The sequence below is a fragment of the Pseudochaenichthys georgianus genome, chromosome 12 (genome assembly GCF_902827115.2).
Source record: "Pseudochaenichthys georgianus chromosome 12, fPseGeo1.2, whole genome shotgun sequence".
Taxonomy (NCBI): domain Eukaryota; kingdom Metazoa; phylum Chordata; class Actinopteri; order Perciformes; family Channichthyidae; genus Pseudochaenichthys; species Pseudochaenichthys georgianus.
Window position 1 is genome coordinate 18,612,346 of NC_047514.1, and position 126,473 is coordinate 18,738,818.

The 126,473-nt window shown below is 40.9% G+C and overlaps 9 protein-coding genes and 1 long non-coding RNA gene across 16 annotated transcripts; 7 read left to right on the forward strand and 3 right to left on the reverse strand.

Moving 5' to 3' along the window:
- Positions 1–940: 940 nt before the first annotated feature.
- Positions 941–21,397, reverse strand: antxr1b (ANTXR cell adhesion molecule 1b). Of its 2 annotated transcripts, none has more exons than XM_034095507.1 (18): positions 21,320–21,397; positions 15,410–15,481; positions 15,249–15,320; positions 15,052–15,133; positions 14,895–14,928; positions 14,586–14,665; positions 13,472–13,540; positions 13,304–13,384; positions 13,144–13,204; positions 12,828–12,926; positions 11,646–11,715; positions 11,471–11,549; positions 10,315–10,410; positions 10,178–10,219; positions 9,966–10,058; positions 3,599–3,757; positions 2,865–2,945; positions 941–2,198 (listed from the first exon to the last, which is right to left on the reverse strand). In XM_034095507.1, the coding sequence occupies exons 1-18, from the start codon at positions 21,364–21,366 to the stop codon at positions 1,815–1,817; spliced, it is 1,701 nt and encodes a 566-aa protein (XP_033951398.1). In that variant the 5' UTR covers positions 21,367–21,397; the 3' UTR covers positions 941–1,814. The 2 variants fall into 2 exon arrangements, with proteins under 2 accessions (XP_033951398.1, XP_033951397.1); XM_034095506.1 differs by lacking the exon at positions 21,320–21,397 and adding an exon at positions 19,226–19,696.
- Positions 21,124–36,341, forward strand: LOC117455874 (bone morphogenetic protein 1-like). 5 transcript variants are annotated; one of them, XM_034095501.2, is made up of 20 exons: positions 21,124–21,486; positions 24,284–24,391; positions 24,493–24,636; positions 24,769–24,886; positions 25,579–25,757; positions 25,860–25,965; positions 26,902–27,026; positions 27,233–27,348; positions 28,606–28,708; positions 28,826–28,942; positions 29,055–29,200; positions 29,373–29,568; positions 29,649–29,774; positions 30,757–30,920; positions 30,997–31,225; positions 32,547–32,672; positions 34,583–34,710; positions 34,781–34,994; positions 35,179–35,429; positions 35,507–36,341. In XM_034095501.2, exons 1-20 carry the CDS (start codon positions 21,336–21,338, stop codon positions 35,639–35,641), a joined length of 2,982 nt encoding a protein of 993 aa, XP_033951392.1. In that variant the 5' UTR covers positions 21,124–21,335; the 3' UTR covers positions 35,642–36,341. The 5 variants fall into 5 exon arrangements, with proteins under 5 accessions (XP_033951392.1, XP_033951393.1, XP_033951394.1 ...); XM_034095502.2 differs by having other exon boundaries at positions 30,760–30,920; XM_034095503.2 differs by having other exon boundaries at positions 21,125–21,486; positions 31,045–31,225.
- A 154-nt stretch (positions 36,342–36,495) lies between these two features.
- Positions 36,496–42,314, reverse strand: trim69 (tripartite motif containing 69). Its single transcript, XM_034095508.2, has 6 exons — positions 41,569–42,314; positions 40,915–41,010; positions 40,031–40,264; positions 39,383–39,405; positions 39,173–39,288; positions 36,496–37,885 (listed from the first exon to the last, which is right to left on the reverse strand). Exons 1-6 carry the CDS (start codon positions 42,202–42,204, stop codon positions 37,341–37,343), a joined length of 1,650 nt encoding a protein of 549 aa, XP_033951399.1. The 5' UTR covers positions 42,205–42,314; the 3' UTR covers positions 36,496–37,340.
- An 85-nt stretch (positions 42,315–42,399) lies between these two features.
- On the forward strand, positions 42,400–48,664 carry LOC117455879 (uncharacterized). Its single transcript, XR_004553197.2, has 3 exons — positions 42,400–42,495; positions 43,721–43,958; positions 48,567–48,664. It is a non-coding gene; the product is annotated as an uncharacterized lncRNA (long non-coding RNA).
- A 20-nt stretch (positions 48,665–48,684) lies between these two features.
- Positions 48,685–63,310, forward strand: LOC117455878 (calsenilin-like). 2 transcript variants are annotated; one of them, XM_034095510.2, is made up of 9 exons: positions 48,685–48,772; positions 51,479–51,653; positions 60,570–60,694; positions 61,659–61,728; positions 61,832–61,902; positions 61,982–62,089; positions 62,169–62,273; positions 62,547–62,609; positions 62,699–63,310. In XM_034095510.2, exons 1-9 carry the CDS (start codon positions 48,767–48,769, stop codon positions 62,744–62,746), a joined length of 771 nt encoding a protein of 256 aa, XP_033951401.1. In that variant the 5' UTR covers positions 48,685–48,766; the 3' UTR covers positions 62,747–63,310. The 2 variants fall into 2 exon arrangements, with proteins under 2 accessions (XP_033951401.1, XP_033951402.1); XM_034095511.2 differs by lacking the exons at positions 48,685–48,772; positions 51,479–51,653 and adding an exon at positions 58,950–59,060.
- Positions 63,311–68,336: 5,026 nt separating this feature from the next.
- On the reverse strand, positions 68,337–72,491 carry LOC117455940 (calcium-binding protein P-like). The gene is made up of 2 exons (XM_034095593.2): positions 72,353–72,491; positions 68,337–71,840 (listed from the first exon to the last, which is right to left on the reverse strand). Exon 2 carries the CDS (start codon positions 71,834–71,836, stop codon positions 70,466–70,468), a length of 1,371 nt encoding a protein of 456 aa, XP_033951484.1. The 5' UTR covers positions 71,837–71,840; positions 72,353–72,491; the 3' UTR covers positions 68,337–70,465.
- A 3,824-nt stretch (positions 72,492–76,315) lies between these two features.
- LOC117455974 (protein phosphatase PTC7 homolog) lies at positions 76,316–83,613 on the forward strand. Its single transcript, XM_034095648.2, has 6 exons — positions 76,316–76,923; positions 78,339–78,518; positions 79,478–79,676; positions 80,421–80,544; positions 80,660–80,789; positions 81,141–83,613. The coding sequence occupies exons 1-6, from the start codon at positions 76,722–76,724 to the stop codon at positions 81,197–81,199; spliced, it is 894 nt and encodes a 297-aa protein (XP_033951539.1). The 5' UTR covers positions 76,316–76,721; the 3' UTR covers positions 81,200–83,613.
- Positions 83,614–84,479: 866 nt separating this feature from the next.
- LOC117456090 (TBC1 domain family member 10A-like) lies at positions 84,480–93,404 on the forward strand. Its single transcript, XM_034095830.2, has 9 exons — positions 84,480–85,104; positions 86,136–86,235; positions 86,538–86,645; positions 86,863–86,969; positions 87,074–87,188; positions 87,461–87,526; positions 88,569–88,758; positions 89,447–89,601; positions 89,744–93,404. Exons 1-9 carry the CDS (start codon positions 84,932–84,934, stop codon positions 90,146–90,148), a joined length of 1,419 nt encoding a protein of 472 aa, XP_033951721.1. The 5' UTR covers positions 84,480–84,931; the 3' UTR covers positions 90,149–93,404.
- A 13,130-nt stretch (positions 93,405–106,534) lies between these two features.
- Positions 106,535–108,595, forward strand: LOC117456129 (apelin receptor B-like). Its single transcript, XM_034095881.2, has one exon. It carries the CDS (start codon positions 106,604–106,606, stop codon positions 107,672–107,674), a length of 1,071 nt encoding a protein of 356 aa, XP_033951772.1. The 5' UTR covers positions 106,535–106,603; the 3' UTR covers positions 107,675–108,595.
- Positions 108,596–117,851: 9,256 nt separating this feature from the next.
- nfkbil1 (nuclear factor of kappa light polypeptide gene enhancer in B-cells inhibitor-like 1) lies at positions 117,852–120,994 on the forward strand. Its single transcript, XM_034096628.2, has 4 exons — positions 117,852–118,247; positions 119,538–119,650; positions 120,043–120,142; positions 120,237–120,994. Exons 1-4 carry the CDS (start codon positions 117,974–117,976, stop codon positions 120,827–120,829), a joined length of 1,080 nt encoding a protein of 359 aa, XP_033952519.1. The 5' UTR covers positions 117,852–117,973; the 3' UTR covers positions 120,830–120,994.
- The last annotated feature ends 5,479 nt before the right edge of the window (positions 120,995–126,473 follow it).

Here is a 126,473-nt window from a genome sequence, read left to right on the forward strand (position 1 = left end):
GATCATATTGTTACAACTGAAACCTGAAAACAGAAATAAAAGTATTATAACAGAAAAAAAAAACCTTTTAAGTGGTCTGAACTCACCTGCTCTCAAATAGGAAGGTATCATTTCATGTTTTTCTTTAAACTGCCTCTTCACTGTGTGCAGAAGGATGTTTTATAGTGTTAGTATAAATACTCCTACCTGATCTTGATGGCATCATATTTTGTATTTATAGTTTTTGTTCTTACATCTGAATGCTTCTGTTTCTGGCAGTTTCCTCAGACACGCCTCCATGAGCTCACTGGACTGCACACAACTTAGGAAAGCACATGGAAAATATATATCAAGATGTACTTTTTTAGATATGATTGGAATAAGACTCTTGGCTTGTTGCAACATTTCAAACTCTGTATATTAAGTTCCATTCTTCTAGCTCGAAGCACATTTGCCCAAAATGGAAAGTGTTTTTCCAAACTGTTGTAAATAAACACGATATTCATCCTACTGTGAATCCATCCACCTTCTAGCTGTTTGCTCATTTCCTGCAGTGCCAGCCAGGAAAGCAGAGCAGCCCAGATGGGCTTTTCTCTGCAAATTCCTCCAGTTTTTCCAAGAGTAACTTGTGGTGACCAGAATATACTTGCATGCAGCTGTCCGGGGGGTCTTTAGCAGGTAAGCAAAGTCAGTGCTTTCTCCCTTAATGAAAGTGGACAGTGCCCCAAATGTGTTTCTGAAATTTCGAAAATCTCTTTTAAGAAAAACGTTACTTAAAGTGAATTCATTTATCTTTATGTATTTAAAAACGATGTTTACTTGCTCTAAGTGTATGAGTATTGACACCTTCTGTTCTGCTGTGTGTACACGAATACAATATATCCATCAGAACATCTGAAACATACTAATAAAAGGTTAAACCTAACAAATCCCGTGAATCCATTGAAATCATAAATCGATATACATGTGATTGTGATTTAATGGATTTTCATTTACAAAATATACATTTTCCAAAACAGCACTTGCCAAACAAACTTGCATGTTTAAAACACATGACACAGTTACTGAGCCACCGGATATCCTGCTGCTAATACTCTTCTTTTTTTAATCTCCACTGCATTAAGTAGTGATGGGAATTACGGCTCTTTGAAGGGAGCCGGATCTTATGGCTCTGTTCCTTTCCGAGAGCCGTTCAAACGAGAAATAATCACCAGGATAATGATGGACTGTATTGCCAGAAATCTACTTTTACTCACAGAAAATGTATAACTTGCTACATCTCTCAGCCAGCCAAACTACTACTCAAGCAGCATGCGTTATGCCATCGTCTACGGAAAATTGGCATTCAGGAAAGCAAGTTACTTTTAAAGGCGAGTGGGTTTATTGCAGGCAGTGAACCAACAATAAAAAGAACGGCTCTCACCAAGTAGGATTCGGTTCCCTTTGTTCGGACCAAAGAGCTGTTCAAAAGAATCGGATCGTTCACGTTCAAAAGAATCGGATCGTTCGCGAACATCACAGCAGTGAACAAAGATTTGCATCAAGCAAAGAGTAAAATGTGCGTTTATACAACTCCAGAGCTTTGATATTTGGAAGAAATGTTTCTTAACATATGAATACATTGCTTAGCTCCATTAGCATTTAATAGCCAAAGATGTGCTCGCTACACTATTTACTTTCTAGACTTAAAAATGTATGTCATAGTTCTTGGCACATCAAGCATGAGCTGCTTGTGGAGCAAAACTGATGTTCAATTATCAGCTACAGCCTCGAAAAGGCAACATTTAAAAGTCACTCTGACAGTGAGAAGAGGATCCTTCTCAACATTTCGTTTTTTAATCATCATCATCATCATCATGATTGGGGCGTGGAGGAGGCCGTGAGGGAGGAGGCGCTCTGCACGGGGCGGGACCCTGAGGAGGGGGCGGTAGGGAGCCGGTTGGGGACGGGGGTGCAGAGACTGAGCTCAAGTTAGAAGGAGGCAGGGCTCTGTTGGGAGGGGGGGTGTACGGAGGAAGGGTGGTGAAGTCCGGGGGAGGAGTGGACGGCAAAGGGGGGAGCGTTGAAGTAGGCGACGGGGGCAAGAAGGTGTGGCTGCCCTCTGACGGACGACGCTGGTAGCTGTGGGGCAAAGTGTAGACGGGCGTGGAGGGGTGGTTGTAGATGGGATAGTGGGAAACAGGGTAGGGTTTACTCCGGGTGAAGTTTATGCACTTGCCCTGTCGTGAAGAGAAATAAAAAGTAATTTCAGGTCATTGTGGAAAGAAAAGCAAAGACAACAATCTGCAGATATTCCATAAATCTGAATCTGCTGTGGCACATTGGCAGGCTTGGAAGGGTACAGCTTTCAACTAACGGAAAGAGGAAATTCCTCTGTTATTGAGTGTCATGGAAGAAAATAGTTTTCCTGCCAGCCCAGTCGAGCAGAAGCTGGAAGTGGAGCAGGACCTACTCCAAATGACTTTGGAGTAGGATGACAAGTCTTCCTGCAGAAACAATGCTGCGGTTGTTTTTTCCTTTGTCTACTCGCTATGCCTCCTGAGGGTTTAGCTTGAAGTCAGTTTGAAGGAGCGTTGACTTTTGAGTCTATGGAATACGTCTTTAATGTCATGCAGATGAAACATCATCTCGTTTTTTTTACTTTGCTCTTTGATCCTTCGCTCCAAACTTCTTTTGTTCCTCATTTCCAGAGGTCATGAATTTGAGATCTGGCCAATCTTTACGTCTGCCTGCCAAACACCTGAAATATCTGGTTAACTATCCTTTGTATTGCTTTGCTTAAGTTAATGCGTTCTTGTCTTAACAGAAGTGATGCTGTTTTTCATTAAAGAGAGGAAGAATCGTAGCATATTCTCCTGTCTTCTTGTCTCTGGCGTGTCTCTCACCTTGTCTCCAGGATGAGGTCTCATCACAGACACTCTGTCATAGCCTTTTCTCAGAAACACATACAAAGCATCCAGTTTGCCCTGGAGAGAGATTAGCACAGATGATAGTACACATATTATACAGCAGATCATACAAGTGACCTCTGATAACAAACAGATTATCAACATGTGTGTGTCGTGTCCCGCAGGCAGCGTTAGTCTGTTTTCTCTGCCAGGCGGCATCTGCTCCACCTTTTGCTGCAGATGTCTTTCTTTTGATTCTTGCATAAGCTTTATGGTAGAGTGATAGATAAACAAAGAAAGTATTTTTGCTGGAAATAACAGTCGTGCAACAGATTCCATAATAATGGGTCATCTCGGTTCAGGTCTGGTTCTTATTAGCATCCATCCAGCTGACTAATATGCTAGGGAACACGTTTTTATTAACTGTTTCCTGGTCACACATCATCCCCAGGAACACTTCAAACTAATTATTTTAGATTATGATGGATGGACGTGATTGTCAGGAAGAGGTCTTTATGTTTCGAAACTCATACTGTGGTATATTACATATGTTAACGTTATGTGATCCATGACATGGAAAACATTTTCCAACAGTTCTCTAACTGAGCAAACTGGGCAAGAGTGTGGATACAAACTCTCAAAAAAACTATAACAACCTAAGATAAGATTTGTTTTGTCAATTTAAGTATATTTAATAAATGAATAAAGTTCAAACTATATAACTTTAGCACCTTTATTGGAGAGTACCACTTCTGTGGGCGGACTGATTTGTGCACGTGGTAGTAAGGCTGCGGTGGATCATACTCCTCCTCTGGCATCACAACTCGAGCATTTTTTGCTTTTTCCAGTTTAGCTCCTTCTTCAGTCGAGCCTTTATCTCCCCATCGGACCTGAATAAAAACAACAGTTATCAGTGCTCTAATAAGAAAAGCAAAATACGTGTTTAAATGAGTTGAGTTTGAAGTAGGAATACAGTCGATAATTGTATTCGTTTAGCTTCAGAATAATAGAGCGGCTATGTTTTAGCCACGTTAGCTCTGGCTCCACCGTTTGTCTTTACTGACCAACCCAGTCTCACGGCATTTCGTGTTCACCAACACGATTTTTAATCTATTGATTCGTGTTCACCATCACGATTTGCCCATTTTTTTCGTGTTGCACAGCACGATTTTAAAAGCAATGTATTTCTACTGGTAACGTGTTTCGTGCCTGCAGGCTGCAGCACGTCTTTTTCTCCGGTCGGGTCGTGGAAGACCGGAAGCTGTGTGGTTCATAAAAACATGTTCTTACTCAATATCAAGCCACAATTATTGCTGTTATTTTAAATCATATAATTTCGAACTTTTGTTGCCGTCTGTGAGGAAAATAAATGGGGCTCAGAGCCTCAGGATACTGAAATCTGTATTTTTTAAATATTTTTTTCCTTCTAATTTGTTATTCTTTTCAAAATAACACACTGTTATTTACTCACCAATAACACACAATTATCCTTGCTTTTATTTATTGGTTTAATTCCATAATCTCGGGCTTTTTTGACGTCCGTCAGGAACTGAATTTCAAAATAAATATAACCGGAAACAGACGTAGGCATTTCGAGCGATTACCCAAGATCCTCAGCTATGGTTTTAAGCTCTCTGATTGGATGTGTTAGCCGCAATGCATGCTGGGATTTGGTGTTTATATTATATGAAATCCGGAAAACATTTTAAAAGTATAAAATAATACTTAATTCCGAGTGCTCTTGCTTTTCTCTTTGAAAGTCATCACATAACGGCATTGTAATACACGGTTCGGCTGCATTACATATTACAGATCTGCCGTAGTTCTTTATTTAGAGAGCCCTGATGAGAAGACAGTAAGTCCGACCCATTTCCGGTGAGGGTTGGCCTCCGCCAGGGCTGCGCTTTGTCACCAATCCTGTTTGTAATATACATGGATCGGATTTCGAGGCATAGTCGTGGGGGGAGGGGTCTGCAGTTCGGTGGACTAAGGATTGCACCACTGCTTTTTGCAGATGATGTGGTTCTAATGGCTTCATCGGTCTGCGACCTTCAGCTCTCACTGGATCGGTTCGCAACCGAGTGTGAAGCGGCTGGGATGAGGATCAGCACCTCCAAATCTGAGGCCATGGTTCTCAGCAGGAAACCGATGGACTGTCCACTCCAAGTAGGGAATGAGTCCTTACCCCAAGTGAAGGAGTTCAAGTATCTCGGGGTCTTGTTCTCGAGTGAGGGAACAATGGAGCGTGAGATGGGCCGGAGAATCGGAGCAGCGGGAGCGGTACTGCAGTCGCTTTACCGCACCGTTTCGACGAAAAGGGAGCTGAGCCAGAAGGCAAAGCTCTCTGTCTACCGGGCCATTTTCGTTCCTACCCTCACCTATGGTCATGAAGGATGGGTCATGACCGAAAGAACGAGATCGCGGATACAAGCGGCCGAGATGGGTTTCCTCCGCCGGGTGGCTGGTGTCTCCCTTAGAGATAAGGTGAGAAGTTCGGTCATCAGGGAGGGACTCGGAGTTGAGCCGCTCCTCCTTCGCGTCGAAAGGAGCCAGTTGAGGTGGTTCGGGCACCTAGTTAGGATGCCACCTGGGCGCCTCCCTAGGGAGGTGTTCCAGGCACGTCCAGCTGGGAAGAGACCAAGGGGTAGACCTAGGACCAGGTGGAGGGATTATATCTCTTCGCTGGCCTGGGAGCGCCTTGGGATCCCCCAGTCAGAGCTGGTTGATGTCGCCAGGGAAAAGAAAGTTTGGGGCTCTCTGCTGGAACTGCTACCCCCGCGACCCGACCACGGATAAGCGGGAGAAGATGGATGGATGGATGGATGGATGAGAAGACCTTTGGAAAAACTGGAAGAAATGGCGCCGAAACTGAATACTTGACGTGGATCATAAACATATCAACAATTAAACAACATCTTCAATTTCTCTTCACACAATACGTCTCCTTGCAGTATCAACACTAATTCGGCTGACTTTTACATTTGATCTAATTCACAGATAGGTTATATTTACACCATAACGGTGCACAGCTGATAGAAAAGGACTGTAGTTTTCAAAGATATTACTGATTGTCTTTGAATGTAAGAATGTAAATACTGAGTCTGAAATAGTATAGCAATATGCTGTAAAATGATGTGAAAGCATGCATACAACTATACATCTTCAGATGTTGTACATACATAATACAAAGTTATTATGGCTGTGTGCACCTTGTGTGCACCTCCTAGTGGTTAAAGCACGTTATTGAATTATTGTTTTTATGTGTTATATTTGATTACAAAAATATTAAGAGTACATACTTTCATAGGGGGAAAGTATAAATATAGAAATATAGAATATAAAAAATCAAGAAGATACTATAAGTGATCTCTACAATAAAACAGTTTAGTGCAGGATGTACACAGATATTAATAGGAGGAGGTGCTAAACAGAAAAACGGATTAACCTTTATTTAAACATTAAATATTAAATATTAAGCCTGACAAAGTAATTAACGTCTAATATATTGCTTTCCTGCAATGTTAACTATGTTGAAGCACTTATTTTAACTGATATTATACACATTAATTATACTCTTATGTATGTAGATAGAATACGAAATGTGCAGAATATGACAGTTTAATGGTGGAGGTACACACATATTGATAGATGTCTTGTAATGCACTGTTGAGGAACCTGTGACCCAAGTTTTTCATTCATAGCATAACTACACCGTAGTTGTGTATGATATGTCAATAAACCTTTGAAAATCTTGAAAGGGATGTGCAAAATAGCCATAATATACAGTCTTTAATTAACTATTAGTAGAGAATAACGAGTAATGAATATACTTTATGACTTGTTTCCATTCATGTCAATTGCAGATACATGTTTAGTCTTCTCAAGCACCAACTATCAAATATCTCTCCTGATTGTTGGCACTTGACAATCACCTTCCCTGCATTTTACTCAGGTGTAACTAAAGTCTGCTTTAAGGGTTGTTTATATTTCACATAATTAATCAGAATCTGCAAAGTAACTCAAATAAATGCAGTGGAGTAAAAATACCAGGTTAACCTCTGAATTGTAGTGGAGTAGAATTACAAAGTAGCAATGAGCTGTCATGTGGGTATATGACATTAATATAATGCTGCGCATTATGGACACAAGTGATTTTCACCCATTTATTAATTATATGTTTTACATTTGATAACACCAATGTGTTTAATAATGGCAACTTCTAATTGTGGGAAAAACGAAAACGTTCAGTAGAGATGTCCCATAAAACATTTTGCGAAACACAATAGCCAGCATGTGTAGTTCTGGAGGGGTGTTCGATTCCAGTTTTGGATAGTCTGGCGTGGTTTCGTTCCATTTCACACAGCTGTTTGACGCTCTGCGTAACCTTACGGGAACTGTAGTCCTAAACGATAGCTGGGGATTATGGGTAGTGTAGTGTCTTCGGCCATCCTAAACTCAGAAATGTTGACAATCGCAATGATGCTCGAAATGTCCCTGATAGGCCTACGTCTGTTTCCGGTTATTTTTATTTTGAAATTCAGTTCCTGACGGACGCCAAAAAAGCCCGAGATTATGGAATTAAACCAATAAATAAAAGCAAGGATAATTGTGTGTTATTGGTGAGTAAATAACAGTGTGTTATTTTGAAAAGAATAACAAATTAGAAGGAAAAAAATATTTAAAAATACAGATTTCAGTATCCTGAGGCTCTGAGCCCCATTTATTTTCCTCACAGACGGCAACAAAAGTCAGAAATTATACGATTTAAAATAAAAGCAATAACTGTGGCTTGATATTGAGTAAGAACATGTTTTTATGAACCACACAGCTTCCGGTCTTCCACGACCCGACCGGAGAAAAAGACGTGCTGCAGCCTGCAGGCACGAAACACGTTACCAGTAGAAATACATTGCTTTTAAAATCGTGCTGTGCAACACGAAAAAAAGGGGCAAATCGTGATGGTGAACACGAATCAATAGATTAGAAATCGTGTTGGTGAACACGAAATGCCGTGAGACTGGGTTGCACTGACATATCTCAAAAACGGTTTCATGACATTTTCAGATTTTGTTTTGTTCCTAGACAATAAGTCCATCTCACTTTAGAGATCTACTGACCTTTACTCCAGTCTATGATCATATGAGCTTGACATTTTTGTTTTCTGGAAAAGTGTCTCAAACAACTATTGGATGGATGGTTGTTGTTTGTTAAACTTTCCTCTTGCGCCATGGACTGGTTAAATGTTTGTGTCCCACACTTAGTTGTATGACTGAATATCCTACCTTTTAATGATGACATGCAATCAGCCTCAGCTGTACTTTGCTGCATTTGCATTTAGTTTACTCTAAATAGTGAATGTTAGCATGCTAAATACTGTAGCTAAAATAAGCATGTTAGCATTGTCTTTCTGAGTATGTTAGCATAACTATAGCATTTAGCTCAAAACACAGCTGTGCCTAAACACAGCGCTTAGACCTTAGACTTAGAGAAGCTTAGTCTTGTTACATTGAATATTTTGAGATCATAAGAACATTTTATTTACATCAGCTGAAAAAAGGCATCTGGACCATTTTTATGCCAGTGCATGCAATGATTTCAACTGTTGTACATTATGTCAATCTTATTGCTACAAAGTGCTGCTTTATTTCTACTTAAATTACTCTTTTCTTGCACATCCACATAAAGATTAATTCAACCCGGTCCTCAGAAGTTGGCTCATTTGCCTCAAAATGTTATTGCATTGCAGTTTATGTTCCAAAGTTTGGGATTTTTTCCTATGCCCCTGAGAGAGCAGCATTTACTTTTAGACCTATGTTCTAGCTTCAAAACTACATATTCAGCATAAGAACCAATGCTAACGATAATCTTCCTTCCCACATGTAAAGAATGTTTCACTAAAAGCAGATTTGTTATGTTTCTTTTATAATTAACTGAATGCTCAGAGAACAACTTAAAAAGCCAAAGTAAAGATGAAGAAAGATCCATCACACCAGGATTTAAACCAGTCCTGTCAAAGCAACCTTGGAAGATCATTATTTAGATGTACTCCCTTGCAGCTGCCACAGAAAAGCCATGGAAGTTTAAACCTGGCAGAAAAAGCACTTAAATGAGGTTGTGCATATTTTCCATTGCTCTGTTTGGAAGTGGTGCCGCTTCAAGTTCACAGAGTCCTCAGGCTGCACTGACAGTCTGTAAAGCATTTCACACCAAGAGAGTGACCTCCTTTCTCCTAGACACAGACATATATCGTGACCTTGGGACGTATGTACTTTCTGATCATTCCTCAGAATCTATCAGGTAGCTCAGATGTCTGACTGCCTCTTTCTATTTCACTAGAAATCTCCAGACATTATGATTTCTTCCTTTCCACCTTTGCTTTCCACACACAATTGAAAGCATTCTTGCCTTTTACAATCTCAAGTTGCAAAATCCAATCCTCTAATCGGCACCTTTACTTCTCCTGAGCAGCCTGCTGAAAACCAAAGAAACTTGCCTGTTTCTGTAACAACCACGAACAAATCATTCAAGCTCGCCAGAAGAGTACACATCCTGGCATTTGGTAAATCTGTCGTCTCTGCAGTTTACGGGCCAGATCTTGGCCTCAACTTGACTCTCACTGGCTCTCCAAAGGATCACAACTACAAAGTGACTCAGCCGCTTCCAGCATGGACTTGCATACTCATCTCTTTTAAGGAATTACTCTTTTCCTGTTCCACTTTGTATTGCCTCTGTCATTGATTGATCTTTTTTCAAAGTAAGCAGGAGCTAGAATCATGGCTGCCACATGTGTCTTCTATGAACCTGGAGCTAGCTGACTGATATGCAGTGGATTTCATTTTTATATTTACAAAAAATTATATTTAATTTTGCAAAGGAGCAGAATTGACTAATTCAGCATCTTTAAGCATAATTTGCTGGTTTGATGTTGATTCAATGTAAGAATGACCTCTTCTGATTATAGCAGCTTTGCAACAGGCCGCAAACATTTGGCAATATTAGTAATCTATTTTGTGAATCTAAGTCTGTTAAAGTTAACACAAAGTTAAACACTAAGTTTAACGATATAATAAAGTATTTTCTATCTGGGTTTCCTTATACCTCCATTCTTTTGATGCCTCCGACTCCACGTCCTCCGTAGTACGAGGCGTCCACTGTGGGCCACCTCTTCTTGGGGAAACCATCCTCGTCATCCTTTCAAAAATAAATCAAAGAAGCAAAACCATTAGACTTTGCGAGACAAACAAGGCAATAATTACTGTTATGAAATTAAAAAGGGTGCAGAAAGGGGAGACAAATTATTAAGCACTTACAGAGCTGTCCTCTATTACTGGAGGAGGCGGCTCGTGAATGACCTGCAAACATGAAAGATAAATATATAACGGTGCAACCTGACATAAACACAAATGTTTATGTTGTTCATCCACAAGATCCAAGATGGCTGCCGTACCACGGTGCAGCAGAGAGGCCAGAACCACCAGAGCAGGAGGACGATGAGCAGGAGCAGCAGGATGAGCAACGCTATGGCAACAAAGGTCCCATCAGACTATAGAGCAGGAAAAAGAGACAGGACATCACCAGGGTAAGATCATTTGACTGTATACTGCATCAAACCAGTACACAACTTTCTAACCAACCTGTTGCTTTTAAAATACTGAAATACATAATGTGTTGTACTTGTGTTTAAATGAAACTACTTTAACAAGTTTGCAACTGAGACGAGAAGAAAGAGTCATTTATGAAAGTGGCGGTAAAATGAATCAAGGTACTTGTACTTTACTGTACTTCAAGTATCTTTTGCAGCTTTATACTTGTACTCCACTGCATCTTACAAGACATTTTTTTACTTTGATCCTACTACTTTATTAGAAGTTTGACAGCTTTTGTATCTTTACACTTTTTACCCATTTTCTCCAGATGTGTTTATTTGAATGTGTCTGATAAACTAATGGATAAAATATTCCTCTGTGGCTTAAGAAAATTATTATTATTTGGACCCAACGCTCACAAGGATTGTGTAAATCTGGGAATCACAATCACTGATTGCTCAAATCCTTGTGAGCTTTGGGTCCAAATAATAATAATTTTCTTAAGACACAGAGGAATATTTTATCTATTAGTTTGGCTTGCACAGCCAAACATTAGCTTCCCAGGGTTTGCAGAGCACCCATGAGGCCATGCATCTGGGATGAACTTGGATTGAGACTAGATCTGTTCTAAACATCTCATTGATATACTCCCATGCTTGGTTTGTCTCGAGCCATTCTAGACAAATGTAACTATTTATTTGCTGGACTCCCACAACTCAATAAATTCCCTCCAAATTGAACATGGGCTACGGTTCTTACAAAAACTACAACTATAATAAAATGGAAAATAAAACGGAGTAAGAGCCTCAAGTTAATAAAGATGCTTACATGTGTGACAGGATGTTTCTTTTTTTTTAAACTGAAAGAAACAACTAGAACCCTTACTCTATGCCTAACCCACGTTTTGTCATGCAATGTCTCAATATGAATAGTATGAGTCAGAACAAAGTGAAGACTGGAGTTGGAATATATCTATAAGCTTTGTGTGAGTTCAGCTTTTATTTGAATTGCACTTACACATGTGACTGCAGTAATTGTGACAGAGCTTGATACGAAGCTCAGGCCATTATTCATGCTGACGTGGAGAGTGGCACATCTGTACAAATGAAGTGGGAACAAAAGAGGAGCAATGATCATATATTCAATGCGACACAGTCTTCCCCATCTGTACACGCTTACAGTAATTACTTACGTTCCCTCTTTTTCCAGTACAGGAGCCGGGCACAAAAGGTAGGTATCTTTCACCACCAAAGGTCTTTTCACTGTGGAATAAACAATGTTATCATGCTGTAATGAACTTTACATACAAGGGTCAAGTACAGATGATAACTGGTGAATGAGAAAGTAGTGAAAGCTGCAAAGGAGAACGTTTGCTTGATTTTGCTCTAGCAGTCATGAAACTCCACTAAATTCTAGCCTCAAACTTTTTTTTGGTTATTCAATTCCTGGACTTCCTCCCTTGTGGAAAAAGTAGCAAATTAGGGCGGTTTGCGGTTTATTTACCCTGGCTGAGTGAGTGTCTAGTGTGTGCAAAGACAGTGCTTCATGCCTGATGAGATCCACATTCCCCTCCAGACATCTGAGAAGCATTGAGCGTTCAACCAGCTGATTCAAAGGAGGGCTAGATGGTGTTGATGGGTTTTTTAAGAGGAGGGCCGACGGGGATTTCAGCCTTTGAGAGCTACTAAAAACTGCTCACCCACTTTGAACAGTGCTGTAAATGGCTGCTGATTAAAACTGCTGCTGTCTATATATATAAATTGTATTCAAACACCCAATGTTGTGGTCTTGGCAATCACTTCACAATGTAAAGTTTACTTACACATGTCTAAATTCTCTTAAAGTTATGTTGCCAAGTTTTGACAGACTAACCATGTCCTCTTGTTTGCAGTCTCCATATCAAACATGTGACATAATATGGCCTTGTATATTTTAAATGATGGACTTCTATGTGTGGTTTGGTATTTGTCTATTAACACAGCAAGCAGACACAGCACCATTAGCATTCATATAGAAGTAAATCCAATTTGCACTCTCCGTTTAGCTTGGTTTTGGTCTCCACCGACTAAGTGTATTTTTAGCTGCTTAACGCTCTGCTATGTTCACCAGATAGTCGCTAACTTTGTCTGTCTGCTGTTTGGGTCTGAACAGGTTGCACTGTGAGCCATAAACCCGAAACAAAGAGCTGAAAGCTAAAAAAGAAAGACGCTAAAATGCTCTAGATCTGAGGGGAGTGCAGCAGACTAATGGGAACATGTGATGTAGGTGTGTCACTATGAGTTACTGCTTTCACATTACACTTAGTTATATAATAAGCATTTCAAAGTCACAAATAAAGACATACTGCAAAAAAGAATCCAGTGCATACACTTACTCAAAGTAACGGTGTCATTGATGCGGAAGCTGCAGAGTACTTTCTGTACGTCTCGGGTGTGAAGGAAACCATTTCCTTTTACTACCACTTCGAAAGATTCTGAAATGGGATTAAAGGGACCATATTTTATAATTATGTACTGTCATTTGTCCTTCCAAAAGGTTTTATTTTGTGTATGTTGAAAGGCCTATAGTCATAAATGTAACCTGGGGATATAAACTCTACATATGCTTGTATGTCTCTTTCAGTTGAATAATTATATCTAAATATCAGTTGTATAATGCAGAATTATTTTTAATAAAATGTTTGTGTGTACCTCCTGCACAGATGCTGGACGGCTCCACAGCCAGGATCTCAATGCATGACCTCTTCAGGATCTGAAAGGGGAAGTATTTGCACAAAAAGAGGAACTCAAGGTACAGTCGGTTCAATTTAGCAATGAAGTATTTAATCATATTTCTGTGACGTAAAATTACCGAGTCGATGACTCCGTGTAGCGCCTCAAATCCGTCGTTCACCGGGAACACATGGTCCTTACTGTCGGCTATCGTTGAAAGCTGTCAATGACGATTCAATGATTATAAGTTTGCATCGCTCAATTCATACATTAATTAACGGTTTTATTAGTTACCAGATTAATGTACCTGGGTTTCATTGAAGTCTTTAACCCCGACACAGTACACAGTGGCACCCAACTGGCGAGCTCTGCCTGCCTGAGACATTAAACAACACAGGTGTTTTAATGATGGGTCATTTTTCAGTTCTATTTGATGACTGAGTTGGTATTCATATGTTTATGAATCATTTGAGTGTGATAGAGTATTTCCTGGTGTAGCATCGCCTGCCCAAGGACTGCAAAAGCAAATGATTCAAAGATTATTGATTGTTGTCCCTGTGTAATGAAGACTATATCTGAGTAAATGAACTTCAGTAGAAAGATGAAGGCTCAGTCAATCGGGCAGAACGTGCAGGTTTCATTGCTCCTTATGGGCTGCAATGTTAACGCTTTTTCCACTCGTAGAAACGCCTCCTTCAGTTATGTTATGCCTTTGACTGCTGCTGGAAAACATCTGTTGTGACATTGCAGAGTCATGTGGCCACAAGGGCAACAACCCTGGTTTTTACACACAGGATAATACAGCAAAGGCTTTCCAGACATTTGAGGTTCAAATGTTTATTTATGCTTTCAAGTTTCTATTTTTACATCATTTTTGAATAGGGGAGAGATATAGCTAGGTGATATGATGCATAATCACATGATGGTAAAAAAGTCCCAATTTGCAATATTATTACCGTACTTTTCGGACTATAAACCGCGACTTTTTTCCCCATTTTTTTGTACAGCTAACGGCCACCAGGGAACCTCCTAAATCTATGGATTTTACAAGTACAATTAACCACCTTTAACACTATGGGCTCTATGACCGGTCCGCGCCCGCCACCTTTAAGCGGCGGGCTCCAGCCTCCAGCAGGAAATGCTGGAGGCCGGAAAAGAGTGAGACAGGTAGCGCGCCAAAGTGAGAGACAGAACGAGAGCAAGACAGACGGACAATTTAGCTGCTGCGGCTTATATGCAGGTGCGCTTTATAGTCCGAAAAGTACGGTACTGTCTTTATTTAAAAAAAAAAAAAGGATCAGTTTGAGGATATATTCATTCTCTATTGAACATTGAGTCACTGTTAAACTGCACTAAAGCAATGTCTAAGTAATGCTAACACCCTGCATTTAGTTTGAATCCCTATCTGGTTTTCATGTCACCTCTCTTTGTGCGAGGTCAAACTGATGTTCCCGCAGTTCCCCGTCCGTCAGGGCGATGATCACACTGGCTGACCGGTAACCTAAAAGCCAGAAACAGAGAGGAAATGGCGGTTTAAATAATGACACAAAATCCGTCTCATCAAATATTATAAAATAACTTTCTTTTGATGGAAAGCGCAGCTGTGATTCGGTTGTTATTTTTGATTATTCTAACACGTGTTTGAATTGAGTTGGGATGAATGGATCAAATATACTTATTACTACTAGAAGTCATGATTAAGTGCTTGGGAAGGAACGTTTTTTACTCACCATCTCCGGTCCCGTAGTAAATCTGCTCGCTGGCCTAAAAGAGAAGTTTAGAGGCGTCAGTGGCAATATATTTAAATTGGTCTCATTTAAAACGAGTTAGATGCCATCCTGTTGGGCAAGCAGGATCTGCTTCTCATTTATTTAACAGATGTCTTACTTTTTGAAAACCTTTGTCCATAAAGGTGTCTCCACCAGGATGCACATTGTTGAGCTCCTCCAGCCCGGCCCGGATCTTCTCTCTGATCATTGAGTATATGTTATTTAAAATTCAAGGAGATAGCACAAATTGCATTTAACTAAGCAAAGGAAAATACAACAGATGCATTCAATCTTTAAGACATTTGCATGAGGCACCTGTCTTCTGTCAGTGCCATGAGAGTCCTTCCTTCTGTTGAGAACACAATGAAAGACATCCGCAGCTGAGGACTAGAAGGAAAAAACCCAGCAAGAGACGACTGTCATGTTTTACAATATATTGTTTCTCTTTCAAATCTGACGTTTCTGCTTGGACTTACCTGATGAACTTGTGAGCCAGGTGGTCAACAAAGTAATAAATCTCATTCCAGTGTTGTTGCACACTGCCAGACCTGAGAAAGGGTCAAAGAATACAACTTGCTTATAGAAATTCATAAAGGTAGCTGTCCTTAATATATAGCCATGTAGTTTGCAGAGGTGGGAAGTAGTGGAGTATAAATACTTCGTTATTGTACCGAAGTACATTTTTCTGGTATCAGTACTTTACTCCACTACTTATTTTTCTGACGACTTTTTACTTTTACTTCTTACATTTTCAAAACAGGTTTGTTCCTTTAGTTTGAATGTGTGTTTGGTGGCGTGATCATTATTATTTAGAGTCATTGCGTGCCTATTGATTTGAACACGATCCGTGTATCCATCACTTCCTGCTCTTCTCTAAAGAAGACGGACCAATGAAAACGTTGTCATGTTGCCGTTGTTCAGCATCGAAACATTCATTAGCTAACAATGACATTATTGTTCTATTAATATAAAGGGAGCTCAGGTACTCTTTAAAACAGCTGGTAGTTATGGGTACTTTTTACTTAAGAACATTTTGAAGCCCATACTTCTTTACTTTTACTTGGGTAAAGAAGTTTAGTCAGTACTTCTACTTTTACCAGAGTATTTTTAAACATGAGTATCTGTACTTCTACTTGAGTAAAGGATGTGTGTACTTTTGCCATCTCTGATAGTTTCTACATTTCTCAGTCATGTGGTAGTATAGGGAGCAGTTGGTCATAAGTTGTTATGAGATACAAAATATAGAAAAACTTCTTCTTCCATTTGCTTGTTTACTCAGAGCTACTGTTAAAAGCCCACATTCATTTCATTTCAAACCTTTATTTATACAGATAAAATCCCATTGAGATCATTGATCTCTTTTCCAAGGGAGACCTGCTCAAGTAGTTCCACATGAAACATAAAAACATAAACAGAACAACAAAAGGACATCATACAGCATCATTTACAAAATGATCCACATAAACAGGTACCAATAGCTTCCGATTGAGTAGCATCCAACCGAGCTTTAAAAACATTTAGTGGCACCAGATTGTTCAGTTTCCATTTAATTTGCAGACTATTCCAAGACAGAGGAGCTGCGCATCTAAAAGCTGTCTTCCCTAAGACAGTCCTAGCAGTTGGCACATTTAATAAAACCACAGCATTCGATCTCAGGCAGTAGCCACTTACAATTCTCCGTGAGATCAGGGAGCAGATATAAGATGGAAGTTTCCCAAGCATGGCTTTGTATATAAAAATGTACCAGTGACTGAGCCTCCGTACAGTTAGTGAAAGCAAACCAGCCCTTGCATACAGGGTACAGTGATGGGTTAATGCTTTACAGTTTGTCACAAATCTCAGAGCACTGTGAAACGCAGCATCTAACTTGATCAGGCAATTGGCAGGTGCATTCATATAGACCAGATCACCATAGTCCAGCACAGGTAAAAAGGTCACAGTGACTAGCCTTTTCCTGGCCTCAAGCGAGAAACAGGACTTGTTTCTGAAAAAGAACCCTAGCCTAACCCTCAGTTTTTTTAGCAGGTTATTGACATGCAGTTTAAAAGAGAGACACTCATCAAGCCAGATACCAAGGTATTTGTAACAGGCAACAACTTCAAGTTTTGTTCCTTGCGTAGTAACAATATCTAAAACAGGCTCTGGTGTCTTTTTAGCTTTTGAAAAGAGCATTACCTTGGTTTTATCCACACACATATATTTAGTTTACTATCTTTTAAGACAAGGAAAAGCAGGACATGTTCACATTTGAGAGGCAGTTACAGCTAATTGTTTTGCATTTTTTGGTTAAGTAAATTATAATCCATTGTCTGAATTGTTGCGCAAAAGAGCTGCACATGTAATGTTCCCTTTAGTTTGAAGTTGAATGATGTACTATGTTGTAGCTGCTTTGTTATAATATATTTGTTTATCTTTAACTTGTTGTTGGTAATGTATGCATTAGCTCATCTGCAGTATGTTTTTAGAGAAGCCGGTGAGACTTCAACTTTTGTATTTTCTTATAAGTGCGATGCTTCACTTTTCCCCCATGTGGGGTTCACTGCTTATTTGCATAACAAACAATGAGAAGTGCCACGACCATTTTCAAATGAGCTGAATGTAATGTCAAGTCCTGATTTTAAAATATGTTGTGCACTCAAGTAACAATAAGAAGAGGACACTTTTAAACGGAAGTCAGCCATTAAAGAGAATTACGAGACACATGTAAAACGTCTTCTCATTCTGCACTGCTTCTCTTCTTCTCCCTCTTTGTTATGTTTTCATGTATCCTGTGATGCGAGACCCAGTGCAGATGTGCCGCCAAAAATGTGGGATCTCTGGAACATCTGGCTCTAATGGAGAAAGGGTTCTGCAGACTGAAGCAGAGCTGGACTCAATGTGGAGTCCTGTCGGTGAAACGTGGCCGAACTTCAGAAAGTACCAATGGAAAAAGTGATTTCTGATTTATAGTGTTATTTCCTGCATTTATTTCATTGGGTATTTATTTGTCACAGGGTCTGATTTGTTATATTGTTTTTGATATTTCTAATGAATCAGGATTCCCTGCAGGGCACTTTATTATTGAAGTGAAAGCATAAGCACTTTGTAAACTGTATTTTCCATCCAGGAGGACATTACTATGACCTGGCAACTAAACATCAACACACTGACACATGACTGGAAATGACCTGCTGAGGAGCTTCACACTGGCTTCCCACTGGCTTCACACTGGCTTCACACTGGCTTCCCACTGGCTTCACACTGGCTTCCCACTGGCTTCACACTGGCTTCACACTGGCTTCACACTGGCTTCCCACTGGCTTCCCACTGGCTTCACACTGGCTTCACACTGGCTTCACACTGGCTTCCCACTGGCTTCCCACTGGCTTCACACTGGCTTCACACTGGCTTCACACTGGCTTCCCACTGGCTTCCCACTGGCTTCACACTGGCTTCACACTGGCTTCCCACTGGCTTCACACTGGCTTCACACTGGCTTCACACTGGCTTCAGTCTCATGGAAAGGGTTACCAGAGATTTGTTCCTTTGTTATGAGATATAGTGTTAGGCCAAATGTGCCTATACCGTTTTCTGATTTTACGTGAGGATGTGTTGCTTTTCTTTGTTTTTTATAGTTTTAAACTGATTATCTTTAAGTTTTTAACTGTTGGAAGAACAATGGAAGACATTTCCATGGAGCCACCTGAGACTCTGGGAGCATGAGACGCATTTTTTATAATTTCTCTGACATTTTATAAACCAAATTACTAATCGATTGATCCAGAAGCCATTTACACTATGATACTTGCATCTGGTGGTTATCAGTTAGTCTATATATTTTAAGAATGTCCCTATCAAATTATCCATATATAAATAAAGCAATCTGCAGATCATCAATTAGAATATGTGTTGCAAATTGATGCTGCCCTAAGCATCCTTTACCACAAGAAATCCTCAGATCTGGAGTGTTTCACTCTTCTGCCTTTTTGTTTAACCTTTAGTACACTTGTTATCCGAAAGGGGACATTTCACAATAAACATCCACATGTGCCAGCTGTGTTGACAGAACTGAGCTTTGTTTTGGCACTCCAAGTCACACACATTGTTCTTTATGTCTGTCCCCAGCACAAAACCCGTCGTATTTTCACTTGACTTAAAGCTGCTTGTCATCTCAAATCTTCTTACTATACTACAGTAGCTCCTATTTGTCATGCAAGTAGCCCATTAGTGCCTCGTGTTTTCACCTGTGTCTTCAGATCAATCTCAGATCAGTCATGCACCGATCATTACAAGTTTAATAAAGTAGCACTCACTTGTCCAAAACAAAGTAGAGGTCAAACCCTCCGTAGCAGGACGAGCCGGCCTCCCTCCTGCCTTGGCTCTGCCCTGCGCTGCTGACCACCAGGACCACCACCAGCATGCCCAGTTCCACACCGAGCAGGACCTGCCTGCACCAGCACTGGGACATCACCCCGGGTTAAAGAAAAGGCACCAGCTCAGCCAAGAAGAAGGTAAACAGTCTCCGATTGGAAATGTTGGTCCACTCTCCCTCTCACGCCACACTCGTGCAGTCAGCCATGCTGCACATGCATTAAAGTCCTCTCGGGATCAGCGTCCCATCTCCTCAGCAGCAGATGTGTGCTGGCAGAGTAGGAGTGGAGCTACTGGGACTCAAGACTTCAGCTCCCTCTCTCTCCACGCTCAATCTTTTTAACACATGCTGCCATGAGTTCACGTAAAAAACGTTTTCTTTTTGTTTTTTAGCAGCTTTTACCAGACATTTGTTCTTGCTCTTAACAGCAATTAACACAAATGTGCATGCACTTTTTTTTCAGGTTTACTCAATTCATTACCTACCCATCAGTGCCCCTTAGTGGTGGGAGAGGCCCTCAGATGTTTGACTTGGGCGAGTAAGAGTAATTAGTTAAACAAATGCACTATACAAATCATTGTGGTTAAATATGAAATATCTTCAGTTTAGTCAACTGTATTAAAGGTAAGAACTTAACCTACGTAAACACTGGAACAATTACATGTGCTGTCTCTCCTGAAGTAACTTTATACCTAAAGGTTGTCGTTTGTTTTTTAAAAGTGTCTCTCTACTTTAACTGTAGCTCCCAGCTCTCAAAATACAGGCTATTTTAAGAGCTGGGTATTCAACCTTCAAAAGAATCAATTAAAAACTAAACTGAAGTGACAGTAGCTGGGCCTTTCACCAAGATGTAAAAAATTAAATATGGCAGTAGTCCTTTCTGTCTTTGCCAACATAAACAGTTCATAGTAGAAACTGAATATGCATGGCACTGTGTGTGCAGTGGTAAAATAGCTCAGGTTAAGAGCAAAAAACAGGATGTATCTTCGTGCTCGCTGCACCCTCGCTGCGAGGGGGACCCAAGTTCCCATCAGCAAAAACACGTGGGTTTGCTATCCTGGCTCCAAGATGGTGGAATGAGCTCCCATTGACATCAGGACAGCAGATAGCTTACACATCTTCGGGCGCAGACTGAAAACTCATCTCTTTCGACTCCACTTCGAGCGATAGAACTATTAACAGAGCACTTATATACTAATAAAGGGCTGGCTTATCTAAAGCCACTTGAAATGTTTTTGCTCTATGAAACCTGATGTACTTATATGATTCTGTTTTCTTTAAGATTGTATTTTGTTGGTCGAACGCACTTATTGTAAGTCGCTTTGGATAAAAGCGTCAGCTAAATGCAATGTAATGTAATGTAATAAAAGGTGATATATTTAGGAGTCAATGTGACATCCACAGAGAGGGGTGATATAAGGAGGACTTTAAACTCATCACACTCAGTAAGTGGTTCCCTTCCTTTATTTTGCTCGCTTTTTAAATCCGCTTAACAAATTGTCTTAACAAAGTACAGTAGGTGGAGTGGACCCTGTCACCTGGAGGTGCGTATAGGGTCAAGAATTAACTCCTATTTAAGATGGTTTTTAAACCTGTCTTGGGAAAGAGCCTGGGATATACAGTACTGTATGTTGTAATAAGTTAGCTTGTAGGTTTGCAGGAATTAAAAAAATGTTCTGGGTGAAAGTGACATTTTGCTCCAAAACGATCCTCCAAATTAAGAAAGACAGACAGACAGAAGAAAGAACATAAGAAGATATAAAGAGGAATGGATTAAGTGCCATGAGAAACATATAGGTTTGGTAGCTAGTCCCGCATTGTGAGTGTGCATAGCGCATCTGCCTGCAGGTGAAGTGCCTCTGGTTCAGATGCATGGCTGTAATGCACCGTGCTCTCTCGGTGCTGTATGGCAGCGGATCACTGCAGCAGCATGGAGCCGTGAGGAAACAGCGCTGTGTTCCTGAAATCACACCGCTGCTGCTGTCGAGGAACTTTAGTTTGAGCGATTGTCTCTGCCCACATTTACCAACTTTACCTGTTGTAGACATTTGATGGTAGCCTACGTAATGGAAGTCGCTCCATCGTTTCTGTGGCTGCTGCTGTGCAGTCTGCGCGTGTCTCTGGCGGCTGACTGGCAGGCGGTGGACCCTCATGTTACCCTCCTCGGTGATGTAATCGACTACAAGGATCCCTGTAAAGCTGGTACAGTCAATTTTACCTCGTCTGCAAATATATTGATCCTATGTATTCCCTTTTGGTGTATGCAGTATTATGTTCTGTGTGTTGTTCCAATACACGTAGCCTATAGGCCATAAACACATTGAGCTCACACATCTCAAAGTTAAATGTAGCTATTAATGATGTTGATGTAAATGTATAGAAAAATGTAGGATAACATTTAGGTATACACTTTCTATACACAAAAGAAAAAAATCCTTCCATATATTGTCCGTAATTTATCAATGAGATAACAATTTAGTGTTAACCTGCATGAGTTGTTAGAATAAAAGCACTCATTTCCACAATATAAGTAAAATAAATGTAATTTGAAGATGTTTGTATATAACTTGCTCTTGACTTATAATGTAGGTATTTTAAGTATTGGTCTAAAGTAAAACAAGTAGCAATCTCCGAGACAAATCAGCCTAATGCAACAGCTATATTGTTCAAGTGTCTGGTAGTGTTGGAAGAACTAATGCCCAACATAAAAATAATTCATTACAAGGAAAAAGTCCTGTATTTAAAATACATACGGTCTAATAAATAAATTGATTAGTTGGATGACTAAAAGGGCCCTTTTATATCATTTTATATGACAGTTTTAGTGAAAAACAGTGAAACTTAGCTGAAGTTTCATCTGTGGCATAGCTTTATAGTTTACAGTATTGTAACAAAGCTTTCAGGTACATATAGTGGAAGAAAACGTAAGCTATTTGTCTCAATATTCGTGGAGAACAAGTATCTCATAAGTTAAAATTGAAGTACACAAGTGAAGTATCTCAGAGTTGTACTCGGGTGCAGTAATAGAGAAAATGTTTTTAGTGACATTGTGTTTAAAAAATAAGAAGAACAATTCAATAAAGCATACCATAAGAATATTCAGAAATAGAGGTCAGGGTGAGGTGTCTGATTTGATAAACCCGTCTTTAATACCATTGCAATTAGCTTTCTGTAGAGTTAAAGAATATGCAACTTTATTCCTTTGTATAACAAGCCAAAAGACCACTTTGCTTATTAGCGGGCCCCCAGCTGCTTGTGGTCCCTTTTCACTTGTGACTTCTGAAACTTCCACAACACACCACTCTTCTTCTCCGAGGCAGTTGCCTGGAGACTGGGGGTCATTGAGGCCGTGCCAGCGCTGTCCTCGGCAGAACGCCGGTGAAATCCCTCTGGCTTCAGGGTACGGGGCGCACACTGCAGGGGTGACAGTCATTTACAGTCACCCTTTGCATGAGTGAATTCACTTCAAAAGGCCGACACAGGGCCTTCAATGTCTTTTCAGTTGCACTTTCAAAGGTGGTTACATCACACAGCTAAATGAGGTCTTTAATGGGAGCAACTTTACTAAGCTTTTCTGCCCGACTAGTAAAACATGAGATACTGTTGTATGCAGGAGGTCATTATAACGGAAGCAAAATGTGAGGGAACCGAAAACATGGTCAGATGTGTGTGGGATTCCTCTAATTAGGTTTCAGAGTAGACACTTTGAAGCCTGGATGTAGTTGTCAGTCACTGAAAGCTCATTTGGACTTCAGTATTGGCTAGTGTGTGTAATGTTGTGTGTCTTGTGGTTCAGCTTTGTGTTTTTGATGCTGAAGTTGAAGGTTTTCCTGCTTTCAACCAAACTTAAGTCCAGACATGAATCATTCCTTCTTTTGGCTTGTTTGGTTGTTTACACTTGCTTGTTTTTGTCTCCCAACCTGCAACTCTTTAACACGTTCACCTTTTTTTTATCTTATGCTGTTCTTATGCAAGAACACTTTTCCATACGTAGCATTTTTAGGCTTAGTAAAACATTAAGCCTGGGACTGACGTTATAATGCTGTCACGCCTGATATCTGGGACACGTAGAAAAGATAAGAGTAATGTTTGGGGAATCCATGCTGCTAAACCAAACACACACAAAACAAACATTGTTCCTGGAGTGCTCTGTGGGTCTTCCTGAGTTACATGCGTGGTCACAAGCGATTCCATTTAGAAGAGTTTCCTCTAATCATAATTTCATTGGTAGAAAGTGATGTTGAGTCTTTGAAGGTGTGGAAGATGCAGTTCTTCATCTTATCAAGCCTGCAAAGCGCTTTGCTCCGATGTACAGTAAAGGACTTCACTCCTCAGTTATTGAGTTGCTGGGTATAATTATGAAAACATATCTCTGCTTATTGACTAAGGCATTTTACCACAACCTTGTTTTGTAACTTTGAGAAACACACAACTCTACAGACTTAATCTCAAGGCCATAAATGAATATATGAACTTCTTACAAGAGTTCTTTATGGTTGTTGTTTTGCCATTCCAGCAAAGTGGAGTCACAATGCTATAAGGTATTCAGTTCACATCTTCATTCTCTGAAATGACAGAGACAGTCCTCCAATATGTGTCAGTGTGTGTGCTCAGCAGGAGTGTTTGCTGATCAAACAGACACATGGAGTCCGTTTAGACCTCTTCTCAGGACAGAGATATTCGACACAGTATTGCATGCAGTGAAGTTTGGCTGCTTTTCGAAGTAAGAAAAATAACTGAGAATCAGAGATGAGTTTTAAAAATATCATTAGAGTCAGGTTCTGTCTGTGATGAAGAAATGATTAAACCAACCGCTCAAACCTTTGTGTGGATTTACTGAATGACTCGGTGTGAGAAATAGGTCATAAAGTTTAGTTTTCTCCACATTACTTAAAGATAACACTACTCCGAATTAAAGAAATAATATGATATTTGGGAAATATGCTTCGAGCTTAAATGGGAAAATCAATGTATCTGAGTGTTCATCTTTTCGCCCCAGCTGCCTTTTTGGGAGATATCGCCCTTGATGAAGACGACCTCCGCATGTTCAGAGCCCTCAGCAATGATGGTGCAACGCCCACCGTCCAGACCAGCGACACAGACTCAGGTATCAAATATCATTAATTTACTGACCTTTGAATTATTCTTATGACTGTTTGGGGTGTTCAAATAAAGGGATATACTCAATCAGACTCATGTTTTGCACAGTTAACAGCTCCAGACAGAGCATCAGGAGTAAGAGAGCCACAGACAGGCAGAGTCTCCGTCGGAGGAGGAGAGCGGCCACATCCAGACCTGAGAGAGTGTGGCCGGACGGCATCATCCCGTATGTGATCAGTGGGAACTTCACAGGTGAGCTCTGGATTAAAACAGCAAAGCTTTCATAAACATGTACAGGAGAGTTGTCTGCGTTACAGTCAGCATGTGTTGGCTGCTCTCTGTGATGTTGACCTGGTGAGGCTGTCGAACTCTAATTCCTTTCAGGCAGTCAGAGAGCCATTTTCCGACAGGCCATGCGTCACTGGGAGAAACACACTTGTGTAACATTCACTGACAGGACGACTGAAGAAAGCTACATTGTTTTCACCTACCGACCCTGTGGGTGAGTCGGCTGCTCATTAACCGTTCTTATATATACTCGGGTTTCTACTAACACGTGTACATGTTCTAAAGACACATTATGTGTCTCGGAGTATGTCCAAGTATCCCTGTACTCATGCTCCTATGAAACATTACACTGTAGTTACTGTAAGTTATTCTCCCTAGAAAGCCCAGTCTGCTCTGATTGACTTGCAAGAAAGGCACTGCAAATGTTTCATGAAGCTGTTGTCGCTTCTAAATCATTTAATTTGTTAAGATGCTATTTCGTTGTATTCAATAATTGATCAAGATGCTTGCATGTAGATAATGGCTCCATACGGAAGGGCTTTGCTCATATGGCAGCCAAACATTCTGTTGTGTGTGTTTGAATGGCCCAATGAAAAAAGCCATTTGATTGGTCGAATTAAACAAGCCATATGATTGGTCATTTAAAACAAAGGATTTGATTGGCCCATTGGAACGATTCATTTGATTGGCCCATCTAAGTACACAGACATATATGAAGGCAATGGCAGTCTGGGAATGTTACATCCAAAAACATAAAATCTGAAAAACGTGTACTCTACAAAGCTCAACAAAAAAGTAAAGCTTCTAGTTATGATGTTCAGACACATGGGTGTATCGTCCTATGTTACACTCATGCACCTCGGTGTTTGTTAAGGTGCTCTTTAGTTAATAGTGTCGCCCCTGCAGGTGTTGCTCCTACGTGGGGAGGAGAGGTGCCGGCCCTCAGGCCATCTCTATAGGGAAGAACTGTGACAAGTTTGGCATCGTGGTGCATGAACTGGGTCACGTGATCGGCTTCTGGCACGAACACACACGTCCAGACCGGGACGAGCATGTCAGCATCATCAGAGACAACATCCAACCAGGTACTGACACTGGATACAAAGGTGTCAAAACATGCATATCCTCACTGACCCTCCGGATGTTTCTTCTTTCCTTCACTCCACTGACGATGTGTTTATGAATAGGGCAGGAGTATAACTTCCTGAAGATGGAGCCGGGCGAGGTCGACTCGCTGGGGGAGGTTTACGACTTTGGCAGCATCATGCATTATGCAAAGAATACATTCTCCAGGTTGGCATTGTGAAACCTTGCTTTGTAGTTTTGTGGTACTACTAAAATGTAATGACTTTATACCCCAGATGTACTTTGATCCAGCTCTACCCTGGTTCACAGAAACAGGCCATTAGTGATTCACTCTACTAGGCCTGCAACTGGCCACACACAGTGCACCAGGCCATCATCGCCAACACCGTTCTTCTTAGCCTAAGTGATTTAGCTCCTTTATGTTCATGGCATTTAGAGTTTTAATTGAACACTTTTTTCACTGAGGAGAGTTCTGATTGGTTACTGTAGTTGTATGATATTTATTACAAGGTCTTGCTCAGTTGACCTCCCCAGCTGCCCCTCATTTCATGCTGCATTATCAGCGGAGCTCCGACACTGACCAAGTGCTGTTCCCCTCATTCAGCTAAACAAGCTTCATAGGGAACCTCAGGGGATTTGATCTTGTCACAGAAATGGCTTCACACTAGTCTCCTTTTCATTTCTGCACGAGCATGTTGTTGCCCTGTTGCTTTTCTCTGTGCTTTTGGTTTTTTACCTCCAATCGCCGCTTCGCTGGTGTGGGTCATGGAGGCGAGCCAAGGTAAATAAAGGCCTGGCAGTTCAGGCTTTGTTGAACAATTTGGGCTGGAGTGGCCTTTTTCTCTGGCATTCAGCAGCGGGCTCCACTGAGCCGGCTGGCACCGCCGAAAGGCCCCTTTCAGAGTGCTCTGTTTGCACATGCCTGTCATTCATGGGTGCATCTCCATGGGAACTGTGCAACAGTGACCTCCAAACCCAGAGAGATAATCACAATCAATAAAGTATCAAGGTGTTGAACAGGAGTCAGCTGTCTGAACTTTGGAACAACATATGTTGCTGCACCTCCTCCTCTGCAGACTTTTGAATGATTAGATTTACTTCCATCTCTTTGAGAATTAACTGCTTGTGATCCGTCTGATACAGAGGCATCTTTTTAGACACCATCTTGCCTCGATATGACGTCAATGGAGTCCGGCCACCTATTGGACAGAGGACCCAGCTTAGCAAAGGGGACATTGAGCAGGCCCGCAAACTCTACAAGTGTGCAAGTGAGTAGTGCATGTGCGGAAAACATCCTGACCCAAATGATTTATTTTATCATCATTATTTACCAATCCAATTAGATAGCAAACACCATGACGGAATATGCACTAAAGCTAAGGGAACCAGCTTCTTTGTTCTTTATTCTGGGACGTTCAAGTGATTTCTCACTGTAATAAGACCATGTGTGTGTTATGGTGTGTGCTTGTTAAAGGGTGTGGGGACAGCCTGCAGGAGAGCTCTGGAAACTTTTCTTCTCCGGGTTTTCCCAACGGTTACTCAGCGTACGCTCACTGTGTGTGGAGGATTTCTGTCACTCCAGGAGAGAAGGTGAGTAATGACAAACAACAAGTAATTCATTTAGGGACGCTCACCTGAGTTTCAACAGTCACATTAAAACAGTTACTAAATCAGCCTACTACCACCTAAAGAACATATCTAGGATTAAAAGACTAATGTCACAGCAGGATTTGGAAAAACTTGTCCATGCCTTTATCTTCAGTAGACTCGACTACTGCAATGGTGTCTTCACAGGTCTCACTAAAACATCTATTAGGAAGCTGCAGCTGACTCAGAACGCTGCTGCTCGAGTCCTCACTAACACTAAGAAAGTGGATCACATCACTCCTGTTCTGAAGTCTTTACACTGGCTTCCTGTGTGTCAAAGAATAGATTTCAAAATATTGCTGCTGGTTTATAAAGAACTGAATGGTTTAGGCCCAAAATACATTACTGACCTCCTGCTAAACTAAGAACCATCCAGATCTCTCAGGTCTTCAGGGACTGGTCAGCTTTCTGTCCCCAGAGTCAGAACTAAACATGGAGAAGCAGCGTTCAGTTATTATGCTCCAAATATCTGGAACAAACTCCCAGAAACCTGCAGGTCCGCTGCAACTCTGACTACTTTTAAATCCAGGCTGAAGACTTTTCTTTTTGTCGCTGCTTTTAATTGAACTATTCATATCTTAAACTGCACTGTAACTTTTATCCATGTATTTTTTCTTTTAATTTTAATTGTATTAGCTTTTCTTTTTAATGACTGATTTTAAATGCCATTTGCTTAATGTCTTTCATTTTTTGTAAAGCACTTTGAATTGCCTTGTGTTGAAAAGTGCTATATAAATAACCTTGCCTTGCCTTGCCTTGCCTTGCCTTGCCGTTACTGACTGTTACTCATATCAAAACATTCAATACATTAACTCTCCCAGCCCCAAATACAATTCTCTACAGACTCTTCAGCTGTAATTAAATATTGCAAAAATAGCAGCAGTGATATGGTGCACAGATCAGTTTGAAAAAAATCGGTCCATTTATTTAAGTACTTTTCAAGGTCAAATTAACAATTACTCATGATATACTGTAGATCAATTGGCAGGTACATTATTCAGTTTATCTTTATAAGATTGACTTACTTTTATTAATACTACTAAATGATTAACTTCTGAAACCATAAAAGAATGATAACTTAAATGAAATGAATCAGTGACCACTGCTAGCTCAGTGTCACACGTTTCAAACCTAGTAGTACCAACAAGAGGAAGATATTTAGTCACAAACTTCCCTCATGCTTCTTCTTCTGTCTCTTAGATTGTTCTGAATTTTACTTCCATGGACCTCTTCAGGAGTCACTTGTGTTGGTACGACCATGTGGAGGTCCGGGACGGGTTCCGGAGGAAAGCCCCTCTGAAAGGTCTGTAACTTTGACTGACACCTCGCCTCCCTCTCATGCAGAAACCTCAAGTCATTCCTGTGTCATAAACTCATTTCCAAGCTCCGTGAAGTGTCATTTCTTCATGGACTTTTGCAGGCCGTTTTTGTGGAGACACGCTTCCAGAACAGATCATCTCCACCGACAGTCAACTGTGGATTGAGTTCAGAAGCAGCAGCAGCTGGTTGGGGAAAGGCTTTACAGCAGTCTATGAAGGTACAACATTGACAATAGTGTATGCTTTTATTCAGCACTTCTTTCCCCTGACTGTAGAAGTATAGAAAGCTTACCCCTGGTTGAAACAAATCACTTCTCACCTCCTGTGCAGCCATCTGTGGGGGAGAGGTGAAGCGGGACAGCGGCCAGATCCAGTCTCCCAATTATCCCGATGACTACCAGTCCAACAAAATGTGTGTGTGGAAAATCACAGTCGCAGAGGGTTTCAACGTTGGCCTCTCCTTTCAGTCATTTGAGGTAAAATCACTTTTCAAGGCATTGTGAAAAGGAGAACATGCAAGAATGCTTCACCAGCCTCAGATTCACCACGTTTTCTTAGCGCTTTAGTTTTTCGACTTTGAAAGGCGAGTAAGGCCTCATCTGCTGTAACATCTCTTTGCAAACATCACTGGCCTTGCTTCCCCTGCAGATTGAGAAACATGACAGCTGTGCCTACGACTTTGTGGAGGTGAGAGACGGCGGCTCAGACAGCAGCCCACTGCTCGGACGTTTCTGCGGCTACGACAAACCAGACGACATGAAAAGCAGCTCCAACCAGCTCTGGCTGAAGTTTGTGTCCGACGGCTCGGTCAACAAAGCCGGGTTTGCAGGCAACTTTTTTAAAGGTCAGAAAGTCATTACGGTAACGAACGGCCAGGATTGAAGAGAGCGTCTGGTTTTATTTTTGACGTTTTCCAATTTCCAGAGATGGACGAGTGCTCCAGACCCGACCACGGTCACTGTGAGCAGCGCTGCCTGAACACGCTGGGCAGCTACAGGTGTGCCTGTGATCCAGGGTATGAGCTGGCAGCGGACAGACGCAGCTGTGAGAGTGAGTGGAGACGCGACTTCACACACTGCGCCTGCATACTGCTTCAGTCACATCTGTACCCTGCTTGTAGAGATCTTCTCTCAGTGCAACACATATCCAATGTCTCTGAGAAGACAATCAAGTGGAAGATTTTACAATCAATTCTGAACCGAACTGGAAGCCAGTGTAGTGAGGCCAGAATTGGGGTGATGTGGTCATGCTTTTTGTGGCCAGTCAGAAGACGTGCAGCTGCGTTCTGCACTAGCTGCAGGCGTCTAATTGAGGCCTGGTCCATACCCACGTACGTACAGAGCGTTGCAGTAATCCAGTCTCGAGGTAACAAAGGCGTTAATAACCCTTTCCAGGTCTTTAAAAGATAAAAACGACTTGGTCTTGGCCAATAGTCGTATTTTAAAAAAGCAGGTTTTGACTACGCTGCTGACCTGCTTATCGAATTTAAAAGCGCTATTGAAGGTCACTCCAAGGTTCGTGACAGAGGGGAGGATATTATTTTTGAGGGAGCCCAGAATATCAACCTGGGAGGCTGGAGGTTGGGGTCCAAAAAAGATAACCACAGTCTTGCTCTCATAAAATCAAACCTTTCGAAAAACTGTTTCCAGTCTTTGGTTTTTAACTAATCTATCTTCCTGGGGGTATGCACTTTTTTTTTTACTAGGTTAATTCATCTTCTACAGCTGTAGTATTTCCAATCAATAGGCTATGACCTTCTTCTACCACCAGAGGGCAGTACTACCTCACTGCATTTCTTGAGCCTTCAGCACAATGTGGTGCATTTCTTGATTAAAAAAGTGATTGCGTAATCTTTAGTAACTACTCTTCTTCCAGTATCACTCATTCATATTACATAAATGATCCTGGTTGTAATCTAAGTTTTTGTTATCAAGAGCTTGTTAGCTACGGGGGTAACATGTCCTGCAATTAAATGCAAGAATTCTGACATTAGCACAAATCTAATTAATGTGTCTGTGTGTTCTCCCACCAGCAGCTGCCTGTGGCGGGTTCATCACCAAGCTGAACGGCTCCCTCACCACCCCCGGCTGGCCCAAAGAATACCCCCCCAACAAGAACTGTGTGTGGCAGCTGGTGGCGCCCATTCAGTATCGCATCACTCTGGTGTTCGATGTGTTCGAGGCCGAAGGGAATGATGTAAGTTCATGACTGTAATACATCTCTCTGCAGACTTTTGATCAGATAGTCTACTATAATCATGATCATTTTGCAGGCCAACTCTGTGTCCTCTGTAGTAAAAATGTCCAGTGTTTACCACCAGGTGTGTAAGTATGACTATGTGGAGGTGCGCAGTGGGTTGAGTTCGGACTCCGAGCTTCATGGGAAGTTCTGTGGAGCGGAAAAACCTGATGTGATCACCTCCCAACAAAACAACATGAGGATCGAGTTCAAGTCTGACAACACCGTCTCCAAGAGGGGCTTCAAGGCCCACTTCTTCTCTGGTAAGTAATGAGGGAACTTTACAGGAAGTGCTGAGGAAGGAAACACTGAGGAAGTATTACATAATGCCAAAGGCCTGCTACTGGAGGAAACATCTCTGCACTCCAGAGGTGGGAGAAGTACTCTAGATCTTGTAATTGAGTGAAAGTATAAGTAGTGTAGTGTAGGAACACTAAAAATTACTAAATATACTTAAACTACCAAAAGTAAAAGTACATATTACGCAATTGGTCCATTGAGTGTAATTAGTGATGCATTAAAGTGTTATCAAAGCTGGTAAAGGTGCAGCTATCTACATCTGTAAAGTAACTAAAGATACAAAATAAATGTAGTGGAGTAAAAGTACACGAGTTACCTGAATTGTAGTGGGGTAGAAGTACAAAGTAGCAAACAATTGAAATACTCAAGTCAAGTACAAGTATCTCAAAATTGTAATTAAGTACTTGGGTAAATCTACTTGGTTACTTTACACCTCTGCTGCACTCCAAAAACAATGAAGCAGCTGTCTTCACTTTCTGATGCTAGACCGGAGGCAGGGATGTTGGACTTGTTTGTTCAAATGTAATTTAATTTTGCACAATTCAATCGTTTAAAAGCATGCCTGGAGTTTAAAGTGAATCTGTCAATTTCACATTCAGACTCACAGTTTGTATTATTCACATAATTAAGACTAATGTTTGTGTATTTCTCTGATGGTATTTTATTTTATTATCTAATGTAAAATAATTGTGTAGAAAATGTCATTGCGAAAATGCTCTCCAACTAAATTATAAATATGTTAAAAGTGCTTCATGCGACAACAGCTGAAATACATCCACCTAAACAGACCACCATTTATAATAATAACGGCTATAGAATTAATTACATTTTTTCTCAAATGAATGTCCCAACTGAATGCTCTTTTTTGTAATAAAGAATATGTTGATAGCTCATCTGAATATCCACATAATAACATCTTATTCATTTTGTAATGTTGCGAATGACCAGCTAAAATGTATTAAATGGATCCACTAGTGTACGTATCGGCCTATATCTTGAACCTCAAGCTGTTGATGTATTTCACAATGTATGCATTTGGTTCTTTGGACTGGAAGAGCTGAGCTTTTTAAAAACACTTGCATAAGACTCTTAGACAAGAGAGTTTTGCTGAGAGCGTACAGTACTGCAGATTCTCCCTCGTTCAGTAACACAGGGGGCCTTTGTGTCTGCACTGCAGCGGCACATCTTGGCCCAAAACTCAATATGTGGTGAACTTTTTCCGTGACGGATTCAAGTGCTGTGCAAAGGAATTTTGAAAAGCAAATTCTTTAAACATTTCAACAGATATAGACGAGTGCTCCAAAGAAAACGGAGGCTGCCAGCAGGAGTGTGTGAACACCTTCGGGAGCTACAGCTGCCAGTGCCGCAGCGGCTTCATGCTGCACGACAACAAGCACGACTGCAAGGAAGGTACAGTGGCTGTTCCTGCTGCATACTCGCATGTCTTATTGGAAGGGTCAGTGCACACACATTACAGAAAGACTGGAAACAATGTCTTATTTTTATTTAAGCAGAGATGGAAAAAGTACACACATCCTTTACTCAAATAGAAGTACAGATACTCGTGTTTAAAATTACTCTGGTAAAAGTAGAAGTACTGACTAAACTTCTTTACCCAAGTAAAAGCAGAAATGATTAAAGTAAAATATTCGTTTGACACAAACAAATTATCATTAAATATAAGCAAAACAAAGATTATGTTATTTGGAAAACATAAAACAAATCCACAGATACAATTAATACTAGATAACATACACATAGAAAGAGTATATGAAATGAAGTTCCTTGGTGTGGTTTTGGACCACAACATCAGCTGGAAACCTCATATCACTCTATATAACACACTAATATTGCTATATCTGATTTACTGTGTGGAGATTTGGGGAAACACGTACAAAACCAACCTACAGCCGTTATGCACATTACGAAAAAGGGCTATAAGAGTTATCAATAATGTTGGATATCTTGAACACACTAATGTATTATTTTTGAAGTCACACATATTGAAGTTCATTGATCTGGTTAAATTTAAAACGGCACAAATCATGTACAGAGCAAGACATAATCTACTTCCTAGGAAATTAAAAACATTGTTCATAGACAGAGAGGGTGGGTATAATTTGAGAGGAAATCTACATTTGAAACAACTCAAGGTCAGAACAACTCTGAGAAGTATGAGTTTAACAATCTGTGGGGTGATTTGATGGAATGGTTTGGAGCAGGAGTTAAAACAAAGCACACGCATAATTCAGTTTAAAAGGATGTACAGAAACACTTTTTTGGAAAACTATGAGAATGAAGAAAGGTAATTGAAGATGAGAAATGATTGTATATGTTTGTATAAATGTAAATGTATGTAGGAATAACTTGCATAATGATTTAAAGGACAATCATTGATCAAGTAAGGGGTGGGAATTAATAAGCATTTGCTTCCTCCCTTTCGGACACATATGATTTATTATTATTATTAATATGAAGACATTTTTAGTTTTTTTGTTGAATATACAAATATTACCATGAATGTGGATAAATACTGTATTATAACAATACGGTATTCTGTTTTTCACATTTGTTATTTGTTATTTTTTTAATCTGTTCGAAATAAAGACTGAAAGAAAAGTAAAGGAGTATGGGCAAAAAGTACCCATAACTAGCAGCTGTTTTAAAGAGTACCTGACCTCCCTTTATATTAATAGAACAATAATGTCATTGTTAGCTAATGAATGTTTCCATGCTGAACAACGGCAACATGACAACGTTTCCATTGGTCCCTCTTCTTTAGAGAAGAGCAGGAAGTGATGGATACACGGATCGTGTTCAAATCAAGAGGCACGCAATGACTCTGAATAATAATGATCACGCCACCAAACACACATTCAAACTAAAGTAACTAACCTGTTAGAAAGTACAGGTATTTGTGTTAAAAATGTAAGAAGTAAAAGTAAAAAGTCATCAGAAAAATAAGAAGTGGAGTAAAGTTGCCTACTGATACCAGAAAAATGTACTTAAGTACAGTAACTAAGTATTTGTACTCCACTACTTCCCACCTCTGTATTTAAGTGTTTGTTTTTCACCTTTTATGTAATCTCCCCTTGAAAATGAGCTGACATGAGGGGACAAAAGCTCGGTGTTCTACTTTATAACTTTGATATATCTTATTTACATGTTATTTCTTCTGTCTGGACAGTTTTCTTCTTTCTTATTGTTATTACTTTTGATGGATGCCTATTCTTAGGGAAAGACCCCAGAGGACGCGTGTGGTGAAAGGGGGAAATGATGTGACCACTCTGTGATGCAGCTTCCATTGTTTTGCTTTCCAGCGGGCTGTGATAACGCCGTGAGCACGGTGTCCGGCACAATGAGCAGCCCCAACTGGCCCGATAAGTATCCCAACAAGAAGGCCTGCACCTGGTCTCTGTCCACAACCCCGGGCCATCGGATCAAACTGGTATGTCCAAGCGTCTTTTGTCACAAGCCAACTTGAAAAGAAAGATATTCATACCTTTTTATCACCACAGGTTTTCAACGAGATTGACATGGAGGCTCACCTGGAGTGTGCTTACGACCACCTGGAGATCTACGACGGGCAGGACGCTCGTGCACAAAGTCTAGGACGATTCTGCGGCACCAAAAAGCCTTCTCCAGTCATGTCCACTGGAAACAAAATGTTCCTGCATTTTTTCTCAGACAACTCCGTGCAGAAGAGAGGCTTTGAGGCTTCATACAGAGCAGGTGGGCAAAGCAATTTTCTACGCCCCAAAAGTCTGGAAAATGGCCCTTTGGAGAAAGAATAAAATACGAAAAAAGTGATGTTTCAACTATGTTTGTCCCGCTATGTTTAGAAAAGTTGCATTCTTTCCTCACTTTTACAAGATCCTCTGTGTGAGCCTCTAATCTTGTGGTTGTGAATTCCCAGAATGTGGAGGAAGCCTGAAAGCCGAGGTCAACACAAAAGATCTGTACTCCCATGCACAGTTTGGAGATACCAACTACCCGAGCGGCTCGGACTGTCTGTGGGTGGTCTCAGCTGAGAAGGGATACGGAGTGGAGATCATCTTCCAAGTGTTTGAGATCGAGGAGGAGGTGGACTGCGGGTATGATTACGTGGAGCTGTATGACGGTGCTGACATCAAGTCTCCCAGGCTGGGACGATATTGTGGATCTGGGGTAAGGCTAAAAATACCAGTTTAGAGTTTTAAAAACGGTTTAAATTACTCTTCAAAAACCCTTTTTCTTCCCCTCAGGCTCCAGAGGAAGTGTACTCAGCGGGAGATGCCATAGTTTTAAAGTTTCACTCCGATGACAGCATCAATAAAAAAGGCTTTCATGTTCGCTACACAAGCACAAAGTTCCAGGACACGTTACACGCAAGCAAGTGACTCTCTACCCCAAAACTAAATGCGGAGACTTCACCCCTAACTTTTGGTCGGACACACCCATCTCGAGTGGCTGCATGGATTGATACCGCAAACACCAACCCGCATACTTTTACACTCACATCTGTTTTGAAAATTGCATCTTCCATAGCTCTTTAGGATGAGAGGCGAGGAGTAGCTTGCAGTGATTATGTTGAGTAAATGCAGCGCCTGTAACGAGCTGATTAAGTCCTAGCACTGTGTTGAAGATATACAATGTATATATTGTGATATAGTCTTAATTTTAATGAATGTAATGCACTTTGTTGTTTTATAAAAATGGACGAATGCACATAACAAAATAATAATGATGGAGAAAGAAATGATGTAATCTGAGTTTTCCTTCCCAAAATATGAATTGTTCGTTTATTTTATATTTTGTCTGACTTGCATTTGATATTGAATTTTCATTTCATTCTTTACAGATTCAATTAGCGCCACATAATTCAATCTATCCAATATTCCCTTTACATCTCTGACTACGTCCTCATCAGTAAAACAAATGTATACTGACTTTGAACAGCAACTTAATACATAATACCTTGATTTATTTTTTAACTCACTTTAGTCTTTGAGAAGTGTACAATGTGGGCGTATAAGTACAGAGACAACAATTCAAGGAAGTGAGGAAGCGAGGATGTACAAACTGAAATAGGAGCCCTGAGCCTTCCATTTAGACCGATAGGGCTCCAACACCAACATAATGTAATCAAATGGCAAGGATGATCTATTTACTTTTTAATTTGGAATAAGTACTTTGGAAAGAAGTTGGAAGACATTTTTTAAACTTTTATTAACATTTTAATTTAGTGTTATATTGGTTGCCAACATGTATCAGCCATTGAGTCAGCTAACAGTCAAGACATCTATCAAAACCAGTAGAACATATCCACACTTAAAACCATTTGTTCACATTATAAAAAACGTATTAAACCCAAATTACCTTAAATACGCTTTTACAAATGTGTTGTCGTTGTTCTGCTGCTAGTTCGAATAAAAAAACATTCCCATTGTCCCTGAATGCACCAAAAAAAAAAACTAACAATAGGATATAGCACCTGATTAACTAAAAATGTACTGTATCAACATATCCATAAAACCACATTATAGAGTGGTAAATATATGTGGATCATGAACAACAAAAGATTATTGAATGATTAAAATAATAATAAACCAGACAGTTTCATATTCTTCACTGAAGCACAGCTCCTCTGAAGTGAAACGTGTGGCAGTAGATCCAGTCTAGAAAATGAACAATGTGTTACAGAACTTAAAAGTTCCCCGTGGAGCTGCTGTCCTCTAGAAGTGTTGTTTTCCAATGAGTGACCCTTTGTTTGTTTAGATGCACACAGTCCTTCAAATAGTGTCACATTGTGTTAATGATCACCAGGTGGCAGTCACACTCTAAGGTAAGCTGCAATGTGCCAACAAACACAGGCAAGAAGAAGACTGAAGGCTAGCTAGTAGCTAGTAGCTAACAGATTGCAAATGTGTGTGAGGAAGAGGATCTCCACAGGGCCCCATCTGGTTCTGTTGTTGAGATGTATCTAATGTACAATGCAACTTCACAATTCTCCACTTCTCTACATAGTAAAAGTAATTGTTCCATGTTTGTTTATCAACTTTTTAAAATCTTTTTCAGTTGCATATTTGTCACACTTTTTTAAATCTTAGGGAGGAACACTTTGAGTGGCTCATTCTCATGCACTTTATCCAGGAAGCCGAGGTTGAAGTAGGGGAACAGGGTCTCGGTGAAGGTCTCCCTGAAGGTGTACAGGTGTGCCATGCACTCTGCGTTGTAGAAGGACACCAGGCCCCTCTTGTAGTCCAGATACACCCCGATCCTGACCAGGGGTTCCTCCAGGGACAGGACGGTGGGAGGGGAAGTGCCGGCCATGTACTGTATCCCATAAGACAGGGAGAGGGTCCAGAAGCCGTTGGCAGGGAGGGCTTTGATGACCCCCTTCCTGGGCACCGACTCCCGGGCCACCCCCACCGTCCACACGGTGCTGCTGTAGACTTCGATCTCCCAGTAGTGGCGCCCGTGGGTAAAGCCCTGGCTCCCCAGCAGCGACAAGGCAGCGTTGAACCGTGAGGGGTTGTCCTGCACCGTGAGGTTAAAGGTCTGGTAGCGCACACAGGTGAGGGAGGAGGTCAGGCTGAGCCAAGGGTTGGCCGTGCTGGAGTTAAAGGTGATGGCCGCTGGAACTTAAAACAGGACAAATAACAAAAGAGTTAAAAGATCAGTGGGTTTCTGTGCAGGCTATTGCTTGAAAAATGGGGCCAAAATGATACCAGAGGGACATTTCCCCCCAAATAGGATTTGTTGTATATCCATTACTCCCACTGTGTCACTTTGAAATCTTAAAGAATACTGCATGCCTCCAGAGTGAAGGAAAAAGCCAAGCCTTCCTAAACATTTCCAAAAGTCTTGATGAATTTAAAGTGGACCTATCATGCTATATTTTAAAAATATATTGTAGGGCCATACCTATACAAAACATGTCTGTGAAGTCTTTTTTTCAAAACACCAAACAGGTCACCCATTGTAGCCATCCCTCATACTGCTCATACCCCTCTTTTGAAGCCCTGTTAGAGAAACGCGGATCTTGGGTCCTTAGCTTGAAAAAATGAAAGAAGAGGAGGTGGAGCTAATGCCTGATCAGAATTCTACCAGAGATAAAGTTACATTTGGTTGTGATAAAACGCCATCCTGTTTAAACCACGTCAAAGATTATTTCTGAAACAGTATGGAGCTCAAATGCTTTTTCTCTTGCGGGTTTATCACAAGGTGAGTTCTTTTTTTATTTCCTGCTTTTTAAACACATGTGCTCTCCAGTACAGGTTAGCGCTGAGTGTTAGCGAGGCTCGCTAATGCAAACAAAGACGTCCAAAACACGTCAGGCATTGTTTCTGATAGCAACTTTCTGTGGGTCCGCTGCCGATTTGACGTCAGTTCGGATGGAATCTGTATCCGTTCGTTGTACACCCGTTTTTTAAAAGATTTGGGTACGGAGGAAAAGAGAGAGGGTTTTATTGCGTGCGTGAGTTCCCCGACGCACCGGGGACACATATGTATAAAAGACATCACAAAGTGAATTCTGCATGATAGGTCCCCTTTAAGTAAATGGGATCTAGTTTTAACAACACAAACTCTCACAACTCGTACAATTTAATCCAAGTCTAATTCATCCAATGATATGATCGCTTTTTTATAGACATGCATTTTAACTAAAACCTTACTATCTAACACTTTTGGTAAAGTTCAGTGTTTAGGAAGAAGTGAGCATACTGTATAAATGAGACTTTGATTAAACTGCGAGTTTGAGAAAAGGTATGTTTAGTTATAGATCTACAGTTTCTTCAATTCATCAATAGTTTTCTCAGTTATTTGTTAATTGTTCACACCGGAGATGTGACGAGAAGGTTTCTTCAAGAATTCATGATGTGAGTAATAGATCTAAAAATGCTCATTTTCATGTATTCCTTTAGTACCTGGGTAAAGGCTTCCTTTCATGGATTTCCACACTCTGTACTGCAGGGGTCCCGCAAAACGACCCTCACACAGACTGGGCGGTGTGAATGTTGGTTTTTCAAACTTCAGTGAAGGCCTTCCAACATAAGCAAAAAGTCAGAACACTTAAGAGACGGAGATAAAAACAAAATCTATGCAGAATAAAACATTCAGACGCTTCTCTCACTCACCTCTGGAGCAGGGCTTTGATGCTCTGAATCGAGACAGGAATAAACACAAGACAGACATAAACTGTGATTAGTATCTGAGAATCAGAACGCTTTTTCCACATTACATCAATGCCTGAGCTCACGCTATCCCACCCTGTGGCTGGGGAAAGTCCCGCTGTATGGCCCCGTGCCTGAGCTAAACCCCTTATCCTCCAGATCAACAAGTGAGATCACGGTCTGCATCCTGTCTCCACTCTGTGCAAGTCTTTTGTTCCAAGAGAAGTAGCAGCTGTGTTAACATTTCTACCATGTACGATAGTCTTCAAAATAATGCAAAGTGACATGATCAACATGTTTCCGGCCCTTTTAATAATAGTGTACAAACGTACACAGGAAAGCCAGAATGGTCACACCCTGCTCAGTTACGTGTTTAAATGTTGATGTTGGAGCCATCGAGGCACCGACATACAGCCCAGATCATGAGAATGAACTTTTACCCCATATTCCGGTTTCATAGCATCCAAATGAGTCTGGAAACCAACAGATTTAAAACCATGAGCTCAGCATTTCTTGCTCTAATTACCCCCAGAGCTGACTCGTCATCTTCTGTTTCTCATTTCCAGATGGATTGTTTTGAACGTGTATGCGGTTGGTTTCAGCGGATCTTACCCGCAGCAGGGTGAAGGCATCCTGCTCCCTCAGCTTGTCCTCGATCTCGTGGAGGGCCCCCTGCAGACGGGAGATCTCCACACAGAGCAGCGCCTTGTGCTCGTCCAGGCGGATCAGCTCCCTGCGCTCCTCCGTCTTCAGCTTCACCTGCAGCAGCTTCTCCTCCTGGTACAGGAACTGGTGCAGGTCGCTGAACTGGGCCTCGATGCGCTGCTTCAGGTCAGCCGTGTGGTCCTGGATCATGGACAAAGTCAGTGGGAGCAATCTCTTACAGAGTTTTCACAAAGATGATCTTTTGTTCTTAGCTGCTGCAATCTATGTTGGGAATTAGACATGTTAAAATCTTTGTTTTGCAGATTGCGTTCTAGCAAAAGCCGATTTTAAAGGTGCCCTATTCTGTTGTTCATCAATATATTACAGGTCTCAGATATATACAAATCATGTCTCTGAAGTGTTTGAAATACCAAACAGATCATTGCAGCATTACCCATAATCCCCTCTGTTTCATCCCTGTTTCAAAAGTGCTGATTCTCTGTCTGTTACTTTAGATGAAAATAAGGAGCCCCTTGGTTGGTGATTGGCTAATGGTTACACAAGCCAAACAACTTTATGACATCACAACATGGCCAAAATCAGCTCATTTTCAGACGGGTTTGTATAGAAATGGATCAGGACAAAAAGAGAGTGGGTGTTTTTCCCTGAAACGTTCAGAGTCCCTTTTCACAGAGGGGACACATGTTTATGAATAAAACACATGAATAGTGGATTTTGTATAATAGGTGACCTTTAAGGCCTTTAATGTCAAAGTGGATATTTTAGTCCAGTAAAGATTGTATTGTGTGCTTTGTGGCATCTATGTGTTGTTTGGAAGTGTTTCCTCTCACCTTCAGCTTTGTAACCTCGTCCTCTACCTCTCTGTCACACTGCAGCGCCGTGTTGAGCTCCACCTTCAGTGAGTCCATGGAGCCGCTTAGAGACGCCTGACAGGACAGAGACACAACATCACTGCACACTGACCCGCATCTCCCTTCAAGTACAATGTCCCCCCTATGTATAGTTGATCTGAAGCAAAAAACTAGATAGGAACAGATTAAGAACTCATATACCTATATATAAAACTATATGTAATGTTGCATTCAAGTGCTCACGTACACTGTAGGAAACCAAACAGCCACAGCAGTGATTTACCTGAAATAAACTCCTGATATGCTGAATAATGTGCACTTCCTTCCCAACAAAACGATCTTTTGGAAACTAAATCAAAGTCAGTGTTTAGAGAAGAAGAAGAAGAAGAAATTGACACTATCACAGACTGAAGACCATATGTAGTGTATTATGCACTAACAAAACAGCCTGACTTGCAGCAACATGTGTAACAGAGAACTTGTGAGACCTTGACTTTAGAGGGTACTAAAATCATTATTATAGTATTTTGGATATTTGCCTTCAAACAGTGCGTTATGAAAGCCCGAAAAGCCCAAACAATCCAAATGGATCAGTGTAGTAAAACAATATGTTCTCCTGTTGGCTGAACTCACCCTGTACTTGTGCTCGGCCTCCTGCACACACACCATGGTGTGGTTCCTGTGCTCCTGGGAGACCCCACACACCAGACACACCAGCTCCTGGTCCTCCTCACAGTAAAGCTTCAGCTCCTCTCTGTGTCTGATGCAGCGGGGGACCGGAGCCGGGACAGGGACCCTCTCCACCCCCCCGACCTCCGCCAGGCGGGGTTCGCTCCCGCTCTCCTCCAGACCCTGGCAGTAGCTCTCCACGATGTTGGCCACGATGCGGTTGGGCCTGTAGCTCTGCCCGGGGAACAGCTTCCTGCACTGGGGGCAGGAGCCGGTCCCTCCATGGAGGGGGACCCGGGGCCCGGTCCAGTAGCCCTCGATGCAGCCCTGGCAGAAGGTGTGATCACAGGGCAGGGACACCGGCTGCTTGAAGAGATCCAAGCAGATGGAGCAAGTGAGATCTCTGCTGATTCTGTGTGCTGAGCTTTTGGTGACTTTCCCAGCGAGGGGAGGCTGCCGCAGCTTTTCCATCGCTGCAGGGAAGTCTCCTTCCTTTGGTTTCCAACTTTTCTTCTCTGGCTTTAACCCCTGGTTGAGTTTTTCCAAGTTCTGCAGATAAACTGTCTGGATTTTCTTCACGTCTTTCGGATTCTTGCTCATTCCCTTGCCTTGGTTGTTTTCCTTTGTTCTGACGGTACAGCTGGACCTCCACGTCCTTCCTCTCCTGCAGAGTGCTGCTGCTCTGCTCGGCCTCCAGTCTTCCTGTTGAATGTGGGGAAATGAAGTGGGTGGTGCAGCAGCAGCCACAGCCTCTCACATCCTCAGCAGATAGTGAGGGAATCTCAACAGGCCCCCCTTTCCCCTCCAGAATGACGTCCCGTCTGAGTCAGGAAACCAAGGCGGACTATGGATATTCTATCCGTGGCATGTTTGTATAGTGAAGCCTGCTCAGTAAGTGCAAGAAAGTTCACTAAACTCTTAATCCTTTGTAAAGTAACTGCAGAAAAATGTAAATCCTTACGGGAGCCTGTGTGTGTCCATGCCTGAGTGTGTTTGAGACGTACATTTGTAAGCACCAACAGATTTCCTGCTTCTTTTTATAGCGACACTCTAAGTAATAACTCCCGGTAAGTAATCATCGTCGCTGAAGGGTAAACAAGATCATAAAGAGGTTTACAAAGAGAAAGAAAGCATCCTGCAGGCCGAAAACTCCACCATGGGCAAATACAAAGATAGCATGTCAGTTTCCCCTCCAGTCATATCACGCGTATTTACAGCTCGGCCCCTGAGGGCTGGAGCATCTGTCCTTGGGGTTTGTTTAACACACACGAGTTGACAGTTTCTTGTGACCTGCAGGGAAGAAAAAGAGCTCTGAGACACGTCGGCATGTTTAAATATTACAGGGCGTTACGTCACTCAGTGTTCTGGGAAGTCAGTACAAAGGTCAGGACAGTGAAGCGAGGGTTGTGTTCATATGCATGTCTACTGGTCTGTCTGAGCTGGAAAGAGGGAACAAGAGGGAACAAACCAATAGGGCGCATCTCTTATCTCATCTGGTGCATTCAGTATTTTGAGTCTCTTTGTAAAAACATGTATCCTTGACATTCCTGAGACAGCAAGCAGATCAGCAGCCAACATGTTGCGTTATGGACAATTGTGACACCTGGTGTTCAAACTGAAGCGAAACAGATGAATTATTATACAGTACATTACAGTATTGTGTAAAAAGTTATTCAAATCTTGCTCCTAATTACAAAACTACAGTAGACATTTAATAAGTTAAGGTTGATATCCGGTACGGTGGTGGCGAAGTCCATAGGGACTTGGCTTGGCAACTGGAAGGTCACCAGTTCAAGTCCCGGAAAGACCAAGTGCTACCGAGGTGTCCCTGAGCAAGGCACCATTCCCTACACGGCTCCCCGGGCGCCGTACATAATGGCAGCCCACTGCTCCTAACACTAGGATGGGTCAAATGCAGGGAAACCGTTTCGTTACCTGTACTACGTAATGACAATAAGTTGAATCTTCAATCTTCTTCTTCAGTCGCAGAGGCGCTGCAGTTTAGAAAGCAGGGAGAAAACGGATGAGTGAACACGAGGTTAAGCATGTGATACAATCTGTCTGCATTTTGATATCATTCCCCAACCAAGAACCCTCGCTGCTCTGTTTCACGCAGACCTGCAGTCTACAGATGGGGACCCGGCTGATGGTGACGAGGAGGTGATGAAGCTGCGTGTGAGTTCGTCTCTGGAGAGTGGCGGCAGTAAATAACTCTCCCCTGCGATTTAGTGGATCACCAGATGTACGGCACATGTGCTTCAGGGCCAAATGAAGATCATGTGACCTCTGAACTCGGTCGCTGTCCTTGGTGCTGAAGATCGACAGGAGCTGTCTGTGGTGCTGGACATTTACAGGTAGGAAGCACTTTGTATCACAATCACTACAACATTTGACATATTCTGCACAACTTGTGTGCTCCTGATTGGGCTGACATCTCAATAATTTCTTTTTTTCTCCTTTTTATTTTTATTTGATGTAACTTTCCTTAAGTTCCCCAGGTTGTTGTTTATGTTCATCGCTTCTTACAGTACCTCTACGCAACCTGTTATCACGGTGTGAAATGTCACTTGGGGTGAATACAAAATGAAGTCTATTATAATTGACAAAGAAACCTCATAAATGTGTTGCATGAGTTATGATGTGCGATGACTGGAAAATATATGCAAGAAGAGAGGTTACATTATGTCTAACTTTTAGCGGCTGTTTTCAATATGAACTGCTTTTAGTACAGAATAAGTTAATTGATGGCACAAAGTGTAATTGACTTGTAACCTTCTTTAGACCTTCACACACATAATGAACACGGGAGACGGATAAGGGCTGCTAATTAAGTGTTGATTCCTGTAAACCTCATGGGTCAAAGGGAAACAGACTGGTTTGCAGCAGAGGATAAGTGATGGTAGTATTTCATAAATGGGGGAAAGAAAAATGTACCCAACCTCATGCGATTCAGGTGCAAGTAACAATCAAAAACTCGCACTGCAACATTAGATAAGACGGAGATAATTGGTTAACATTGTTGGAAAAATGACGAGAGCACTTCAGTGTGAGCTTGTGTTAGCATGCTGATGTTAGCATGTATCTCAAATCCTCTCACATGGCTTAAGACTCTTTATACGTTGCTACACACCTTGCAAAAAGTCCAACTTTAGAAAACAAAAACAGTGTTTCATGTATTTTTATTTATAGGAAAAGCTGCAGAAGTGGTCATTTTGATTTCTTTATATTTTTCTTTTTAGTTTGGACCTTTAGGTAAAGTGTTATAACAGCTGGGTAACGACAACAACACATATTGAATGTCCTTTTTGCTATGAGGCTGTTTATCTTCACCCGCCCTTTACATGAACACCTCTATGTTCTATAACTCATATACCGGTTGCCGTGTTGCATATGAAGGCTATATTCATGTATTATACAATAGATGAGGAGAGATGGGTATGTGTGGCACAGCTGGAGACAAAGTGTGAGTATGTGCAGAAATGTGTGCAGTCATGCATGACACCAGGGTTTTGTGGCCAATTCTGAAAAAAGAAAATGCAACATTCATGAGGACAGAGAGAAAGTAAAAAGACTCTCCCTTTCACACACTAACACAGGAGGCACATATGTACTGGACACACACACACACACACACACACACACACACACACACACACACACACACAGACACACACACACACACACACACACACACACACACGCACACGCACACTGACCTCAATTAAACCCTGAGCTGATGTGTGAGGCCCCGGGGAAACTGGAGGCTCTCTGGACTGCGCGGGGCTATAAATAACCTCTCAGTCTGCACCTAGGAAGATAAGAGTCACAAGGACACGCAGAACGGAAATATTGAATTTCTCTAGATATGTAAATGATGGCTGTTAAGATATTGTTAACAATGTCTGTGTTCTCTGACTTCTAAGTATTATATTTAAGCAAATGAAATAAATAATTAGAATAATTTGATTTCAAATGGCTTACATTTTTCCCATTTTAATCATTCAGTCACACTTTAAGATAATTAAGATGGCAGAAAAAGTCATATTTCACACACTGTACTTAAACGTAGTCTTGATGGACAACATCTCCTCAGGAACATCTGTCTTCTTAAACCTCCAAGTGACGTGAGAAGCCCGTGTCCATTTCTATCTCTCTTTTCCAACTGAGAGCACACACTAGCATGCAAAATGCAGGGTTGATGAGAATGGAAGAAGACTTTGCTAAACACCAAAAGGAAAAACAAATGTAATTCTCTCCATAACCAAACTGTTTCTTTCCCTGTTTTTCTTCATCTCGGTTTTTCCTTTCTGTTAGATTCCCCCGCACAATAAAAAGCCACTTTCCTCCTCATGACTTGCATAGCATTTGAGAAGATGTGTTTAAATGTCAGTCAGCTATTGGGCACAGCCAGGAGGAAGCTTCCTTCCAAGTTAATGTGAAACCGCATGCAGGTGCAAAGAACAAAGTGTGCTCTGGGCTAATGTCACACTTAAAAGTCTAATTACAGGAGTTGTGCCGCATGATGCCATTTACACTCTGTGCTTCCACATATCGAACCTACATGCCGCTTGTTATTCAATTGGAGAGACTATCACCATTCATGTTTATTGTAACATTAAAATATATTGTAATATTGATATTTTATGCACTGATATAACTACAATGGTACTTAAAAATACTTAATAAGACTCTTAGGGAAGATTTGTTTCTGAATTGTACTTAATGAATGCTGCAATTGTAGAAAATACAGATTTGCATGATTACACACTGTTGCAAATTCTGTATACCTTGTCCTAGTAGAACGTTTACAGTTCTTCCCCTTAGAATTAATTTCATTTCATTTCAAACCTTTATTTATACAGATAAAATCCCTTTGAGATCATTGATCTCTTTTCCAAGGGAGACCTGCTAAAGTAGTTCCACATGAAACATAAAAGCATAAACAGAACAACAAAAGGACATCATACAGCATCATTTACATAATTATCCACATAAACAGGTACCAATAGCTTCCGATTGAGTAGCATCCAACCGAGCTTTAAAAACATTTAGTGGCACCAGATTGTTCAGTTTCCATTTCATTTGCAGACTATTCCAAGACAGAGGAGCTGCGCATCTAAAAGCTGTCTTCCCTAAGACAGTCCTAGCAGTTGGCACATTTAATAAAACCACAGCATTCGATCTCAGGCAGTAGCCACTTACAATTCTCCGTGAGATCAGGGAGCAGATATAAGATGGAAGTTTCCCTAACATGGCTTTGTATATGAAAATGTACCAGTGACGGAGCCTCCGTACAGTTAGTGAAAGCAAACCAGCCCTTGCATACAGGGCACAGTGATGGGTTAATGCTTTACAGTTTGTCACAAATCTCAGTGCGCTGTGATACGCAGCATCTAACTTGACCAGGTAATAGGCAGGTGCATTCATATAGACCAGATCCCCATAGTCCAGCACAGGTAAAAAGGTCACAGTGACTAGCCTTTTCCTGGCCTCAAGCGAGAAGCAGGACTTGTTTCTGAAAAAGAAACCTAGCCTAACCCTCAGCTTTTTTAGCAGGTTATTGACATGAAGTTTAAAAGAGAGACAATCATCAAGCCAGATACCAAGGTATTTGTAACAGGCAACAACTTCAAGTTTTGTTCCTTGCGTAGTTACAATATCTAAAACAGTCTCTGGTGTCTTTTTAGCTTTTGAAAAGAGCATTACCTTGGTTTTATCCACATTTAAAAGAAGCTTTAATTCAGAGAGCTGAGTCTGAATAATGTTAAAAACAGCCTGTAATTTAACAACAGCCTCCTGAATGGAGGGACCTGCACAATACATCTCGGTATCATCCGCATAAAAATGTAAAGTAGCTTCATCCACATTATCACCTACGCTGTTGATATATATGGAGAATAAAAGTGGTCCTAAAACAGAACCTTGTGGTACACCATTAGAAATGTTTAACCACTCAGAAGACAGTCCATCAAAATGAACACATTGGGAACTTTCAGAGAGGTAGTTCACAAACCACCCCACTGCATGGCTGGATATGCCAATACTGAGTAGCCTCTGCTTTAAGATGAGATGATCAACGGTGTGAAAAGCTTTGGAAAGGTCAATAAACAGAGCTGCACAACTCTGCTTATTATCTAAAATAGTAGTAATGTCATTCACCACTTTCATTGTCGCAGTGATGGTGCTGTGTTTCTTTCTGAATCCTGACTGATGCTTAGACAGGATGTCATTTGTACATAAAAACTCCTTTACTTGTTCACTCACTAAGCGTTCGAGCACCTTAGCCAGAACTGACCATTTAGAGATTGGCCCATAGTTATTTAAAATAGTTGCCTCCCCTCCTATTAGCAAAGGCAGGACATACGCTGACTTCCATACTTTTGGAATTGTGTTCGTGCTGAGGGAGAGGTTAAAAAGAGAAGTAAGAGGTGGAGCAATAAAATCTGCAGCTATCTTTAAAAAGAAAGGTTCTAAGTTGTCCGGGCCAGCCGGTTTCCTAGGATCTAGCTTAGATAAGGCTTCATGAACAACATTGACAGTAAAAGGGGTAAAACTGAAAGGGTTTTCCAGACCACATTTAAATAAACTAGATGCAAGACGTCCGTGTCTGTCGATGGGACTGTACGTCTCATAATATAAGAATCCTCCTGTTTTGTTATTAATATCATATCTGTGCAGGATCACACAGAAAGCAAAGCAGAGCCATGAAACACAGCAATCATGTTTTAATTTCCTCAGAGTCACACTGTTGGCGCCTGTCTGGGTTTGGATCACACACCATCAGGTTATTATCTGTCTGGCATTTCTAATAATAATGTGGCACGATGTAAACACCTCATCCCGCCTCAGTCCCTCTGACGCTACATACATACACGACTCTGCCCACCACTGACTGAGTCGTGTTCTCATCCTCAGATACATCAGGTTCATCTGTAGCTGTGTTTTTTAATATTGTTGTTTAGTCTCGCAGTGTGAGCGCAGCACTCGGAGACGCTCTGCTCCCCCTCCAGATCTCTGTGTCTCTCCGTCTCCCTCCGTCTCCCTCCGTCTCCCTCCTGCTGCTGCTGCTGCCGCTGCTGCCGATCACTTCGTCTGAGGAGCGCGAGCGAGGAGGATTGCAGCGAGATCACTCTGCAAAAACAGCAACACACATCCAAACGCAATGCAGGTACAATGATCCCTTATTAATATGCTTTAAAAGGATAATTGCTGTGAAACTAGCATGCTGAATGTGGTTTATTGTTTTGTGTTCTTACAGCTGTGGTACTTTGGAGTTTACTAACTGGGATACTTGTACTTGATAATGTATCAACGACAGAAAGACCGAACAATTAATGAACAAGAGAAAACAAAAGCTTTGGATCATACTTTGAGAGATTTTCATTGGAGAAAGAAATACTTTCAATTACTTTAGATATGTACACTGTAGACTATGCAATACAAAAATAGTCAAAGTAAAAATCATGCATTTGTATTGGAAATGTCTTTTAAATAAAAAAACAAAAATATAATCAAAAGTAAAAAGCCCCCTTCAATGTTCATGTATATTTTATACTATTTGGATGACTTTATTATTATTATCATTGCCGTAACGTAAGCAGTGTTTCTATTTTCTAGTAGATAACGTCATATGCTGTTATTTAAAAATATAACATTACCCTCTGAAATGTAGTGTCTATGTGAACGCCTCAGCTCACTCCCTTCATCTGCTGGACGCTGTCTGCATGGGGCTCTGAGGCTCATAACCAACTGTAAGCCCCTCACACACCACGCTGTTCTCTTTAGTCAACTGGACATCACTATCAATGCGCAGATCACTGCACTGGTACACACTCATCTGTACCGCTCTGCTTGGACTGCTGCCCCTCTGTCCACTTACATCTCACACAAACAGAGGCCATCTCAATCTCGGTGGTGGCGAAGTCGATAGGGACTTGGCTTGGCAACTGGAAGGTCACCTGTTCAAGTCCCGGCAAGACAAAGTGCTACCGAGGTGTCCCTGAGCAAGGCACCGTTCCCCACACTGCTCCCCGGGCGCCGTTCAAAATGGCAGCCCACGGCTCCTAACACTAGGATGGGTCAAATGCAGAGAAACAATTTCCCCACGAGGGATTAATAAAAGTCTATCTTAATCTTAATCTTAAATGAGAGAATCACTCTGTCCGTCCCCTCAGTACGCGCGGTGCTTGGGAATAAAGCCATATCATACTCTGCCCCCTCGACCTGGAACGCGCTTCCGCAGGAACTTAAGCTGACCTCTTTGATACCCATCACGGATTGTAAACTCTTTTTAAAAAAGCTGGAGAAATCCTCTGTGGGTGTTTGCACCTGCTATATCTGACTGTATGGATTTCAATGACTACTTTTTCACGGTGTTGTATTTGAGTGTTGCCTCTGTGTTTAGTGTCCTGTCTGCCTGACTTTGTGTGGTCGTGTTACCACTGACAGGTCTCTCTTGGAAACGAGACCTTGTGTCTCAATGAGATTTTACACCTGTACAAATAAAGGTTAAATTAAAAGATGATAATAATGTGAAGTATAAAGTAGCATACAATTAAAGCACTCGAAAACAAGTAACTCCAAATGAATTTACTTAGGACTTGAGGAAACTGGAGATTTCAAACTTTCAATATAATGATATAGTGCAGATTCACTTCATGTAAAGCGACCTTCAGGGCAGATTGTCAATATAAAGCTCAGTATGTTTTATGAATGGAGTTCTGTTGAGGTTTTGACCAATAACCCTAAGTGATAACACTTTGTTGAGCTATATATTGCTTTATATTATTTAATAGTTACAAATAAATGTTACTGCCATTTTAGTTGTTTGTGAATTTATTCTTAGTTAGTGTCGTTACTGAAGTGAGTTCAAGTAGTTTTTATGCTTCATTTTTTCAAGGCATGTTTGAGCACCTGATGTAATTGATGTATTGGAGACAGGTGGAGCATCACAGGTGGTACAGAGTACGAGTTGAGAGAGGATACCAGTTTGTAAAGATCCAAAGCAACACGCAGCATTTCTCATCAGCTTTGCAACTTCTCTAGAAGAAAGAGAAATAATCTCTTGGTGTGTGTGTGTGTGTGTGTGTGTGTGTGTGTGTGTGTGTGTGTGTGTGTGTGTGTGTGTGTGTGTGTGTGTGTGTGTGTGTGTGTGTGTGTGTGTGTGTGTGTGTGTGTGTGTGTGTGTGTGTGTGTGTGTGTGTGTGTGTGTGTGTGTGTGTGTGTGTGTGTGTCTTGCCTGCAGCGTTCACACTAATGGTCACAGGCAGCGTCTCCTGCTCTGCTCACATGGCTTCACTCCTTTGAATAATGCAGCGCTCTGGATGTTAAGACCCCAACCCCTCCTCTTCCTCAGATCTTGTACAGCAGTTCCTCAACATGCAGTCACAGAAACTCAAAAGAGGATTTAGTTTGACTGATATTGTATAGCTTTGTTGACAGGTTTATGCTACACTGTGTGTGTTCTTATAGACCGAGGGTCCATCAAGTATCACTTAGTGTTTCACTCGTCCTCTCACCTCACTGTGGCAGCCATCTCTTTTATTGATGCAGTTTTAAGGAGTGTGAATTATTGAGCGACATTTCTCGATGCTCTGGCATCCTTTCATATTCAAATAGGATACCAGAGGGGCAGAGCCTCTCCCCAGCTCTCTCTACATACTCACTTCTTAAGCTCTTGAAGAGACAAAGAAACGGATTAAGAAAAGAGAAAAAGGATTGACAATGTGGTCGGGCGTTTGCCTCGTGATGTTAAGCTACCTCCTATTTCTTAAATGAATTGTCTTCTTTGTGTGTTAATGTTTATGTAAAGCATGTCTTGTGTATGATACAGTATGTGCTAGAAAGAAACGAACCTTCCTCTGTGTTTCCGCAGGCAGATGGGAAGGCAGTGGATGGCGGCCTGCTGCCTGACGCCAACGGGAAGGACCCGAACCCTGGTGGACAGACAGAGGGCTCCAAGTGGCAGAGACCACGGCTCACACGCAAATCTCTGATGAATTGTTGTCTTGTCAAGTGGATCATTGCCAGCACCACGCAACAAGGGCCAGGTACACACACACAGGCGTACACAAACAATACAGTGCATTTAATATGGGCATGATCATGTGACAGCAGGGAAAGTGGACCCGAGGAGGGATATAAAGAAAGAGGACAGGTCTTCATTCACCTGCTCTGCAGAATACATGCATTTTAGAGCATCTACGACATATTTCGTGTATGTTCACGTCCATGCTTCCCTTCAGTCAACGAATGTAGCTAGCTGCTTTCATTCTTACCTCTGATTCTGCGTCAAAGAATTTAGTTGAATCCGCTACATATTCATTATCTTTATCTTATGCTCCTTACCCCTCTCGTTCCTATCACACATGCACAGATACACACACAGACCATATACTGTATATATAAAGACGTATAAAGATATATAAAGTACTGTTGTTAGAGCCACAAAGTTATTATTTCGAGTCATAATTTGATAAATGATTTAATGATGGAAAATGATTTATATTGCCATGGTGAATATGTTTTGATGAAATGATTGTTAATTTTATATCGTAAATATGATCTGTTTCCTTGTACCTTCCGGTGTGTATTTAAGTGAGGTAATTGAGGACAGCCGGCGTGCTCGGAGACCTGATGAGACGGGGGGCGGAACAGTTTTTCGACCGCAAATTGCAGACAGAGATTAGTGTTGGACTGCACACAAAGTATAGTTTAGTTTATATAGGAAAGCATATCGCCGAAATATTGTTTAAAGCTTTGTTATTTTGAGACTATTTAAGTCAATACTTTTTTGTTAATAAATTACTTTTTTTTGACTGGAAACCTTCGGCTGCTTATTGTTTTGGATTGCGTGTCGTCAACCCCGCTCTATAGCGGCAAGAGGAAAGCTTGGATGCCATTACAACTGTTGTTTTGTCTTGGTTTATCCAACAAAGGCAGTATGTTGACTCTGTGCTTACTTTTGACAGCAGGGACATTCATTCCTTTCTGCAATATGTCCAAACAATATCACATCATTTCCTAATTTTAAATTAGGACTATCTCATGTCATGAATTGTTTTGTGAAAAGCAATCCTCAAACCATTCTTAACTTAGGTATTCATAAGGTGCCTCTAAGTAAAAAAGGTCATTTTAAATATCAACATTGCTCACAAGGCACTCGTGAGGATATTCATGATTATCCAGATAACGATAATAACCCCATTCCTCTTATTGCAAATGCATTTTTATCACAACCCCCGGTACATTTCCATAACCTCAAATCCCTAATTAAAATGCATACACATAGTGATTCATTTCCCCTCTGGTCTTTGATCAGCCTGGTTAACAACCACAGTGATGAGCCGGCAGAATGTCTCCGCTGGTGTTTCCAGAAAGGACTGCTGTTTGTTACCCAGACTCGTTTACTGCTGACTTCTCTCTCTGCCGGCACACAGAGCCATGCCTCTGACAGGACACAGAGCAGGACTAATACTCTGGGGCCTGACAAGCCATCCTGTAACGACTGAATGAACACAGGTGGAGGACTCAATAGCACGACTCAGAGACAGAGGATTAGGATGCAAACAGGTCTTTATATCCAAGGGTCGGTACACGGGAGATCAGTCAATAAGGCTAACAAAACAGACGAGGAGTAGACAGGGACCGGGTCAGGACACGAAGCTGGGTCAGGTACACGTGGAATCAGATACTAAGAAAAACACTGCTGCAACGCTATAGGAATAACTAAGACGAACTGGCACTGAAGGGACTGTGGATGCAGACTACGTAGACAGAGGGAGAGATGATAATGGGGCACAGGGGAGGCTAATTAGGGAAGGGACGCAGGTGGAGTTCAATCAAGGGCAGGAAAGCTGAGGCTGAAATTAGAGAAACAACAATGAAAACAGGAACAATAACAACAACATCAACATGCTGGCTCAGCCCTTACATATCCACTCAAACTTGAATCATAACACTGTGTTCAGCTCTAATTTGGATCAGAAAACTTGTCTTGATTTTTAGTTATGAGGATTTAAAATATATCTGTAGTTGGAATAAAGTTCAACTTCTGCTCAAATATTTCATTTCATTTCATTTCAAACCTTTATTTAACGAGATTGGTCCCATTGAGATCATAGATCTCTTTTCAAGGGAGACCAGGGGCCTATACTACGAAGCTGGTTCAACCTAACCTGGATATGTTTGAGTTAGCCGGTTGGCCTAATCCAAAACATACGCGCTCTCGCTAAACGGTACTACGACGCTGGTTATCAAGTGGATCGCTCAAGCCAGCCGTGTCCTATCTAGTTAGGTGCGCGTTCACATGAGAGGGGTGGTATTTGGAGCATTCGACCAATCATAAACATGGAGAAGCGTACTGACAGCGCAGCGTCATACTTCCTGAATGAAACGTGAACTTTAATACTAGTCAAAAATGAAGAAGTTAAACTTTAAACATCCATGATTTAAACACTTTATCCAGGATCAAAGCCACATAGCTGCACCTGCAAGGTGAATACAGCTGGAAAAAGAAAAAGTGTTTGAATGCGTACATTAACAGGTTTATGATATCACTGCCCCGTCTAAAACACGATCTGACTTCAATTACATTTGTCTCGAGTGTTTCGTCAACTTATGTGTTGCTTAAAATAATACTTCTGCATACAGTATGTGACACTGTGAGTGTTGCACGGCCAGATACGGCTCAGCTGACTCAGATAAGGAGATATTGATACATTATGAAGTGATATGCCGCGGACTGTACTTAATGTACTCTGATCCGGTTACTTATGTTGTGGCCGATATTTAAGTAAGCTTTCTTAACGCTAATGTTATAATAGTCAGATTGCTCTGAAGATGGAGGTGATATTCTATTCATGTTCACGTTCACACAGTCGGTGATTTTTGCCGGCCGTCTTTCCTGCGACGGCAGTTTTTCTGTGTTTCCTTTCTCCTGTAATATGACTTGATCGCTTTAAACTCCGCACACTGAGCTCTGATTGGTCAGCAGGCAGTGCTTTCACTGAGTTGAGCTCTTAGCCTGCTAACCTGGTCGGGACCAGGTTAGCTGCTTAGCATATATTACCATGGAGATCTAGCCTGCTAAAAAGAGAACCAGCTTCGGATGACCGGAAAGCCGGAGTTTTCCCTGAATTTAGCTGGCTAAGCGAAAATCCTGCTTCGCAGTATACCCCCCTGCAGCATATAGGTTCCACATGAAACATAAAACAATAAAGGACATTATACATTATATTTACAGGATACATAAACAAAACCAAAATATACTGTATATGTATTCTCACTCTCAATATCATATGAAACCATTAGACCATTGGTTACGTTTTAAACGGAATTAATGTGCTAAAGGTGGGGTATTTGTACAGCACCACGGCTTCTACAGAGGACATGTTTTAATGTATTTATTGTCAAAGCATTTGATATAATCATTGCTATCGGGATGTTAAGAGCATTCCATGGAATATAACAAAAAGTGTACCCCACCTTTAAGTGTTAAAGCATATCTCCTTAACTTTAAAGCAACTTGATCGCCATCTACTGGTGTGTAGACATGGTATCACCTGAGTGTTCGACAAAAGACAAGATGGTCTGCACTCCACTCACTCTCGCAAGTATCTCATGCACGACAATATGATATATATGCAAGTGCAAAATATGCAACAACAATTCTTAATAGTTATAAGATTGTGCAGGAACATATGGAATTGCGGTGTAATGTTAAAACGTGATTCATACATTATTGTTTCTCTGATTTTGCAAGTGAGAACTGCAGCACATAGGATTAGCAGAGGATGTTGAACTTTTGTATTCACTTTGCCATCACATACTGTAGGCTAGATATAGCTGTATTTACAGCTTTAGGACTTTAACTTTAAAGGCCCTCTATTATACTCTTTTTCAAATATATAGTTCTCGGATATATACACTGAAGTGTTTGGCTGAAATACCAAACAGATCATGCGTTGTAGCATCCCATAAACCCTCTGTTTCAGCCCTGTTTCAAAAGTGCTGATTCTGTGTCTAGCTTTAAATACTAATGAGCTGCTGCTGGCCACGCCCCTTTGTGATGTGTTTGGTTTTAAAAGAACACAATGGTGCTCTCGGAGGAGATTCAGGTGATAAGGTGTTACCTCCGTTGGTCATTGGCTAATGGTTGCTCAACCCAAAAAATCATTATGACATCACAAAGTGGCCACAATCTGATCAGCTCATTTTCAACAGGTTTTTATAAAAATGGATCAGGAGAAAAAGAGAGGGGATCTTTTTTTACTGAAGCTTTCCGAATCTCTTAGCACTCTTTATATATAAAACACATGAAAAGTGGATTTTGCACAATAAGTGACCTTTAATGTTGTACAAGTTGTTACAAGCCCTTAGGGTTTTATTCATAACAACCTGGGAAATTCCTTATGTGTCTTTCGTATCTACTTTTGGTTAGAAGTGTGTTACTACTAGAGTTAACCTCAACAATAAACATTATCAAACCCTCTGGTACACCTTTACAATCCAGGTTGAACTGGTTTGTTGTTGTTGTTGTTTTAAAGTCTTCAGTCTAAAGGGGGATTTAAAATCTCTCTTATAACTCAAGAGTGAGACGGTCTTACAGAAATAATAAAAGCATGTCGTTTATTTGTGAGAAGTTTCTGTGTTTGTTACAGGGTTGGAGATGTCTTTTCTCTGCAGGAATGTGTGAAAGAGCCAAATGTTAGTAATACATTCTCATGGTGGCTGCTGCTCCATCTCCTACATGTTCTATTTAATATGTGTATTAGGAAGCTAGAGGTCAGCTTAAAGAGAGTGTAAAGATTGTGTGCTTTCTGTCAAATCTTATTTACTGTTAAAAGAAAACGTATGGTAATATGTCCACCTGATGATGGAAATGCTGCTATACAATGGCATTTAGCATGGAGGTTACATTTTCATTTATAGTTCTTCAGAATCAGGTCATTAGTGAATGCACATTTTGAAACTATGTTTGACCAGGCAATTGGAAGTTTAAAAAACCTGGGCAACATCATTATTCTTTTATTTATTTATTCCCTTTCATTTACATCAAAAACTTCTCTTGAATTTAAAGGCAAGTTTCTTCGTTTTTGTTTTAACTTATTTACTTAAAAGTTAGAAATGAGTTTGTATATTGAGCAAAGTATGGAAAAAAACTATTCAATAAACAAAAAGTAAAAAAACAACTGGGTGTAATCCCCCTTGAAAAAAAAATGCAATGTAAAGCATTTCTTGACAAAGAAAATGCATACAAATCAATAAAAAAGCTAAAAGCATGCACTAAGAAAGAGGCTGAGAGAGAGCGACGCTTCGGGTGTTTCTTCCTGAGAGGAGAACCTGTGACGGTGTTTGATGGATGAGCTGAGGCTCTGAGCTGTAATGCTCTCCCCACAGTCATTAAAGCCTGAGGCGGAAACTGATGCACTGTCTGCATCTCTCCATGCTTAAGCCACCTCGCTGTATTTAATATAATAATAATAATTCCTTACATTTATTATAGCGCTTTTTCAATGACTCAAAGCGCTTTACATATACACACATTACACATATATCATACATGCAATGGTCAGATACTGTGGACAATACCCACAGGAGCAAGTTCAGGTGAAGTGTCTTGCCCAAGGACACACCGGCTTTACAGACGCAGCAGCGGCGGGTTTCACCCCTTGAAGTTCCCCAGCACTCCCCCTTGATCTGATGATCGGATGCACAGTCCACTGCGCCACCCGTCCCGTATATATGAGAACGGGGGTAGATCAGCACTTAGGGTGCATTAAACATTATACTGCTGCCTTATTGTTTATGTTAGGCCAGTTCCCACATTAGCTCATACATCTTGCATGTTCTCTAATGGCTGAGTGCGTTTCCTCCGTCGAGGTAGGATTAACCAACACATCAAAAACACTTTATAAAAATCTACGTTTGTAAGTAAAGGATAACTAGTTAGCTCGACGATCAATCACCACAGTTTAAATCCTCTGACTCGTGTGAGGCAAAATCAAGCATATTAGGGAAAAATTAAGGTTATTATTTTGTAAAATGTATTTTATTTTCAATTATTGACAATTGAGTACTAATCTTCCATAACTTAGGAACTTGTTTGATTTATGACACACAACTTTTATCAAAAGAACACAAGCAATCACGCACAACGACATCAAATCTCCCTCTGAAATACAGCTGTTCCACTGCTCTTGGTGTGCAGCGGCCAAATGTGTTTTGTTTTTTAGGAAATGGCACCATCCCAGTTCATCAGTGCACCGTAGCTGTTTGACTCAGACATTAAGTACAAGGCTATTTACATAAACCATCGGCAGCAATCAAAATGCATTTCTGGCCTGCCTTCTCTCCCTCTTCTCAGACCAATATTTATCTCTCAACAATTGATTTGCCCTCCACCCCCCTTTCCTACTTGAACGGAGTCCATTATGTTGTGCAGAGTCATCAGCTGTGAACTATTCTCAAACACTTACATTGTCCTCCGGCGGCACACAATAATACAAAGCCTCACTCGTGCCTTTGCAACAACAAAAAGTACTTTTCGACCCACATGGAAGCATGGAAGGAGCATTTTACAGAGGCTTCTTATTGACCTCAAAGGTGCGCAGCTCATCGTTCAGCACAGATGTACCTGCCCTTTGCTTAACTGCAGTGTCGTGAACAAAGCACCGGTTTAACAGTCTCCGTTTGTTTTCGTCTTTAAGTGAATCCTGCTGAGTTATTGACTGTGTGCGGCTGGTTGGCGTAGGAGAAACAAGCAGCGCCACACAGGGCAGGGCCGGCTCCTTCTTCATAAGTGCTGCTCAAATCCCAGCCATCAGCGGATGTGGATCAATGCTTGGTTTTACAGCTTTGCATCCTTGAAATGACTGAGCAAATACAGACTGTCAATCAGGGACTATTAGCAAAGAAATTCCTTCAGTAGCAACCCCCTCCTGCCCCTACGAACCTCCAACACACACACTCACACACACAGATCAGGACAGAGAGGAGATGGAGTGAGTGTGGGGTGGAGCCCCTGAGTTGATGGAGTTGTTGGACAGATCCTAAAATGAACTATCCAGGAGGTAAAACACCAGCTGTTGGATTTTTTGGAAAGCTTTGGATAATTTAAGTCGATTAACACTCTATGATTGTAATTTTTCTGCACACATGACGGCCTTTTAATCCAAACGAGGATGCTCTGCAGGCGAATGAGGATTCTATTTGTTGCTTTATTGGTCAGTGGTTGAAGTCAGGGGTTTCTTTTAAGTGATCCGGGACAAAAGCCCTGACGTGGCAGGAGGAAGTTGACATCAAGTTTTTTTAAGAGGGCTTTTGCACAGGCGGTATCTAATGCAAGGCAACAATGGCAATGGATGGCATGGAAGTAATTGCCATTGCTGTTGTTATCGGGCTGTTTTATGTCGTGCTCAAACAGTTTGGCGTTTGGGAGCCCTTGTCACTCGAAGGTAAGACGTTGAGACCTTTGCATGGGGTTTTCTGAAGACGAAAAATCGTATAAACGTTCCAGTTGTTTTGTTGTGGTGCTAAATTATAAGTGAGTGCAGTCACATAAGGCAGCTGTAAAATATGAAAGGGATGTGGATTATGGATTTCAAAAGGAAAGGATAAAGTATATAGAAATATTTGTTGTTGCTGTAATTGTTACTCCTGGGACATTTGAGGCAACCACAAACTCTGTCAGCGTACATAATAGCATGTTCACCTTAATAATGTTGTTGTTTTTTAAATGTGTTCACTGTGTTGGTATATTTGTGTCACTTTTAGAGATTAAGCATTAACAGTTTCTTCTTCCCCCTTTAATTTCCTTCATCACCATCTCTTGCTGGTCAACTTTTGTGTTGTGCTTTCTTTAAAGATGGTGAGTAGTACTTCTTGAGGTGTTCATTCCGGTATCATCAATAAGGTTTTTATTTTAATCCCAGCTATCTTTTGTAAACTTCTTTCCCTTCATTTGTTATCTAAATGAACTGTCCCGTTGGCTGATAGAATAATGCATATTCCCTTTTGGAAGACTTGTCAAACACGGTGTTACTAATATGAATTATGGCTGCCTTGTATTCACGTGATGTTGCAGAATGTTCACCAATGTTAATTAGTAAAACCTGTGATTATAAAGCAAGTCAGAGGGTGTGTCTGAAATCCCTCTCTACTGTCCAGTTATTTATCCAAATGTCAGAATTGTCACAAAAAAGTAACTAAAAAGATGTAGATTGTTTGTCTGTGTATTTCCTGTGGCAGCCTTATTTCTTCATGATTAATCCCCCCTTTTTAATAGCAGAAATGTAGATTTAAGAACACAATTTGTTGTTAAAATGTGTGTTGAAGTTTATGCAGTAGCACACTTGTCCATTACAGGCACAAAATGATATGTATTTGTGTTAAACAATCTCAATGTATTCCATACTATACATAAACGAGTGGTTATTATGAAGGAATAAGAGGTTTAGTGAAAGAGGGGGTTTGACACAGCCAAGATGTCAACAATTCCTTGAACTGCTTCCACCACTTCAAATGTATTTCATGCTTATTTCCTCTAACTACCCTCATTTTTCCAAGCTACAGTAGACGCTCCTCTAACTAATATATTTGTCATCTTCTTTATCAAAAAATGTCCCTAAATATTTTACACCATTAGTGTGTTTTTATCATATTTAAGCAATACTGTACATTCTTCTAACTACTTTGTTTTGTATCTCTTACCCACTTCCTTGTCTTACCCTCTTTATTTTTTTCGAATTTCTATGTGGTCTGTACAGATGGTGAGCATTTTGAGTTATGTTCTGTACTTATATTTTGCCTCCCATCTATTATGATTTTCTAGTATTTTCAACTCCTCCCCTCCCTGTCCTTTGTGGTCTTTCTTTCTTGTCCTTCCCCTGTTTCCTCCTTCTTTTTCTCTTCCCCTTATTTCCCACCCCACCCCACCCCCTATTTCCTCTGTGTCCCACTGACAGACAGCTGTGACGGAGAACTTGAACTCTCCATGGTGCGTCACCAGCCCGAGGGCCTCGATCAGCTCCAGGCCCAGACACAGTTCACCAGGAAGGAGCTCCAGTCGCTCTACAGAGGCTTTAAAAATGTATGAAAACAATCAGTCAGCGCTAGTGGATCTGATTAGAGAGGACGAGCCTTCATCTTAACGAAAACCATTAATAGTAACGGTGGCTCAGGGGCCCAGTTGAGACGGATCAATCATTGACCAGAATAAAGCTTGCAGACACATTTATATTTACATTACACCAGATATGAGGCCAACATGATGTGGATGCCCCAATAATTACGCATATGTGGTTATTTAACATATTTCCCAAACAATTAGGATTAATATGCTGCTACTATAAATCTCCACTTTTCAGGCTATCCACAAAACAATGGGTAATGAATCGACAGTTAGTGACGATTATGTGCCTTTAAGAGAAGAAGAAGAGTGCAAGCTAATGTTAACAAATCGGACATAATTAAATATAAACAAATGTGTTCACGTTCCTGAGCCCTTAACGTCACATAATGGTAAGAGACCTTCAGAGTAAAGAAACTGTAATGAAATATCTACAGGGGGACGTGCTCTGATAAGTGAAATCTAATGGGAAAATGCCATTTTAAGAGATTTTAGTTTCAAAATCTAATGTTCTCTGTCTGGCTGTTACTGTTTCCTTTACATGCACTACTTGCATTTACCTTGATTTACTTAAGGAATTGTCTCACCAGAGTTTACACATGTGCCTTAAGGCTTTTCATTGCTGAAGTAATCTGCGTTGTGGGTATTTATTTTTGCAAAAGAAGCACCAAGGGCCCCATAGAGATTTTCCATAAATAGTGACGTTTTTTAAAGTTCTTTATGCCCTCTAGTGGCCATACATTAGATCTGCATTTCAGGCAGGGGCTGATACTGCACAGGAGAAAACATAGAATGCCATTAATGAACCATTATTGTCTGTTATTCTTGTTATTACATAACTCTAACTGTGTAATTTCAAATATAATTCATTATTAATAGTGTACGCTCTGACTTAAATGATGTCAATGTTTATTTCCTTCCACAGGAATGTCCCAGTGGGCTGGTGGATGAGGAAACGTTCAAAAGCATTTACTCTCAGTTCTTCCCTCAAGGAGGTACAGTATTCATTTACTAAACTGGTGTTATATAAGCATCTGATTCTCAGTATACAACTAGTATCTTTCTTAAGTGTATTGTATATTCATTTTATGTTCTCAGACGCAACCACGTATGCACATTTCTTGTTCCAAGCATTTGATATGGACAGAAGTGGCTCCATCCGGTTTGAGGTGAGTGCCCCACTGACTGAATATTTGTGGAAGAAACCAAAAAGAGAGGTTATAATAATACGTCTTATTGTTTTTACAGGACTTTGTGATAGGACTGTCTGTGTTGCTAAGAGGCTCTGTCACAGAGAAACTTCGATGGGCGTTCAACCTGTACGACATCAACAAAGATGGCTACGTTACAAAAGAGGTAACTTCAACAAACTGGAAAACAAAACAAAATGTGTTGCAGGGTCTTCATTTCTGTCTGTGTATCTGGTTTCCTGCAGGAAATGATGGCAATAATGACGTCAATTTATGACATGATGGGCCGATATACCTTACCCAGTGTACGGGATGATTCTCCATATGAGCATGTGGAGAGATTCTTCCAGGTTTGTTATCGATGCAGCCACAAAGCTTAATACTGTAAATACATCCAGTAGGCCTAGACTGTATCAAGTCACAGTGTGTGTCAATTAACCTGTATACTGTAGGGTTTGTACCCAGTGGCACTCTCTCAATAACACAAAGCCGTTTGTTTAATCATTCTGAAGACTGGACCTCTTTTAAAACCACAGATCATCATTATCATGTTGTGACACACTTTAGATCAATATAATTTTACACTTGTGCAATATTTCCTTTCCATGTCTGACATTTTTCAGAAAATGGATCGGAACAGAGACGGCGTGGTGACTATTGATGAGTTCATAGAAACCTGTCAAAAGGTAAAACTCCAGTCAAACTGAGTGAGTTCATGCAGCTTTCAAAACAAACAAACACATTTTCTCTTCCATGTGCTTTCGTTTCTCAATAGGATGAAAACATTATGGCTTCCATGCAGCTCTTTGAGAACGTCATCTAGTTTAGAGACGGGGATCAGTAAAGCGTTTCCAGCTGCAAATTAAATAACTTCATCCTTCCTGGAAAGGGTAAACCAGGCCATGCAACATATTTGACTCATTTTAACACACAGTGGAAACAACTATTCCTTTTCCCGTCCAACTGTTCTATGCAGAGAAGTGTGCAGAAATCACCACAAGTATTTTTTTGCATGACAATTGTTTTTATGTACATGATGGGAATGTGAAAAAAGTCACCATAACAGATGAGCATGAGTGAATGCCCAACAAAGCATGTGATGCAAACTACATTGAAGACAAACAAAAAGTATATTTATGTTTGAGTTCTACAGATTGTTGTGTCCTAAATGTGACCCTGTCATTGACATGTTGACGCAAAACCTGCTGAAATAAATAAACTACCTTCACATTCTGAAAGATCTACTGAATATCTTCACGACACACACAGCAGGGATGTGTGCAAGCGGGGCTTAATTATTTACAGAATAAACAGTCTTGCACAACTCAACATCTTGCCATGATTACATCAGACGTCTTATATTTGAAGTTATGTAAATGTTCGGCTGCAAAACATCAATAAAACGTGCTATGCAACTTCCTGCTTCCATGCTACATGCAAAAACAAATGGAATGAGTCAATCCTTTGTACACAAGATAATGAACACATTTTCCAAGTCAGACGTTCTTTGATTTTATCCTGAAACAAATTCCCACTATTTTTAGCGTTTCGTTTTTTTTCTGAACAATCATCTTCCTTATTCAAAGTCCTGTGTTGCTCTCATACTTCTGTGTAGCATCACAGTCTTGGTATTTCCTAAAGAAAATGTTAAATGGTTAAACCCTGCTGGCTGTTGAACTTCTTCTGCGTGTTTGACCAATTCTCTATCTGTATGCACATTGATTTTCCCGGTGCTCATGTGATCTATTTCAGGGTCCTTGGTGGACGATTGACACAGCAAAAGTACAGAAAAATGTTATTTATTTTCCAACTAAGAAACTGTGAAGACTCAAGATGCAACTCTTCCTTCCTTCTTCATGTCCTATGCTTTCAACAGTCAAATGAATGAATGACTCTGTATTGTTTACGTGTGTTATAGTTCAGCTAGTTATGATTAGGTCGGACATCTTTTTGAGAGGATTTAGGTATGTTTTTTTTGGGAAACCAACCGTTCATTTTTCTAGCAATATTCAATCTGCAAAGCAAAGTCTGACTAGGCTCCTGTTACAGTTGAGATAATGATTCACTGTCCTAATATCAAACACTACTATGCAGAGCCGGCCCGGCCCATTAAGCGACAGAAGCGGCCGCTTAGGGCCCCACAGCCACTAACGGCCCGTCCACACAGCGGCGTGTGTTGACGCTTGCCGGCGGGCGTGTCTGACACTCGACCAACAACCAATCACATGAATCTCCCGCCCCTGACACACAAGCAGCGGTTTGATTGGCTAGAGCTTGTACTGGCATATGATTCGATTGGCTGACGCTTCTGCCGAGGCGTCAAAAGTTGAACATTGCTCAACTTTTGCAGCGAGCCACGCCAGCAACGCTCCGCGTCGCTTCCCATGATGCAGTTCGGCTAAAAGTGACGTCACCCCATTAAAAGTGAATGGGCAGAAGCGTTGGAAGCTTCAACGCACGCCGCTGTGTGGACGGGCCGTAAGGGGCCCCCTAGCAAAAATGAAAAAAATGAAGAAGAAAAAATGAAAAGAAAATAATAATCTCAGTACACCGTCGCCGTGATAAGTATGTTTAAATAATTGTGTTAATATACCTAGATTGCCTACTCTCAAAGTCATGCATTATATTATTGAGTCAACAATATTAATACATTAACCGTGCTTTACCTGAACCTCATCATGACACAAGAGAGGACGGCAGGATTGCAATTTCCCGTGTTCAGTGAATGCAACAGAGGCAAGACACCAGACCAACCAGAGAGTTGAATGGAAACAAACATCTGTCTTATTGGCTGACAGGAACCTATCCTGTGAGCGGTGATAATGTTTAAAATAAACTGTCAGTCGGACTCACAGTTTTTGAAGATGGACATACGAAAACATTTTCTTAAAAAAGACGACAATTCTCAAGTGGTGGCTCACACAACAACCCCAGAGCCACCACTCGAGCCAGGTGAACAAGGTATGTAAATGTCAGTAAACTTCCAAGTTATGCAAACATGTAAGCAAAGCATAAATTACAGCTACGTTGACGTTACTTTGAATCGCGTGGGTAAGCTAAACCGTTAGCAAGTAGCTATAGCTACCCAGATATATTAAATAAACACTTTGTCATACAATCTAAATGTGATGTTTTTTAGCGTGACCTGGTGATTTCAAAGAAAGGTCTCTGGGAAATGTTGACTTACTGTTCGACATGAAGCTAGAAGCTACCTTACAGTACACAGTTGATCCGGAGTCCTGTCAGTTAAAGTGTTTCATATAGTTAAGTCAACCTAGCACTGAAATATATGGATATTATGTGACAGTATTTCTGAGAAAAAGTCAGCTGAAATGGTGGCATAGTTACCACTGCTTTACGTGTCAACAGCATGTTTGAACGTATTTGCAGCAGTACATGTGGCTGTTTGGCCACTGACGTTGCCATAACAACACCTGAATTTAAATGTGCAACCTCTTTTTGTGACAGATTTTTGCAAGAAATTATAATTCTTCTGAATGATATTCCTATTGACAGCTAGTTTCTATGTGAACATTATGAGATGGACAGCCAGAGAGAATAAACAGTTATGAAATACTATATGACAAAACAAGAATACAGTTTAAGTTATTTGTAAAATATCCATAAATAAACATCTGTTTACAGTTCTGTTTCATATGGGTGTTGAGAGATGTATCCATAGATCTCTTCAATTTGCTCTCAAAGTGCACCATATTGATGCTTTTAAATTCAATATTTAAAAAAAAAATCTTCCCGGGGGAGCGTGAGAGGAGGTTAGGTCCACGGTGTTTACATGCTTATTTATACAATATGTGTGCTTATGCTAACATAGTAAGACAAAAGTTGGTTCCGTGTTATGTGTAGTGTGAACGCGCTAGAGTGAGGGGGGCCCCCAAGCCAAAGCTCGTTTAGGGCCCCCAAAAGTCTAGGGCCGGCCCTGCTACTATGCTTTCTTCCTGTGAAGTTAATCCAGCTGCAAGTCCAGTCAGGTTTATGAGGTACAGGTTTATTCACTCAAGAAAATCTGAGCATTAAACTCGTGCAGGTGTAAACATGTCTGATTTTAATATATAAAAGAAAATCCAAACACACAGAACCATGGTAGAAAAGTATTCAGTACAGACAGTAATATCAGTGTCTTTGGTCGATCATATCACCCCTGTTCTCATTTCATTGCATTGGCTCCTGATTCACATAAGATCAGACTTCAAGATTTTACTGTTAACCTTTAAAATCTTACATGGACTAGCAACTCCCTATTTATCATCACCCCGCCTCTATCTACCAGGCTCCCACGATCCCAAAATCCCAGTCTCCTTTCCATCCCCAGAATTCACAATTCCTCAGGTGGCAGAGCCTTTTCCTTCCGAGCACCTCTCTTTTGGAACGTCTTCCCATTCAGATCCGAGAAGCTAATTCCGTTGATTCCTTTAATAAAAAGAAAACTCAAAACACATCTCTTCTTATCTGTCTTCCTTGTCCCCTAGTTTCCATCACCATAGTTTCCATCTTCATTAGCACTTCTGTTCTATTTTACATACACATGAAGTTGTTCATAATGTTTTTATCATTTTTGTGCTATGATATTTGTATTTTATTTGTATTTTGTACAGCCCTTTGGGGCATTTTTTGTAATATCATTGTTTCGTTTTGGCATCAGCCTTTGCATTTGGAGGATAATGGGAGAAGACTAGGTGTTGCAACTGTATGTGAACTGCCACCATCAGCTAAAACCATTCAACCTGTACTGTATTATTGATCTTGGACCAATGGCAAAGCGTGGTTTGTTTTGGGGAGGAGCTGTGTTGCTCTGTGGAGTAGATGTTTGTTTAGAAATGATACTGACACCAAAATGCTGCTCTTCTGTGTGGCAAGTGTTGTGGTTTGAAAAAGGACTGCCGCTCCAACATCACTGCCTCCAAACAGAAAGGTAAGTTCATTATTTATTGTTTTTAATTAACATCAAAGTGGATAGTATCACTACATTTTACCTGTGTGACTTAAGATGTCAATGATCTCCTCCAGGTGCATTGGCATGATACATGGAGTGGCATATCCACTTTGATACAACACTATCTCCTGCAATGTTTATCTGAGACCGTAAAAACCTATTCATCGTGGAAAGGAGAGAAATATGCATCACACACACATAATGCCCACTGAGCCCAGTGTTGACAGAGCATGTGGATGGTTCTGGATGTCTGTTGTGTTAGTGCTGGTGAGCATGTGACTTTTGATGTGCAACCAGCTCAATCAAAAGCTGGTCTGGACGTCAGCCAACAGACTTAACAATAGTCTCTTTGTCTCTCAAAGAAAGGAATAAATAACCTATGCAAAAACACAAACACAGCAATATGGATTTGTATTTGATCAGGCTCCAATCACCTGCCACTCTTTTATTTGTTTAGGTCTTCAGTAATGATTGGCCAGCAGAAGCTTCTCTCGCTGTGGGTTTTGCTGTTGCTCACTGCAGCTCTGTGCCCAGGTGTGAACAGTAAGCGTGGCTCTAAGGGTCGTGGAAAAGGTGATGATGATGATGATGATAAAGCGCCTTCCTCTCCAAGTAAAAGCCTCTCCAAGAAGGGCCTGAAGTGGGCGGGAGCAGCAGCAGCAGCCGGGATGCTGGGAGGCACCGGCACCGGACTGGGGTTCTTTGGTAAAGGAAAACACGGATCTGGGAAACATCATGGCCACAAGACCTCCTCTTCCGAGCATGATCAGCGGCCTCATCACAACGAAAACCAGAGATTTCACAACCATTCCCTCTGGAGAGCCTTTGTTAAGTCAGCTGCCCCCGCTCCTACTACTAACATCTGCCTCACACTTGGGAATGTGTTGTCCTTCCTGATAGCAGCCTGGATCAGGGACTTTTGAGCAACGTCCAATCACAGGAAAAGCATTCAGTCATTAAACCAAATGAAATAAAAGCTATTTTAAACAATATTCTTCTTTGTGCAATATTCTTTTCTAGTCAAATGAGGTTGCTAAGGTCCCTGAGGCTTTAGCAACCTAATTGTAATGTTATATTTTACAGCCTGATTCCAGGATGATTACTCGCTCACACGCTTTGACTACTTTTAAGCCATCCAACAATCTCTTAGTACATAACTTGGGACCGAGTAGAATAAGCTTTTATATGGTAATTATAACAACTTCATCTAACCTTTCCGAATAGCGACTAGTTGTTGCAGCTGTTTTGAACTTTTTTCCATTTACAGAACATATAAATCATGCATTACAAATATTTGCCTTATTATAATAGAGCTGGACTGCGAATAACTACTGGTTACAAAATATAATTAGTTAATCCCTGTTTCGTTTTCTATGCTTTGATGTTATGATTTAATATTAAATTAGTTAGAGGATATTGTTATGTGACAGGGTGACGGTATATCGTTAACACATAAAGACCCTTAGTTTGTTACTTATTTTATTTAACACAAACATCCATGACAAACAATATTAAATCATATTAGTAATCCAAAGCGTTAACAACTGCAAGTCAAAACTGGGAGATTTAGATCTCTGCACTCCCTGTGAGCTCCGTGACGCAGTTACAGAACATCTAAACCTAAGTGGAATAAGTGCACTTTACAGATATTCTACAGTCTAGAGACAGTATGAACATGTTAAATTCATTTATAATCAACATGGCTAGAATCAAGAAAAGGAAAAAAGCAGTATGATAAGTAACTAACTGAGATCAAAACAATACAAATAAATCACAATACAACAGTGCATATCACTTCCAGATTCAACATTTGGACAGTATTTAATTCCTTTTCTTGGTTACTACACACTAAACATAGCGTGATTAACATACCAATAACAGACAGAACACAGTACTGTCATACTCTGAACTGTACAGGGACAGTTTTGTCCATAAACTGAACATTTACTTGGTTGAAACTCCCTTCCTAATCCTGCAAACTTAATTTACAGTACAATCTTTTGAAACATAATCACAAAGTGCATTATAAAACCAAGAAACCAGAAATATTTAAAACTGTCAGATGTAATCAAACAAACTGGGACAGTAAGAGACATTTCTAATACACAAACTTACAGTGGGAGCAAAATCAGAGCAGAAGTTTAATTCCTGGAGTCAAAGATCATAAAAAGCCAGGGGAAGCTTTAATTTGTGAAAATTCAACTCAATAATTCAATAATTTAGTTATTTACAGATCTGCCAACACCCAAAATGTGACTGTTATAATGCGGGAAGATGGATAGCCTGGAAACGTGGAAATCCCAAATTCAAACAACGGGAATAGACTGTGTATAATGAGCAGGGTTACATATATAAAAGCTTAGTTCTTTGATGGCAGAATTGATGATGAACGTATTGAATTGTTGTAGACATTATCTGTCCGAAACCTCAAATCCCAGCATGTACGGCACAGTTTTAAAGCATCAGGCTCAATGATCAACAAATTGATCTCGACGGCTGCAGACAAAAAGCCACATCACTTCACCGCTAATGGCTGCACATTGAAAGATTCATGCTCACTAACTGCCTAGGGCTAAAACATGCAGTACATGAATTTACAGGCAACACAGAAGCAATTTGTAGGTTTTATGTTCCTGAGAAGGGTGGGGCTTTGCTTTTGGGACATCTTCAGTCTTGCACTGACTGCCCAAATGTGAGTTTGTAATGGGAAGCCATTTATCTAAACGGAAATGCACTTCAACATTTCCATTATGGTTAACAGAATTTCGTGTTCATAAGGGAAGCTTGATTTCATTTGCAAACACAATTAGGGCCAATCAAAATGTCCCATTCCTTATTTTATGACATTTAAATGCATCTCACTGTCCATTACAACACATTTATTTCTCCTTTCTGGTATAACATAAATTATTTTGGGCTTTTAAAAAAAAAAGCTGAATAATTTATCTCTGTTTGTTCCCATTATCAAACTTACATTATTTGGAAGTGATCAACTCCCCAGCACATTGCAATGACAATGAGAACATCTACTTTGAAAACACAGCTTGTACAAGTTAGTTAACCCTGGCTTAAACATTCATTTATATATTTCATGAAAACACATTTTCCTTTGATTAAGCATTTTAACCAATTGAAATGTCAGTCTGTCCAGTTGCCCAGTATGATAATAAAAAAGTATGAATGGTGGAATGATGTTAGTTGCATGTTTGTGTACCTAATTTAAACCCTTAGTGTCATATTCCTATCTTATACAGTAGCATTAAAAAGGATGTCACAATACATCGTCACAAAAACTGATCTGTGCAATAATGTAGAGTACAAAAGTGCAAAATAAAAAGAGATGCAAGACTATTTCATGAGAGAATTGACAAGAAACAAATGTGCAGCTTGTACAACACACAACTAATGATCGAACTGTAGAAGTTTAAACTGATAGCTGCTTCTTATAACTGACTTGGTTATATACACATATAGAGGATAATAGAGGATTGACTAAATGTGACCGGAAGATATCCATAAGTGTTGACGTGCAGATTTAATGGAGGACGTAGAAATCCATTTGTGGTATGGAAACAAAAACACTAATGGTTCTCACTGGAGTAAGAGCATGCTGGAAAGAAGCATCAGGAGGGATGTGAAAAGTTGAAACATCCCGAAGCTCGGAGGGCTGCTGTTATTTTCTGACATTCTCTGATCTGCTCTTTTTCGTTCCTGCAGGAAGCGCTCAGAGTACTCCATGTACTTCTCAACACATCGCCTGGACTTCATCTGGTCAACTAGGGCTGGGTATCCAATCTCCTCAATGCCGACGGTGTCTCCATCATCCTGGTCGCCTTCCTGGTCTTTAAGAAGATCAGTCTTATTCATGCAGCTCTCCATGAACTTGTCGTAAGACTCGGCGCGTGGAGGAAGCTTGTACTCATAATCACGGCCGTAATCTTTTTCGTCGGTGGATTTTGTGCCATACTTGCGGTACATGTAGCTGTTGTAGTGTTGCTCTTCTTCAGGGTTGCGGAAATTGAAGTGGGGTCGTGGGAAACGCCCTAATCCATATCCAACGGCCATTCCAGCCACAGCACCAACGCCTGCCGCCATCATGGCTTTTTTGGCAAAACCTGAAGATTGGGGCTGGTAACCCATATTACTCACAGAGCGGGAGAAAGGAGAGCCTCCCATCCCACCACCGTATCCTCCACCACCACCACCATATCCTCCACCGTATCCTCCTCCACCGTAGCGGGGACTGAGGATCTTATTATTTGGGTTCCAGTTGGTGTAACCGCCGACTGCTCCACCTGGGTAACCACCGCCTCCATAACCACCGCCTCCATAACCACCGCCTCCATAACCACCGCCTCCATAACCACCGCCTCCATAACCACCACCTGGATATGGAGGAGGCTGACCATAACCCTGTCCTGTATTTCCTCCTCGGACTGGGTACCCTCCTGCAGCTGGATACTGCTGGTTAGGATATCCTCCTGCAGGGTTGCCAGCTCTGCCTGGATATTGGCCTCCTGCAGCTGGATTCTGATTTGGATAACCTCTTGCTGGGTTTTGGTTGGGATACCCCCCAGCGCCTGGATAATTACCTCCAGCTGGATATCCACCTGCTGGGTTCTGGTTTGGATAACCACCAGGATTGGCTCTACCAGGCTGCTGGTTTGGGTTACTACCGACTGCTGGATAATTTGGGGGGTTTTGCCTGGGAACTCCTGCTGGATTAGGTTTGGCCGCTCCTGGAAAACTTCCGCCAGCAGGATATGGGTTGCTGTTTCTATTTGGAATCTGGGGCTGCCGAGGGTAATTTGCTGGCTGAGATGGTGGCTTAGATTGTGTTTTTGTGGATGACGTTTTTCTTCCACTGCTGCTGCTTCCCCTTTTAGCCCATGTTGATTCAGTGTTTAGAAGAAACACAACAACAAGGGACAGAAGAGCGACCTCACACAACCTTCCCATCATGGACCTAAAGAGAAAAAGTGTTTTACGGAAATGATCGTAAAAATAATCAAGCATTGAGAAAACAACATCGCTTTCTCTGTTCAACTTCAGGATGACACGTAAAATAGCCCAGGAATTTCTTTTAATTATCATTGAGAGCCACACAGGATTTATTTATATAGGCTAAACACATATATATTTTCTTATTACAAGATAGTCCTATTACACTGAAATTGAGAGTAGACCGTAATTTCAAAGACATTCAAGCGGAGCACCCATTTTTATCAAATTATGTCTATAAAGAAATAGGCCTAAATCAATTCAATCAATATGTCACGCATAACCACTATGAGCAAACAATGTTTGTATTTTTCAAACAGTCAAACATTGCATAATTAACAAGCTGCCCTTTAGCTCAAACACGACCACTGACGCTGCATCATGTCATAATACAGGCGCTTTTTATCCCATCCAGCCTACCAACAAAGGTCTCAATAACATTTTAATGGAGTATTCTATTAATTAAGTATTTCTTACCCTGATCCAATGGTTTTCTTGTGGGTTTGGATATTAATTTGGTGGAAATACGTTGTTGTCCTCTCGCTTGCTCGGCTCCGTAGCTCTGGCTAAAAGGGTGGCTTTGCCTAGTTTGGGTGCGCTCGTTTTGATGTACTGCAAGCAGCCTGGAGGCAATAGAGGCGGTGACAGTTCGCTGTGACGCAATGATCATCATGAGACAAAAAAAACAAGATTCATAATTTCCGATATGTTTTACTTTCAGTGACTAACTGATCGATTATATCAATCAATCAATGTTTATTTATATAGCCCAATATCACAAATGTTACATTTGTCTCAGTGGTCTTCACAGTGTGTACAGAATATCAGTATGACAATACGACACCCTCTGTCCTTAGACCCTCACATCGTACAAGGAAAAACTTCCAAAGAAAACCCAGTTTAAAGGGAAAAATGGGAGAAACCTCAGGGAGAGCAACAGAGGAGGGATCCCTCTCCCAGGACGGACAGACGTGCAATAGATACCGTTATACCCCATTTTGTTCTCCTTATTGTGTAAGTTTGCATGTTTGTTTTACTCATTTCAGGGATTTCCAAGAAAAATACATTATTCTTAAATAATGTTATATTTGTGTTGGAATTAACATAGTATTCTGAAAAGATGTGTTTTATTTAACTATAATGTTTTGTTATATGTTTTACAATAGAAATATCCCTGCTAATTTTTTCTTTACTAATAATTATTAAATAACAGTAGTTTTGTCTCTATTTTTTTAGTACTAAAAAATGTAGACAAAACTACTGTTATTTAATCATTATTAGGTCATTCCAGAATTGGAGGACATTTCACTGTGCACACAGTTCTGTCGGTAATGAATATTAGGATACATTTTGTGAGGAAAATTTTCCACCAATAATTCCAATAAGTATTCACTTCAGGTTTACGAAAGTAACTGTATTCGGATTAGTTGTTTTTCAAATGTAACGCGAGCTTGAAAACTTGGAACTTGATTTTTGTAATTGTTATGGAAACTTCTGTGTAGAAATGCAGTGGGAGTCACCGACTCAGGAAGGAGACAGGGTGGAGACAGGGTAGAGCAGGAGCTTCGATGTCAAACACTGGAGGTTTATTTGGAGTTACGGCCGGAGAATTCACATCACAAGTCACACAGTCACGGTCTGACTGCACGGGTGGTTGCCACGTCAATTCTGGAGCGCCTCTCTCTTGCTAGCCCATTTAACTGGTTTCAAAAGAGAGGAATCAACATGTTTTGATAAGATAGCTTTAGACAGTTTGGGCACACTGAGTTACCTGCGTCCGCCACTTATGGCCTCGAATATGTCATACCCTGGAGTCCACAAACAACAAAGAAGGAAGTGTCCCAGTGCACCCACAACAAAGACCATCTGTGACCTAGTATTGACCGGTCACAGAATGGGAACAATAACATTATTGGCTGAAGCAGCCTGTGTCCTTAAAGGACAGGAACAATAACATTATTGGCTGAAGCAGCCTGTGTCCTTAAAGGACATAAATAGACGTCAAGGTTGGTCCTGTATGTCACATCTAGGAGTCTGAGATAATTATTTCCCTAACAACTTCAGGTTTACGAAAGTAACTGTATTCGGATTAGTTGTTTTCAAATGTAACGCGAGCTTGAAAACTTGGAACTTGATTTTTGTATTCTGATTACGTAATGCCGTTACATGTATTCCGTTACAACCATAGACTGTATACAACCTATGGTTACAACCCAACCCTGTGTACAGATCATCAGTCCTGTGTACAGATCAGTTCGATAAAGTCATGCATCTCTGGCATCTTGTGCCAACTCCCGTTCAGCAGCGGCAGATGCCTCGGCAAGTTGTGGCATCTGTGGCATATGCCGGAAGTACTTGCCACTGCCTGCAGATGCCACGAAATGCGCTTGCTGTCTCTCACATTTCATGTCCCACACATAAAAAATCAAATAAGCCATGCCCAAAAATCTAAAACATGCACTTGTTGTGTTAAATATACTTGTCTTGAAAGTTGAGACAAGATACATATAAAGTTGTAGAAAAAATTGTTTCAAAATATTATTTAAAATATCAAATATCTCTCGAACATCCCCTAAAATTGCCTTTTTCTCTTGTCCCAGCTTCTTGGAGACCAACTTGCATGTAAAATATAACATTTAGGGGTTTTATTTACTTGTGTTGGTATTATTCTATTGATATATATGTCTCTTATATTATCTGATATAAAATAAAATAAATTATATAAAATATAATATATAAATAATATATAAAATTATTAAATCATAAACACATTTTAAATAACAGTAATTTTACACTGAAAGTGTGTCCCACAACATGCGCGCAACCCTGTTAACGAAACCTTTTTAGCTTGGCAGAGGAAGTGAAAAAACTGTTTGTCACATGACTAAGTGGAAAGGACATCAGCAATGTGCTACTACCATGGGTAGACCAAAACTAAGTCCTCTCCTCCCAAGTATTTTTTTATATATTTCCAATCTTGTCACTCTTAAAGGAGTGTGGCACTCATACAAACGCAAACCTGTTACTCAAATTATGAGACTAAAACAAATTAATTTCAAATGTATCTTTCTGTAGTTAAATATCTAAGTGTGTCCATCCCTTGACAATAGCATTACATTGTGCAGCTAGCATTAATTCCTCCGATAAAAGCTAAAATTAGCATTGATTTGCAACCCTGTTACTTGCAACCGTTACTATAATTAGAGTAACAGGGTTAATTCGTCGGTTGTCATGAGTATTTATTCGTCACATGTGTCATTATCTACAATCAAAAGTAATGTAGCCATTCAACCCTGTTACTTATACGCAACCCTGTTACTCTATTTCAACCCTGTTATCATTTTCTATTAAAATAATAAAATGTAACCAGTTTTATCCAAAAAAACTACATGAGTATTTAATGTAAATGTGACTTTCTTTACTTAATAGTAAAGAATTAATTGAAGAATAGTTTTGTCAACACTTTTTTCTGCTTAATGAGTATTTGTAACAGGGTTGCACAAAGCATGGCACACAACAAATAAAACATCTAATACAAAGTGTACATTTGATGCCTTAGCTGGGCAAATCACTTTTTGGATGGTTTATTATCTGTTTTTCCTAAATACATAACAACAAATTATAAAATAAAAGGTTAATTTTTCAAAAATGTTGGTGTCTAAATTGTCCTCCAATTCTGGAATGACTAGGGTGACCAGGTCCCAACAAACCAAATGTGGGACAAGGAGTATGTTTGTGTGGAACAATGTGGGACACCCTCTATGTGGGGGGGGGGGGGGGGCGGGGCGGGGGGGGGGGGGGGGGGGTGCTGTTGAGAGGGTGTCCCACATTGTCCCACAATGACAGAAAGTGAAGTCAAAATGCAGTAACAATTTTGTATCTCTTAATAAAGAAAAGTAAACTAAGGCTAACCAAGGCAGCAGGCATTATTCACTTCAAGTGTTTAGAAATGCATCTTCCTAATTCAACTAGTGTATTACCTGTAAAATTAGGCACAACATAAATTAATAGATACAATAAAACCATAAGTACAAATAAAAACTGGCCAGGAGGGAACAAAAACATAATACATAAAATAAAATAGCTTTCTGTTGTGTCCATCACAGCAACAACAGGTTGATATGGCGTTATCAACTCCAATAATGATATAGGCCCACACTTATTTGTGTGTACAAACAATACAATTGTGTATTTGTGAAAGATCCTTTTATGTACCCAACAATGAATTGTTAAAAAAATAACCCACTGTGGTCTAGTCATTGGTCTACTTCTGTCTGATAAGAAGGTAGTTACATTTAGTATCATTAACATCTCAAAGATATAATAACCGTATTATATAACACTTTTGGTCATCAAAATAACAGCGAACGTCCACCGTTACGTCCAGATACACAGAACAAGTGCACACCTGAAGCCTTCGCAGTAACCGCAGTTCTGTCTGGATGCTCTGTCATTGGCTAACGCCGGGGTGTCGTGACGTCAATGTTGTAAACGGTCAAGCACCGGTTTGTACTCGCAGCTTCCTCCGATACCCAGTGGAAACATGTCGGTAAGAAGAGAGCCCAGCGGAGGAACTGCGTCCATGGAAATATACACCTGAGACATTTACTGAAACGTAACTAATCCGGGCAGACGGTGGTTGTTAAGTAGAGATAGCAACTGCGGGAGGTACGTTACCAATTCACTGAAGGGGCGAGTGGCAACGAATGGACGCTTGAAGAGAGACAGCCAGCCGGGGATTGATCAGAAGAAGTAGCCGAGCAGCAGGCGGCCCGGGCCGGGTACAGAGAGAGAGAAGACTGCGTGTTTGTGCTCAAAACAAGACGGACTTGGTGCTTGCTGGGGGATGTTATCCGTACTGTCTTATGGCAGACTGGTAGCCAGGGCTGTCCTGGGCGGACTGTCTCAGGCGGACACTCGGGACTACAGCCTGATCTCCGCCAGTTATGGCTTCGGTAAAGACTTTCGTAAGGGGATCCTGAAGAAAGGGATGTGCTACGGAGACGATGCCTGCTTCATTGCGCACAACAAGAACGCCGATGTCTTAGGTAAGGCAAACAACATACACATTCAAACGTACACGCACTAAAAGTGTTGCAATGCATCTTAGCATGTATTTGTATTTTTACTTATATTATGTTTTGTGTTTTTTATTTCTCTGTACATCACTTCTGGTCTGGAGGTTTTACAGTGCTTTACAAATAAAGCTGTATTGTATCAGACACCCTCTTTGCTCAGGTGACCTTCAGTGAAGCTAGCCTGCACGTGAAGCGATTCCTCAGATCATAATACGACCCCCACCCCCTCCAAAAACACAGCCATAACTTCCTCCCCATTGCTACTGTTGTGTTAGCTGTGTTAAGTTAACGTGCAAACAATTGTCACATAAGACCTACGCAGGTGAAGTCATATTTCTTTATTCACAAACTGCGTTTATGTGACGTTAATGCGTAGTTTTTAAGAAAAAGCCCGGATGACCTTTCACCTAGATGGGCTTCAATTGGATCATTCGCGGCGGTACTTTACAATATCAGACGCATCGAATTAGGAGACATAGATACGCTTCATTAAAGGTGTAGAGGAGTGAAAACACCGTTATTTTAATGTCTCAGACTTAACACCACAATGTCTTGCAAAGGTCAGAATGGTTGAGCATGGAGGCAGCCATGTTGTTATTAGCATCAGTAGCATGCTAGCTTCAGCTGAGGGTATTTTGCTTTGTCCTCATAGCCCAGGTGAAAGGAGAATAAACACAGCGAAATACTTGCTCAATCACATGGCTTTGTCGACACCTAAACAACATGTTTAACAGTTTAAAGCATTGTGTAGTCCTAAACGTTAAGCTTGTGGTGTTAAGTACTATCAGCCGACTCTTTAGAAACAAAACCCCAGCAGGGCTGGCATGGTAGTTAAATCTGTAGTAAACTCCTGAAGTGGTCCGGGGTGGGGGTTACCATTTTTAGAAGTACACAATAATTTGTTTGGGTGTTGCAGAGCTGCATTTTAATCGAGGACTGTTCGTTCTTTCCACTTTTGTTATTGCTTTGGAACTTAAAGTACTAAACATATACTGTATTTAAGTCATCCAATATGATCCTTGTGAATTCCTAGTATCGTCTACCTCGTTTGATTAATTGCCCTTACACATTCCTTTCTGTTCCAATCTGGCATTTGATTAATCTAAGAAGAAATTAAAAAGGTGTTGAAGGTTGCAAAACAATTTCTCAAAATATTAAGTAATTGGAAGACAATACATTATTATATTGTATTTTTGCCCTTTCCTTCTAACAATTATTTTAGTTATTTGTTAATCGAAATTATTTAGATGTTGTGGTTTCAGCTCTTCAGTGTATTAGTAGTCATTGTCATCATCACTCAGTATGACACAAATGGTGGTGGGATGGTTAAGCACCAAATCAACAACAACAAGATTAAAGTGTTATTTCCCCATTTTGTCCATCAGGTGTTGCAGATGGCGTAGGTGGTTGGCGTGACTACGGGGTCGACCCGTCTCAGTTCTCTGCCACATTAATGAGAACTTGTGAGCGACTGGTCAAGGAGGGACGCTTCACTCCCAGCAGCCCAGTGGGTATCCTCACCTCGGGATACTTTGAGCTTCTGCAGAACAAAGTTCCCTTGCTAGGTGAGTACACACAGGCTCATAACCACACACTGGTGATACATCATGAATGCACACACTCATTAAGTGGTAGAGTGAGTCATGATTCTTATGTGTGCAGCCTATCAAAGGCATATCAAAGCTGCAGGATGAGGCAGACTGTGAGTGGCGGCCTTGCTCAGTATCTATTACATCTAAGTACTAAGACATGAAAGAACATATCTCCATTTGAATTGTATGTCAAATGTCTTTCTCCGGTCTGGCAGAAAAAATGCATTAAATGATTACAGAATTATTAAGATGGGCAATTATTGTGCCATTTAGAAAAAATAAATATGATTTAGGCACACAACTTCAGTTCTCATTGACTCCATCCTTACAGATGTAAATACATGTAAGGTATCTAACTCACTTTTTAATTAACTTATTTTGCGTTATGCTGCCACTTGGAATGTGAGGCTCAGTGACCTCATGGGGCCGAACAGCCTTTACGCAGGGGGGAACATTTAGTCGCAGAGCAGAGCTTTAAAAGGTCGGGAATCTATCTGTAACTGACACTGCAGTGAGGCTGTTAACTGTGCACATTTCAAACATGTGACCAGCTTTTCACGATGGTTGTCAAATGGTCTACTTTTATATTTGGAAATGTCCAGGGTCTGTACATGACCTTTGCTGCTCAAGGTTACTTTATCTGCAGTCACTAGGTAACTGGGACACGGACCATAGCCCTTAGTGTTTGTTTTTTTCACTTGTGAATTGCATACTAATCTCAACCTCCCAGTGTGGAAGCCTTAAACTCATGAGGAAGGTACACACAGAGGCGGTGGTGTACTGGTTTAACAGTATTCTGCCTCCCTGGAAACTGAGAAATGTAACCGTTGCTTCTTTCTGTCTGTCTGTGTTTATCACTGGTCTTATTTTATTGTATTTTATTGCATGTATATCCACAATCTTATAGTTGCTTTCCTGTTGTCTGTTTTCAGGGAGCAGCACAGCTTGTATCGTGGTTCTGGACCGACGGAGTCACCGGCTACACACTTGTAACCTCGGTGACTCAGGCTTTCTGGTGGTTCGGGGAGGAGAGGTGGTTCATCGCTCAGATGAACAACAGCATTATTTTAACACACCCTTCCAGCTGTCCATCGCTCCTCCTGGGGCAGAAGGTGTGGTGCTCAGTGACAGGTCAGTACATCTGTGTTTGAGACATCATTGAAATGCACGTGTGAATGAAATGTAAAGAATAGAATCATAAAAACAGAAGCTTTACAACACAATTTCATTTGTTATACTGAGCTACTTCCTTGTTCAGCTTTGAACCTCTGCATGTGCCAAAGCAAATCATTTATTGAAAACATTATTTCTCATATTTGTTTGACTAATAAGAAAATTGGATATAACAACATTGAATTATTTGGGTAGGTAAAATAAGTACATTTTTGAAAACATGCAGCCTCCACAGGCAACAACCACAGCAGCTGTAGGAACTTTCAGAGGGTGTTTGCAGCATAAACATGGCCTGCTTTGGCATTACACTCCTGGCAAAACCAGGCTATGCATTGAACTACGTGGTCTTTATTCTTATATCCTCTGCATGGAAAATTGTCTCGTGTCCTCCTGTTTATAGTTTGTTGTTTTGGTTTACATTTCAGTGACTTTAAAGGTCAACCAACGTCATCTGTATTATGCCCACAACTTATTAAAAAAGTACACCAAGCAGTTTAGGTCACGTGATAGTGAACAGATACACAACATGGAAGTGCGCAAAGAGGTAAATTATTTGACGCCTTAAGCACAAGGCAAGATTTCGATTTTGAGTGACTTCTGACCTACTTACTGCCATTTTGGAAACTGTTGACAGCGGCTCAGCGCCACATGCTCCCGTTACACTCGTGACTGATCTGTCCATGCCCAAATTGTATCCACTAGTCCTGAAGCAGCTGACAGCTCCTCCTTTGACGTGCAGCTCGGTGACATCATCCTGACGGCGACCGACGGTCTATTTGACAACATGCCAGACTACATGATTCTTCAGGAGCTCAAAAAACTCAAGGTAAGACCTTTGGATTATCAGTTTATTCAAGCTGTCACACATCGGTTGTAGTTATAAGCGCAGGCATATTTTAAGCCTTTTATATTTTAATCATTTTTACTTCTGATCCTTTCAGGCTACCAACTATGACAGCGTCCTTCAGACTGCACAGAGCATTGCAAAGCAAGCTCACGACCTTGCCTACGACCCCAACTATATGTCCCCTTTTGCACAGTTTGCATGTGACAATGGCCTGAACGTGAGAGGTAAGTTACACTGTGCTTCACATTCTGTGCGGTACATGATGTCATTCAGGCAATAGTCAATGTAAACTAAGACTAAAGGAAAATAACATTTGAGAGGATGCATTTTTTGTCTTTCCTCAATAATATTTCAGTTTTAAAAATAATGGGCTGTTTTGATATTTAGACGTAACATATAAGGGTTGTTAATAGGCTGCATTTACGGCTCTAGTTTGACTCTAGTTTTCCAGACGACAGCTAAATAAAACGGGAAATGTATCTTAAATAGCCTTATGTATCTATCTTAAATAGCCTTACAAAAACACACTCTACGACTGGCATGGTTTCTCACACCCTTGTTTTATTTTTCTGCAGGAGGAAAGCCAGATGATATCACGGTGCTGCTCTCCGTTGTGGCTGAATATACAGACTAAAGTGTGTCTGAGTGTGTGAGCGCTTTTTCTGGGGCTCATCCTGCCTGAGTCTTCCACCTGCAGCCCTCCCAAAAAAATGCACTGCATCCTCTGGGCTGACAGGGGAGGCCCACCATCACGACACACACTCCTTACTGCAGGGCCGCTGTCCACGTGTACATTTTTGGCTTTCTTCCTCTTGTTTTTGTTTGGTGCTTGAACAGCTGAGAGCGAAGCAGGCTGCTAGGACATTTTCATGTTGATCATGATGCGGGAGGAGTTGAGGCAAGCTGTTCAGTCTCCTGTGTCTCACATCTGAGGTGATGTGACTGAGAGACAGTCCAGGGCAGTTCGGTTTGACTGAGCGCTTAACAACCGAGGAGCCCTTGTTTATAAAAAGTCATATTAAAGAGGAGTAAGCCACGGTTTCAGAGAGAAATGGTTGAGTTGACTAGCTGTCTCTGTTTTTCCAGTTGATAATCTGTTCATTGTTGTAAATGTATTTAAACAAAGCATAAATATGGACTGAGGAAGCTGATGTTTGGAATGGATGGGAATTATTAAAGATTTAAGAGTTTTGTTTTCATGGGTTCGGGTATGTGTGTACGATGGAAGAGCAAACTAGTAACTGCTAGGATCAAAGTAACCTCTTAAAGGGAACGCACAACACCTGCTAGAGCTTACACGTTTAAGTTGATCAGTTCTTTGTCCGTTCGTTGGGGAATCTGTCGGTGCGCACACATCCTTATGAGTTGTAAATATTTTCTTGTTTTTAGGGGTTGGTTCTGGCCTTTCTGTTGTCTTTGCTTTACAGCAGAGAGCTATTTTGTTACTATTGTGGATGATGAAAAAATGGTTCATAAATATATTTCCTTGTATAGATGTTAAACTCGAAGTGAGCTTTATAAATCCCACACTGAAATGAACAAGAGGATCTTTGCCGAGATTGATCGCTGCAGCAGTTGTGTGATAGGAAGGATGTCAGCAATGTGTGAGTGAGGTATACATGTGAGAAGTCCTTTAATGGCTATTCTGGTGTATTTAATGTTGATATTTGTTTTCTCGCAAATGCAAAGTTAGCATCTGGGAATGCTCACAATTGCAATGATAGGTCAGGCATGAGTTTAAAGAGAAAATATGTATTTTTGTAACGTTCTTTAGTTTTTAAAGTTAGTTTGGAGTGACTGCTGACGTGTGGTGAATGACAGATTCAGCTATCTTAACAAGAATCAGGTGTGCACGTTGATGTAGGGATGTGTATGTTTATTTGTTTTGTATCATTTTGTTGCTCCTTAATTCCCTTTGCATTGGTTTGCTGCTTCTCTTTTGTAATTCTGATGTCTGTATGACTGACACGATTTATATGATTGTAATGAGTGTGTGTGTGAAAGTGTTTGCTGCATCAAATACATTGATAACTGTTATCTTCATCACAGTCTGTCCCTTTTTGCCTAACAGCTTGCTCAAGTGGTTTGGACAATGTCTTTACAGTTTATAAGCGGGTGCCACCAAAGACACGTTTTCTTTGTGTATGTCATACAGGACACGCACGCTTTTGTTGATACAAACATCGTACAGCAATACTGTAAATTCCTTGTGCTCTGAATCTTGAGTGCTGGTATGGGTGGAAATGTTCAATGGGAACATTATAAATGATTGATCTATGCCTAAAGTTGTTTTATTAGAATCAATAATCTTGATTTAAGTTGTAAGTGACTGGTTGCTAGAAAGTGTAAGACAGGTTTATGAAACCAAAGAAGGAAAGCCATATACAAACACGTGATTATGACACTGCTCTGTAAGCCCTGCTGTAAAGATAACGTGGTGTTTCTTCACGCATACACATAATGGACATAATTATTATTATTAGAATATGATTTGTTCGCTTGTCTGCATTGTTCTTTCTGCATGGTTTCTGACTCAGCTGTTGGCACCATTTAACAAAGTTAATTCACACAGTTGTCTGTTGTTGTCTTGGTGGCTTATAATTGATGTGTCAAGGTTCTGAACCTGTATTTAATTCAAAGATAGACCTATATTTAAAGAAAGATGCAACTCATATGCAGGAGGGGTGGTGAGAAGGGTAATAGTGCTGAGAGCTAACAGTACGTGGGTGAGCACAGTTTCAGCCTTAACAAATAGCTAGACCTGTAATAAAGAGGCCTTTCCTGTCATTGCAAGCTTGTCTTGTCCTTGGTCATGTCGCCCGTTGTTTGATGTAAATGAGTGTCTGCCCCCGTCTTTCTCTCCTGTAACGATTTTCTCAAAGGTGCTTCTGCAGTCTGTATGGTATGATTGTCCTCTTTTTAGCAAGCAATGTTTGTGTGTATGAAAGCTACTCCTATGTCTCAAGTGTAACAATGCAGGTCTAATTTATGTAAATATGTTTTAAATATGTACAATATTTAAATAAAGAATCTAGTATTTATACTAAATCTGCTCAAGTCTTTTTATGATGCTGTTTCATCTTTCATCTTTTTATACTGGTGTACTGCTCACAGAGGTGCATCCAGTACATGTAATAATAACCATGTTCTCTATTACTACTATTCTGGTACATCCTACTGTTGGTGCAAATATGAAAGGTTTTAATACATTTGGTTACATCTTCTTCATGTACTTTCTATTTACTTTAATGTAAGTTAATAGTTAAATTAAAATAGGAATAATATAATAAGTGTAAACATGCCCATAAAACATAGGCCTACATACTTCCGGGGTACAATATAATTATTATTTGTTTAGGCAATAGTGTTATGAATACTTCTTCTCTGTTTTTTTAGCACTAAATTCTCATCTTCAAGCAAGAATTTTCCTTGAGATTATTACAGTAATATATTATCTTATTTTATGAGCCTACCAATAAAGGCCAAAGTCTAAATCCTGCTTAAGTATTTTGAAGCAGGCCTATACTTGAAAGTAACAACTTATACATTAAAGGGGATATCCTCTCTCCTGCTCCTCATATCTTCTTATTTATACGGGTTCACTGGTTAAGAAAATCTACATGAGTGACAGTATTTTGAACAGAGCTACTTTTAAATGCAGGCCTATCTAATAAAATATGCTAATTCTAAATAAGAAATACTTCAATACTTCAAATACCACAAAGTGTGTGATTGAGTACCTCAAACCTGAAATCACAAAACAAAGGGAAATCCAATAAAGGCAAAGTAAATATATTATCATAAAACCCTGCAATAACCAGACTGTACCTGAGATTATGATTATCAGCAGTAGATGGCAGTGTAGAGTTAAAGGAAGCCATGGATGTTTTGTTTACTAATCTGTTCCAGTTTCTCTTCCTGTAGCCACCAGCTAACCTACATTCCTGCTGACAGCAGAGATCCTGGTTTAAATAGGTGTGTGTCAGCTGACAGTTGTGTGATGCTAGCATGTTAGCAAGAAGATACTGTACCAATTCAGCGTGTATCGAAGTGGTGCGGTTCTCTTTTATAGTTTAACCATGTATGTGTTTGTTTGATCTTAAATTTAACAAAGCGAACAGTTTTGTTTAACATGAAATTACCTTTCCAGCGCTAAGTGGCTTTTTATAGCCCTTAGCAAGCTGAAAGAGCCAGGAAGCTAATTTTCCTAGCAACCGTAGCTAGCTGTGACAGCAGGTAAGCTAACCAACGGTTATCTTCATGGAGAGCCTTAAAGTGCTAGCCAAGCTTTCAAGATTGTTTTTTAGGGTGAGTTATGTGAACAAACTGTAGACCAGCGGCTCCTGTGGAGGTAAATGTTGAATAAATGGCAAAAATAGAGCAGGGCAATGGTGTTGACTTGCGGGGCAGCCCAGAGAAGCTGACAGATAATGGGAAAGGCAGCTCGTATGGATCCGACCCAGAGGTAAACGGCAATGTCCCCGGGGAGAAAGAGGTGGACAAGTACGGTTTCAGCGGAGGAGCCCAGCAGCACTCATCGTAAGTGGAGCTAAACTTCTCCTTATGTGGTTACAACTGTGTGAACTGTTTGTGTATGTCTCCACAAACTGACACATATATTCAGGTGCTTTCTCCTCCTACTTGACTGAACATTTTGGAAGTAATGAAACTAAATGGTCCTGTAACGAAGTAATTTACTATATTTCTTACTCAAATGATACACCTTCTCGAAATAATGATTTAATATCTCAAAATAATAAGAATTTGCCAATCATTAATTTGAGAAAGTTTTACTTTTTCTTAGTCATTACTTTGACAAATATACCTTTTTTGAGAATGTGTTTCATATATTTTATAATAGTCCTTTTTGGAGAAATATTGTATTATTTAGAGATACTAAGTCATCATCATAAGGAGGTTTATTATTATGTTGGGATAGCAAGTCATTTTTTATAAAGTTTTAAAAAGTCCACATTTTAAGAAAATAAACCCTTTATTTTGAACCTTTTGTTGAGACAGTTATTATTTTTGAGAAGGTTTCTTATTATAATGACAACTTGTTTTGGTGCAAATACAAATCCATAGAGGCCAGGTAAAGGTGAACAACAAACATTATATGTATCTCTCTTTCTCTGTCACAAAACCATTCTGTGGTTGCTTGAATAGACACACTGATATGTTGAGACATAAAGGAATTTGTCCCAATCTTGTGTATAACCGTTTAGTTCTGCCTAAGTGTGGGTACAACAATAATTATGACAGCTCTGATGCAGTTGGGCTGTTGTGAGATGTTGGTGTAAGCGGTGTGTAGGAGGTTCTAGGGAGCTGAACTAGGGGAAAGTTCTCCCACTGTTTCCTGTTTTCCCTGTACTTGCTGCTGATGGCAAGTGTTCCACTGTTTCGTCTGAGGTTAGGTTTCCTGTGTGGACAAGGAAGAGATGAGCCACAGTCCCACCTCCTCTAAAGACAGTATTCCCTCTGTTATAAAGGGAAGTGACACTGTGTAGGCATTGTCCATTTGTATGAAAATAATTTGCTTTTATCAGTCACAATGTCTCCTATCTGCACAGTGCTGAAGAAATCCCAACTGATGTGCTGAGGCAGCGGGAGTCAAAATGGCTGGAAATGCTCAACAGCTGGGACAAGTGGATGGCCAAAAAACACAAGAAGGTCTGTTTTATAAACTGTACATTATCTGACTTCACATGTTTCTTTCTTTGTAATAAAAATGTTCACTTTGCAGGCGTTCGTTCAATATGCAGTGGCTGAGCTAGGAAACTTGTATTCATTTCTACAGCATGCCTGTTTTTTTAAAGTTTGGTGATTGCCTGCATGCTATTTTGTAGCAAGTGGTATTGTGTACGCTGCAGTTTATACAGGAGTGTTTTCCAATGTCTGTGTCCCTTTCATCTGCACTTCATTTATCTTGCTTTCTGCAGGCTTTGAGTAACTGTGAGTATGTTGAATTACAGGTGAAAGAGCGCTGTCAGAAGGGGATCCCTCCGTCCCTGCGTGGCCGGGCCTGGCTCTACCTCACTGGGGGCAAGGTTAAAAGGGAACAAAACCAAAGAAAATTCCAGGTAAGTCGATTATTTGTTGACTGACCACCGGCGTAAAAAATGTGACTGTTTTGTTGAAAATCGCTGCAATATGCAAAATGATATGTATACTTGAGACTCTCTAAATGCTTATAACTTTACTATGGCATTTAGATCAATAATTGCCTATTTTATAATATTGCTATCAAAAGGTGGTTGATGATGTTGCAAAAGCTGACAAACTGATAATGTTGTTTAGGAGCTGGACAGTCAGCCAGGAGATCCTAAATGGGTAGATATTATTGAGAGGGACCTCCATCGGCAGTTCCCCTTCCATGAAATGTTTGAAGCCAGAGGGGGTCATGGGTAAGTGCTGCCTTTTTATATAAAAGCCTCTCATAATTTGAATGTTGTGTTATTGAAGCTGTACATATTTTATTAATGTATTTTATATATTTGTATACATTCAGGCAGCAAGACTTGTTCCGTGTGTTGAAGGCTTACACTCTGCATCGGCCTGAAGAGGGTTATTGTCAGGCTCAGGCTCCGATCGCTGCTGTTCTCCTGATGCATATGCCAGCTGAGGTAAACACACACTACATAATCAAAAACATTTCCTCTGATATCATATGATAATATATTTATAATACTGGGTACTCACCTCCCTAAGGATGTTTGGGGCGTGTTCTGATACATTGAATAATGGGGTAAAGATCTTTTTAAAGAATGATCACATTAATACTCATTCTATGTATAGTTTTTCCGTTTTGTTCAAAGTACAATTTATCTTGAAAAGGGCTTCACTTGAATATGAATAGTATATCTTTTTACCCTTGTTTCCTTTTTCTTTGTCCTAGGATGCATTCTGGGTTCTTGTTCAGATTTGTGAGAAATACCTTCCTGGATACTACAGCTCAGGGCTGGTAAGAGTCCACACAGAATTACTGACACATCATTTTGTAAAGAGGACTTTAAATCTTAAGAAGAGATTGAGAAGATAGGAGTGCAACCTGTAACAGGATTACATATTAACACTGTTAAACATGTCAATTATTATCTATCTGAACCCTGTAAATATAGCTTAAAGTGGACCTATCATGCTATATTTGAAACATATATTGTAGGGCCATACCTATATAAAACATGTCTGTGAAGTTTTTTTTTCAAAATACCAAACGGATCCTGCATTTTAGCCATTCCTCATTTCGCTCTATTTGCTCTTTTCCAGCCCTGTTTTTGCAAGGGCTGATTCTGCTTTTGTGGCAGACTACAGCGCCACTTACAGGCCTGGCATATGTACTACATCGTCTCCAGCGCTTTCGAGCGGTGTCTCATTCCCCTGATAGGTGGAGAGTTGCCCATATAGGCGGAGCACCCCTTTTCTGATGTCAGAACAATTCAAATAATAATCAGCTCCGTTGCAGCCCCGTTTTTAGAGATTTGGGTATGGAGGAAAAGAGAGAGGGTTGTGTTTTCTGACACTTGGTGAGTTCCCTGACACACCGGGACACATATTCATGTATAAAAGACGTACAAAAGTGCATTTTGCATGATAGGTCCCCTTTAAATTAGTCCTTTGCTAATTTTTCTTAAATCATACTGCCCAGGAGATGTCTCATTATTTAGGCTCAGGTCAAGTTATCGAACTCAAGATAATTATTATTAAGTGGAAAATATTCTTGCATATTGTTGCATCGCAAGAATATAAGAACTCTATATTATTTTACGAGTTAACCTGAAGTAAAACAAAAGTTGAGCTACTTCCTTAAAAAGTATCTTCTAGTAGTCTTCTTCATGCAATGTGTGGCTGTAGGTGGTGTTATAGTTCTCTGGCCAGTGTATCTCAAGTTTTACGCTAATGACCTAACTACACGAGGTGTTGACAAGGCTACTAGGACGATATAATCAGATTAACCAAAGAGAAAGCTCCCCTCCACTGACTGCTGTTCCCTGTTTCCTCCACAGGAGGCGATCCAGCTGGACGGCGAGATCCTGTACGCTCTGCTGCGGCGGGTGTCCCCGGTGGCCCACCGTCACCTGAAGAAGCACAAGCTGGAGCCCGTCCTGTACATGACCGAGTGGTTCATGTGCGCCTTCTCTCGGACTCTGCCCTGGGCCTCTGTGCTGCGGGTCTGGGACATGTTCCTTTGTGAGGGTGAGACACTACACTTTATTTTCACTGGTATTTTATTATGCATGAAAAACATTTTCCACAACATCACAGGTTACCCTTCCTGAGCTTTTGAAGATAATGAATGTTTCCAGGCCCTGTGCATGTGTCTATTAATCATCTGTATAATTGTACCTGCAATAAAACAAAGCATACTCTCCTTTCAAAGTATGCAAATGTTTAAAACAAGAATGCTACCTATTGTTTTGGTTTGTGATATGAGAATATATATGAAATAGATCACCATTAAAAAAAAAATATAGATGTAGACCGCTGCTCTATCTGCATGATTAAAAATATACTGCTGCAATTTCTGATTATTTTTCACGATTTGTAACTACTTTCACGAGAAAATCGTGAAAAGCGTCCATCCCAGTTTCTCAAAGGTACTTCTTTAAATGTCCTTTTCAGTCTTAAAAACAAAACCCGTTCAGTTTAATTCTAAAGAAATCAGAAAACGTGTATATTTTGTCATTCGGATTGTCTATAGTAGTATACTGTACTATACTGTCATTATGTTGGTTATGCTGTTGCATGTCTATCCATCTAGGGAGAGTGATCCCTCTTCAGTTTCTCTTTCTTTGGTCCCTTCCACTTTTTCCCTGTTGAAAGGCAAATGTGTGATATTAAGCTATAGAAATGAAACTTTACTTTGTGTCTGATGTGTTCTCAGGAGTAAAGATCCTCTTTCGGGTAGGCCTGGTTCTCCTTAAATGCACGTTGGGATCCCAGGAGAAACTGAAGACCTCTCAGGGTCTGTATGAAACAATGGAGCTGCTCCGAGCCATACAGCCACAGTACCTACGAGAAGGCTTCCTGGTGCAAGAGGTACTGTTTACTCTGTCATGGTTATTGTCTGTTATCCAATTTATTGTTTTGACCCTTTGACTTTGCCCTCCTGTGGTTGTTGTAACATTGATATACAAATAAAAACCATAACCATAAACAAAACTCTCTCCTTGTGTTTCAGATAATTGAGTTAGGGGTGTCAGAGAAAGACATTGAGAAGGAACACTTTGCTCAGCTGCGCCGCTGGAAGGAGACTCATGGAGATCTACACTGCAAGTCCCCTCCCAGGATGCACGGCGCTAAAGCTATCATTACGGCAGAGCCGCCCAGCCGTCAGGACCTGAAACAAAGGCCCACCATCATCGTGCAGTCGCCCCTGGCAGCGCAGACGGACGGAGAGAGAGAACAGGACGCCAAGGAGAGTGCAAAGACTAACAAGGGGAAACAGAAGAAAACCACGCTTCCCCCAGTGGAGACGGTTAATCCTTACCTTTCTCCCAGTGACCCCTCCCTTCTCCTCAAACACATGACTGTACAAGGGTCCAAAGAGAGTCTGAGCAGCGCCGAGCATGACACTTACCTGTAGCGGGGTAAGTGTCCCAGTTTACTTGCATCACCATTCACAACAGCTTTACAGTTTAAGTAAACGTTCTTGAGTCACAGTGACATGACAAAACCTTTCATGACTTACTGTGTGTAGGACAGGTTTTATTCAAATGGATATGTTTACAATCAAGAAAAAAAATTATATTTTCAAGGTTTGTGAAAAACGCCATTGCTCAGACCAGCAGTCACTTAAATGATTGACGGCAAGGTATTGTCTGCATGGCAATAACACATGTTTTAACTACACAGAAAGGTGAAACAAATTGAGAACTTTGAGGAGATTTTGGTTTGGCGCGAGGATAAAGCCGCACAAAGTATACAACATACATTTTGTCCTTGTCCCAATTGTCCATAAGCTCATGTCTGTGCGACCGCACGTGTGCAAACTAACTGAGCTTTAAAAGTCAACACAGTTTCGCTGTCATGTCATTTATACATGTTTCTATTTACCTTACTTATGACCAAATGATCTCGTAAATGTGTAATTGCGGAACAATGGATGACAACTCTGTGCTGTGAGGGACATTGAGCTAATTCAGCTATAGAGTGGCGAAGTCCCTCCCCTTCCGGTGGGACTCATGGGACCTTATTTCGGAAAAAGTTTGTAGTGAAGTCAATGGAGAAAGAAAGATCATCTTTCGATCCCGTTTGAATTGTGCCACAAATTACACACATGATGTTTGTCAATCTTAAAAATAATTTCCACGTCAAAAAAGTCACAGTTTGTCGTAAAACTGTTGAAATATAAGACTATGAAAAATACGCAACTAGAAAGACTACAAATCCCAGAATCTCGGTCCCGCATGCTGGCTCTTACGGAACCGACTAACTCCCCTTGTGTGTATCTACAGCTCTCAACATGCCCAGACTTGTAGTGATTTTCACCTCTTTTAAAACTTTTCGCCTCATTCTGAAAGAAAGAAGTGAAATGTGCCAACGTGACGGCCGTCTTGGTGTGTGGTGCGAGATGGGAGATGTAGTTCATTGAGCGGTTTCACACAAAAAAAGTGTTACTTCACAGTTTTACGACACATTTTTTTTTTTTTGACTTGCAAAATCATCTTTTAAATTGACAAACATCATATGTGTAATTCATGGCACAATTCAAACGGGATCGAAAGATAAGTTTTCTCTCCCCATTGACTTCAATACATTATTTTTCCGAAATAAGGTCCCATGGACCGGAAGTAGATGGGCGTGACTTCGCCTCTCTATATAATGCTGCAGAGATTTGTTTTTGAAAGCTAACCTGCTTGTTAGTATCGATCTGGTTCACTCTACAAAGCCAATGGGATTTGTCCATTTGAGTTTGGATTATTGCAGAAACAAAAGTGTAAGATGAAGGAAAATGAACAGAACTATGACTTTTAAATATAAATGCAATCTCTAAAAGTAACAAACTCCACCACGGTTTAAGCAGATGAGTCTCTGCCTTTGGAGTGTTAGTATTGAATGTCCCCAATGTTAACTGGTCTTAGCTACAGACCTTATATCATGCATCTTAAAAAACGTTTAAAAACCCATCGACTAAAACAAGGAAACTGGAAATGTAAAAATGCTGACTAATTTCCGGCTATCGGGATTCATTCCTGCTGCAATCTATTAGCTTCATATGAGCGAACATATGGGGTTCACAGTACACTCGCTAACTCACTGTTAACAGCTGCTGCTGCTACTTACCTCCCTAATTTTACCTCTTAGATTCTGTCCTTTGTTATAAATGAAGTCTGATTTTGTCTTTATTGATGAGGTCTTTTCTACAGCACTTTGTCTTTATGGCCTTCCTCTTTGCCTACATTAGTCACTACGTTGCCAACGCAGAGATTCCTATTTACCCTGCTTTGCTGGACGTGCACGAATACGCACATTTGACTGTCAGTGCAGCATCCAGGAGTCTTTGCTGATGTTGGACACTGGAGGGCGTCCTCACAGCAGTGACCATCACAGGTCTCTGAGTGAGAGCAAAAACTAACACAATGAAGGAAGAAGTGTGCAGGGACAATTAGTGCCACTAAGCCAAAGATTTGTAATGCTGATTTCTTTGTTTTAAATATATGTTGTTGAAGCAGTTTATCCAATCATATTGTGATTCAGTATTAGGGAGAGGTTTTTGTTTAGTTATGAAAGAGATGTGGTGAAATGCCATGTTGAAGAACGATAATACAGAGCTGTAGTTTTTACAATCATGCTTGAAGGTTGTGGGCCTTTAGACTTAAATATATTGGATGTGGATTTAAAGACCCGACCACGGATAAGCGGGAGAAGATGGATGGATGGATTTAAAGAAAAAAAAGACAGGAGATATTTTTGTAATCTTTTTAACGTCAGAATCCAATCTCCGGTTCAATAATGGTGTTATCTTTCTGATAAAACTGTTCAAAACTTAATTAAATTAAAAAACATCACGAAAAATAATAATGAAGCCATTATAGTCTTTAGCCGTTCTTTTTGAATGGCATGATTTAACAAACGAAAAAAGATGAGACTAGTTCTCTTTGGTTTTTAAGAAGTATGACCCTCCAGGATTTTGTGTACATATTCAAATAAACCATAGAAAATATTTGATGATAATGGATGATATTAAAAGTCAAGGGAGTCCAACACCTTTCATTACTATTGAGCTCATTTGATCTGAGCTGCGACAATGAAGAAATTGCTTGAAATGATTCTTAATGAATTTATAAACTCTCAGTCTGGGAAAAGAATGTATTAGCAGCTGTGTAAATGAACATCAAACTATATGCTGTCAAGAGTTTTATACTGGGAAATTGGTTGTTTGTATGTTGATTTTAAATGTGGGATGTTTTTGAAAGTATATTCTACGGGTTCATTTTCTGTCTAATAGTATGCATTGTTTAACAACCATGTTCTGTGAAGCCTTTTTATATATATATTTTTAAAAGGTTTAATCAAAATACAAATCACATGTAACCAGCTGTCCTGTAGATGGCGCCACCGAACTTCAACCTGGGGTGTAAATGAAGGATATACAGGATTTGGTTTGGATTCCTGTATAATATTCAACAAAAATATATTTTGTAATGTCAAGAAGCTTCTTATTACTAATCATTGCAACTATTATGATTTAAGAAAAGATTGTAAATGTTTAACTTATCTTGCTGTCATTCTATAGGAACTTATTTCTGATATGTTTTGTAATTGAAATCAACTTCTCATATCTACGAGCTGTTTTATAGAAAATTACTTCATTAAATCAATACAGAAAGAAAACGTCAGATCTGTCATGTTTTCCATTTTTGCTCTGATATTAAATCCCTTTTTTTAGACAAAGAAAAAGAGACAGGCGAAGAAGTGCCACACAGACTGGACTGAACAAGCAGGCCTTCAATGCCGCCTGTGTTATCATTCAGCGCCATCACACCCCCCTCACCCACGCAGCAGCACACTTCCTTGGACACCTGTTTCTCCGGCTCTTTCAGCTCTTTGAGGAATTTGCATCTCAAATGGAGCAAATTCCCACAGCAACGTCTAAAGCGCCTCACCCTGCCATTTGCCTTTAGTCTCTGAATGGAGTATTCACAGACCTTCTTCTTCTTCTGTTTCTTCTTGTTCCTCTCCTTCTTCTTGTATGGTTCTTCTTACTCTGATTGTTCTTCTTTGTTTCTTCTTTTTCTACTTCATCTTCTACCTTTTTAATGTTTCTTCTTCTTCTCCTGCAGTCCAAGAACATGACAGCTAGGAAAGCTGTCCTATATATCTATTCACCCGTTTAGTGATACCCTAACACTTTAAATGTTAAGTACTTGTTTGGGCCCTTTTGGCAATAATTCCTTTACTATTGTTGCTTGTATTCTTATTGTTGTCCTATTACGACGCCATACTTCCGCTTATTTAAAGTTGAGACATTTTCTGTCACTTGAGAATGCACTTGATGGCAACAATGTCGTATTTTTATAGAGATCTGTCATCTTCCTTAATGCCACATTTCTGAGTTGTCGTCACAGCGGCCTTTTTCTATTTCTGGGAAGGATGTTGTGTGTCACTTGTCTGAGGACGCCTGTCATTAATGCTTTCTTTTGTGATTCGGTCTACTCTAATCGTTTCTCTTGTGCCTTTTGCTATGTGTAAACGATGCTGGCTTCTCACCCCAACTCCACCCTTCACCTCAACCCAACCTCGCCCCAGCGGACTCTCCCTACCCCCACCTGTCTCGCTGTGCTGAGCCTCCGACAGAGAGGGTGTAATGGGAGAACAGCTTTATGGCTATAGTCTGCAGAAAACACGTGACCCAGACGTGCCCCTATAATCGCACTCTCAGAAAAGAGCAGTATTTGTAGCTAGTTGTTGTGTACTTGTACCAAGAGCATCATGGTAGACTCTCTCACAAGACTCAGGAAATAAGTACACTCATGTTCAGATGCCTTTCCCTCTTTTTTTCGCCAATTTGGAGCAGCCATTTCTCTCAGTCCATGATGCTTGACAAGCAACGTTTGGCCTGAAATTGGGTCTGTGTTTAGGGAATAAAAACCCTAGGTGGGGTGTGTTGCTTCAACTCGTGTTGAGAAGATGAAATATGATCCAGGAAGTCCAGTTTGAATGATACACACATCCATGAGCTTTAAGACTCATCAGACACAGTGACAGGATTTCACAGCTCTGGAAAATGGTCACGGCTGCAAACATTTGATCCTCCATCTCAATGATTGCAAGGTTCACATTACAAAGTAATATACCAGGAAAGGGCTCATACTGGCTTGGCCTGTGCAGTCTGTTGTTGGGTGATGTTGCTGGATAAGATGGACATGTCAAAGCGGCCTCGGGGCTATCGGTAATCATAAACCTTCCCCAAATGTAGTTTGTCCTCTATTGATTAAACACAACATAGTTGATCCAGGTTCAAGTGTTTTGCCAGCTGACCCTAGGTTGGTGTTTTTCATCTAGGATTCAAGCTGTTGCAACACAGTGGTCTCATTGCAATGACCAAAGATGTAGATGTTTCTCATAAAATACTCTTGTGGGACCCCTTCTTGCTTCCTTGAGGACATAAGAAGAGAGGGCAGTGTGGACAGAATAGTAGTTCAAATAAGACTTTTCCTTTTTGCCGCAAAATCTTGCCCTCTGCCCATGTTTGCAAGCGTCAGTAGTGCAGACTAAATACAATGATTGCCCATGAGTAAAGCAATTGAATTTCCCTATGTGGCAATTTTAAAAGTGTATCTTGTTTGGAGAATGCAAACAGTATGCGGACACACAATAGCCTCATCCCAATACCCCTCCTCGACTCTTCTCTTCCCCTCCTCCGGGACTTGACCCGGAAATCGATCAAGACACGCCATTTTGAAGGACGTCCCAATAGCTGAAATGCACACGGAGGAGTCGAGGAGGGGTATTGGGATGAGGCTAGAGTGATCAAACAAAACTGGATCCATCTTGGTATCTTCTGTACTATGAACACTGACTCAGTTTAATGATACCAAGCCAAACTCCCAGTAAATATCCAGTACCTTTTATAGTGGATCATAAAACTCATACTTTAACATTATATAAAAATATGAAGCTAAGACTTAATCTCCACTCAAATCAGATTTTTTTTTTTTAGGTTAAAAAACGTTGTGACTATATCTAAAGCTACACTGAACGTGAGAGTAAACAGACACCCCACCCATGTGATGTCTGTTTATATACTGTAGCTGTTTACGGGGGGTGGGTGAGTATAGTTAGGTGGATTATCTCATTAGTACATATGTGTGAAGCGTCTGGGAGATTAAAGTCTGGCTTCACAAGCAGAAAATCTCCTCTAAAGCTTTTTGGTAACAGGGACCGAGGTTCTGCACCCTTATCCCCATTCTGCCATCCCCCATCGTGCCCACTGCCTAAAGAAGGGATTAGAAGGGGTAGAGGTCACGGCCACAAAACCAAAAACGCAACCTCTTGATAATGGTTTGGATTGTTAAATAGGATTGCAGCTGCCATGCATTCTCTGCAGCTTTGTTTTATGCAATAATTGAATGTGTCTTTAGGTAAATAAGAAAAAAGCCAGTTACCATGTAAATGTGGGACGGATAGCTCATGGTCGCTCTTATTTGTGACTTTTCCATGTTCAGGAGGAAGCGCTTTGATGAAAAGTTTGAAGTGGCGGAGCTGCACGTGTGGGACAGGAAGTAGAGTCATAGTGGAAGGTGTTGTGGGTCGGACAGATGCTCATTCAATGGACAGTGGACAGGATGTGTGAGTGTCATTTTATGGTTCTCCTCTGGGATAACAGTAGCTGGACATGAAGCTGTAACCATCTCAAATCCATCAGGGTTTTGATTCGTAATAGGAAATGATAACGCACACCTGTTTGGTACGAGCCGGGGATCTCCCGGGTCTCCCTTACAGTCCAAGCAGAATCATGAATCAACATAAGACTGATTTATAGCTCTTGCAAAGCAACTTCATATCCATATCTAAATTACTGTTCCGTTCTAAGGTCCCTGAAAGGGTCATTTTCGGCTAAAAAAGGATGGATAGCAATACTCAAGTCAGATATTAAGGTCATTTTTCTCCAACTGAAATGTAAGCCTTTTAAAGCTAAGAAGACGTTAAATCAGATGAAGTGACAGGAAGAGCTTATTATTATATGTTCTTATTTTTACAGACAAAGTTTTGAACTTAGAAAGATACAAATCTTTAAGGGATAGGCAATGTGTGTTTTTAATTTATGACTTTGCGGACAAACCACCCAAATTAACACACAATGCAAGTTCCTTTTAATTGCTTTAAAATGTAAATGGTCTTTGCCGGAGCTGCAAAGTGAATGATATGCAGTGCTTAGTGGGTTAAAAAATTGCTTTTGTTGACTGCTGTTTTAAATCCTACACTCAGTCATCGTTTTTATTTAACTTTCAAACATGGGTTACCACAAAACTGTCGGTTTTATTACTGTTTGCAACTGATCCAGAATACAGATAATCTTCCGGCTTCTCTCCACTTGATTTCTGTTTGTTTGAAGTTGTGCATGCTCCTGATTACACATTACACAACCCCAGACCTCTCAGGTTTTCTATTTCAGGGACCTTCTTGTGACCTCTGAACTGCTGAACAGCCATTCCCAGCTGCACACACTCCAATGTTGACTCTTTCAACTTCCTGCAAGCTACTTGTTTTATTTTGGAAGTTTCTTGACTTGTCTTCAACTTTAATGTGCATGGTTTTTATTTGTATCTGCAGCATCGTAATTCACTTTGAGTTGGCAGGGATACATATCCAGGCTTGTTTGTTGTTGGTAAAGCTCAGGGTGTATTATCAATCAGCACATTTGAAATACAGAGCAATGCTTTATAGCTTTTCAAAGCTCACTACAGCGGCTTTTCTTAGTGCTTAAACCATTCATGATTTAACATGTGATTACAGTGATTAAGGGTATTTATCCAGTGTATTTCTGATGCAGTTTTATCATCATTATTACATTTTTTGTATTAGACAGAGAACAGCATTACAGAATTATTATTATGATATACATTTGTTGGTAATAAAAGGAGAAATATCCTCCTAATTCAATATCAGTGCCGTCTTAAAGGGTTGAGGGGACATTTATTTGGCACTGTGTTTGTGTCGCATGTTTATCTCTTCAACGGGGATGTTTGTTAGCTCAGTGCTTCTGTGTTGGTGTGTTTGCTCTAATCTTAAATTGATCTGAAGTCACTTCCTGCCATTGTTGTGGCCACATCCCCACTGTCTCTTCTCTTCCCGTCTTCTAGTCCCCTCTATCCCCATCAAGGAAGCCGGTAGCTGAGAGAGGATACGTACGTGTGTGTGTGTGTGTGTGTGTGTGTGTGTGTGTGTGTGTGTGTGTGTGTGTGTGTGTGTGTGTGTGTGTGTGTGTGTGTGTGTGTGTGTGTGTGTGTGTGTGTGTGTGTGTGTGTGTGTGTGTGTGTGTGTGTGTGTGTGTGTGTGTGTGTGTGTGAGAGACATGGCGAGAAAGATATTCTGGCTCTGATAAACCCGGGACCGGCTGATATTGATGGTGAGCAGGAGAAGCACAAGCAGCCTGTGATAACATTTAGAGAAATAGTCTGAAGAAACATCTAGCAATTACATTACATTACAATGTCTAGCAATGTAAAGCATTAAAGGTTTTTCGGCGTAAAAAATGAAATAATTTCAAATAATGATTAATGCATGCATGCAGGAAAGGTCCACAGATCCAACAATTCCAGAAGAAAAAGAAGATCAATTGGGTTTTTAAAACTGTAACCTTAGGCTGCAATATACCCCTTTTTTGCATTTATATGTGCATGTGTGCGTGCTTGGGAGAGAGAGAGAGTAAAGGACACTGACCTCATAGCCTGTTATAATTGAGACTAATGACAAAAGCATATGGGCGTCAAGAACTTTGGTTTGAGGTTACAATAGCTTATTGTATTGCATCCAGAGTCATGGGTGTTACACAGGGTGTGTGAACCTGTAGTATCGTGGAGTGTGTTTTGTGCACAAGTGTGTATGTGTGTGTACGTCTCTCAGCCTTGCTCAAACTAAACTGAAGGCTAGTGTTTCAAAACTCTGTGAAGTTGAGACAGCCATAAAAAATCTATGAAACAGTTCATGTTACATGCAGGATAAAAGTCTCTGTAAATCCTGCAGTGCTTTTAGAATATTTCACACAGTTCTTTAGGCTTCCTCCTGTTTTCTGACCCCTCAGAAAGGACATTTTCTCGCATGCTGGACGTTCCATACAGGAAATGTGGTTGCAGGTTTTACTGCAGTTTTCTGGTGTTTAGACAGCAGGGAGGATATACTCTATCTGTGTTCCCCACGAGTGGTCTTGTTTAAATGTATTATTTCCAAGCATTTCCTGGTTAGCACGTGGAATTTCTTTAAATGAAGTATATGTTGTGCAATAAAGCTTGCTGTGCCATCATTACATCCCATCCATATATAGAGTGATAAGCAGGACAAAAGTATTTACACCCAACAAACTATAACCTAATGACATTGCATCCAGCAAAGTTTAACATTTCAAGTTAAAAGCCTTTTGAAAGTAACCTTTGTAAATATGGAATGAATAAGCCAACACAGTCTCACAGCATTTCGTGTTAAAGTCACAAAATGAATCTATTGATTCGTGTTCACCAACACGGTTTCACCATTTTTTTCGTGTCACACAGAACGATTTTAAAAGCAATGTAAATAATAACAAATTAGAAGGAAAAAAAGATGACAAAAGATACAGATTTCAGTATTCTGAGGCTCTTTGTCCCATTTCCTTTCCTCGCGGACGGCAAAAAAACTCCGACATTATACAATTTAAAGTAAAAGGAATAGGGTTAGGCTTAGCGTAAGATATTGAGTAAGAAAATGTTTTTATGAACCACACAGCTTCTGGTATTCCAAGACCCGACCGGACAAAAATACGTAAACATACTACCAATAGAAATACATTGCTTTTAAAACCGTTCAGTGGGACACGAAAAAAATGTGAAAATCGTGTTGGTGAACACGAATCAATAGATTAAATTAATTTCGTGACTATAACACGAAATGCCGTGAGACTGGGTTGAGTAAGCACTAAACGCAACAATGCCTTTAGTACACTAAGAGGTTTCTCTAATTAAAGCCTTGCTTTGTCCGGTACGTACGACCACTAGCTTATTGTGGCTTAGCATTCTTTAGCTTGTCAAAATCTAATGCCGATCCCTCGTGTGAACGAACGGGCTATACAAAAGAGAAAAGTAGCGGATACACCCGTTTGCATTCTCGTGTAAACAGCACCTTAAACAGTTGCTTTGAAGCTTTTTATTGGGTACTTAGCATAATAATCTATGCTGCTAGCTGCTCTGTGAGGCTGTATTTTAAGCTAATTGCTAATGTCAATAATGCTAGTATGTTTATGTTAGCAGGCATTGTTTTATGTTCACCATTTTAGTAAGTAGAAAGCTACTCCTTCATAACTCCAAAGCATGGTCCTTAAAAACAAAAGTAAATACAAAAAAACATATAGAATGTGACCAGTTTTATGATAAAAGAGAGTTCCATGAAAGGCGCTAGTTCCGTGTCAGCTTCTCTTCCCCACATATTATAAATACACTTTATTCACCTCTGTAGATAGCACCCATCACCTAACAAATAAAAATCCATGTTCATTTTGTCCTTTGCCAGACAGGAAGTGGAAACAAACTCTGATACAACTCTTTGACCGTGTAAACAAATCCCAGTTGCCATGACATAGTTTTACCTCACTGCTTCTATAAATGAATGAAACACTCCCTTTTGTGCCTTCCGATTTAAACTCTCCTTGGCTGTCTTGCGTGAGATGGAACTCTCCGGCCTTTCTTTAATAGTTATATTGTCGCTGGTGACCCTGAAGTCTGAGTTATTTATACCTTTGAGTCAAAACTGTTTGGGATTTCCCTCTCCTGTCCTCACATTAATATTTGATAAACATTTCTGGCACAAGAAGACAACAACATCTTGAAAGCAGGAAGATTCATATCAACAGAGTCCTCCGGTTGCCTGACCAGCACAGAGAAAACACAAATTGGACAGCCGTGTGTTTGCTGCTAATTAATAATAGCTGCTGCTGCTCTGGATGCAGTGCAGTGGGGTCATCAGGTCCGTATGTTCAGGAAAACAACTTGTGCGTGTGCTGATTGAGGTTAGGAAAACACACGTTATCATACAAACTGAACAAGAAGTCTAGCTGCTTCCTGACGTTTAAACAGAGCAACACATAGGTCCTGGAAGCTTTTTTTCCCGCTTTACTAATTGTATGCCATGTCCCTGAAGGAGACAAGTGGACATTAGTGGGTGATTGTGTAAAAATAGGAGACAGTAAATAAATGTATCTATAGGGCATTGCTTATACATTATAATGTTAGGATGACCCAATTGAAGCTCACCTGTGTGCTTTGGCACCAGGGGATCAAATGTGAGAGATCCAGCCCATTTAGTTGAAAGGTGCTAGAATTGGCTTTGTTACTAGTGTAGGGACTCAGGCCCATTTGGACCACTCCCAAATTACTTAGCATTTACATTGTCAATGTTGTTTTGTGCTGAAGAACACTTGCATTATTTTCTTTGTTACATTTGTTTATGGTGTCGCTTAAGAGTAGAAAAGCTAATTGAAAGATCCCAAGCTCGCACATTAAATTCAACCTTCACATTATGCCTTTATATTTTTGTCAAGAACAATCCTCTTGCCTGCCTTCCTACTTATCACCTATTCTAGCGATGAGACCAACGCATGATGCTCACTCGCAGATATTAGAGGAGGGCAGCAGTGTTAAGAAATGCTTTTGCCACTCTACCTGCCCACGGCTACTCACGTTAAATAGCAGTCCACTTCTGAGTTTTGGTACAGTTCATTCATCAAATCTGCCATGAATCTGTCAGCCTCGACAACCCTTTAATGAGGGCCGTCAGGTATACTGCAGACAGGAGCCAATGCAAGAGCCCCACCAAAGGAAACATTTGAACAAGGCTCAATAAGAAACACTTATGTTGTATTCCTTACAACAACAATACATTTAGTATTATAATGTGTTGTGTTACATTTTATCCTGTTATGCCCAGTATGCTGCCCTGCCATCTTGTCTTGTCTATTCCATTCATTTTTGATCGTTTTCCATGATCCAGCTTCAGGAGACATGTTTTATTCTTACACAGTCTGACATGCCAATAGCAAGTCCCAGTCTCCTCAAAGTCTACTACAGATCTGTTTCATCCATGCAAAAGGCTCTGGCTGAAGCCACATTAGTCTTTACTGGAACAGTGAGAAAAGGTGGGAACCTCTCCCGTCCTGGTGGCCTTTGTGTCTAACAAGCTGGTGTCAATCACCTAACCGTCTTTGCTGAAAAGAGTAAAGGGACAGCAGAGGCAATGACGCCCAAATGTTCAAACTTTCCAGCCGTGCTGAAAGTGTGATCTTTGACATCATTCAGATAATTAAGAGAGCAGATCAGACTGGTGATGTGATTGGAAATGTAAATGGTGCTGCTGGCAGTGTTTGCCGGAGGGTCTGTCTATCATCAGGGCTGCCGAGCTACTATCAGGACAGTCGTGTGATATCATGAATTTTAAGATGAGATCGAGTCAGATTCCAAACAAGGCCTGAAGGAACCAGCTGTCTCTGCACAGGGGGGCCCGTGCATGTGGTCTGCGACAGCTTAACTCACACATCAAACAACTGTCAGACCCCCGCCAACCCTCACACACACCTCAACACCAAGAACACACACCTAACGCTCTTTTAGCACTGCGAGAGTGCGAGCATCACCAAAAACACTCTCATAAACTCATACAAAGTCCTGATAAAAGATCAAGGAGACAATCTGCGGCCGTGCAGACAGATGTTGTGTGTTTCTGCCTTTGTGTTTATTTTGAGATGCAAGTACTCATCCATTCCTGCATCCCCCGGAGATGCTGTCTGCTAGTCAGTCATTACTGCTGCAGGACAGTCAAATGACGGATGGATGGGAGATTATGTTTGGTTAGATAAGAGTGCACAAACATGAGGAATGTCTTCATGGTGTGTGGTTTACAGCACAAGGCCACACATGAGAGAACAACAGCAACAGTAACAACAATCAATTTGAGACACAGGTGGGCAATCTACAGGAAAAACACAAGCTGTGGTGGAAACAGGGTCTACTGCATGCTGAATTAAAATTGACCCTGCAAGGAGGTTCACAGTCCAATTGGAACTTGTCACTCCTAAAGACTAAAAGATGAAACATTTGGATATTTCTCCTGCCGGATATGTGTCATGTATCTGAAGTAAACATAATTTAGTGTGTTGTGTTGCTTATCCTGTCCTGGGGATTTTGGGAAAAAGTGAGTGGGTGGATTGATGTGTTCATCAAGGCCTGGCGTTTAATTTAGCTGTTTATTCACATCCATGTCAGCGTACTCTGCTAAAAACAGACCTCTGTACCACCAGAACACAGATAGGAAACTGGCTTTATGCTTTTTTCCTGTTCTCCCGGACGCACAAAGAGCTGGACGGACAATCAACACCAGTGGAAGAGAACAGAGTTCGGGTGGAGGCACACAATCGCATCAGTTTGATGATCAAAAACCGCAAGATGGTATCTCCATTATTGGCAACAAATATTGAGAGAAAATTACGGAGGAAAAGCTGTAATCAATCCTCATCTTTATAATCAGAGGAAGAAAGGCGGAGATGAGCGGGGAAAGGAAGATGGAGGGTGGAGGAAGGGATCAGTGGAGGAAAAGATTGTTGAGTGATACAGTAGTTGTGTCTAAAGGTCGCTGCCCTGGCGCCACCGCTGCCTCACTGCTGAGAGACGGACCGCCTGAAGACTGAGCCGACCCACCTGGGCCGACAAATACACCCCAGGGACAGGAAAGAAGAGAAACAGAGAAGAAGAGTGCTACTTGTTGAACCTCTTAACATGGCATACTCCTCTATTGTTTCACTTAAGCAGCATTACACTTTAAAAAAATGCACACTGTGGCAGTATCAAATATTCTGTTTCAGCTATTCATTAAAGCTGTGCATACAGTGTTGCAGTTTAATACCAAGCGGAAAACTCTGGGGAAGAGCCGGTGTTGTGTCAAATTATGCACGCCCGTCGTGGAATGCACCCCCTGGCCTGCCGTAAAAAGCGCCCCACAAAAAAAGATGCTTCTATTAATCCCACCCTCAAGCACTTTGGAGGGTATAGTTGTAGGACTAGTACCAATCAATGGAGCAAGTTTCATGTATGTGACACGTGTATTGTCAGGGATAGCAAGGGGTGCCTATCGTGGCAACCAGGCTGTTCATAAAAAGCACCACCCAAAATAAAAAAAATTATATTAATCCCACCCTCAATCACTTGATGTAAAAATAAACAATACATTGCAAGGCACAAGTACTATTAAAAGTATACAGACAGGACGTCACAATTAAATAAAAACATATATTAAATAAAAAATTAACTGAAAAATAAGTGACGAATTAATGCAAAATCCAGGATTCGACAACCCAACCATCAAAAAGACAACATAGAATAGCGGACTATTAATTTAAATGTGCGTTCCCGCGTCAAGGGGTGCATTTCACGACGGGGATGCATAATTTGACACAACACCGGGATGCCAATACGGAAGTGCCACACACTGCAGTTCATATATTGGCCGATAGGGACTGACTGCAGAAAGGAGCCATTTCCATAGACCCCCATGTTAAAATGCCCAATCTTACAGCATAAAAAAACATGTTTCTACCATAGACTGTATATATAAATGGACGTAGGGTCCGTGACATAGGATTCTGCAGAGTTGCCGAGAAGCCCTTAGTAGGCGGAGTATGCTTTAGACAATAAGAAATATAAAGTTGACTGTTGAGTTGCTCAGTTTTTTTAGATTGTCAATACTATTACTGTATAACTAATATCTCAGGTTAAGAGGCACATTCAAATAAAGATTGGTCTTTAAATACATTTTGTTTTTTGAATTGTTTGTCTAAAGTCAAGGATCTAGAACTGGTACTTAGTTTTAATGATACAGTCTGGTTATTATGCTGTTTGGAGGAGGCCTCACAGGTAAGACCACTAACTAGCTACCATCACATGTACCTTAGCTTGACTTAAAAGTATTATGCTAAAAACTCAATAACTTAGATTATTATTTATAGTTTTGCTGAATAGTTTCATGTCCGCTTACCTTATAAACGTAAAATGCGACGGCAGTGTGCAGATGGGGAGCATATTAGCTTAGCTTGGTAGCTTCAGCTAGCTCTGGAACTTCCAGCTCGGTGGCAGGAGGTCCCGCCTCGGCTCCGCCTCTTTGCCCTTATTTGGAGCAGGCGGGAATTGAACTCTGACGTCACTGTCGAGCCGTTAGTGGCCGACTCCGCCTACTAAGGGCTTCTCGGCAACTCTGCAGAATCCTATGGGTGACGTCACGGACCCTACGTCCATATGTTTAATACTCCAAGTGGCACCATTTAATCATTTAGAAATGTTCCTGTGCACTATTTTTGCACACATTTCCCTAAAATCCAGCCTGACACCTCGGGTTTCTTTTGAAACTTTCACCACTAGAATTTAATATAAAGTTTTGCAACTTAAAACGATGTTTGGCTGCACTGCATGGCTTTGGACTGACTACATTGAAATCCTTTTACACCATACAAGCTAATACCCTTAGTATTAGCTTGCATGTGTATAGAAAATAGGTCCCAAAATAGTAATACAAATATAAAACAACATTATTAGATCACAGGAGGCTTTTGAGTTTTATAATTTTATTTAATCGTTTTTGTGTTTAATACTTTACATGTGCTTTGCATTACTTTTATTTTGTATTGTGTATCATACTCAATTTAGTTGTTCATTTGGCATTTTGATACCTAAAAATAATAATAATACACTTTATTTGTATTGCACCTTTCATGCAAGATGCAGCCCAAAGTGCTTTACATAGTAAGACAAGATACAACATGTGCGTGAGGAGTATAATTAAAAACAAGTTATAAACAAACAGAAAGAGTTATATCATAAAACCAATACCACTAAAATAACCCCAAATTAAAGATAGTTAATTTACTTTTAAAAATTCCAATCGAGTTTGCTGTTCTAAGAATTATGATGACAATTTTTCTCAAGTCAATTCAAAAAGTGATCAAATAAATCTCCCCTAAATCATATTCTTGTAAGACATGTTTGGACAGCACCCATGAGTGACTTAAAAATGGAATTTAAATATAATGTATTACTATAACTAAAGGTTCTTAAACATGTTTTCTTTGTTTTAATACTTTGGAGTATTGCATATTCAAATTAAAGGTTTGAGGTTTAGGCTGTGTGTTTCCAAGCTGCAGTGTATTACATTTAAACATATATATATTTAGTTGTTGGTTCCTACCTGGATAAACATGTTCAGACATGAAAAGATAACAGGATAGAAATGTAAATAGTGCAGCTCATCAGCAGAGTGCTCCGGTGCCAGAAGGACTCTCAATTGATATTGTAATGGTTACTTCATGAAACCTGTCATGCCCAGGCTTGCTCATGGGTGCTGTCCAAACATGTCTCATCAAATTTCACAAAAGTAAAACAAACCTCTGCTATAATATCTGTAGGAAGTTAGAGGGCAAAACATATTCAGTTTTATAGTTTAATTGTGTACTTGAGATACATGTAACCTATATTTTATGAATGAAATGTGAGGAATAATCAAAAGAAATACTATTATTACCAGAACAAAATCATTGAAACCCATATTGCATGTATTATAGTGACTCCACTATGCATTATGTTGAGTACTAATCAAATGAATGGAAAAAGAAGTGGGTGTACATAGAGAAAGAGCAATAGAGGAGGAGGGCTGTGGGAGGGGAGTAAGGGGGCGTCCTGGGAGGGCACAAGTCTGAGGGGGTATTTAAGGGTGGGCAGATTACACATGCAGCAACAGACTTCAGAGTGTTATACTGTGGATCTATCTGCAACAGATTTCCTTTTCTTGAAAAAAGGAATAAGAAGAGAAGATGGAGGCAACTGACGGTACTTATGAGTACTACGACTACGACGAGTCAGAGAACTCCACCATGTGTGACTATTCTGAGTGGTCCCCGTCATACTCAGTCATCCCGGTGCTGTACATGCTTATTTTCATCCTCGGCCTCTCTGGAAACGGGGTGGTGATCTTCACGGTGTGGAGAGCTCAGGGTAAGCGGCGAGCGGCTGACGTCTACATCGGTAACCTGGCCCTGGCTGACCTCACCTTCGTGGTCACCCTGCCTCTGTGGGCCGTCTACACCGCCATGGGCTACCACTGGCCCTTCGGAGTGGCCCTGTGCAAGATCAGCAGCTACGTGGTGCTGCTCAACATGTACGCCAGCGTCTTCTGCCTCACCTGCATGAGCTTCGACCGATACCTGGCCATCGTTCACTCCCTGTCCAGCACTCAGCTGAGAACCCGGGGCCACACCAGAGCCTGCCTCATCGCCATCTGGCTGCTGTCCGGGCTCCTGGCTGCTCCAACTTTGATCTTCCGCACCACCAAGTATGATCCAACCAGCAACCGCACCTCCTGCGCCATGGACTTCAGCCTGGTGATGACCAAAGTGGAGCAGGAGAACCTGTGGATCGCAGGGCTCAGCATCTCCTCCTCAGCTCTGGGCTTTCTTCTGCCTTTCCTGGCCATGATGGTGTGCTACGGCTTCATCGGCTGCACCGTCACCCGGCACTTCAACTCACTGCGCAAAGAGGACCAGCGCAAGAGGAGGCTGCTGAAGATCATCACCACGCTGGTAGTGGTGTTCGCCGCCTGCTGGATGCCCTTCCACATCGTGAAGAGCGCTGACGCCCTCTCCTACCTGGAGCTGTTTCCCGCCAACTGTGCCTTCCTGCGCTTCCTGCTGCTGGCTCACCCCTACGCCACCTGCCTGGCCTACGTCAACAGCTGCCTCAACCCCTTCCTGTACGCCTTCTTCGACCTGCGCTTCAGATCCCAGTGTCTCTGCCTGCTGAACCTCAAGAAGTCTTTGCATGCAAGCCCGGCCAGCTCCCTGTCCTCTCAGAAGACAGAGGCTCAGTCTCTGGCCACGAAGGTGTGACGACAGCTCAGGGCCCAGAGGCATACTGGGGAAGAGGTGAACAATGCAGAACAATGCAGATAACTCAAAACTGTACAGCACCGGGTGCTTGCTCACAGACTGTCTGCGGGTCAGTTTCGGGGCGTCATGTTTGCTCCTCTCTGACTTTGAAACACTGTGGGGGTTTGCATGAGAAACGGCAGACAGGTTTGTGGTTTTGGGGTCCGACTACATTCAAACTTCAGCCTCACTTTCAGGAGCAGGGAAGCAAAAACTGAACTATTTAATACAAGGGACCAAGCTGGCTTTTTTGAAAAAGTGGAATGTATTTTTGAGAGGATCTAAATGCTCATGTGTTTTCTCCTGTGGACTTTTATGCAAACATACTGAGCTTTTGAACTCTTACATCCTCTCATTGAGTCCCAGTGAAGAAGTGTGTTACTCATGCATTTGACCCTGCTGTTCTTGTTTTCATTTGTAAGCACTTGAGGTGTGAAATCTACCAGACAACCCTGTAGTAGTATCTGTGTCACAGCCAGCAGTGTTACGTATGTGTGTGCGTGTATGTGTTTATGTGTGTGTGTAGAATGGGTGTGCCAGTCGCTAAGAGGTGTTTGAGTCTGATAAGAGTGCTGTAAGCAGAGACGGTGGTCGTGGTAGGGGGTGGGAGTCAGCCCCAGACAGACAGACAGATGGCAGCTGACAAATGCTTTCAGGCTGGTAGAGAGCCCAATTAAAAGGTGGCTGCTTTGACAGTCTGCTGATGTGCGTGTGTGTGTATGTCTGTGAAGGAATGAGTCTGTTCAATGAGCGTCAGCATGACAATGAATTTGTCCCTGCAAATACATGAAAGCATTTTGTGAATACACGTCATTTTGAATTGATTGTTTATGATTTGTAATAAAAACAAAAGTCATTTGAAAAAACACAAATAACCTCTCAGTCTGGTCTCTCTCCATCACTTGTGATCGCTTGTTATGTCTCGCTGCTGGAATGTATTTTCTCCCATCCAGTGAATGTGCTTCTTCCTGTTAGTGCATTGCTTTCAGGAGGCAGTCTCCGTCCCATTGTGTTTCGCAGGGCCGAAATCAAAGCATTTGTCAGCAGGAAATGCAAGTTGGACTTCTGTTTCCCTCTTTCCGCATGCCTGTTTCTCCTCCTCTTTACAACTCGCTCACACAAACAATTATTGAGCACAAAAGTTTCTAAATTGGATCAACCAGAGGACATCTAGCTGTGTCTCAGCAAAGTTTAAAGTCTCAAGGGTTAATTACCATAACTTTAGACTCTTTATTCTGTACCAATGCATCCAAAAATACATCTAAATGATATCCTGGGTCGTTAAATTGAGAATAGTTGAATGAATTGTTGTTCCTTTTCAACAGGTTGCTGAGCTTTACATTAGAACTTAACGATATTGACTGTAAAGAGCTTTTTACAGAATGTAATCAGCAACAGCAGGGAGACAGGGATTGGACTAATCCTTGGGTGCTGATTTGTAATGAGACCTGAAACCCGTGACAGAGATTGGCTTAATCTAAATTACCTACAATTAAAGTGTGCTACAGTGTGCCTTTAAGTATGGTAAGTAGAGGTTTAGAAAATGTGACAAAAGCTGAATGTTCATTGAAAAAGCACATTTTAATTGAATAAAGGTGAAATGGGAAAATGTCATTGTCAGAGGGAAAAGAAATCCAACAGCTGCAGTGACATTCACTCTGTCTCTTTCATCGCTGTCTCAGCTCTATAATCTCATCTGAGCCAAGACACAAAGACATTCAAAAATGTGTGAAATATGTCTCTAAATTGGGTCTAGAATTTGTATGCTTGGAAGTGGGGAAAAACTAGATCCACTCATAGAACAATAACAACAACAGTCCAATAGAAAATGTATTAGTGGCACAATCCATGCACTCCAGTGTCTGCACAGCAACATGTTTTATTAGTGAAACAGCATACAGTGCATTTTTGTAGTCGATGTCTTGTCACATTACCCTCCATACATCAGCTTCAAAGTGAAAGCCCGCTGTGAAAGATAATCTGGATAGATTCATGTCATGGGTTTTCAAGTTTTATGAAGCTAATGTGATCATGTTACCGAGATTTCATGGCAAGAACTTTGCCAAAGCTTGAAAACTAACTTGTATATAAAATAAAAGGGATGTATGACCTTTGATCCTAAATATCTTTGGTGTTTGAGATGATGTTCAGAAATGATAACACAAATGTTTTCATTCCTCTGTAATAACAGAGTGTGAAAATGTAATGTGTCTCTACGGGGAGCATGCTGCCTCGGGGAATCCTGAGGATATAAACACTCTTCCTTCTGCCTCAATAAGAAATGACTAAGTTCTTTCTTAAAACAGACATTGACAAGCATACTTGCATTTAACCTGTAAAGCATTAAAACTAGAGCCGGGACTCGATTAAAAAAATTAATCTAATTAATTAGAGGCTTTGTAATTAATTAATCGAAATTAATCGCATTTTTAATCAAATATACATATTTGACCTGAGAACAGTGAGAAGCAATTTTCACATGGATTTTACTCCAAGTGGTCTTCAGTCCAAGTGTATGACATTAAGGATTTTGGGAGATGATGCCCTGTGGGCCATCTCAGCTAATTTACAGATGGCCCTGAGCCCAATAGAGATTGCCCTGAAAAATGCACGCGGACGAAATGGCACGAAGGGTTTGGGGGGCCTCCGTCCCCCTAGAACATTTTGATTTTTGCAGGTCTTAGATGCTGTCTGGTGCATTCTCTAGACTGAATTATAAGATGAACCACCATAATATTATTTTGTACAATTTCAATTGTATTCTTCATTTCACTTATTTGTTTGTTCTTGTGTGTGTTTGCTCGCTTCATGCCCTGCATAGCTATAAGAAATACTTAAGTTGTTGGTCAAAACACTTTCCATCTGATGAAGGCAAATGCCTTCCCAGATGGAAAAAAGTAGAAAACATTACATTCAGTTATAACTGCCAAAACAAACATTATTTACACTATTATGGCCCCTGTTAAAAATGTTTGTAATGTTAACTACTGTAAATTGGTCGAACGAATGCCTCCTCATCCGGAAGCTGACCGAGCAGACCCGAGCAGCAGTCGAGAGGAGCCGAGCGCATCAGCGAAGCACACGTCAGAGTTCCCGTTAGCCGGAAAATCTAAATATCTTCGGTCAAAATCATTTCCCTTTAGAGCAATACCGCTTCAGTTGCGCCACTTATGTGACAGACAAGAAGAGTATGTGACAGACAAGAATAGTCAACTCTAATGTCTAACACTTAATGTGGAGAAAGAGATGTCCTGTGTGGGTTGATTGTGCGTTGATCTGTTGGTAATGCCTCGGGGTTCCGGTGGGCATGTAAACAAATGCATAATGCTGCACTATACTGTGTGGCCTCATCCAGTTGCATAGCGACACTTATTGTGTAGTTGTCTTTTAATAAGCAGGTAGTCATATCATTAGCTAGTACTAGCTGGATCTGATCGATATGGACATAAACGCGAGTGAAGTCTAATCTGACGGGAGAGAGACCAGCTGCTGCTGACGAGTCGAGACGCAGCTCTGCATAACCACATGCAGCGGTGAGCGGAACAAAACACACACTTCAGGTTAGAATATCACACGTAGCTATTTTAATTACCTCTCAAACTACCTAAACTAGTTATAGATATGTTTAGTTTTACTGTCGGTTCACTCATTACTGGATCTGCGAGCTGCATGATACTGGCATAATAGATTGGGCAACCAGCAGGTGAGGCTTCATTGCTTGAGCTAAATACTAGATGGCCTCGGGCCATCGGGCAGTCCTTTAATGTCGAGCCCCGCTATTTCCTCAGACTTATCCTGGCCCTGAAACCAGTCATCTGGTTGAGTGTGGGTTGGGTCAGGGTGTGGTTCCTTGCACTCGGAGTCGGGCTAATGTCCACGCTAGCTGCTACATGCTTTGCATTTAGGTGAAACTTTAGGCTTGATGTGCTGCGGTGATATGCAAATTCTTTTTTGCATAATTTGCACACAACCGTGCTCTTATCGACGCTTCCATCCGTCCGTTTTTTAAAACAAAATGTCCCATCCACGGGGCCGACCAAAGCGGTCTCATCAGCTTGTTCGTTCATGTTTGACTATTGTTCACCGTGGTTTGTTGTTGTTTGAAGTCCCATGCTGAAGTCATGAACGTTAGTTGGTGCTCCAGTATAATCGGTACGCCTGAAACTCATCCAGTGAGAAACGTTCCGCTGTGCAAAAATAAGTGCGATTAAAGTGCGATTAAAATGCGTTAATTTTTGTGTAATTAATCTTTAATTAACGCGTTAAAGTCCCGGCCCTAATTAAAACACATATAAAACATCTATGTTTTTCATATTGATTATGTGTCTGAGATATTGTGCTCTGCATCTGTAAGGTAGCAACAGTTAGTTCTGAATCTGCGGAGACAAGAGCCGCGTTCACACTGCGGTACTTTTCCCACAAAGGTTCATGCAAACTTAGTTCATGATCGCGTTCACACCAAAAAGAGCCGGTACTAAACGTAGTTCATGCGAACCTTTTTACCCCCTCGAAAGTCCCTGCTAGAGAGCAGGGACTTTCGAGCGGCTCTTTTTTGAGAAAAGAGCTATATTTCTGATTGGCTGGGCGGATTGCAAACCACGCCCCGTAAAACTCCCAAAAAGTTTTGTGAAGCCGCCATTTTATTATCCTCGCATTAGCATTATTAGCATTAGCCCAGCGCAGAAACGCAGAGAGACTAACTTATGGCAACACAAAATAAAACATGGGAGCGGTGGAGATGAGGAGGTGTCGGCGTTCTGGAGATTTACTCGGAAGGCTTCAGTAGAAGCTGCTCGGACTCCCAGCAGCTTCTACTGAAGCCAGTCCCCAACTCCGGGGACTTCCGGCCGGGGACTTTGGGTGGCAGTATACGCCGTGAAGTGGTTTGCGGCCTGCCAGTAAACCCCAAGCAGAAGAAGAAGAAGTGACGTCAGCGGATTCATTTGCCTAATCCACCCCCAGGGACTTTTTCTGGTGTGAACGCGATCTGTACTTAGTTCATGCGAACTAAAGAGTTCGAATGAACTAAGTTCGCATGAACCTTTGTGGGAAAAGTACCGCAGTGTGAACGCGGCTAAGCACTGAGAAAATGTATCAAAGCTCCAATGTCAAAAGATAACAAACTCCAACCACTAAATAATAGTTTCTTGTTGACAGCACAGTTAATACCTGTCAAAACAAGCGCTTCTTTGAATATAAATCTGCCTAACTCAACAATTAATGATAATGTCATACTAAATGTCTAACACACTTTGAATTAGGTCATTTTTAGTGTTCTAAAATCTCAGTTTTCATGAGAAATATTTGGAGTTTCAAATGAAACTGTAACTGAAGTAATGTATTATTCAGCTCTCTACTCAACCACTCTGAGGGAAATTGTGATTTTCATTCCACATGGCATGGCCAGATTTGGCATGTTGTTATGACTTTAGATGTTTACCTCATGCACACCAACGCAACTCCGGTTCAAGCTCCGTGCTAGAGCTTTTCAGGTTCAGAACTGGTTCTTCGGTTTAGCTCCGGCTCTTTTCACACTGAGTGCCCAGAGTCCGACTGGTGCTGCGTCATTGCGTCATCGTTTGCGTCATGACGTAGCCGTTTGCGTGCCTGCTTCATAAAGCCAAACCGCGCGGAAACCCCTCACAGCTGACACCGAGAACAACAACAATGGCTGATTGTGCTCCAGCTTCCTCTGTACCTCTTCGGAAGACCAGATTCCCAGTAGGTAGATGGTCTCTTCAGTGGACCACTGCTGCTTGTTAAGTTTCTCCATCGTTGGGTACAAACTGGATAAAACGCCGGCTTTTTGTTGTTGTTCAGGAGTTTGTTCCCGCCCCTGCCCCCGCCTCGACGTAAGCGTGATGTGGTGCTTTTGCTCTGGCCGGACAATTTTTTGGTGCTCGAAATTAACCGGATTCCGGAGCTAAGAGGTGCTCCGCTGCGGTGTGAACAGGAAAACCCGGTGCTTTTCAAGCTCCAGCTCCGACACGGCCCTGAAACACCGTTGGTGTGAATGAGCACTGTTTTAAGCTTGAAACTAAATGCATACATGTAATGGTAATGCACAATCTAACACTCACTATAGTCCTTTTTCTGTGTGAGTAAGCTGTGCAAACTGTATTATTTGGTCAGAATCTGGTTTAATGTCAAATCCGTTCTCACATACAATGCCTTTGTGTTTTGGTGGATAACAATTAAAATAGCAAGAGAAACTCTAAATAAAGCAAACCCTGCAAAATAGAAAAATGTACAGTACAAATCTTTAAGTTTCAAAAGCTGTGTTTGTAAGAAGAGGGTGGAATATGAAAAATATAGACTAAAGAATGTGCAAAACATTAAAAGTACAAGGAATAAAGAATATATACAATGTAATGATATCACTAACCATAAATAATTGTATTATGTAACATATTGAGTCCGATCCAACTGGGGAATTTATGCAATATGTGTGTAGTTATTTTGGTTTTGTTTTCCTGAACTGACCCTTTAAGTCTGGACAGAGATGTATGGAAAAGCCCTATCGGTCTTTGGAGGTGATCTATCATCACAGCACAATGCAGACTGTAAAGAAGCCAAACCCAAAATCATCCCCAGACTGGACACTGTTTGTTTACAGTGTAACGCATATCAATAGAAACCACAGGCGAAGCTTAGAAGGCCGAGTTTCTATAGGAGTGCCCACCTTATCTCATTCATTGTCTGTCAATGGAAAATCAGACAGCCTTTGTCTTGTTTTAAATCAGGCTTGCAACCATGCCTCCTGTGTTAGCAGCACATAAATCAGAACCCAATAAACAGGCAGAAAATAGACACAGGAAGTGTGCACACATTTCATCCCCGTTCTAACAATGGAGGCTGCGCAGCACGGCTATCAGACCGGACCTTGAGCCTGGTCAACCATAGTGTGGTAGGATGAGGTGTTGACCCCCGGAGCGTCTTGAAGGACCCTCAGCTTCCTGCCGCCCGCTCTCGCAGCGCTCCTCCCTGCATCGTCCCAGGAGGACGACAGACCACACGGACAGGATAGGACTCCGCTGGCCAGGCAGGAAAGGAAAAGTATGGGGATATCCTGTCTGTCAGAGGCTTCTCCCTGCGTTTACGGCCCTCTGCGACATAGATAGAGACGCCTGCTCCTCCTGAGGTCTTGCAGGACATGGAGGCTCACTTCTGTGCGACCAAGGGGATAACACCATGCTTGAAGCAGAATAAGGCTGCGGCCACACGAGGACGAATTCGGTCGTTTGCGTTACTGTTTAGTGTCATATAGACCGTTCGGCTACACGAGGACGACCGAATACGGCACTAAACGACTGAGGAAACGATAACGGGTCCCAAGGTGGATAGAAAGGCATACGCAACTCTCTGGGGGGTCAAACGGCTCCGTGTGTACGCCCTATCCGAACATTTTCAGATCACTGATAGGGATTGCGCAATAGCCACCTCTTCTGCTCACCTCCGTTTACCCCGCGCCATTGCTAAAATGTTTCGCCACCAACAACAACAACAATGGCGGATCGCAGAGTTGCTATCGTGCTCCGGACGCTATTGACCATGCTACAGTTGTTTGTGCAACATCTACAGCAATAATGATGAGGCAATAGCCCCGCCTCTCCCCACCTCTGCTGCTCACCCCCACGTCAAAGTAAACTGCACCCTGAATTCAGATTATTTATCTTTCTCTCGCGAGTGAAGTCTAATCATCACCCTTAGCTATTTTAATTACCTCTCAAACTCCCTAAACTAGTTATAAATATGTTTTATTTTTACTGTCGGCCGGATCACTAATTACTGGATCAGCTGCTGCATGAGACAGACACTGACGCTGTCCGAAGAGAAGGAGGAAAAAGAGAGGCTCCGTGTATTTTATTATTATAATATATAGACTCGTTATTCATTTGTTTTAAAGCTCAATAAATAACAAAGAAGACCTTTGACCGGCACTTTTATAATTTTGTCCGGAAGATTTAAACTTTAATACACGTTGACTGGCGAAAAACTGCCCGGTTCCCTTGGCCCCCACCGCGGAGAATAAACAGAAGGGCAACCATGACAACCATGCTTCTTCTGCTTTTGTGGAGGAAGTTACAGCGTCACGTACAGGCTCCTGCATATGTACTGCAGCTTCTCCAGCGGTTGGAGCTAAACGGAGCGGTCTCGTGTGGGCAGACACTATCCGGATAACTATTGCGTGTGGACGGAAGCTTGTTTGCGTTTGCGTTAATCCTATGCATTTAGCCGTTTTCGTCCTCGTGTGGCCGCAGCCATAGTGGCAAACAGATGACTCAAACACCTGAGGTGACAAGTCAGATGTCTCTTTTCCTCTCCTCACTCTCTCTCCTGAGATGGCAAACATTTCAAAGGCGTTCACACAAGATGGCCATCGTTAGTGGAGACACGTCGTTTCCGACGGCAGAAAGGCGCGGAAGTGCCCAAGCTTTTAGGGTGACTCCGGATCTTGGGTTTTGTGAGTCTCGGAGAAGATCATCCTCTTCACAGAGCACAGAGTGTCCCTTCATTCCCTCCTCTATCCTCTCCATTGTGCATCCTTCCCTCCCTCGAGCCTAAATGGATGCCCTGTCATCTGGAGCAGGAGCGAGCCAGTTCAGAAGCTCAGCTGCGCTCACTTAAGCATCACAGGTAGAGATAGCTGCACAGAGGGGCACACATGCAAGAGATTACGCAAGAACACGACCATGGGAGGCTGTGTGGCACATGATGCATTGATTTAGACAATCACTGTAGTGAAGAGCGTAGCGTTAAAGTGTAGCTTTCATCTTGATCATTTAGGATTGAGCAGACTTTCTAGAAACTGTGAATGATGCAAATGTGGAATGTTTGGTGCAGCAATTTCCCTGAATTCAAGACAATAAAGGAAAATGATTTTTGACAACTGTCCTCTGTTATTGCAGCCACATCTTAAAGGTCTCCAACAACAACAACAACCTGCAGCCACACACAGACTCTCTCTGTGTTTCTGTGTCTTTTAATCACATCATGTTGATGGTTGTGGATTCTGACATGTGTAACCTCAATTTCCCCTCTAGACACGTTGTCAGACATTAAGAATTTGTTTTCAAAGCCAAACGAATGTCATGTAATCTCTACTTTGAATAAATTCAAGTTGAGCTTTAAAATAAAGACCCTTTATGAATATGTTTAACTCTGTTCTATAGTACAGGACACTTTTAGATTTTTGATTACAGACAGCTGTCATTCACTACACCCCCACAAAGTGTCACAACACATGGAATTGTTAAAAAAAAAAAATGTAATGACCCAATTTTTTTTTGAAATGTACAAGATGACGTAACTGGAATGCATTTTTGGAGTTAAAAAAGTGAACCATTTTAACCCCTGATGTATAAACCCACACACAGAAGCACACAGATGACTCTTTGCATGACATCTTCCTGACAGGTGGCATGTTGAAAGGAGGCCCAGAAACCCAGAGACAGGCTTATGAATACTGAGTAAGCTATGTACAACCCTTTGCAAACCTTTGAGTACGATTGCTTTACTGTTTCAATATATTGTTGTGGTTTTATATAGTGCATTTACCTGTGTCAATACTTCTGATTTGTTGAACCTTTGTTCAGCTTTTTGTCCTGGTGTTTAGCTTAATTTAACTTAATTTATTCGCCTCATTTTTATTTCTGTTTATGTAGTCTTAATTGAAATCAACAGACGCAGGGTAAAATACCTTAAATTAGTACAAATAGCCAATAAATCTGATTCTAGCTGATGTCAACAGAGTCCTGAAATAATGAAGAACGTCACTCACAAAATACATACTGTGAATGGTGGCTTTGTTTTGACCAGCTTTAAGAGACGGAAAGAGTATTTTAGGGCATAATGTTCAGGTACAGTGGCCTGCTAAGTCAATAAACACAGGTTATTCAATTTAAAAATAAAATATACTCAACATACTAGCATACTATTTTGAATTGTGTTATTAGCTCTAAGAGAAAAGGTTATACAGTTAAGTCTGTTGTGTTTAATATGATCGGCTAAATGCTTTTAGAAGACGTATGTATACAATTAATTACGAAAAATAATTCCTGATTTAGAAAGATAGTAAATGCTGACACCTAGTGACAAAAACAGAACCATTCTGTCCCCGGAACCTAAGTCTCCTAGCTGAGGCGATCTTCGGAGTTATTTATTAGACGGACCCCACTAGCCAATGCTAAGCGATGCTAGGCCTTCAGAAGCTAACACGTCTAATTAAACTCCTTTATTTCAGTCTGCTCTGAAGTACTCATGTTATCTCGCAAGCAGAAACGCGTGTGGAGGTACGTGGAGGAGGGCAGCGTGCTGAAGCTGAAGTCGTACCTCCGGAGGCACCGGGACCTGGATGTGAACTTCTCCCACGGCCGGAGGGAGAGGAGCCCGCTGCACCTCGCCTGCTGCCTGGGAGAAGACGCTGCGCTGCGGCTGCTGCTCAGACACGGAGCCGATGTCCTCCAGAAGAACCGCAAAGGAGACACGGTGTTACACGTAGCCGTCAACAAGGCTCTGAAAAACAACAATACAGGTGAGGGAGACTCGGTGAAGATGCTGTGATTGACTTATATCATATATTTATAACTGTATCTGTTTACCTCTATATTTAGTGCTTATAGGACATATAGCCTACCTTTACTACGTTCTGTTAACATACATCTATTATTTCTTATTGTTGGATGTAACCAAATTCATTTGTTATATTTATTAATACTGTTACTACATGGTGTTACTACTTCTTCTTCTTATTTTTTTTTTTTAAATTATCCCTGTGTATGAGGCTGTAGCTTCACCCCAAATTGCTCCTGTGGCAATTTCCCACAATATTGAGTGTAGGCCTATGTAAGTAACTTTTGGTATAAGTGTCTAACAAGTGACATGTAATGTAATTTAATGTGTACTATCTGTGTTTCTCTCTTATTCTTTTACTGCTATAACACCTGCATTTCCATACAGTGATCAATAAAGGTATATATCTTATCTTATTTACTTGAGAAAAGAAGATCCAATGTAGGAAAGAGCCAGAGCCCTGGCCCCCGCCTCTCCTCACCTCTGCTGCCAAATCCACCACGGAGAATAAACAGAAGGCAACCATGCATGCTCATGATGTCTTCTTCGCTGCTTTTGGTGTATTTTGTGGCGGAAGTACAGCTGTACGTTTCTGGTGCCGATTGCGTGTGGACGGAAGACTTTTTTTATATCAAGTTCGTTTTCGTTTGGCTAGGGTCTTAAAGGTGAGGAGCGGTCTCTTAAAATCGTTAGGGTATTTGACAGGCAGCCGGTGAAGTTGCTGAAGAACAGGAGTGATGTGGTTAATGGAGGGGATTCTGGTGATGATGTGACGACAGAGTTTTGGACCAGTTGAAGTTTGTAGATGGACTTGAGAGGGAGACCAAAGAGAAGAGAGATGCGTGGAGGACGGGCGGAGGAGGTTGATGTTACGTATATGGAAATAAGCAGACCGAATGACATTACTGATGTGAGTTTTTAAGGAAAGTCTGCTGTCGAGCATGACAGCCAGACTCTTAACCTGAGGGGAGGGTGAGACTGAGGAGTTGTCGATGGAAATGGAGAAACTGTCAGGTTTGTGAGGGTGGATTTGGTTCCAATGAGGAGAACCTCGGATGTATCACTGTTACGTTTGAGGAAGTTGTAGGAGAACCAGGATTTGATTTCCTGTGTGATTTTCATTTTTTTATTTGTTTTTATTAAAATAATATGTTATGCATTGTTGGAGCCTAACATTCTGAAACTAGGGCTTTAATGTAATTGTTGTGTATATGATGACTAAGAATGTCAACCTAAATATCTTTCCCTGCAGCGTATAATGACCTAGTAGAGCCTCTCCAAAACAGTTGTCCAGAAGCTTTGGATACTCCCAACAATGCTGGAGTCACACCTCAAGACCTGCTGGACTGGAGGAAACAAACAAAGGTAAATTAGACATTTGGAACTATTTTATAGTGCTGTGTTTTGATAGTAGCTATTAAAAGTTGTCACAGTGCCAGATTTTTAAATAGCTTGTTTTTCCTGATCAAAAGCCCAAAATGCAAAGGTATCTTTCTTTATTGATACCTTCTATAACGCTCATGTGATTAATCTATTTTGGTTAGCAATTTATTCTTACATAATTTTCCCATGATAATTCAGTTTATTTGACAAAAATATATTCTCTCTGTGTTGATTTTCATAATATACACCAATGTATCTAATAGGTAATAAAGACAATTCAATGAAGCTGTATTAAATGTGTTATCCGATGTCTAAAGAGCCCAATGTTTGTTAGTTAAGGATCATTTTTACATATATGACCTTATATTCTTCAGGCTGCTGAAAACATGAGTCGTCCATCTGAAAAAGACCCCCAGAAGGAGTGGATTGAAAAGCTGTTTGGGGAATGCGTGGATGAGTTTCATGAAACCTTTGGTGTGTATGATGGTACATTGATGTCTTTCTTTAAGGCTGGATTTTATTCTAGCACTTTTGACTTGATCATAACACAGCTGTTCTTGATTCACAGCTGATGATTATCTTCCTGTTGATGATGATGAGGAAGACTTTGGGGACTGGGCTGACCGTATTAGAAGAGATTATTATGATAAGAAGATCGCTGAAACTCAGAGACTGGCAGCTTCGTCTTCTGGGTGGAAAAAGAAAAAGAAGAGTGATCAAGAGAGAGAGCAGGAGGCGCAGAGCCACAAGGAGCTGCACGAGAAGCTGCAGAGGGAACATGAAGAGTACTTGGCACGAGCCAAACGTAAAGAGGAAGAGACTAAACTGGGTAAAAAGCGTACGTACGATGAAAAGTGCGCGGCTACTTTTGATGGTGGCTCTTCATCTAAAAACACAAAGCTGAGCTACAGCGACATCCCCTGGCCGGCTCCACAAGGCACCGTGCAGGATATGCTGGATGTGATGCTGCACGGCGTGGACAGGAACGACGTGCCGGTGTTCCGTAAAATGCTCCTGAAGCAGCAAGTGCTGTGGCATCCTGACAAGTTTGCTCAGCGCTGTGAAGCTCGTTTAGAGGAGAAGGACAAACAGCGGATCCTGGATACAGTCACAGCGCTGTCGCAGGAGCTCAACAGTCTGGCACAGAGCCTCAAGTCTTAAAATGTTAACTTTATATATAATGAGCGTATTTTCTGGACAATAGAACTGTTGCATTTAAAGCAGTGGTTCCCAAAGTGAGAGACCAGGAGGAGAAATGGTTATTAAAAAAAAAAAAAAAAAAATCATAATTTGAAAAATTATTTGTGTGTGTGTGTGTGTGTGTGTGTGTGTGTGTGTGTGTGTGTGTGTGTGGTGTGTGTGTGTGTGTGTGTGTGTGTGTGTGTGTGTGTGTGTGTTGTGTGTGTGTGTGTGTGTGTGTGTGTGTGTGTGTGTGTGTGTGTGTGTGTGTGTGTGTGTAAAACAGGTATGAAATACTATATGACAGTAAAAAAAGAATAAAGTTTAAAAGGGTGATTTGTAAAATATCCATAAAGAAAAAGTAACTCTGTTTCATATGTGTGTTGTTGAGAGAGGTATCCATAGATCTCTTCATTTTGCTTTCAAAGTGCACCAGATTGATGCTTTTAACTTCAATATTTAAAAATAAATCTTCCCGGGGGAGCCCCTATGTGAGGTCCACACACTACCTATTAAAAATAGCACTTTACCCCTGCTTACACCTGTTGAGGAAACTTCTGTGTAGCAATGCGGGGGAGTCACCGACTCAGGAAAGAGACAAGGTAGAGCAGGAGCTTTGATGTCAAACCACTGATGATTTATTTGGAGTTTTGGCCGGAGCATTCACATCACAATTCACAGCAGTCACGGTCTGACTGCACGGGAGAGTTGCCACGTCAATTCTGGAGCGCCTCTCTCTTGCTAGCCCATTTAACTGGTTTCAAAAGAGAGTAATCAACATGTTTTGATAAGATAGCTTTAGACAGTTTGGGCACACTGAGTTACCTATGGCCTCGAATATGTCATACCCTGGAGTCCACAAACAACAAAGAAGGAAGTGTCCCAGTGCACCCACAACAAAGACCATCTGTGACCTAGTATTGACCGGTCACAGAATGGGAACAATAACATTATTGGCTGAAGCAGCGTGTGTCCTTAAAGGACATAAATAGACCCTAAATGTTTGAGCACCCTCTATGAAACGTCAAGCTACCCCACAGCACCCCAAAAATAAATATCTGGCGCCGCCACTGAGCCTGACTATTTGTGTTGGGGGGGCCCGACTTATTTTTTTTCTCCAAAGGGGGTGCCTGACAGAAAAAGTTTGAGAACCACTGCATTAAAGGATTTTCATTCTCTTCCCCTAGCGTTGTGTTGTGGTATTATTTGTTGTTGGCACTGCTGTTGCAAAGACCACCAGATCACTTTCATTTTTCTCACAGACTCAACTTTCCCCGTCGGGTTGATGATAACACTTTTGTAACTGATTTCATATGAAGCCAAATGCCGGAACAGACCCAAGTTTCACTATTAGGTGTTGCCTTTGACACAGAAGCCACCACATGACTTCTTATTTGGCATTGTGGCTGCCTCGTCTGTTATGATGCAATGGTTCGAGATTAATTTAAATCACATTGTCATATTTCTCATTACTAATGCAATACAAGTTGGATTGCTGGAGTGCTGCACCCCCCCCTTCCCGCATCCCTGAGACTGGACGCAGCATCATAGAGGTCACTTATTTTGGTAACTTTTGAAGTACTGTTACTAGACTACAAAGCATTAGTCAAAAGCTCCTGCAGCAGAAACCTATCTGTTAGTGATATAGCCAAATGTAAGGAAGAGATTCCATCAATGCTTAACTCGATAGCATGTCTGCATGTGGAGGAAACTTATACAAAATGTACACCACCCCAAATTGATCATGTTGTTGATAGTGCTACAGATGCGCTGTGAATAAAATTAGACTCTGTTGCTCCTTTGAAAAAGAAGAAAATAAAACAGATTAGCTCCATGGCATAATGCCGAAACCCGCAAAATAAAGCAAAAGTCGAGACAACTTGAAAGGATATGGCATTCCACTAAACTTGAAGAATCTCGTTTAATTTGGCATATTACTCTCAAATGAATATAAGAAAGCACTGCGTAAAGCGAGAGCAGCTTACTACTCTTCATTAATAGATGAGAATAAGAATAATGCAAGATTTCTTTTCAGCACTGTAGCCAGGCTGACAGAGAGCCATAGCTCGATTGAGCCTTCTATTCCCATAGCACTCAGTAGCAATGATTTTATGTGCTTTTTTAATGATAAAATGGTTAATCTTAGAAACAAAATCAATGACCACTTGCCTTTGACCAGTAAAGTGTTATCAACAGCTCCCGGAAATGTAAGCTCTAATATTACACTAAAACTAGAATGCTTTTCAGCCATAAACCTTGAACAATTAAATTCAATGATTTTTTCTTCTAATCTAAACCATCAACGTGCATGTTAGACCCGATTCCAACTAAGCTGTTAAAGGAAGTTTTTCCATTAATTAGCACTTCTTTATTAAATATTATGAATATGTCTTTATCAGACTATGTTCCACAATCATTTAAAGTTGCAGTAATAAAACCTCTTCTTAAAAAGCACAACCTCGATCTAGAGGTTTTAGCCAATTATAGACCTATTTCTAATCTCCCATTCCTCTCAAAATCCTTGAGAAAGCGGTCGCAACACAGTTGTGTGATTACTTAAAAAACAATGATTTATTTGAAGATTTTCAGTCTGGCTTTAGAACACATCATAACACAGAGACAGCTCTGGTTGAAGTCACAAATGACCTTCTAATAGCCTCTGACAAGGGACTTGTCTCTATTCTTGTTTTGCTCGATCTAAGTGCTGCATTTGATACTATCGACCATGATATCCTATTGCAAAGACTAGAGCACTTAGGGAACTGCTTTAGGCTGGTTTAGGTCCTATCTATCTGAACGCTCTCAGTTTGTGTGTGTCAACGATGAATCTTCCATGCAAACCAAAGTTAGCCATGGAGTGCCACAGGGCTCAGTGCTTGGACCTATTTTGTTCCTATATATGCTTCCGTTAGGCAATATTATAAGGAATCATTCTGTACATTTCCACTGTTATGCGGATGATACTCAACTATATTTATCAATCAAGCCTGATGAAATCAATCATCTAAATACAATTCAAGACGGCCTCAAGGACTTAAAAACGTGGATGACCTTAAACTTTTTGATGTTAAACACGGCTAAAACTGAAGTTATTGTACTGGGCCCAAAGAATCTACGAAACAAACTATCTAAAGATATACTAGTTATGGATGGCATTAATTTGGCCTCCAGTGAGACTGTAAGGAATCTTGGTGTTATATTTGATCAGGATTTATCCTTTAACGTCCACATAAAATTAATATCAAGGACCGCCTACTTCCATCTACGCAACATTGCCAACATTAGGCATATCTTGCCTCAAAACGATGCAGAGTAACTAGTCCATGCATTTGTTACTTCTAGGCTGGATTATTGTAACTCCTTATTATCAGGGTGTACCAAGAAGTCAGTCAAGTCGCTTCAGCTGATTCAAAATGCTGCAGCTCGTGTACTAACCAGAGTTTGGAAAAGGGACCACATTACTCCTGTTCTGGCTGCCTTACACTGGCTCCCGAACACATGAATTTAACATTCTTCTTCTCGCCTACAAAGCCCTTAATGGGCAGGCGCCATTTTACCTTCAATAACTCATTATACCCTACTGTCCTACTACTAGGGCATTGCGTTCCAAGAATGCACGGTTGTTGGTTGTTCCTAGAGTCTCTAAAAAGTACAATGGGAGCCAGAGCCTTTTCTTATCAAGCTCCACATTTGTGGAATCATATTCCAGTTTGTGTTCGGGTGGCAGACAGCCTATCCGTTTTTAAGAGTACGCTTAAGACTTTCCTTTTTGATAAAGCTAGTGATAAAATAAAAACATCTAATAAGAGTGCATTGACGTAGATACGTTGTGCCTCTTCACCTATACATTTGAGTTCTTACTCTTTCATTTAAATCCTATAAACTTAGATCTTATATTTAAAACTTTGTCCAAAAACGTTCCCCTCTCTGACCTCTCGAGGTTCTATTAGAGGGTAACAGGTTGCAGAGAAGGCCTAGCCCGGCCCGGGAGTGTGGAACGTAGTCACAGACCTACTCCTTACCTCTAACCAATTCAGGTTCCAGTGGGGACCTTTCTCCCTGCGTGTGCCTCTTCACCTGTTTCCTACTTCTTAATTGCTACCATTTTCCCTCAACCTATCCTAAGGGAGTGCATGTATGTAGACACGTTAGTTTAGCTGCTAGGCTTGGACTGTTGGGGGGCACCTTACTCCGTCTTTCTGTCTGTTTGTACCTGTACACTCTCATGTTCCGATTAACCCAGCTTCCCCCAAATCTCTTTTTTGTGTCCATATATACGCCGGGATCCTGAGTCGAGGCTAATCCTGTTGCTGTGGTCGTGTGTCCTGGATCCTCTATCCTGAACACTGGATCTGAGTCCTGGACTTCGAGTCGTGGCTGAACCTGTCTCTGCGGTCCTGCCTGACTCTCACCATACTTCCCTGATGGCTCCCACAGGATTGCTGACATCCTCGTGGATTAATCTTATTATTATACACATGCATGTCCAAACATTTGGTCTACCTATGTTGTAAATGTATTATCTTTTCGATTTACACACGGCATTATATTGCACGTCTGTCCGTCCTGGGAGAGGGATCCCTCCTCTTTTCCTCTCCCTGAGGTTTCTCCCATTTTCCCTTTAAACTGTGGGGTTTTCTCTGGAAGTTTTTCCTTGTACGATGTGAGGGTCTAAGGACAGAGGGTGTCGTATTGTCATACTGATTGTTGCAGCCAATTTGATGTATTTTAATATTTGTATATGAAGGTGCTGTGATACTACTGAATTTACCTTTTTCTATTGCTGTTTCATCAATTACTTCATATGGTTTGGCAAGCACAAGTGTGTGTTGCTACTTTAATGTAAAAGAACCAAAAAATTGTTTTAGGAATATTTTGGTCATCAGACATTGATCTAGTGAACTTCATACGATGTAAACGATGATGTAAATGTCGCCCGCGGGGAAAACACAAATCAGCGGGAGCTTGTTAGCATTAATGCAAATGAAAGATAATAATTCAGGAGGCTTCAGGTTTTACACACCTGTTCAGTACAATCCCCGACTGACCAGGGAGCAGTTGAGGGCTATGAGCCTTGCTCAAGGGCAAACTAATGGTGGGAAAAATGCTCTGATCTTGCCAGCATGGAGATTGAACTTGCAACCTTCTGGTTCCTATATTTCTCCTTGCACCTTGAGCTGACTAAACACAGCTGTGAACCCCCTGGATTAAATCATCTGAGATGCTCCTCCCATTTGAATACTGAGAAATAACATCCCATTGTTAAATGCCTGATTTCAATTAAATAAAATGAACCACATCCCAACCATCTAATCCCAAGTAACATTTGTGTTGAGTCATGGTGGTTTATAGTAGCATGTAGCCAGAGTCTCATCAATAATAATATAATTTAATAACTTTATGTAATTATTCATTACATCGTAAGATTTGTTTTATTGACACCAAAAGAAACAAATAATAATAAAACACCATAAAGGATTTCACACACAAAGAAGTGCAGATGGTCGGCCCTCTTTCAGTGACGGAACAGAATAAGAAAATGCGGTGGTTGCCAAGTTTGAGAGATAACCCCCCTTTTAAAAACGTTCCATTTCCCAGACAAAGGGATTAACTCAATTGTTTAAAA

Bases quoted from the DNA above. Each gene is read 5' to 3' on its own strand.
- antxr1b (XM_034095506.1), bottom strand. From the start codon at position 19,380: ATGTCCCAGTGCTGGTGCAGGCAGGTCCTGCTCGGTGTGGAACTGGGC. The intron at 15,482-19,225 runs GTGAGTGCTACT...ACCCTTTCTCAG, and splicing joins CTCTACTTTGTTTTGGACAA to GTCTGGCAGTGTGCAACAAC. The intron at 11,716-12,827 runs GTAAGTGTATGC...TTTATTCCACAG, and splicing joins CAATGACACCGTTACTTTGA to TGAAAAGACCTTTGGTGGTG.
- LOC117455874 (XM_034095501.2), top strand. From the start codon at position 21,336: ATGGTAGCCTACGTAATGGAAGTCGCTCCATCGTTTCTGTGGCTGCTG. The intron at 27,349-28,605 runs GTGAGTAATGAC...TCTGTCTCTTAG, and splicing joins CTGTCACTCCAGGAGAGAAG to ATTGTTCTGAATTTTACTTC. The intron at 29,201-29,372 runs GTAAAATCACTT...CTTCCCCTGCAG, and splicing joins TCTCCTTTCAGTCATTTGAG to ATTGAGAAACATGACAGCTG.
- trim69 (XM_034095508.2), bottom strand. From the start codon at position 42,204: ATGAGCAAGAATCCGAAAGACGTGAAGAAAATCCAGACAGTTTATCTG. The intron at 40,265-40,914 runs GTGAGAGGAAAC...TCCATGATCCAG, and splicing joins ACGAGGTTACAAAGCTGAAG to GACCACACGGCTGACCTGAA. The intron at 39,289-39,382 runs GTGAGTGAGAGA...TTATGTTGGAAG, and splicing joins ATCAAAGCCCTGCTCCAGAG to GCCTTCACTGAAGTTTGAAA.
- LOC117455878 (XM_034095510.2), top strand. The intron at 51,654-60,569 runs GTACACACACAC...TCCCACTGACAG, and splicing joins CACCACGCAACAAGGGCCAG to ACAGCTGTGACGGAGAACTT. The intron at 61,729-61,831 runs GTACAGTATTCA...TTATGTTCTCAG, and splicing joins TCAGTTCTTCCCTCAAGGAG to ACGCAACCACGTATGCACAT.
- LOC117455940 (XM_034095593.2), bottom strand. From the start codon at position 71,836: ATGATGGGAAGGTTGTGTGAGGTCGCTCTTCTGTCCCTTGTTGTTGTG.
- LOC117455974 (XM_034095648.2), top strand. From the start codon at position 76,722: ATGTTATCCGTACTGTCTTATGGCAGACTGGTAGCCAGGGCTGTCCTG. The intron at 76,924-78,338 runs GTAAGGCAAACA...TTTGTCCATCAG, and splicing joins CAAGAACGCCGATGTCTTAG to GTGTTGCAGATGGCGTAGGT. The intron at 80,545-80,659 runs GTAAGACCTTTG...TGATCCTTTCAG, and splicing joins AGGAGCTCAAAAAACTCAAG to GCTACCAACTATGACAGCGT.
- LOC117456090 (XM_034095830.2), top strand. From the start codon at position 84,932: ATGGCAAAAATAGAGCAGGGCAATGGTGTTGACTTGCGGGGCAGCCCA. The intron at 87,527-88,568 runs GTAAGAGTCCAC...TTTCCTCCACAG, and splicing joins GATACTACAGCTCAGGGCTG to GAGGCGATCCAGCTGGACGG. The intron at 88,759-89,446 runs GTGAGACACTAC...ATGTGTTCTCAG, and splicing joins GGACATGTTCCTTTGTGAGG to GAGTAAAGATCCTCTTTCGG.
- LOC117456129 (XM_034095881.2), top strand. From the start codon at position 106,604: ATGGAGGCAACTGACGGTACTTATGAGTACTACGACTACGACGAGTCA.
- nfkbil1 (XM_034096628.2), top strand. From the start codon at position 117,974: ATGTTATCTCGCAAGCAGAAACGCGTGTGGAGGTACGTGGAGGAGGGC. The intron at 118,248-119,537 runs GTGAGGGAGACT...CTTTCCCTGCAG, and splicing joins TCTGAAAAACAACAATACAG to CGTATAATGACCTAGTAGAG. The intron at 119,651-120,042 runs GTAAATTAGACA...TATATTCTTCAG, and splicing joins ACTGGAGGAAACAAACAAAG to GCTGCTGAAAACATGAGTCG.